General features: G+C 46.1%; 6 protein-coding genes across 12 annotated transcripts in view; 2 read left to right on the top strand and 4 right to left on the bottom strand.

Annotated features, from left to right (window-relative positions):
* The window catches only part of Nhp2 (NHP2 ribonucleoprotein), a 4335-nt gene extending 1450 nt beyond the window's left edge, over positions 1 to 2885 (top strand). Inside the window, exons 3-4 of the mRNA XM_075992719.1 lie at positions 1785 to 1890; positions 2530 to 2885. Coding sequence (XP_075848834.1) covers positions 1785 to 1890; positions 2530 to 2655 — 232 coding nt within the window. The 3' untranslated portion in view covers positions 2656 to 2885. The remainder of the gene's footprint in view (positions 1 to 1784; positions 1891 to 2529) is intronic.
* Positions 2886 to 3698: 813 nt separating this feature from the next.
* On the bottom strand, positions 3699 to 17924 carry Rmnd5b (required for meiotic nuclear division 5 homolog B). Of its 5 annotated transcripts, none has more exons than XM_075992717.1 (11): positions 17595 to 17770; positions 11501 to 11620; positions 10878 to 11028; positions 8701 to 8846; positions 8444 to 8584; positions 7422 to 7522; positions 6951 to 7117; positions 5726 to 5891; positions 4501 to 4603; positions 4254 to 4408; positions 3699 to 4162 (listed from the first exon to the last, which is right to left on the bottom strand). In XM_075992717.1, the coding sequence occupies exons 3-11, from the start codon at positions 11014 to 11016 to the stop codon at positions 4099 to 4101; spliced, it is 1182 nt and encodes a 393-aa protein (XP_075848832.1). In that variant the 5' UTR covers positions 11017 to 11028; positions 11501 to 11620; positions 17595 to 17770; the 3' UTR covers positions 3699 to 4098. The 5 variants fall into 5 exon arrangements, with proteins under 5 accessions (XP_075848832.1, XP_075848831.1, XP_075848833.1 ...); XM_075992716.1 differs by lacking the exon at positions 11501 to 11620 and adding an exon at positions 12400 to 12459 and having other exon boundaries at positions 17595 to 17630; XM_075992718.1 differs by lacking the exon at positions 11501 to 11620 and having other exon boundaries at positions 10878 to 11024; positions 17595 to 17924.
* A 6647-nt stretch (positions 17925 to 24571) lies between these two features.
* On the bottom strand, positions 24572 to 33607 carry N4bp3 (NEDD4 binding protein 3). Its single transcript, XM_075992711.1, has 5 exons — positions 33372 to 33607; positions 28480 to 28827; positions 27706 to 28218; positions 26422 to 26676; positions 24572 to 26304 (listed from the first exon to the last, which is right to left on the bottom strand). The coding sequence occupies exons 2-5, from the start codon at positions 28795 to 28797 to the stop codon at positions 25774 to 25776; spliced, it is 1617 nt and encodes a 538-aa protein (XP_075848826.1). The 5' UTR covers positions 28798 to 28827; positions 33372 to 33607; the 3' UTR covers positions 24572 to 25773.
* LOC142860866 (uncharacterized) lies at positions 33480 to 39810 on the top strand. Its single transcript, XM_075992712.1, has 3 exons — positions 33480 to 33873; positions 36231 to 36641; positions 37329 to 39810. Exons 1-3 carry the CDS (start codon positions 33583 to 33585, stop codon positions 37440 to 37442), a joined length of 816 nt encoding a protein of 271 aa, XP_075848827.1. The 5' UTR covers positions 33480 to 33582; the 3' UTR covers positions 37443 to 39810.
* A 19621-nt stretch (positions 39811 to 59431) lies between these two features.
* On the bottom strand, positions 59432 to 63308 carry LOC142860864 (trafficking protein particle complex subunit 2-like). 3 transcript variants are annotated; one of them, XM_075992708.1, is made up of 2 exons: positions 63178 to 63308; positions 59432 to 60163 (listed from the first exon to the last, which is right to left on the bottom strand). In XM_075992708.1, the coding sequence occupies exon 2, from the start codon at positions 60125 to 60127 to the stop codon at positions 59705 to 59707; it is 423 nt and encodes a 140-aa protein (XP_075848823.1). In that variant the 5' UTR covers positions 60128 to 60163; positions 63178 to 63308; the 3' UTR covers positions 59432 to 59704. The 3 variants fall into 3 exon arrangements, with proteins under 3 accessions (XP_075848823.1, XP_075848825.1, XP_075848824.1); XM_075992710.1 differs by lacking the exon at positions 63178 to 63308 and adding an exon at positions 63037 to 63151; XM_075992709.1 differs by lacking the exon at positions 63178 to 63308 and adding an exon at positions 62452 to 62601.
* A 6472-nt stretch (positions 63309 to 69780) lies between these two features.
* Sec24a (SEC24 homolog A, COPII component) lies at positions 69781 to 136922 on the bottom strand. Its single transcript, XM_075992707.1, has 23 exons — positions 136558 to 136922; positions 121830 to 122285; positions 115747 to 115899; positions 114168 to 114245; positions 112466 to 112626; positions 111493 to 111665; positions 110414 to 110516; positions 107704 to 107830; positions 104280 to 104389; positions 101616 to 101728; positions 98770 to 98888; positions 95226 to 95281; positions 93963 to 94169; positions 92412 to 92532; positions 90620 to 90778; positions 89936 to 90109; positions 87278 to 87388; positions 84706 to 84881; positions 81829 to 81966; positions 78133 to 78237; positions 77626 to 77718; positions 74194 to 74297; positions 69781 to 71464 (listed from the first exon to the last, which is right to left on the bottom strand). Exons 1-23 carry the CDS (start codon positions 136640 to 136642, stop codon positions 71350 to 71352), a joined length of 3237 nt encoding a protein of 1078 aa, XP_075848822.1. The 5' UTR covers positions 136643 to 136922; the 3' UTR covers positions 69781 to 71349.
* Positions 136923 to 141063: the final 4141 nt, after the last annotated feature.

Here is a 141063-nt window from a genome sequence, read left to right as displayed (position 1 = left end):
CTCACAGAGATCCGCCTACCTCTGTGGAACTAGCTCTTGTAGACCAGGCTGGTCTCGAACTCACAGAGATCCGAAAGGCGTGCGCCACCACTGCCCTGCTACATTTTTTTTTTTGACTTATTTTGTGTGTGACTTATTTTGCCTAAATGAATATGTTTGTGCGGCACTGGTATCCTTGGAGACCAGAGGAAGGCAAGTGGCAGATCCCCTTGGACTGGAGTTACAGATGGTAATATATCACCATGTGGGTGCTGGGAATCGAACCTGGGCCCGCCAGCATTTCTCTAGACCTCGTGGGGCTTTTAAAGCCATAGTAGATTTGGTTTTTGTTCTGAGAATGAAGTGAAAGCTGGAAAGTGATACTGAGGGAAGAATTCGGAGAGGCAAATCAGACTTAGGAAGCCGGTGTCCACGCCCAAGCCAGGTGATGGGGCGAGAGTGAAGGTTGGATGTGAGAGGACGGTCTCAAGTGACAAGTCTGTGCCTTCTAGGTGCCAGTTTGGGGTGTAGTCTGTGACTGCAGACAGTGGAGGGAAACCAGGCTTGTGTGAAAACGTTTTTATTTTTATTTTATGTATGAGTACGCTGCATGTTCACCTGCGGGCCAGAAGAGGGCACCAGATCCTTTAGTTGTGAGCCACCATGTGGGTGCAGGGAATTGCACTCAGGATCTCTGGAGAACAGCCAGTGCTCTTAACCCCTGCACCATCTCTCCAGCTTTTCAGTATTTCAGATGGTTCCTTTATTACGTGTGTGTGTGAATGTGTCTGCATACGTGTGCACTCTGGTGCATATATGGATGTCAGAGGACAGACAACTTGTGAGAGTTGATCTTCTCCTTCCACCATTTGGGCTCCAGGGATTGAACTCAGGTGCTCAGAGCTGGCAGCGAGTGCCTTTATTCACGGAGGCCTCCTGACACGACATGGAAAATGCCCTGGACATGCTCTGCTTAGCTCTCCTACTGGCAGGTGGTTGTGTGTTTGCTGGGTAAAGGCCTGCTGCCTCCAGGTGGCACCTGGCACCTTGATTATGGGTCAGGGCAGCCAAGGAGAGGGCAGTGAGGACCAGCCCTATGCCAGAGGGGATGGAGTATGGACGCAGAGTTCTGCACCAGAGGCTCTTGGTGTGCCACCACTTTAGAGAACTAACACTCTTCCTTCGGGTGGAGATTGAGGAGTTGGGGGTCTGTACACTGATAGCCCACAGCCTTAATTGAAGACTCTGGCAAACTTTCTCTTGGGACAGACCCTGTCTGTTGTTCAAATCTTTGGTATGGCCACTGCCAATCTCTGCAGCTTTGTTCTCTGGCCCCTCCTAGTATGTATTGTATTGTGCAAAACATGATAACCCTTGTTCTTGGCATCCGGCCTTTCAGTACTCTGATGCCATTGGCCTTACTCTGTCCCTGCCCCTGTCGTTCTGGGAGCCTCCTCGTGGCACTCGGGTCTCTATTCAAGAGTCGTCTTCTAACTGGAACATTACTATCAAGAGTTGAGTTCCTGTTCCTTGGCATCCCTCCCATACCTCATCTGTCCCAGCACATTTGGTGGCATTTATCTGCTGTCAAGTAGAGATCATGTCCCCCAGAAGAAATGCATTTGCCAAACACGACTTTACACCCCATTCTGAAGTTGGAGGCTGGCATTGACTGTGGGCTCCTTGGAGGCAGGGCATCTTACTCATTTCTGCTCACAGCCCAGCTGTAGGTATTGCTTACAACTGTACAACAGAAAGGGAAGGAGGAAGCAAAGGAAAAATGATGGTGGTTTCTCTCGTTGCAGAATCATGGTTCTGGCAGGAGACACATTGCCGATTGAAGTATACTGCCATCTTCCAGTTATGTGTGAGGACCAGAACTTGCCCTATGTCTATATCCCCTCTAAGACGGTGAGGAGCTTACACCTACTTTGCCCCACCCCCAACTTAGTCCTAGGCAGGCTAGATGAGGAAGTAACTCCAGTGTTAGAATTCACAGGTCTGGATGGCTTGTCTCCTCCTTATGTCACCCGGGCTGGCCCTAGTCTTTGTGGCTCAAGCAATCCTGCCATACTAAGACTAAAGTGCATGGCACATGACTGGCAGATTTCCTTCCTGTAAGAGGGGAATCTTCAGTATGCTGAGAATGGAAACAGACTGCATTTGAATGTGCCTTGTAAAGTCTTTAAGATGTGGCACCCATGATTGTACTGTTAAGTAGGTTTGTGATCAGAGCACTAGGACCTATAGCTGTCCTAGTGCATGCACAGCTAGGACCATGTCTGGAGCACAGGGATGGAAGGGTTGCAGGGACTTACAGAACAGAGGCACTGCCCTGCCTATAGGGATACCCTCCTAGGCCATGTGGGAATATTCAGTATAGGCTTGGGGGACCGTGGCTTAAAAGCTTAATTTGAGTTGAAATGATGGCAACTAATCTGAAATATTCTTAAATATAATGTGTGCCGATAGAACATGGCTGTGGGTCAGGTTTGGCTGATGGGTCACTGTGGCCCCTGTTCCCAACAGTTTTTCTCCTCTTTTATATAGGACTTGGGAGCAGCAACAGGCTCCAAGCGCCCCACCTGTGTGATAATGGTGAAGCCCCATGAGGACTACCAGGAGATCTATGACAAGTGCCTGGAGGAGGTGCAGGCCCTGCCAGCGCCTCTGTGAGAGACTTGCACCGCAGCCTATTCCAGGAGCTGCCGGGCTGGCTGCAGGCGGCTGCCCACTCTTAACAGCATCTCCCCGATTTCCTGACGTGTGAATTCTCCCCAGGCAGCTCCAGCAGCTGTTCTTGGAGGTAGAGCCAGCATCTCTCCATCAGTGCCATCTCCTGTTGAGCTCAGATGAAGACAGCTCCAAAAGTGTGGGGTTGAAGTAAATGCTGAGGGGAAAACGTGGCGAGTGTGTGGGTGTTTCTTAAGCTCCAGCTGCTGAGGGAGCCAGGAAGTTGGTAGGAGGAACAGAAGCGACTTTCAGTGGAGAGCCCCAAGAGTATACCTTGCAAGTGCTCAGAGCTGCCCCCAGTCCCACTCCAGGACAGGTGTGGCCTTAGAGATGAGGCTTCAGCTCACACAAGCCTGTGGTTCCTTTGGCAGGGATGCTTCCGACAGCCTTACATAGTGGATAGAATTAGTTTGCCCTCCCACATGGCAAATTTTAAATAGGAAATGAAGCTAAATACACAACCCTAGGTCCTGGAGGCCTGGAGAGATGGCTCAGCATTTGAGAGCACTGGCTGTTCTTCCAGAGACCTTGAGTTCAGTTCCCAACACCCACATGGTGGTTCACACCTGTCTATAATTCCAGTCCCAGAAAACTGAAGTTCTTCTCTGGCCTCTTAAGGGCACCAGATACATGGTGCACAGACATACATGCAGGCAAAACACCCATACATAAGTTAAAAACCCCAGGTTCTCTGATAAAACTTTGAAGCATTTTAACTTCAAGTTCCTGCCTATAAAAAGCCCCACACAGGATTAGGACACAACAACCTAGTTCAAACGCCCTGGAATAATCAGGTGAATTTGGGCTCAGAGGTTCCAAGCTGGTTGGGACTACAAGCTTTCTTCTTCCTGTGTCCCCTTACACAGGTATATAGTAAAGTACCCTGCCCAGGTCAGCCGGCCATCTAGGTTTTCCCCCTACCAGAGGTGCTAGAATGGTAGTGCTGCCACCAGGTGATGCCCAGTACCTTACGTAGCAAGCAGTCATTTATCAGTGAAGGAGAAGGGCTGTGAATATATTTGTTCGAAGTTATAAAAGGGCATTCAGTTCTAGTAGGCTATTTACAGTGGAGAATGCATACGTACAGTTGACTGTACAGAAGGAGGTGAGCCACAGCTGGTCAGCTCTGGCTTGATGCCAGGAGTAGAAAAATGTTTTCGATAGCAAAGCCTTGGCTGCTCAGTCAGAGGCAAGTGTAAACAGAAAGACAGTAGAACACAGCACCAGTCCCTCTCACAGCCAAAGAATTGTAGGCTGGTTCAGGCCTTGGCCTCTGCCTGCCAGGCCTCTTGGTAGTGCTGGTCACCATCCACTTAAGTCAGTCCCCTCACCAAGGCAAATCAAGGCCCATGGGTGGAAGCACCTTCAAGCAAAAGTTCCTTGCCATCAGAATATGATACGTTTCCCATCTGCTGGATTCTGTTCCATGGGACAGTAGGGACACTTCAGCCTGCAAGGAAAGGGAAGGAAGAACATCGCAGGGCAGGGCAGGGCAGGGCAGGGCAGCCAGGCTAGGATGGAGCCAGGCAGGGAGAACTTACTTTCCTCCATTGATGAGCTTGTTGAGTGCATCTCGGGAGATGACGTGGCCACAGAGAAGTTTGATGGGAGGGTTGGAATCTGAGGTCTGCTGTCGCAGGATAGGGCACGCAAACACGGAGTGATACCAGCACTTCATGCCCAGCTCGATCTCAATCTGAAGAGGCCAGCGAAAGGTTGAGAGCCACTTCCTGTCTGAGTTGTGCACCCCAGCACCTGCCTCTGGGTGCCTCCCCAGCCTGGCCTTACCGGCAGCTCATCCTTGTGACTCCACACACCAGTGCACTGCCTCTGTTCAATCACAGCTTTGATGTTCATCAGCACCGGCAGTGCCACACAGCCGGAAGCGAAACTGAGGAGCAGAGAGCAGGGGCTGAAGCAGTGGGATCACAGGAACCAGCAAACAGAGAACCGGCACACTGTCCCAAATAGGACTGGAGACAATTCTCAAGTAGTGTCAAGTCAGACTAGTCCTTGAATTATTTAATTTTAATTTATGTGTGCAAGTGTGTGCTTACATGTATGTATGTGGACCATGTGCATGCTCAGGCCAGAAGAGTGTGGTCAAATCCCCTGGAACTATAGGTAATGAGAGCTGTGAGCCATCTTGTGGGTACTGGGAACCAAACTCAGGTCCGCAGCAAGTGCTCTTAATCCCTGAGCTATCTCTTCTCCCAGACTTCTAAAGAGCCCCATACATAGCGTAGTATGGTCAACTCTCTATTCGCTTTAATACACCCCAAAATTAGAAAGGCTCCAGTATAGAAAACAGCCGGCAGATGAAATGCTTGTCCAAGACAGCGGAAAGCTCTTAATGGGGCCAGAGCCAGCCTGTAGTTTAGCAAACTCTGTTAAACATGGTACATAGTATGACATCTGTAAATGAGGTCAATCTCAAGATGACAGGGTAGCAGTGTGCCCACTGCCAGGAACCTCAGTTTGTGAGTACAGTATAGCCCTCCCCAACAGATCTCTAGGGGCAGTGGTGACCACTCCACAGCAACAGCATAAGTGAGTGCAGCCTGTTGTCTACAGTATGACAACTGTCCACTAAGGTACAATGTTTCTGGGGACATTCTAGGTGTTCTTTCTTCCTGTGAAACCCTGCAAGTTAGCTCATGGCAAAACTCCATCTTATCTGTTAACTGGGGTAACGGGACTTTAACTTGGGCCTGCTGTGGAGTGAGCTGAGACCTCTGCAGTGCCCAGGTTAAGCAGCAGCTCAAGTGTGTTACCTAGCACCCCAGTCTCCATGTAGGGAGGTGGTGTTTCAGTGAGTTGTGAGAGGGTGGCTGAGTTACTGGGAGGATGGCGTAGTTTCCCATGGGTACAGGAGTGGTGGGCTCTCTCTATAAAGACAAGCATTGTCCATCTAAAGGGAGAACGCAAGCCAGCTTAGGTTTGTGGAAGCACATGGCGGGGTTAGCACAGTTGTTCTCCATGCCTTTCCTGTGTGCAGGAGGCTGGGCCATACCTGACACTGAGAGGGGACTCCACGGAAAGCCCCAGCAGGGAACATGCATCCCGAGTAAAGGTCTCACAGATCTCTGCCCAGTGGCTGTTGTCTAAGAGATGGCAGTAGGGTGACTTCTCCAAGCCCAGCCGCAGGTACACCAGGCTGCCCATCATCACCTGGATTTCTACAAAGAATGGGACAGTAGCTCAGGGAGGAGGGCAGAGATTCTGCGCCATAGCCCAAGGAGCCACAGGGCTGCAAAGCCTTCTAACGTGCAGAGGAGGTGGCATCTCCATCCTGCTGCCAACCTGGAGGCAGGTAGGATGGTGAGGTCTCCAGCTTTCCGAGTGCATCACAAGCAAGCCTCTGCTTGGCAGAGACTGTCTCCACTCACCCACTCTAATCCTCCCCCGCTTCTTTTGTGACAGGTCTCTATGTAGATCTCTATGCAGCTCCTGTTCTGAGATTAAAGGCATGCACTACTATGCCTGACCTCTCCCCTTTAACAGCAAATCCAGATTTGAAGATTTCAGGAGACAGGAAGAGCTAAAACTGCTGTTTATGGGGAGGTGTCTCAGTAGTAAAACAGTTGTCAGCAGTAATGAAATACTGAGAAGTCTGGTTCTATCCCCAGAACCACAAAAAATAAAGTTGCTGCTTTGGTTTTGTGATTTTTATTTTATATATTTTTATTTGTTTCCTTCCCCCACTTCCCAAGACCGGGTTTCTCTGTGTAGCCCTGGCTGTCCTGAAACTTGGTAGTAGACCAGGCTGGCCTTGAACTCACAGAGATCCACCTGGCTGGTCTTTAATTCTTTTTTTTTTTTTTCTTTTTTGGTTTTTCGAGACAGGGTTTCTCTGTGGCTTTGGAGCCTGTCCTGGAACTAGCTCTGTAGACCAGGCTGGTCTCGAACTCACAGAGATCCACCTGCCTCTGCCTCCCGAGTGCTGGGATTAAAGGCGTGCGCCACCATCGCCCGGCTGGTCTTTAATTCTTGAGTCAGGGTCTTACTGTTACCACGCTAGCCTAAACTCTGAGATTGAGGTGGTTGGTCTTCCTGCCTCAGCTCTGCCTCTGATTTAGACCTCACTTTAGAGGCAAAAGAGGATCAAAAGTTTCTGAATTGTGGGGAGCCATCTTTCTTGTAAACAGAACTGTTTGTGGGTACAAGGACAGGCTACCTGACATGTCCAGACATTGGCTGGAGCCTAACCCCTATCTCCCAGCACCTTGGTCACTTACCTCTCTGGTGCAGCCGAGCAAAGGGCTGGAAGTGCCGGGCATAGCTGAGGGCCTCCAGCTGCTTCTCGGGGCCACCAGCCAGGAGGCGGATAAAGTGCAACCGGTGCAGCTTGAACTCCAGGGAGCTGTTGAGCTCCAGCAGGCGCTGCCGATGGGAGACAGCCCATCTGGGGAGAAAGAACACAGTGCCGGGAGTGGTGCTATAGAGGACCCTAAAGGACAATGTGAATCCCTAAGACAAGTATATCAGGGCCGGAGAGAAGGCTCAGCAGCTAAGAGCACTGACTGTTCTTCCAGGGGACCCGGGTTCAATTCCCAGCACCCATATGGTAGCTCCAGTTCCAGAGGACCTGAGACCTTCAAACAGACAAATGCAGGCGAAATACCAATGCTCATAAAATAAAAATAAATAAAAGATAGGCATATCTAGGTGAGATGACCACAGGCAAGCCCCACTGTGGGCACCCTTACTCCAGTGCAGGTCCCAGGTCTTGCTCATGTAGAGCTTCCAAGATCCGATTCAACTCCAAGAAGGGCTGCTTGAAGTCCAGGTCCACATTCAATGTTGATTCCTAGGGGAGATGGAAAGTAGTGTCTCCAAAATTCTGCCCGTAATAAAACTTCATCAGCTAAAGGTTGGCTAGGAAAAGGTAATGTTTGCCAGAGGAGCTGTCTGCCTATAGCATGAGCCCCTGTTCAGTGCCCAACTTGAGGCTAAGCATCATCATTGGTCAGTCACAGTAAAGGACCCTTTCCCTCCACTGCAGGAAGTCCCCAGGCCTGGCACTGAACGGCATAGTGAGAGATTACTTTTAATCTGCTTAATTACATCAAGGCAGAGTCTCCTGCTCCCTGTGTGTTTAACACCTAACTTGTGCTTAATCCCCTAAATAAAAAAAAAGCGCCTTGGCTTCACGCCCTGGCAAGCATCCAACTCTAACTAGAAATCAGTAACTTTGTTTTTTTTCAGATACACTTAGATTTATCTCCTGTTTTGTGTAGGGAGACCAAGACCAGGTTCCTTTCTAAAATAAATATAAAGAATGTCAATGGCTAGGCCTATGGGAGGGCCGGGCGCAGCTGCAAGCAATCCCAGCCCTTGAGAGAAGAAAGGAGGATGACCAGTTGGAGGCCAGCCTTGGCCATACAGCCAGACCTTAGCTCAGAAACATAAGAGACAAGGTGTGGTATCAGCACGTTGAGAGGCAGGAGGATCTCTTTGAGTTTGAGGCCAGCATAGTGAGTTTGTGGCCTACATAGTGAGTTCCATGCATTTCTCAACAACAAAACAAAAATAGTCAAGAATATAGGGTGGGAAAGAAAACTAGCAGATGATGAAATTGGCTGGGCGTGGTGGTGTGCACACCCAGAGTCCCAGGATTTAGGAGACTGAGGCGGGAAGGTAACAGGGAGGTCAGGATGGGTTACATAAGCAAGACCATCTCAAACACCAAGACAGACAGGTGCCCTTGTGCCGCCACAGCCGACATTACCTGGCACAGCTCCTCAGCTACACTGAGCATGCCCTGCTGGTACAGGTGCTCCACAATGGCCATCTGCAGGATCTGCTGCTGCTTTTCACGGGAGTCCCACACAGCATCTGAGACTACACCGCAGATCTCAGAGTCAAAGTTCTGACAGAGGAGAGATGGATCTGTGACTCAGGCACTTACACTGTGCTCCTGCCAAGCCAGCACACATTACTCTGCAGTGTTCCCACCCCTAGACCCTGGGCCACCCACACACTCACCCTGTCAATGGCTTTGCCCACTCGGGAGACGCTGCTATGAATGTCCTTATGGTCTGAAGCTAGTTTCTGGACTGTGTCTTTGATTTTTCGACAGCACTGGGACATTACAAGGGAGAGGGTAGCTGAGAGAGGGGTCCCCTGGAGAGCTGTGAAGACAGCAGACTGGATCAGGAGGCAGATCCTAAGACCTGCTTCTGCAGCAGACCTTCTACTTCCTCCTCCAAGCCCATGTGGTGGCCCAGAAGACAGCCCTGCGTGTCAGAAGTAAACACCTACTTCCAGTCTATGGTCAGCTACTTCTTTTTTTGGATCTCACTATGTATCTCTGGCTATCCTGGAACTTACTATATAGACCAAGCTGGCCTCTATCTCACAGAGATCCTCCTGCCTCTGATTCAAGAGTGCTAAACTATTGTCTAATGTGAAACTTGGGAAGTGGCCAAGTAGAACAAGGCAGTATGCTTATTTATTTTTAAGTTTTTAACATTTTAGCCAGATGGTAATGGCATATACCTTTTTTTTAAAAAGATTTATTTATTTATACAACATTCTGCCTCGATGTATGTCCGCACGTAAGAACATGGCGCCAGATCTCAGTACAGATGGTTGTGAGCCACCATGTGGTTGCTGGGAATTGAACTCAGGACCTCTGGAAAGAGCATCCAGTGCTCTTAACCTCTGAGCCATCTCTCCAGCCTGCATATACCTTTTTTAAAAAAAAATTATTTATTATGTATACAATATTCTGTCTGTGTGCATGTCTGCAGGCCAGAAGAGGGCACCAGACCTCTTTACAGATGGATGTGAGCCACCATGTGGTTGCAGGGAATTGAACTCAGGACCTCTGGAAGAGCAGGCAATGCTCTTAACCACTGAGCCATCTCTCCAGCCCTATACCTTTTTTTTTTAAATCCAGCACTCGGGAGGCAGAGGCAGGCAGATCTCTGTGAGTTTGAGGTCAGCCTGGTCTACAAAGCAAGTTCCAGGACATCAAGGACTACAACATGGAGAAACCCTGTCTCAAACAAACAAACAACCCCCAAAATGCTGAGCATGGCATACACCTTTAATCACAACACTTGGGAGGCGAAGGCAGGTGGATCTCTGTGAGTTCTAGGACAGCCAGCACAATATAAAAAAAACTTGTCTCAAACAAACAAAATCTGTTTAGTTAATTGCATGTAGGTGGGGGGTGGGGAACCATGACCTGCATGTGTGCTAGGATGTACCCTGGAAGTCAGAAGACAGCTTTCATGAGTGAGCTCTCTCCTTGCACCATGTGGGTCCCATCGGCTTGGCAGCAGGTGCCATTTACTTGCTGAGCCATCTCTTGAGCCCATAGGCCAGGATTTCATTTTCTCAGCCGTAAAATTCTATGTTGCTGTGAATGCTGACTTGGCTCCTGTGTGCTCTCTTATTTTGTGTATTGGATGTACACAGGCTTTCCTGTGAACCGTCAAGTTAAACTCAGAATTACCATGGACACAGCAATTCCACTTCCAGGAGAAACAAATATGTACACACAGTGTGAACACTCTTCCTAGCATTCTTCAAGTTAGCCAAGAGGTAGAAACAACCCAGTGTCTGTCCACTAACAGGTACAAGATGTCATACATGCACACAGTAGGATAATGACATTAATCATTCACAATAGAAATAAAACCTGGGGACATGATTACCCCCAAAGTAAATTAAAAGTAAAAGTAGTTGCAAAGCAACATAGAGAAACCCTGTGGGGCTGGAGAGATGGCTCAGCGGTTAAGAGCACTAACTGCTCTTCCAGAGGTCCTAAGTTCAAATTCCCAGCAACCACATGGTGGCTCACAACCATATGTAATGAGATCTGGTGTCCCCTTCTGGCCTACAAGCATACATGGAAGGAATATTGTATACATAATAAATAAATAAATCTTTTTTTTTTTTAAAAAAAAAAGAGAAACCCTGTCTTGGAAAAAAACAAAACAACAACAACAAAAAAGTTAGTTGAAAAGAAAATGTCCAGAGAAACCCTGTCTTGAAAAACAAAAAACAAAAAAAGAAAGAAAAGGTCAAAGTAATTTTCTGAACAAGCTGAGGCTTTCTTTGCCACCTTCAAGAAAGCCTAGAGATGCATGTCCAAGACTCTACCACCCAGTCAGTAGCCCAGGGCTACATGATCCCTAGGGAATATCACCCACCTGCATTGGCCAACTCGGCCCTCAGCTGGCCCACATAGTGCAGCAGTTCCTCCAGGCTCTGCTCGCAGTGTTGCCCGTAGGTCAGGAACTTGTGCAGGACTTTGTCGAGCTCCCTCTCCACACACGCACACTGCTCCATGGTGGCCTCTGCCTAGTGAAGTGAACTGGGTCAGGCCAATGTGTGTGGGTTACTCCGCAGCATTTCTTCAGGTCCCTCACCACTCCTGAGTAAAATATCAGTGCCCTGCTAAACAAAGTGCTTCTGAGCCAACCTCACTGAGGTGTCCAGTGGACAATGAAGGCTGGAGTTCGAGGCTAACCTGGTCTACAAAGCAAGTTACAGAAGTTACAGGACTAGCCAGGGCTGTTACACAGAGAAACCCTGCCTGTCTCAAAAAACAAAAATAAAGAAAATTACTGTCTTGAACTTTTTGCCCTGTTATCTTTGTCCTGCCCACCCCACACACAATATACACCTTTTTTTTGTTTGTTTGTTTGGTTTTCAAGACAAGGTTTCTGGAACTCCTTGATTTGTAGATCAGGCTGGCCTTAAACTCGCCGAGATTCTGCATGCCTCTGCTAGGATTAAAGGTGTGCACCACACTGCTCAGCTCAATACACACCTCTTTAAAAGATTATTACTTATGTGTGTGCATGTGGGTGTCAGAGTAGGTCAGAATTGGGCTTCAGATCTCTTGGGGTTGGAGAACTGCTCCATGTGGGTGCTGGAAACCAAACTGGACCTATGAAAGAGCAGCAAGAGCTTGTGACTACTGAGCCACCTTTCCAGCCAATACTTTTTAATGTACAGAGCAACCTTAAGTGTCATTCGCAAGAATGCTGTTTACTTTTTAGACAGGGTCTCACTGGTCTGGAGCTCACCAATTGGGTCAGACTGGCTAGTCAGTGAGCCCCAGCGGCCCACTGGTCTCCAGCTGAGATTACAAACATGAGCATGAACCACCATACCCAGCATTTCTTTAAATTACATTTTCCCCCCAGGAGACAGGGTTTCTCTGTGTAGCCCTGGCTGTCCTGGTACTTGCTTTATAGACCAGACTGGCCGCAAACTCAGAGATCCTCCTGCCTCTGCCTCTTGAGTACTGGGACTAAAAGTGTGTGCTACCCCTGCCAGGCGAATTACTTTATCATTTTATGTGTTTTATGTGTTTTGCTTCATGTACATACATATGTGTTGCAGGATATTTGATTGCACTGTGAAACTGCAAGACTACGTTTATTAGCCACAGAGAGGACGGAGAAGCTAGGAATATGGGTCGAGAGACTCACAAGAAGGAATAGGGAGGGACTTAGAGATCTGAAGTCTTCTTTTGGTTTGGGAGGAGTAGAGAGAGGCTACACTTGCTTGCTAAGTCTCTGCCCAAAAAGGAAGGTCAGCTGGTTGCTTCTGGCTTCTCTGATCTAGCAGGTTTTCACCGCAATATCTGACTCCAAAGTCTTTATTGGTAAATAGAACTATACAGACTTAGTTAAAACCTATATTTAGTGGCTGAGCCGGTACCTGTTGGAACGGAAGTCCCCCAAGCCTCAGTCTGAGCGGTGTGGGGTGCTGACTGTTGGGCTGCAAGGGCACAGATGATAGTTAAAATATGAGTAGATTCAGGTGCAGTCACTGACAACAGAAAAACATACATATGTGTACCATGTATGTGCAGTGCCTGCAGAATCAAGAAGAGGGCACTAGATCTCCTTACAGGTAGTTATGAGCTACCTTGTGGATGCTGGGAAATCAAACCTGGGCCTTCTAGAAATGCAGCCAGTGCTCTTAGTGGCTGAGCCATCTCTCCAGCCCTAACAGCTGGCATACTTCTGGGTCCTAAAGGGCAAACGCTTCAGAGACTGAACCTTTGACAACCCTCACTTCCTTTCTTAATCAGAAGACTGGACCTAGCCGGGCGGTGGTGGTGCACGCCTTTAATCCCAGCACTCGGGAGGCAGAGGCAGGCGGATCTCTGGGAGTTCGAGGCCAGCCTGGTCTACAAGAGCTAGTTCAGGGACAGGCACCAAAGCTACAGAGAAACCCTGTCTCGAACCTCCCCTCCCCCCAAAAAAAGACTGGACCTAGCAGGCCATGTGGCAGAAAAACCCAGGCGCATGTTGCATGTAACTCATATATTTATTCACTGTGGCCACCTCTTCCAGTTTGTGGAACTGGTTTTTCATGTACTGTAGGGAGATAAGCCATGAAGGTAGTCCTTGAATGGCTGTTAATTCTAAGTGAAGCTTCAGGAATAACTGCCAACTCTGCAGGCTGGAGGGGCCTACCCTGTTGGTCGCCTACTGAAAGCTCCTTGTATCTGGACAACTAGAACCCTTGCTCTCACAGCTCCAGGCCCTGGAACATGATTGTTTTGGCTTGGGACAAGCAGAAAGATGCTACACTTGCTTGCTAAGTCTCTGGCCAAAAAGGAAGGTCAGCTGGTTGCTTTTGGCTTCTCCCTGGTTGAGTCCTCCAGACCAACTCCCCAGCTGTCACAGGCAGCTGGTCCTGGCCTCACCTACCTGGCTCCCTCCGCTCTGACTCTGTACCCTTGGTTCTGAACACTGAGTGATGAATACTGAGGCCTGCCTCCCTGCCACACCAGATGCTTTCTTGCTCAATGATGCATGGAGAGAGAGAGAGAGAGAGAGAGAGAGAGAGAGAGAGAGAGAGAGAGAGAGAGAGAGAGAGAGAGAGAGGGAGAGAGGGAGAGAAGGCGGGAGAGAGGGTGGGATTTATGTATGATGTGTATTGCACAGATGCATGCTTCTGAGTACAGGCACATATGTGCATGCTGCAGTGTGGGTACTGGAGGTCAGAGGATGGCCTTGGGTGTCAGTCTATCTTCTCTGTTCTTCACCACTGCGTAGTTCAGTCTAGCTGGCTTGAAAGCCTTCAGTGATAGTTAGTTCTGCCTCCCATCTCACTGTAGAAATGGAATGCTGGGCCAGGCAGTGGTAGCACACGCCTTTGATCCTAGCACTCGGGAGGCAGAGGCAGGTGGATCTGTGAGTTTGAGGACAGCCTGGTCTACAGAGTGAGTTCCAGGACAGCCAAGGATACATAGAGAAACCCTGTCTGGAAAAAAACAAACAAACAAACAAACAAAAACAAAAAAAGAAAAAGAAATGGAATGCTAGGCTTATTAGTTATCCTTAACCATGCCCGGCTTTACATGGGTTCTGGCGATTCAAACTCAGGTCCTTATGGTTGTATAGCAAGCAACACTGAGCTAGTGGCCCAGCCCTAAACTGACGCTGTACTTCTACCTCCTCCTCACTGTGGGCTCCTCCTAACCCTCTCCACTCTGCTCCGCTGCCCCCTTTTTTTCTCAAGACAGAGTTTCTCTGAGTAGCCCTGGCTGTCCTGTAATTCAGATCTGCTTGCCTCTGAGTCCCAGGTGCTGGGATTAAAGTTGCTCGCCACTGTCCCCTCCTTTTTAAGTAACCTGTGACATGGAATACACAGCTAATCCTCAGAATGCTGGCAACAGAGTAGATCTTCTGCACCCACACACAGGACTAGAAATAAGAGGACTGAGTTATGTGTCCCTCTAAAGGGGTCAATGTAGCCAGCTACCCAAAAGAATGGCATCACAAGAAGCCAGTGTCCATGGTGACTCCGAGATCTTCCCACTTCCTGCACTCTCCTAGTCCCATCTTGGCTTTACCATCTCAGCCTCACTTTAAAGTCACTTTCTCCCTCCCAGATGGGGACCCATGACAGGAAAGTGCTGGGCCTTGGCTGATAGTCCCATACACAGTAGAACTTGTAACCACAGTGTCCAGATGTCACAGCTCCAAAACCAAGCTCAACAGTTATAAAATAGTATAGGTGAAATGTAATAGGGACTCCCATTTAAAATGATCTCATTATTTTGCTTGGTACTAACTAACATTCCCCAGAGGCTCATTCTGCTTCAGGCTCTGCTCCGGTGACTTCACCCATTAACTCATCCCTCCATTCTCACAGCACCATGAGGTAGGGACAGTTATTAGACCCACTTCGCAGCTGAGCAAATGAGACAGGGAAAGATAAAAATAAACAACCCAAGGCCATAGCGCTGGGAAGTGGAGGAGCGGGAACAGAGGAAGCCTGGAATCTGGCTCTAAGCCGAGGCCCTCTCCTTAAGTACTTGACACAACAGGACCAGCAAAGCAGGTCGCAGGCCTGGCAGGAAAGGAAGTGTGTGTGTGTGATGTCTGGATACCAGAGCCACATTTATCAACTCAAGGACAGGATCTCACGAGGGTCAAATCTGGCCCTGTCAGATACCAACTGATACCAGGACCCTCAACAGAGGGAAGCCATGAAGGAAACTACGAGAAAGGCCGAGGATGGGCCAGGTAAATGTCTCAGTGGGGAAAGAGTGTGTCTGGTGACCTGAATATGATCCCTGGAACCACATGGGACCCACAGACGGGAAGAGGAAGGACGCCACAAAGCTCTCCTCTGACTGACAAATGTCTGCCAGGGCATTCAGGCCCGCCCCCAATAATAAATAAACACATACATTTTAAAGCTGAGGAGAGCCGGTTGTGGTGGGTATATACCTTTAATTTCAGTAATGGGGAGGAATAGGCAGAACAACCACTGTTAGTGCCTGGCCAACCTGGGCTAGTGAGAAAGTACACCCTGCTACCCACAAAAGTAAATAAGTGAATGAATGAATAAAAGAATTAAAGAGCTGAGGACAGGGGCTGAGAAGATGAGCTCCGTTGGTAAAGCGCTTGCGGCATCTGCTGTATTTAAAGGCATGTGCTACCACCCGGTCACACCACCTTCTTACACTGCATGTTCTAGGGATCCTCAGGCTTCTGCTCACCGAGCCAGCTCCCTCGTACAGCCTCCTTCTCTGCATCACAGACCTGAATCATCCCTCTAACTGCTTCTTCACATGACATACAGCACCTCCATTCCCTAGCCTTTGGGAATCGAAAGCTCCCAGTGGGCAGAAAGAGAAGGAAATGTCTTAAAATCCCACTTCAGGGGTTAGAGATGCTCAGTGTCTAGGAGCACTTGTTGCTCTTGCAGAGGATCCAGCTTCCTTTCCCAGCACCCACATGGCAGCCAACAACCTCCTCGTAACTCCAGTTCCAGAGGCCCTTCGAAAGCTCTCTACCGACACTGCATTCACGTGGTACACACACATGCAGGCAAAACCAGACCCATGCACATAAAAGTTTTTTTTTAAATATTTATTTATTTATTTATTATGCATACAATATTCTCTGTGTGCATGCCGCAGGCCAGAAGAGGGCACCAGACCTCTTTACAGATGGTTGTGAGCCACCATGTGGTTGCTGGGAATTGAACTCAGGACCTTTGGAAGAACAGGCAAAGCTCTTAACCACTGAGCCATCTCTCCAGCCCCCACATAAAAGTTTTTTAAAAAATTAAAAATCTGTTGTGTGTGGTGGCTCGTACCTCTAACTTCAGCACTCAGGAGGTGGAGGCAGATGAAGATCTCTGTGAGTTCCAGGCCAGCCTGGTCTAAAGAGTGAATTCCAGAACAGCTGGAATGTGAAGAAACATTGTCCCAAAATAAATAAGTAAATAAATAAAACAAAAAATAATAAATATTACTAAATTAATAAATATTAACAAATAAACTAATAATAAATCAACCAATCTGAGGGTGGGTGTGGTGATGCATGACTTTAATCCCTCCATCATTTTTTTTTTTTTTTTTGGTTTTTCGAGACAGGGTTTCTCTGTGGTTTTGGAGCCTGTCCTGGAACTAGCTCTTGTAGACCAGGCTGGTCTCGAACTCACAGAGATCCGCCTGCCTCTGCCTCCCAAGTGCTGGGATTAAAGGCATGCGCCACCACCGCCCGGCCTCCCTCCATTATTTGAGAGGCAGAAGTAGGTGCATCTTTGTGAGTCCGTGGCCAGCCTGGTCTACTTAGGAAGCTCCAGACTGCCAGGTGGTGGTGGTAACCTGTCTCAAAAAAAAAAAAGGGGGGGGGGAGTTGGAGAGATGGCTCAGTGGTTAAGAGCACTGCTTGCTCTTCCAAAGGTCCTGAGTTCAATTCCCAGAAACCACATGGTGGCTCACAACCACCTGTAATGGGATCTGGTGCCATCTTCTGGCCTGTAGGCATGCATGCAGGCAGACCACTGTATATTTAAATAAATCTTTAAAAAAAAAAAGAAAGAAAGAAGGGAGGGAGGGAGGGAGGAAAGGAAAGAAAAGAAAGAAAAGCTCCAGGCAAAGGAAGGAAGGAAGGAAGCAAGCAAGCAAGCAAGCTCCAGGCCATCCTGGGCTATAGGAGACCCTCCCTCAAAAGACAACAACAAAACAAGCTCCTCATTCTCATCCCTCTCGCCCTCACTTACCTACTCTTCCACCACCCGCCTTTCTGTTCACGGTCCACCCAGGTTATTTCTGCCGCCACCCTCTGCTGAAACTCTTTACCTCTTCCCAGAGCTAGCTCCTTATTTAGGTCTCGACACAAGTGTCATTTTTCCAGACCACATCTAATGCCCTGTACTTTACCCTCAAACAAATCATGTCTCTATTAATATTAGAAAGTTTCAAATAGTAATTCCTTCACCTAAAACTAAAAGAATGGGAAAGTCCACAGACCCTAGGGGACTGCCACGACCAGGACTTCACCCGCATTACGGTGCAGAAGACTGTCAAACTCCTACTCAGCCTTCCAGAGACCCTCCTGCGGTACCCCGCCAGGACTCCACCGCCCGCGGTTGGTTACCTCTGACCCTGTCAGGTGTACTGGGAGGCGTCTGAGTCGAGGCGACTCCACCAGTCCTTGGACGGTGCGGCCGACGACTGCTCCGGGCTTTGGTCGGGGCGCCCCGCACCCCGGGACCCGGAGCCCGCAGGCTGTCACCTAGTCCTGCAGCCCAGCCGGCTTCCGGCGCCGCTGTCATCGGAACCGGAAGGCGCGGCGGTTGCCCCTCGGGTAGGTCCGGACTCGCCCATGCGCGTTGTCGGGAAGCGTGAGGAGCCTGTCCCGTCTGGCCCGTGGCTTTGCCCAGAGTGCGGAATGGAATCGCCCGTCGGAGCCAAGCGGCAGTGAGCGCCTGCGCAGTGCCCCGGCGCCGCTTCCCGGCGGCCTGGAGCGAACCTTTTTCCTCCGGCAGGAACCACCGGAGGGTGGTCCTGGGTGTCTACCGGAAGTACTAGCCGGCGTACCTGCCTGTCTAGGGTTCCCAACGCAACTCTTTTTATTTATTTTTTTATTTTTTGGTTTTTCGAGACAGGGTTTCTCTGTGGCTTTGGGGCCCCCCTGGAACCAACTCTTACCTTCAGTCTGAAGTCTCTAATGCCGAGGCTGTTTGGGGAATCTGATGCTGGAGGAGGCAGCGAGTTCCAGACCAGTATGAACTACAAAATGATACTCCTCTGTCTCAGAAAATAACCAAATCTGAGCACTGTAGCACCTGCCTATAATCCTATAATCCCAGGAAGATCAAAAGTTCAAGAGTACATAGTGAATTAAACCAGCCTGAACTACTTGAGACTTTATCTCAAACAAACAACAACAAAACGAAAACCTGGGCGTTGCTCAGCGGTAGAGAAGTTACAGGCGTAGGTTACTCGGTTCATTCCCAGAACCCGAAAAACAAAAATTTCAAGACCGTTACATGTACGTGGCCCAGTGATTAGGAATTTCCTGTGATGCTTTTTGAAATACCAAATAATGTTTAAAGGAAGAGTCCTGAGGCACTGGGTAAAGTGCTTGCAGGACAAGCATGAGGACCTGCGTTGGGATCCCTGGTGCTGTTATAATGCTGGCCCACGCCTGGTGGCGCAGGCCTGTAACTGCAGCACTGGGTTGGGTAGACACGCGCGGATACCCGGGCCTGCTTGCCAGCTAATGTAGCTGAAAAGCGGAGCTCCAGGCTCAGTAAGAGACCATGTCTAATACGGTGGAGAGTGATAGAACGAGACGACCAAGATGCTCCTCTAGCCTCTATACACTTGCACAGGCCAGCACACGCGTGTACACGCGTTTACATTACACATACGCAATTTTAAGATTTTTTTTTTTTTTTTGGTCCTTGCCGCTCACCAATCCCTGTACTTCCACAGCCCCGGGACCTGCCGCAACCGCATGGTGACTCACAATCATCTGTAACGAGATCTGGCGCCCTCTTCTGACACACAGACAAACATGCAGACAGAACACTATACATAATAAATCTTTAAAAAAAAGATGGAGTGGGGGTTGTGTAACTACCCTAATTAAAAAGTGTGAAAGAGTCGGTTGGAGTGACACATACTGTGAGTTTGAAGCCGAAAAAGGGGGAGGAGGGCGAAGTTACAAAAGGAGATGACCCCCCAAACTGAAAAGGACTAGTTTTTTTTTAATCTTTTAAAAATTATTATTTTTTTCTTTTTGTTCTTTGCAGACAGGGTCTTCGGTACCCGAGACTGGCCTTGAACTCCTTGTATCAGGGAGGACATCTTTCCTAGGATTACAGGTCACCATCCTGTGACTCCTCCAGTGCCTCTTGCCTAGGAACAGAATAAAGAAGACTCCCTTCTTTCTCATTCCTTGACAAGCAGCTTCCGTTTTTCTGCTGGTTTCCCTCCGGGCCATTTATCGGCCCCCTCTTCAGCCTCCCCCACCTTGCACAATCTAGCTTTGTTTTCTTTACAGCCTTGGCTTGAAATCATGTGCTGTGTTGATTCTGTCTTCTTGCCCCTATCTCCGCCTCCCCAACTTTCAGGATAAAAGCTCCACTGGGCTCAGGACTTTGTCCTCCTCGCCACTGGAACAGAGCACAGAGATGCTGGGAGCTGACCGACATCCTTTGCTTATAAAAGAGGAAACTGTGGCTCACAACCTTCTGAAACACAGCAGGGAAAAGGGCGCTGCAGAGTGGGACGCGAACGGGCAGGGGCATCGTGGAAATGCCTGGCAATATCTCGGGAGCCTGGGTGGTCCTGGCCCCACGCGGAAGTCGCGGGGGCGAGAAATTGAATTAGCACTGCTTGGGGCAAAGAGCCAGAGCTGAAGAACCCGAGCCCCAGTAGGCAGGACCTCACAAGCTTTCTAGAACGCCCCAGGCTTTCCCACTTCCTCTCCCAGGATGCCTCACCATCAAGCAGGGTGTGAACAAAGCCACCTTCTACCAGAACCTGGGGCGGCTCACATTAGGCCTTTGAACTTTTGCGTCTTTCTCTGAGGGCCTGGCATTCTGTATTATTCTGTACTTTTCCTATGTATGAGTTTTTTTGGTTTTTTTTTTTTTTTTTTTTTTTTGGTTTTTCGAGACAGGGTTTCTCTGTGGCTTTGGAGCCTGTCCTGGAACTAGCTCTGTAGACCAGGCTGGTCTCGAACTCCCAGAGATCCGCCTGCCCCGTGCGCCACCATCGCCCGGCGATGTATGAGTTTTCTTACTCGCTTGATTCTGTTGCTCTTCTCCTCTTTCAGATTGGACTTTTATTTTTTGTTGGAGAAGAGTGCTTCAAAGTGTTTCTCAGTATTCTCTCTCTCTCTCTCTCTCTCTCTCTCTCTCTCTCTCAGTTTCCTAGGAGTTAGAGTTATTTTTTGGTTTTTTGAGACAAGGTTTCTCTGTGTAACAGCTCTGGTTGTCCTAGAACTCACTTTGTAAACCAGGTTGGCTTCAAACTCACAGAGATCAATCTACCTCTGCCTCCTGAGTGCTAGGATTAAAGGCGTGCGTCACCACTGCCCGGAAGATTTATTTTTTAAATTAAAAAAAAACATATACACACAGAAACTGGAAAACCCTCGATGTCCACTTTATTTTAGAAGGTAGTGCAGGGCAATGACCTTTAGTCACCAGCACTCACGAGGCAGAGGCAGGTGTATCTCTGAGTTCAAGGCCAGCTTGGTCTACAGAGTGAGTTCCAGGACAGACAGCTACATAAAGAAACCCCGTCTCAAAATAACAACAAAAAGTGAGGTCCCGTCTTCAAACATTAAGAAGCTCAAGCTGGTGACTGTAAACACCAAGTCTGGATCCTGTGTGTTGCACAGCTTGTATACACCCATCTCCTTCACTCAGGGACGCCTGTGCCAGCTTACCTGGCAAACTCTCCAGGCTTACATCCCTCTTTTGAGCTCAGGCAGGATGCTGTGTTCCTGGAACTCATCCCATACTTCCTGCTACCTCCAAGTCCAAATTCATTCGGGGATACCCCTCCACACTGCTCAGAAATGCACCTTTCTGACCCAGTGAAGGTTGATTTGGCCTTCCTAGCCCTTGGGGAGCCCCACCTTCCACCTCATTGCTTAGAATGAACAAAGCGCTCTCCTCCAGAGTCCCAGAGAGCCTCACCTCGTAGGACATATGCCTCTTTTGCCTCATGAATTATACTCTTGGATTGAGGCTGTAGCACTTGGCAGATAGAGTATTCTTTAACAGGAAGCCTCGGGTGCAGTTCTCAGCAGTACTTACGCCAGATGTGAAGATGGACGCATGAAATCAGGAGGATCAGAAGTTCAGGTCAGGGCTGCATCCGTGGTTAAAAGCATGGACTGCTCTTGCAGAGACGCCAATTCGGTCACCAATACCCACACTGGTCAACTTGCAACCACCGGTAACTGCAGCTCCAAGGGCTCTGATGCCTTCTGTCTCCTCAGGCATTCGTGCACACGTGCACAGACAGCTATACATGCATACTCAAATGTAAATAACAAATAAAGCCAGGCAGTGGTGGTGAACTCGGCAGAGGTAGGTGGACCTGTGACCAGCGTGGTCTACAGAGTGAGCTCAAGGACAGTCAAAGTACACAGAGAAATACTGCCTGGGGTGGGGAGTATTCCGGATTATCTTTCCTCTACTTAAAAAAGTATAGTTTTTATGTGTGTAGGTGCTTTCCCTATATGATTGTACATCGTGTGCATACAGTGCCCGTGGAGGCCAGAAGGGGGCATCGGATTCCTTGGACCTGGCGTTACAGGTGGTTTTGAGCCACCTTGTAGGTACTGGGACTAGAACTTGGGTCCTCTGGAAGAGCCAGCCAGGCTTCTTCTGCTGAGTCATCTCTTCAGCCCTGTGTCCTCTTCATCCCCTGCCAGGCCCTGCCATCTGAAACAGCATTCACTAGTGTAGGCATGTCTTCATCCTCCCCCGAGTACACACATTGTCTTCCTCACATGTGAACTGCATTTGGCCCAAGGTCTGAATGGTGACTTAGCACTAGAGCCTTGAACTTGGCACTGACTTGACCTAGAGCCAGTGCCTATGAATAGCTCCGAGTCAAAACATTTCCCAAGCGCTCACCTCAAAACCAAACTAGTTAGTGGGGGAATTTGGTCACCTTTACTTCCATATTCTATCTCTCTGGCTCCCACCTCCTGGGGCTAGAGCCAGAGCAGTTTGAAGGAAAATGGAGGCTACCACCTGCTTTGGCAATGCTCACAGCCCAGTTGAAGAAACACCTGGTAGAGGCTGGGCAGTGGTGGTGCACGCCTTTTATTTCAGCACTTGGGAGGCAGAGGCAGGTGGATTTCTGTGAGTTTGAGGTCAGCCTGGTCCACAGAGCAAGTTCCAGGACAGGCTCTAAAGCTACAGAGTAAACCCTGTCTTGAAAACCAAACCAAACCAAACAAACACCACCTGTCTCTACCAGGCATGGGGGGCTCTGCAACGCTTTCTCTGAGAAGCAACATCCAAGTGCTATTTCATGTGGTACCTCGAACACAGAGCTCAACCAGGGGAACCCCAGCTACCTTCCCAGCCAAGTCTAGGACCTGCTCAAGCCCCCTCTTCTTTCATCCCCCAAAGGCTCCCTAAAATACCATCTCCTCCCCATGTAAACTTGGTCTGGGTCAGGACAGACAAGAGGGAACTATCCAGAGAGCTAAGAGGTGCTGTTAAGATGACTGAAGTTGGAAGGTCCTAACAGGCTGTTATTTAAGTGACAGGCCAAGAGGAAGAAACACTAGGTGAACAGGGAGCCAAGGAATAGAGTTGGAGATAGTGTGACGTTCTCTTTACATTTTCACATAGAACTGGCTGGTCCAGGGGTTCTTCAGAGGCACCAGGGATGGGCTTCTTCAGGAACTGTGACAGTGACTTCTATGACCAGCTGGCTCCAGAGCCACCCAGCCTGCTTGGGGACCAGGGAACTGGTTTGCCAAGCACGGATGAGCTAACAAGAGATCTGGTTCTGGGCTGCCCTCCCCCTTTACATATGGGCCTGGCCTTGGTTTCTGGCACCACTGCCAAGTTTTGGTACCGCCCACCCACCCCCGCTGGCTCTACTGGCCAGCCCAGGTCGTAATTGCTGGGTGGGGAAGCACACTGTGGAGTGGGTACACCAAAAGGTGGGCACGTGGGCACCTGGCCCGACTGGCTCCCGGCTCTGCTGAGGAAGTAACTCAGACTTTAGGCTAACACCTGACCTGTTAGGGGGAGAACTTCCGGACTACTAGCCCAGAGACTTGCATTTGCACGAACCTATGAAGTGGAAGTGGGTACCATGGTCTGTGGGGATTGGCTTGCCTAACCCACTTCTGCTTTCCCTTGGGTAAGGCCCAGAGCTCAGGTGTGGGTGAATATGTGTTTGTCTCAGCCACTCTAGGGAACTATCTGGGATGCAAGGTCTCCCTAGTGCTGCAAGTATAAAGGGAGGAACAGTTGGGAAGACATGGAGAGGATCAGGAAGCACTCCTTGCTTCCCCCCAGGAGCTGGCTTTTAGGGCCAGGGCCCCAAACACACCCCCTTGGCCACACCTACTACCCCAAGCCCATCTACACATACACCTGCCACTCACAGATCATAAACACAGCATCCCCGCAACAGACAACTCACACCCAATCCTCCACCCTTGAAAAGGTGGGGCCCATCATTCAGGTGTCACAGCCCATAGCCGGTCATCTAAACTCTGGCACCTACTTGCTGGGTGTCAGAGGCGCACAGGCATGGGCTGATATCTAAAGTTCTGTGACAGGAGGCAAAAAACTGGGCAGGTAGATCTCTGTGAGTTCAAGGTCAGACTGGCAATATATTGAGTCCCAGGGCAATTAGTGCCATACACTGAGACCCTGTCTCAAAAATCAAAACAACATGGTCTACAAAGCAAATTCCAACACAGCCAGGACAGTTACAGAGAAAAACCCTGCCCGGAAAAAACAAAAACAGTAAAATAAAACAAAAACAAAAACGGCTATGATCTCCTCTGGACCGGGGAAGCACACTGAATTTGCCTTGTGTCTCCAAGACCAGAAAGACCCAACAGAACACTAGGCAGGAAAGTAAGTAGAAAGTAAGTCTGTAGCCACTATTTCCATGTTGTATCTGTAACAAGGTGATGTCTCTCTAAAGAAGTGGTTCTCAATCTCTGAGTTCAAACCCGTTTGAGGGGGCCGGGTGTCCTTTCATAGGGATCACCAAGACCATCGGAAAACACAGATACAATTCATAACAGTAGCAAAATTAGTTATGAAGCAGCAACAAAAATAATTTTATGGTTGGGGGTCACCACAACATGAGGAACTGTACTAAAGAATTGAGGAATTAGGAAGGCTGAGAACCACTGCTCTAGAGGAAGGGAGCCCAAAGTGGAGGTGCATTTGGGAGGCAGGGGCAGGAGTCTGAGTTCAAGGCCAGCTTGGGCTATATTGGGAGACGCTGTCTAAAGCAAGGCAAAAGGAAAGCAGGCAGGCTAAGGTGTATGTAGCACGGGTCTGAAATTCCAGCACTTGGGCAGCAGAATCACTCAAGGCAAGCCTGGTGTACATAGGATTCCAGGCTAAGTTTGGTCTATGCAGCAAAACCCTGATGAGGGGAGGGAGGGAGGGAGGTAAGGAAGTAGGCAGAAGTATCAGCTGAATCAGTCACTAACCCAAGGGGAGCAAAGCCTTTAGGTGCAGGCCACAGCTAAGGTAGGGGTGGCTGAGGGTTTCAGAGGACCTGGGATCAGCTTTAGCTGGAAGCAGAGGTTTAAAAGGTCAGTTTTGAGCAGGTACAGAATGAGGGACTCCTTCCCCCAACACAAATCAGATCTTCTGCATAAATCAAATACCCCAAAGGCCTCTACTGACTATGGAAATGACCCACAGTTCCTGCACCTGCCTCTGGCCCCTGGCCATGGAGGGAGGGGCACACCACAGCTGGAGGTGGCAGAGCCCACAGGAGCTTTTACATGTTACGGAGGAAGCTGCCTTGAGCCCACTCCAAACCCAGCGGCTGCCTGGGCGCCCAGGGTCTAGACATCCCACCAGAACACTTTGTGTTCTGCAAATGCCTCCGTCGACCAATCCTTTTGTTCCCCCTATATTGTTTCTTCTCAAACATCTGATGGTGCTGAAGAAAGGGGCTGCAGCCCACACAGCAGCTAAGGACTGTGTGGTACGGAAGCACGGAGTAACACTCCTCCATCCTCCAACACACACGATCAGAGACTGCACAGGGCACACTCTTCCCACGACCATGACCACGGTAAGAGCTGCAGCCTAGGCCCAAGGCCTGGAACACTGATCAACCAGGATCTTCTGGACTCAGGCCAAGGACAATGTTATCAACTGGGCCTCCTCATAAAAAATGTGCTTTTATTGTGGAGGAGGCTAGTCTTCCCACCCCGGCTCCTTCCATGGAGGACCTCAGACCAGGTCTCCAGCCACCCACCCTTGCTCCTGCCCTTCTGCATCCTGGGGCTGAGGCTTCGATGGCTCCAACCTACTTTACTGGGCCACACCCACTGTAGGGAGCAGAGCTGGGCCCTGCCTGGGTCTGTTTCTCTGCCAGCAAGACTTTGCCATAGCTTCTAGAGCAGGTACCCTATCCTAGTCCATTGCCTGCAGGAGCCCTCCTCTGGGTGGGCCTCCCATCCCTGAACTGGCCTGTACAGATTCTGCCTCAGACCAGAGCAAGGGAGGCAAGGGAGGAGCCTGCCATCTCAGGCCATCTTCTGGCAGCATGCCTGCTGTCAGCACACTTGGCCAGTGTCAGATTTTGGAGGACTCCAGCCGGGGACTCCAGGGTGTAGGGGGCTCCCGCAGCACCCGCAGCTCCTGTTCGAGTGCCTGGTTCCTCCGGTACATGTCCATGTAGCCCCCCTGGATTTCTCGCTGGTAGCGCAGCACCCTCTCCTTTTCCTCCTGCCAAGTCTGCCGCTCCTGCTCGAAGCGCAGCGCCTGCTCCTGGCCACGAAGCCGCTCTTGCAGCAGCTCCGCCCGCAGCTGCTCAGTGGTCCCTTCGCTGGCTTCACTGCCTCCTGCCTCTCCTAGCAGTCCCCGGCTCTTGCAGTCATCTGTCTCGCAGATGCCTGGAGCTTCCTCCCGAGGCGCCTGCTCTTGCAGGCTGCGCACTGCCTCCCGCAGCCGAGCCAGCTCAGCGTCCTGAGCCTGGGCTTGTGCCCTGCTGCCCCGAAGTTGCGTCTTCAGACTGAAGATCTCAGCCAGCTTCTGTGCCAGCTCTGCCTGGGCTTCCCGAAGCTGCTGTTTCAACAGGCTAATCTCCGCGGTCTTCTGGCACACCTGAGGGTAGGGACAAATCGTGAGCACAGTGTGACACTGGGGTCGGCTGCAGGGGAGAGGCAACAGGGTATAGGACCAGGGCAATGAGAACAGGCATCAGCCTATGATGTGTCCTACCTCCCATCGGGCTTCCTCCTCTGGCCGGGCATTAGGGTCAGCCTCCACTTGGGGACCAGAGGTGCGAGGCTCTGGTGCCAGGCCCTGTTGAGCCCGCAGCTCCTTGCGCAGGCGCCGCTGCTCCTGTTGGGCCATAAACAGCTGCAGCTGGAGGTTGCGCTCGCTGCGCTCAGCTTTCTGGGCCACCTCATGCAGCCGTTCCACGTACAGGCGCTTCAATTCAGACAACCACAACCGCTGGCGCTCCTCTAGCACCTGCAGAGGGGGAGAGGAACTGGTTAGCGGTGGGCACAGCCTTGCTCAGATTTCCAGTTGGCCTGCCCTCTAAAAACAATGCTCACTTGTGCCCAAGGCCTGCCATTACTAATGTCTTATGCACCTAGGCCACAGAGCCCAGCGTCTCGGCCACAGGTACTTCAAACCCAAAGAGGCTCTCCACAGATAGTGTTACTAATACAAGGTCCTAAGGAGGGCGATGGTGGTGCACGCCTTTAATCCCGGCACTCGGGAGGCAGAGGCAGGCGGATCTCTGTGAGTTCGAGACCAGCCTGGTCTACAGAGCTAGTTCCAGGACAGGCTCCAAAGCCACAGAGAAACCCTGTCTCGAAAAACCAAAAAAAAAAAAAAAAAAAAAACCAAAAAACAAAAAAATCAAAAACTAATACAAGGTCCTCAGAGAGACTGCCTGGCTCCCTCCTACACAATTCCCAGGACCAAAGTCACAGGGCATCCCTGATGTGTAGTTGAGGGATAGCTAAGAGTAGAATTCTCTTTCTTTTCAGTGCTAATCTAACCTAGGGTCTAACACTCATTAGGCAAGCACACTACCCCTGCTAAGCTATAGTCCCAGCCTACAAGTGTCTTTTTTTGTCTTCCTTTAAGAGCAATAGGAGCTGTGCAGTGGTGGCGCACGCCTTTAATCCCAGCACTCGGGAGGCAGAGACAAGCGGATCTCTGTGAGTTCAAGGCCAGCCTGGTATACAAGAGCTAGTACCAGGACAGGCTCTAAAGCGACAGAGTAAACCGTCTCGAAAAACAAACGAAAAGAAAAGGCTGGTTAAAAGCGATGGAAGAAAGGGTGCCATCAGGGGCATAAACTCTGATCTCACTGCTCCAGTCCCATCCTCTGCTGCCTCTAACATACGGCTGCCCCCCAATATCACACTATGCTTAGGCCTTGTTCATGGTTTGTCCCCACCCCGAGCTGTGCCAGCTGTCAGAAGTTAATCTGGCCTATATCTCAATGCCAAGGAACAAACCAAGCCAGGGCAGGGGCTCCCTCACCTGAGTAAAGGGGTTAGAGACATCCTGGTCACTGAGGTCCCTCTTGAGTTCCTCACAGGTCTCAGGCAACACGGCTACCTCCTCACCAGTGGGACAGGAAAACTCATACGGGGGAGGTGGCTCAGGCAGGCAGCTCAGTACAGCCAGAGGTCCAGACTCCTTAGGGCTCCTTGAAGCACGGTCCAATGAGCCCCCAAGGTGATTAATGTGGCCCAAGGAGGAGCTGAAGGGGCTGGAGCCAGTGCCTGGACTACGGCCAAAACTCCCCCCACTGGAAGAGTCCGAAAGGCTGGGCTCAGGGCCACCTTCATCTAAGCTGAGGGCATGAAGCAACTGTGCACGGGCCTGACTGGCCCGAGGCCCAGGACTCAGAGGTGGGTGGCAGGCCAGCGTGTGCAGACTGCCATTGCTTCGCCACAACTTCTGCCCCTTGTGGGCTGCCAGGCTCTGCATGGACAGGAAGCCTTTCCCGGTGCCCACAGGAGACTTGAACACCGAAGGACGGATTCGGCACTGTCAGGAAGAGAATGTAGGCATGAGCTGAGTTGGCCACTCTTTTCTGCCTACCTGATGTCCCTCGGGATCCCCTCTGAGAATACAGGGCACACATCACAGGGAGGTCACAGGGAGGCAGTGATCGTGCTTTAGGCTGGCCCATATGGAGCAGACTTCACACACCTCAGCCTGCCCTCGCCTACCGTCAGGGCCTCCTGGCTAACCACCCCAACATCACGGTCTCCAAGTCAGGCCCAATCCCCCGCAGCAGTGATGCACCTTGTCGAAGCGACCCCGCTCAGGCAGGGAAGTCTTGCTGAAGTCACCGGCCCGAGGATGCTCCCGGTAGTAGAGGGTGGCATAGTCCGGCTCATTCCGAGGTGCTCGCTTGCCGCTCTTGCCGTCCTTCTTGGGGAGATGCAGGTAGCTGAAGAGTTCGCGCTGGCCCAAGCCTTTCCGGAGGAGCCCGTCAGCCTGCCGGGAGCCCCGGGACCCAGCCAGAGCGGCACGAAGTTCTTCAGGGGAAAAGTCCTGCCGTTCCAACAGGCTGCCTACGCTGCCCATGGCAATGCCAGCAGGGCCTGAGGCCGTGGCCATGAAGGTTCAGCAGGGCACAGGCAGCTGATTCTGGGAATCAGAAGGCTCCATTAGTAGCAGATGGGCACTCAGTACCCAAGTCCCCAGATGCTCTAAAACCAGACACTTGCCATCTGTCGGTTCCCCAGGCCCAGCAGAGCCAGATACGCGTGAATGGGACAGGACTCCCAGAATGGCCAAGGGAAAGGAACACTGAACACGGTGTCAGACTAAGTCGCTTCCACCGCGACACCTGAAGGAACAGCTCCAGACAGGGGTCTGATGTGCAACGCAGAGGCAAGGCAGGAAAGGGGAGGCCCTCAAGCAGTAGGATGGGGCTCCTCTAGAACTGGGCCAGCAAAGGGTGGAGGGTGAACTCAGGCACTGTCTGACCCATGACTCTGCTTACTTCTGACAGGTTCTCCACCAAATTTGTGGTATGGGAAGCAAGCATAGTGAACCAGGGCTGGAGGAGGTTTGTTTGTCTTCTCAGGAGGGGAAGCCCCTCTTCTCTCAAAGCGTCAGAGGTCCCCCCCCCAGGAAACATCTGGGAGGGTGGGGTTTGGGGGAATACAGTGGGAGGGACACAAACAGGAAAGGCCCAAGGGGAGGAAGGATGGTGATACACACAGGAAGGGCCTAAGGGGAGGAACAATGGCTCCTGTTTCCGGAACAGGTGTTGAGGCCCAGGCAATGATGGGAGGCAGAGGGAAGAAGCAGCCATTCTCTGTAATGCCACTGGGTTCTGCTGTTAGCTATCACCAGCCAGGTCCCCAGGACCTGGATGCTAGCAGCTATGACCTTAGCCATACCTAACCGCTGTGAGCCTTGTCTTCCTCGGGAGCAGAAAGGCAGTGACAGACATTTATCACTTAGGGATACTGAAAGGAAGGGGTAAGATAACTCGACCAGGCACCTAGTCCAGGCCTGGCCTGAAGCCACGGTCAACACAGAATACCCGCGACTGAGCTTAGTCACCCGCTTCAGCTCCACACCAGGGGACCGCGCTGATGGACTGTCTCTCACATGCTCTGGGGCCCGTGCCACACCCATCGCCTGGCATACGGTAAGTGCAAACAACTGGCAGTGAATGGCACCTTTTCTGCCTCCCACCCACCCACACACAGCTGCTCCCAATGCCAAGCAGATGCCTGGCAGGCAGGCTGCCACTGGGAGTACCCACCACCACCCACCCAATACACTTCCGGGACACCCACTCCCACCTCAAACAATGGTGGTTAGGAGGCTCCATCCTCAACCATTTCCAGGCTTTGTGTTTAGGGAAGACAGAGCTCTCTCTGGTAGAGGGAGGGTAGGCCTTGTCCCTACCCCCTACCCCATTCTATAGCCCTCAACTGCACCCTTGGCAAAAAAAAAAAGTCATAGCCTTCTGCCTTCTCCTGAATAACTTTCTTTTTAAATATTTATTTATTATTTACTATGTATACAGTATTCTTTCTGTGTGTATGCTTGCAGGCCAGAAAAGGGCACCAGACCTCATTACAGATGGTTGTGAGCCACCATGTGGTTGCTGGGAATTGAACTCAAGACCTTTGGAAGAGCAGGCAATGCTCTTAACCACTGAGCCATCTCTCCAGCCCCCTGAATAACTTTCTTATACCACCCAAAGTGGGGTGCCAGCCTGAGTTTGGACCCAGAGGGATATCACAAGCCATGTAAACTCAAGAGATTCAACCAGGTTACAGGATTGCTGGAGCCGGGGCCATGAGAGTAACATGGCACTTTGTAGACTCTCAAGGAGACTATGGGTCCAGTAGCCCCTCCTTTTAAGAGGCAAGTTCTTGGAGACTCACAGAGCTAACCAGTATGAGGGCGACACATGGGGTCTAGCAGGACTCAGGATGTCACCCACAACCAAAAGAACTAGGATGGGGTCACTCTGCATCCTCACTCGACACTGCTTTGCCCTGACAAGCCTACCCACGAGACGTCACTGCGTGTGAGATGTTCTGACCGTCTCCAGCTATTCCCCTCTCCCTCCCCTCTGCATCTTGCCTTCCTTACCTCCGTCGGGATAAATGACAGAGGGGCAACAGGGGTGACAGGATTTTGTGAACGGTTAAGTCCCGTATGCCCAGGAGTTGGGGACATTGCCAAACATGCCCACTTCACTCCAGACCCACATATCCTTCCTCTGTGCGGATACTCACTGCCACTCCCAGGAGAAAAAAACCGACACTCCACGGCACCCGCCGAAGGGACGCGGGTCCAGGGATGAACCAGCGTGGCCACACGCCACAACTACGTAAATGGCTTTATACAGAACACAGAGAGTATCGGTCCCACAGAGAAACGTGTGTTAGAGGACAGTCCAGCAGCGGACAGCACCCTTTGTACAGGTCACCCACCATCCACCCACCTAGACAAGGTCTCACGTGGTGCTGCAGTCTGCCCCATCAGTAGGGCTCTGAGGCTCCAGGCCACCCAGGTCTCAGTCTGGAGACAAACCCCTTTCCTGAAAAACCCAACCTACTTCTGCCCCTCCCCCAACACGCACATTCCTTCACCCGTTGCTTAGAAGCCTTGAGATTGCCTGCTCAGACCAAGGCAGCTGTGCAGGCTCTCTGTGGCCTGTGATTTGGTTGGTGGGGGTGGAGAGAGCTGGCAAATGTCTCACAGCCTCTGGGGGACCAGAGCAGAAAGAGGGGGTGCCAGGGCTGTGCTGCCATAGTAGGGTCCCCCCCCCCTCTCTCTTCAAGACAGGGTTTCTCTGTAGCTTTGGAGCCTGTCCTGGAACTTGCTCTGTAGAACAGGCTGGCCTCGAACTCACAGAGATCCATCTATCTCTGCCTCCAGAGTGCTGGGATTAAAGGCGCGCACCACCACCGCCAGGCTAGGGTACCTATCTTAAAGCCCAGGGGCTTCATTCCTGCCTCGCTCTGCCCCACGGTTAGCCAGCAGTGCAGAAATCCCTAAATAGAAGTACACAATGGGACAGCCCAGCACCAGGCCCTGGGTACCTCTTCAAAACACACCCGGGAGATGAATGTGGTTATTTTTTGCTTCACAAGAGGAAACACAAGGAGATGAAGAGGTAAAATGATGTGACCAAGGTCATGTTCAGCTGCATAGGAGGAAGTGCCCTGGCTTCCTAGACGCAGCTTTCCCTGCATTTCCTTTGGCTTGGGGCACCTCTCAGCCTCTGTGTGGTGGCAGGAGTAAAGTCAGACTGAACTGCCATTATTAGTTAGTCCCACCAGAGTGCCCCAGGGGAGGGTCACACCACCTGCTGGGGGGGGAATCAGCCCTTCTGAGGGGTGCGTCTGCAGCTGCCCCAAAGGAATGAGCCTGGAATGTCCCAACTCCAAAAATGGGGACAGCCTGAGAGGGGGTGGGGGTGGCTGGCATACCCTGGCCCCTTGGCAGAATTATTGCAATTTGCTTAACGCACAGTGCTCCAGGGTTTCTCAGCTCTTGTATTTCATAATGTCACATCATCCCCACAGCAGTCGGTGGACACAGACAGGGCAGTAAGGATCCTATTTAGAAATAGGCTTGGACGGAGGAACAAGTCGCCTAAGATCCCACTCTGAGGGCCAATCTGGATTCCCACAGTAAAGCCCTCTATACTACACCCAGCTGTCCCAGCTAGGGGTCACCTTCCACCGGCACACACTGCTGTGGAGCCTGCCCAGCCCCCATGCTTGTTCCTCCCAAGGACACTTATGGCTAGGCTGGGTGGGCTGTAACTTCACCCCCTCCCAGGGATCTCTCCTAGCCCACCCAGGGGGAATAGGGTAGGAAGAAATAGTGGAAGTGGCGCTGGCTTAGGGACTCTAAGCTCTGGAAACTGCTAGAGGCGGTGTCGGGAGCTGGCTGGTCGCTTTCATTCACAGTCTCGCACATACACACCCACACGCAGCCAGTGGCAGAGGAGCCCTGCTTGGGAGAGCCTGGAAGGAGGCTGATCACCAGGTCCAGGAGGGCCTCCCGCCTCTGCTCCCTCCTAAGGATAGTCATGCCCAATCTGTATCTCCTAGGTGGAATGTCGCACGCCCCCATCTGAATAGAGCCAGGGTCCCGGTCCTCACTTTTGTGAAAGGCTGTGGTCAGAACTGGAACAGAGTCCCGGACCTTGGGACGTCCCCTATCCGCAGGTCCCCAGCCAAGGACTAGACAAGGCAAGGGGCTGGGGCAGGAAGAGGATATCTTGTGGGAGAGGGCAGGTGAGCGGTGTCCCCGGGAAGGCGGCAGAGAAGACAGGTTGGCCGCCCCGGAGGAACTACGCCCGGGTAGGCAGTGGAGGAAGCGAGAGATCCCAGAACTGAGGGAAGCAGAGCTACCCAGGGGGGCGGGGTGGGGTGCGCACATCCCGCCCGCTGTCGGCCGGGCTTGCCTGGAGCTGCTGCAGGGGGCGGAGGCCGAGGTCAGACTCCTGCGCCAAGGGCGCCTGCCCCTCCTAGCTGCGGCGCAGGGGTCTCGGGCGAAGCTCCACGGAAAGCCCTTTTACAGGTTAGCCTCGTGAGCGGGAGCGGAGGACACCGAGACTAGCTAGCACTGCATCCTCTCACCCTTCCACTCTGCCCCGCGCCGGGGTCCCAGAGCGACCTCGGCGACCTGCCCAGCCCACTTACCATGCTGGCGCCGAGGATCTCAGGGCGCGCTGCAGTCCCTGACTCGGTCCCGAACCTTTCTCTTCGCACGCTCTTCGGGCAGGCGCGGGAGCCGGATCGGTAGGCAGAGGACGCGCCGGGCGACAGTCTTGTGTTGGCCCCAGAGGCGGAGGGAAAACCCGGCCTGACTCACCCACCCGGCGCGAGCCCCAGAGCCCGGCCCGGCCCCCGGATGTGGGGGGCGGGCACCGGCGCCGCCCCCGAGCGACCTGAGCCCCGCCCCGGCTCACGGGTGCAGCGGGGCCAGGTGCCCCGGTGCGCGATCACCGGTCGCTTGCGTGCAGCAGCTCCGCAGACCCGGCTCCGGCCGAGGCTCCTGAGCCCGCGCCTCCCGGCTGCTCCTCCTCCTCCAGCTCCGAGCCTCGCCCGCCTCGCTCGCTCGATTTCCTTCCAGAACCAGCTTCCAAACTGGCGCGCTGGGGTGGGGCGGTCACGTCTCTGTTTCTGGCCGCCTCTTTCTCAGGTAAGCACCACTTTCCTCCTTTGAGACTAAACCCAAGTAGCAGCGCTCTGAGAGCCGAAGAGGTGTAGTCGGAGTCTCCAGTGGTTGGCAGCTGGACTGGGGGCAGGGCTTTTATTTTGGAGGGAGGTTAGTTTGTCTCCGATGCCTTCTAGGGGCGGCAGGTTCAGATGCCTTAAGGGGCCAGACCGATAATGTAAATGAGTCACTTGGGCTGGGTGAGGCGGTAGCGGGACGGAAACCGAAGGCTGGACACCCAAACTCGTTCAAGTTCAGGAAGTTAGAACACCTCTTCTCCCTTGAAAAGTTAACACAGACGGGTGAGGGTGGAGATAATGCTCTGTGGTTTAGAGTATCAGAGGACTCGGGTTTGGTTCCCAGCACCCACGTGGTGGTTCACAGCCCTCTAACTCCAGTTAGTTCCCTGGGATCCAGTGCCCCACCTCTGGCCTCTCGGTGCACTACACGCACGTGGTCTACATTTAGTCATACACACACAGAGTAGCCCTGGCTGACCAGTCTGGCCTCCAACTCAGAGATCTGCTTGCTTCTGCCTCCCCGGCCACGTTTTCTTTTTAAGATTAAAAAAGGGGGGGGGGTGTGGCGGCTGGCGGCACACGCCCTTAATCCCAGCTCGCGGAAGGCAGAGGCAGGTGGATCTCAGTGAGTTTGAGGTCAGTTTGGTCTACCAAGTGAATTCCAGGACAGCAAGGACTGTTACACAGAGAATTCGTGTCTTGGGGAGAAAAATAAGTTAAACATGGATTTAGGATACACCCAGCACTTCCATTCCTGGGTATATGGCAAAAAAACCTGAAATTGGGTATGCCAACAAGTATTTATAGTAGTCAAGAGGACAAAAAATTTCAAACCCAGGGCTGGAGAGATGGCTCAGCAGTTAAGAGCATTGTCTGCTCTTCCAGAGGACCTTGGTTCAATTCTCAGCACCTACATGGCAGCTCACAACTGCCAGTTCCAGGGTATCTGACACCTTCATACCAATGCATATACAATGAATTTAAATAAGTTGTTAAAAAAATAGAAAAAAACCCTCCATCGATTAATGAAGGGATAGTGTGGTCCATCCGTAAAGCGGAATATTATTTACCATAGAAGAGGAATGAGTGCCATCCCGCTACATCACGGATAAACCTCTAAAAGGGGATGCTAAATCTAAGAAACCACCCACAAAGGCCACATATGGAGTGATTTCACGCATGTGAAGTAGGCAAGCCCTTATGGACAGACTGCAGACTGGTGCTAGATGCTGCAGGGAAGGAGAAGTGAGGAGGATTCCTTACTCCTTGTGGTTCATCTTGGTGTCAGGCGGTGGTTGTGACACTTTATGCTATTCCTTTAAAAATGTCTCAAGGGGCTGGGTGTGGCTCAGTGGTAGAGCTTGCCCGAGGCCCTGCATCCAGTTCCCAGTACCCCAAATTTAAATGGAAATGCTGTATCATGTGACACTTACGTCATTCAAGCAACAGAATGTCGCCAGTGGCTCAACAAGTCCCCATTTGCAGCCTGTGCTTTCTGTCTACTGTTGGCAGTTTCCCAACGAAGGAAATGCGGGGAAGAAAACTCATTCACAGCTACTCGGTGTCTTGGCCGTGGGGGGGCCGTGGGGGGCTGCCCAGGTGTGGGGGGTGTTACCTGAGACAGACGCTCGTGGCAAGGATACTCTTACCATCTTGGGGCACCGAGGAAAGGCCTCTCTGGGTGAGTAGCCAGGAAAGTGCACCCCTGGTGTTGAGGCCCAGGGCTGGAGAAATCTGGACGTGTTCAGGCGCAGGTGAGCTCTCTAGGGAGGCCAGAGCCCTGAAAGAGCCTCAAAGGCGGCACACAGGTGTGGACCCAGAAGCGCCTTACAGAGCGGAACTCGCAGCAGAACCTGTGCAAGCTTGTGTGCCGGGCAGGACTGTGCTGTACACACAAGCCTGCCTGCTGGTTGAAGCGGGGAAGCTAGGATCGGAAATGTTCATGAAATGGTTATAAAGAATTAGCCGGCAGTGGTGGCACTTGCCTTTAATCCTAGCATTTGGGAGGCAGAGGCAGAGTTCAAGGCCAGCCCTGCCTACAGAGCAAGTGCCAGGACAGGCTCTAAAGCTACACAGAGAAACCCTATCTCGGAAAAAAAAAAGTCTTATCAAGAACATTCTTAAGGCGAAAGAGTCAATGCTAAATTCCAGATTTTTTTTTTTCCACATAGGGCAGCTGCCCTTGAACTCATTTTGTAGCAACAGAAGATGGATTTGAACTCCTGATCCTGCTGCTTTCCACATTATAAATACTGGGATTCTATGTTCTGTCAATACTTACTGGTTGTTATTGTTGTCTGCTCTGTATGCATTTGCATGTAGGAGGAGATTGGAGGGCAACTTTGTGAAGTCAGTTCCTCTCTTCCTACCTTTGCATGGGTTCTGGTGTTCGAACTCAGGTCCTCAGACTTGTACAGCAAAAGCTTTGCCCCATCTGTAAGTGTTGATGGTGACTTGGGTTCAGTAAGACCCAAGTGCACCTTCCTCCCTCCCTTTTCCCTTTACTGGGCCCCTTTTATATTTACAAATGCAGTAACCTATTCAAGTTCTGCTGGTTTCTTCCCCTATACCAGGCTAGCATTGGAGGAGCAGGATGGTGGTGGTGCCTCAGGCATCCCAGGAGGAAGGACTGGACCAGAGGCCCCACCCCTTGAGAGCCCAGAGGTGTTAAGAATGGGCATAGGAGAGGGGTGGAGGCTCCTGGCGGAACAGAATACTCAGAACTGGCTTCGGGTAAGGATCCTGGCTGGACTGTGGGACTAGGGGGCTAGAGCAGAGGACAGTCCCCTGAAGAGAGCTGTCATTTGGGGAAGCAAGAGAAGGTCAGGAGCCGGGTTCCTTGCCCCCAACTTCTGCACCAGCTAGAGACTCCAGGCTGCTAAGACCATGCTCCAGCCTCTAGAGGGCTGGCCTGACAGATACTGCCCAGCTTTGAGCCCTTGCATGTTGTTACCCTGGTTACCTGCATGGGGAGTGGCAGGGCAGCCGGGACCAGCTGACCCTGTAGGAAAGTAGGCTCAGTCACAATCCAGTCCCTCTTCTTCCCCTAACGCCCTTGTGCCTTCCTCTGTGTGTTTTCATGGCTAAAGAGGTCACTTCATTGAATTCTTGGATGTCCTTGGTTTAACTTTCTCTGATGGAAAACTTGGGTTCCAGATGGGGCGGGGGGGTATACATGATCTGCCTTCCCCCAAAGTACACCTCAGCGCTAGAAGCCCCAAAGGTTCTGTCTTTCTGAGGTTTTGGAGAGAGGCCATCGGGAGGCCAGGTCTCCTCCTCCCACCCTAGTCTTGCCTCATGTCTGAGAGACTAGTTTCCAGTAAGCAGTTGGCCCCGGGGAGGGGGGGAGTACCCACTGAACTCTGGTCACCTCTTGGGTTCATCCCGTATAGGTGAGTCTCTTGTGCTCTCATTTGACAGACCTGTGGATTTGGCATGCGAGCCATGCTATTCAAATGCCAAGGACTGAGGCACTCCTGGCACCAGGCCAGAGCTGAAGTGAAACCGAATTCCCTGGGTGTACCTGTTTCCTGAATTGGCTAGCCTTGGACAATGTAACTTCTAAAGTTATCTGCTGCCTGTAAGTGCCCGAGACAGTAGGATCCTAGGGCCACCCACGGGGAGTAGGAGTTTATCATATCTCTGGCTGTCACTTTTCTCCTTGACGGTTGTGACAGTCTTTCTAGACTCTTCTTCACCCTGCCCCAGAGCAGCCCTAGCCCACACATTTGGTTTCCAGTTCTCTGTAGCCTCAAGATTGGTCCTGGCACACCACCATGACTCCCGTCACCGTGTCCCAGGCACTGCCTCAGTCTCCTCCTCTGGAATTGACTGGTTTGGGTGTCACCCCACTGCCTTCAAGGTCTCTCTTCCCACCCTCAACAAAAAAATTGATCCTGCTGTCTCCACGCTGAGCCTTTCCTTCTCTCAGTTGCCCCTTTACCACGCACCTGGGTCACTTGTCATCCGGTCTTGTCACTCCCAGGAAATAGCAAGCCCTGAGCATACAGGGACTCGTGCCCAGTCGAGGTCTTGAAGGCGTTTGGGAAATGCCATCTCAGCATGTTACACTGACTGCTGGCTTCTTTGAACCGAGGCCTGGGAACAGAGCCTTTACCCAGTGAACAGGCTGGACAGCCTTGGTTTTCAGTTTCTGACTCGGGGTCTTGTTATCTAGCCCAGGTTGACTAGAACTCACAATCCTGTCTCCACCTCTGGAGCTGAGAGTCCAGATGTGCACGGCCGTGTCTGGCTTCTGTATCTAACGAGACAGCCTTTGTTCACCATTCCACTGTCCCAAAATCTGTGCCACACCCATCCTTCCATCCCAGGAGCAGAGAGCCTGTGTTCTTTTCTGTAGCACCAATCGTTTTGTGAAGAAACATAGTTTTCTCTCCTTTCGTTGGTTTTTTGAGGCAGGGTTTCTCCACATAGCCTTGGCTATCCTGGAAAGCACTATGTATAACAGATTGTCCTCAAACTCACGGAGATCCACCTGCCTCGGCCTCTCAAGGTTTGCCACCATGCCCAGCCTTGGTGCTGGGGATTCAACCCAGGGCCTTGTACAAGCTAGGTAAATACTCTCCGAACAGAGCAACACATCCAATTTTCTCCTTTTAAAAAAAGAAATGTGTGTGTGTGTTCTGTGTGTCTGACTGCATGTCCCTTGTGTCTTTGCAGCACTCAGGCAGGCAGAGGAGAGCCATGGATTCCCCTGGAGCTAGAGTTACAGGCAGTTCTACACTGCGTGACGTGGGTGCTAGGAGTCGAACTCAGGTCCTCTGTAGGAGCGGCAGGTGCTTAATCGCTGGGCACCTCTCCAGCCCCGGTTTTCCTCCTCTTACTCTGTCTAATGGCAGTTTAATTAGTAGACCAACCAAGAACTCAGGAGGGTGGGGAGACGCCATTTGCTCTCACTACAGTCTTCTCCAGGGCTGACAGTTGGTCGCACTCCCCTCCAACGCACCATCTGCCCCCAAAAGAACTTCGTGGCCATTTCCTGACAGGAAGAGGAGAAGGAGGAAAGGTGGCTTCTTGCTCTGGAGCCTGGTTTTGTTACTGCCTGGTGACCTTTCTGAGCCCTGGATTCTTGGTTTTGTAAAACATGACAAATCACTAGATTAAGTTCACTCGGGTGCAAGAACTGGCATGATCTGCAGACACTGGCAGCCCTGCACCCCCACCCTTCGCTCCTCGCTCCCCACCTTCCCTCCTTTTCTCCTTTGTCCCCTTGGAGCTGAGCCAGCTCTAGCCCCACGGGGAAGATTTGGGCTGTGTTGGTGGTCACTAAGGACCTCGGGCCTTGCAAAGAGCAGGTTGGCAGATACCAAGTGGACTCTCCCGTAGTCCTCCTCCCTCAGTGACCCGGTGACCTGGGCAGCACCAGCAGGTTGTGGGTGGAAGCTGAGACCTGCCAGGACTTGCTCAGGTGCCTGCCCGAGGGCAGGCAGCTCTCAGACCTGCAGGAGCCAGCCAGGATGAGACCCACCCCCGGAAGTCCAAACTGCACAGCTGACCCGCTCCTGGGCCACAGGGAGACCTGGACCAGCCAGTCCAGGAGGAGCTGCCAGGCAAAGTGGTCACAGCCCTTTGTTCCAGTGCTGAGGAGGCCTGGGATCCAGGCTTTCAAAGGTTTAGGACCTGGGTTGGGATCTGGCCTATGAGGCAGCGTCAGTACGCTCAGCCCTGCCTACTGAGCACAGTCAAGGGGACTAGGGTGGCACTTTGTATATGGGGTATATTCTCCCACAGTGTTTTAAATACCAGCTTAATAAAGTGAGCTTGGATTCTTCTGTATCATTCCTGACTACCAGTGAGTTTCAGGCCAGCCTGAACACAAAAACAAAATATGAAGTCATGGTCTGTGTTGATGACGACCTTCAGCTAGTACTCCTAGGTGCATGCCCTCCTACCTCAGCATCCCGGGGGTGAAGCCAGGGCCTCACATCTGCTAAACCCATGTAACCAAACTGTGCCCCAAGCTACACCCTTAGCTCTGCTGGGTTGTCTCAAAACAATTCCAAATAAACATCATTCTTTGTTTTGTTGTGTTTTTGAGATAGGGTTTCTCTGTGTAGCCCTGGTTGTCATGGAACTCACTCTGTAGACCAGACTGGCCTCAAGATAACAGAGATCCTCCTGCCTCTGCCTCCTGAGTGCTCAGGTTAACATGCACCATCACTGCCCAGCTTTGTCTATAAACCTTCTAGGGAAGACATAATTAGTTATACTAATTATGCATTTTTTTAGGTGCTTGCTGGAAATTGAGCTCAGGGCGTTAACGTATACTAAATATGCTTTTTTAACCTTTGTGGTTTTTTTATTTTTTAATTTTATGTGCATTAGTATTTTGCCTCCATGTATGTCTGTGTGAGGGTGTCAGATCTTGGAGCTACAGACAGTTGTTAACTGCCATGTGAGTGCTGGGAACTGAACCCAGGTCCTCTGGAAGAGCAGTCAGTGCTCTTAACTGCTGAGCCATCTCTCCAGCTCCTTAGTTTGTGTTTTGAGACAAGGTTTCACTGTAGCCCTGGCCGGTCTGGAACTTGTTATGTAGACCTGACTGGCTTTTAGTTCAGAGATCTGTCTCCCTCTGTCTTTTGATTGCTGGGCTTAAAGTCACCCACCACTATACCTGACATAAGCAAGCTTGCTTCTACCAAGCTACACCGCAGCCCTGCGTTTGTTTTTCTCTATGACTTCACGGGCATGAAAAAGCCAAGCTGAGGACTGCAGGTGGGCAGCGTCTGGGGGTGGAGCCTGTGCAGTCAGGCACTCGGCTCTGCCACCCTTGACTACTGGTGAAGGAAGCAGGAAGATTCCTGCCACCCCAGTAAATTCCCTCAGAGGAAAGCCAGGAAACAATGACCTTTGAGGGTATCTGGGTAAGATTGCTAAGATATGGAGCCCTGCCTCAGTCCCCAAAGGCATACCTCTGTGAGGACAGGGGAACCTCCGCCTTGCCTGTGGTGTCTAGGGTCTCAGCTATGTGGCCACTCATACACCTCCCCCTCCCTTCCCATCTCCATGTGCAGTCTGACAGCCCTGCCTGAGTTCAGCCAGCCATGCTCTTGGGCTCCTCACTCTGCCAAGTACCTTACAAGTCTAACAAGCACCGCCTTCTCTCCCATACATCTGGGTACCAGCAGGCAGAAGTTTATCTGGAGCCCAGTTCTGTTCTGCTTTCCTAACCCAGTAAGTGAATAGATGTGTCTGGCACATGGCCCAGCTCCTGGCTTCCTTCCCAAACCTGCAGCCAGACCATGTGACAGCCACTGCCTATCCCCATCCCCAAACATTCACCAGGCCCCACCCAGGAGAGCCAGACAGCTGCACACACCCTCACCTGCCTGGCACCGTCATCCTCCAGCCAGGCTCTCTCTCCGGATCTACCAGAACAGCAGCTTCCCCACGCTACCTCTGCCTGGAGCCCACCACACAGGTCCCTAGGCAGCTCTCAAGGCTTAACTTTTGTGATGCTCTTGGCATGACTGATGGGCACAGGACCAGGACTGTGGTACAGAGAAGGCAAGCCTGAGAGCTGGTACTTGGCCTGTGCACAGTCACCATCCCCTGGTACTTTCTTGTCGGGCGGATGGGGGTAAAGAAGGAGCCCGTAGGAACTGATGTCCTTGGGTCAGCTTGAATTGACAGATCCTTCATACCAATGTATTGAAGGATGCAGACTTGACTACTGCCTAATACGAGGCTCCAGATCAGTCAGTTGCCAGAGGTACCCCATTGAATGGGAAAAAACAAAAACCAAATACATATATATTTTGTTATATTTATTTATTATGTATACAATAGTCTATCAGTATGTATGGCCAGAAGTATGGCTGCAGGCCAGAAGAGGGCGCCAGACCTCATTACAGATGGTTGTGAGCCACCATGTGGTTGCTGGCAATTGAACTCAGGACCTTTGGAAGAGCAGGCAATGCTCTTAACCACTGAGCCATCTCTCCAGCCCCATATATTTTTTTTTATATACCACCCCCCACCTTGTTCAACCACTAGCTACTGGAGAAGTGTGATCTGAGGCTGAAAGCCAAAGTGAGCCCTGCAAGTGCTAACAGCTGGGCAGCAGGCCCTGTTATTATTATTATTATTATTAATTTTTTGGTTATTCAGGGCAGGGTTTCTCTGTAGCTTTTGGAGACTGTCCTGGAACTAGTTCTTTTAGACCAGGCTGGCCTCGAACTCACAGAGATCCGCCTGCCTCTGCCTCCCAAGTGCTGGGATTAAAGGCGTGTGCCACCACCGCCCCAGCAAGCAGGCCCTTTCCTGAAGGAGCGTGACACCCTGTCCCACCAAGTTACACCAGTTCTGTGTGCCTGGCAGACAGAAGACTCTTAGGATGGAAGCTGTTTGGTGGTGGGGCTGTGGCCTTCCCAACCACACCACAGCATTTGTGTGCACGTGAAAGTGTGTATATGGCACTTGTGTGTGTGACCTTTATGCACACGTACATGGCACGTGTCCTGCTCTGTCACATTCCACATTATTCCTTTGGAAACAAACCATTCTTCCTTTTTTTTTTTTGAGACAGGGTTTCTTGGTAGCTTTGGAGCCTGTCCTGGAACTAGCTATTTTAGACCAGGCTGGCCTCGAACTCACAGAGATCCACCTGCCTCTGCCTCCTGCATACTGGGATTAAAGGTGTGCACCTCCACCACCACCCAACTGGAAACAAACCATTCTTGCGAGGACTCAAGTTCCATTCCCAGCCCTTATATCAAGTGGTTCACAGCCACTATTGACTCCAGTTCCAAGGCCTCCAGGGACATCTGAACTCACATATGTATAGCTACACTCACAGACACAAGCATATCATCTTAAAATAATGAGGGCTGGAACGATGGGAACTACGGCTAGGCTCACAGTCAAATTTTTTTTTTTCATTTTTCAAAACAGGGTTTATCTTCGAAGTTTTGGGGCTTGTCATGGAATTTACTCTGTAGACCAGGCTGGCCTCGAAGTCACAGAGAACCACTTCTGCCCCTCAAGTGCTGGGACTAAAGGCATGCGCCCACCTTCTGGCTGTTATGACTACTTCTAATGGTCATTTTAGTTCCACTTTGTCCCTAGTAAATGTATTCTCTTAGTCTTAGTGTGTCTTTGTGCACTCCAGGGCAGTCAGGGCTACACAAGCTAAAAAATTGTCATGTTATTCGTGTGTGTGTGTGTGTGTGTGTGTGTGTGTGTGTGTGTGTGTGTGAGAGAGAGAGAGAGAGAGAGAGATAGAGAGAGAGAAACGCAGATGGAGATCAAAGGACACTTGGGGGAGTGGCCCTCTCCTGACAGTAGGTCCTGAGGACTATCTGCCTTTACCTGTTGCTGGCCTTAAACTTTTTAAGAATTGGTTTAAATATAAAAATACACAGCCCTGGACATGGCACCACATGCTGTGATCCTAGCTCACAGCAAGCAGAGACCCGCAGATCACTCCGGAGCTCAAAGACCAGCTGTCAGACACTATATCGGTATTGGCATGTGCTGTCTGTGCTGACTGAGAACAGACTCTGGGAGCGGGAACAGGAGACTTCTCACTCATCTCCAACTCGAGCATTTTATTTCGGTCTCCTCCAGAGCTCCCTGTTCTGGGGACAGGCTGGCCCTTTTACCCTGTAACAGGGCAAGGAAAACAAACAGCTACTTGTATTAAAAACATGGTGAGAGAGAGAGAGAGAGAGAGAGAGAGAGAGAGAGAGAGAGAGTGTGTGTGTGTGTGTGTGTGTGTGTGTGTGTGTGTGTGTGTGTAAAATTCAGACAAATAAACATAGTGGCCTGGGGCTGGAGAGGCTCAATGTTAACCACCATGCTGCTGTTACAGAGCCAAGTCCCAATTTCCAGCACCATGGCAGCTCACAACCCTCTGTAACTCCAGTTCTCAGAAATCTGATGCCCTCTTCTGGCCTCCTTGGGCACAGGCACACGAGTGGTGCACAGACTCATACAGGTGAAACATCCATACACACACACACACACACACACACAATCAAATCAAAATTAAGAAGAGATGAAGGGAAAAGCCACTTCCAGCAGAGGTTATTTTTTATCTCATGGTATAAAAATAGCTAACACCAATCCCTGGAGAAAGCACGAGAAAACGCTCTATCTCTCATTCAGGAAATTCGAGCAAATTCATTTCATCCGCGCTTCCCTTGTCATTTCTGCTGGGTGTTTTCAGGGCCTGATTTGATGCTGTCACCTCTGCTTGCTTGCTGAGGGACGCTGCTACAGCCGTCTCTGTCGCAGAAACTCCTGACTCTTCTGCTTCATCGCTACTTGCTTTTGTTCTGCTAGCTTTGCTTGCTACAAGCTTAACAAACTCCTTCAAACTAACGAGTACAGAATAGCAGACCATTCTCTGTATGGAATGGGCCTGTTCTACATAGCAAGTTCCTGGCAAGCTGGTGCTAGATGTGAGACCCTATCTCAAAGGCAAAAGGGAGGGAGGAGAGAGGAAGGGAAAACTGGTCATGGAGGCCTGGGGGACTTGAAAGGACTTTAACAGAAGCGCGGCAAACACGGCTCTGGCAGGCCTCATCCTCATCCCATTTCCTCTTTCTTGTTTTTGTTTGTTTGTTTTGAGACAGGGTTTCTCTGTGTAATTGTCCTACTTGTTCTGTAATTCACTTTTGTAGACCAGGCCAGCCTCAAACTCACAGACATCCCCTTGTCTCTGCTTCTGCCTCCTGAGCACTGGGATTAAAGGTGTGCACCACTACAGCCAGTTTGACTTCGTCTCTTAATGCTGGGATTGCAAGTGTTTGACTCCATGTTATGGTGTAGGGGATGGAACCTAATACTCGGCACTCTATCAGCTGAGCTACATCCTCAGCCCCATGTATTCGCAACTTCTTTCTTTCTCTTTCTTTTTCTTTTTTTCTTTTCCTTCCTTTTTTTTTTTCTTTTCTTTTTTCTTTTGGTTTTTCAAGACAGGGTTTCTGACTGTCCTGGAACTCACACTGTAGACCAGGCTGGCCTCAAACTCACTGAGGTTCCTAAGTGCTGGGATTAAAGGTGTGCACCACCACTGTCTGGCATGTTATTTATTTTTGACACAGAGTCTCACATAATGTCTGAAGTTAATTAGTGTCTTTATGCTTTAGCGGAACTGTACAGGCATCTTCATGTACCCTGACTTCTGGTTTCCGTGCTAATATTTTGTTGGTCTGTTTTTGAGGCAGTTTCACTAAGTTCCTGAGGCTGATCTAGAACTCTAGACCGTTGCTTCAGCCTTGGGCATTTGGAATTATGACAGGCGTGGACCATCCACTCCACACTCTCTTCTCCACAAATACAGTTTTTCTTCTGGAAGTTTATCTTCAGCACAGCTGACACACAGACCTGTTGCTGTTTCTTTATTCCATCCCACAGCCTTAGACAGTTTTCCTTTTCTCTGTCTTCAGAACTTTCTTGAACATGTGAGGATGTCCTAAGTGGTATCTTCTTGCCGTTTTAGGTGTCTGAAAATGTTTATAGCATCTTAAGGCCGATGTTCTGAGCACAGAATTCCAGACTGATAATAATCATCTCAGTATGCTAAAGCTGTACTCAGCTGTTTGCTGGCTCTCATTTTTGCTGTGAAGTGTTAGACACGATCCAATTCTGTGAATCAGTCGTGTGTGTGTGTGTGTGTGTTCAGGTGACCTATGGCGGCCAGAGGAGAGCACTGGGAACTGAACCTTGGTCCTCTGCAAGAATGCCAAGCCCTCTTCACTGCTGAGCCATCAGACCCAAGAAGGTTTTATGTACCTCATTAAGCATCTCCACAATCTCTTTGGCTTGAACAACAAAGGTTTGTTTCTTCTTTTGTGGGGCAGCTGGTGACACACCAGGCTCCTGGTGGAGAGAGAGAAAGAGCAGTGGCAAAATCCTTTTGACAGTTCTAGAAGCTTCTGGCGGCAGACATCACTTAACCTCACATGTCATTAGCCAAAGCCTGGTTCTAGCAGGGTGGAGTTGGCTTTTGCAGATCTAAGCTGTGTGTCTGGTCGGGCTAACAAGGAACTGGCAGCAGCAATTCAGTCCATGACACGGTGTCTCCTTTGAAGATCCCTGTACCATTTTTAGGGTCCCCAGGAAAACGCTAAGCACACTCGTTTTCCTCAGGCTTGTGGTAAGATATTAAAGGTGGGTTGTTTACTCAGATGTGAAACTGACAGAGCCAAGAGGAAGCTGAGATTCCCCGGATATTAGTAATTATAGTGGGTGGCCACCACCCCTAAGCTTGGGAGGATGAAAAGGTTCCGGAAGTAGGGCTAACAGGATGGAGGATTTGGAGGAGGACCTCAGCTACAGATGGTCGGTAGGAAGGAGGGCCCAACTGTTTGGGCTTTTCCTCCTAGGGGAAACTACCACAGCTGCTCCGGAATGTTGACAAAAGCCAAGGGTGGGAAAGCAGGGACGGGAAGGATTCACTTCTCTCTCCTTCAGCTCTTCCTGTGGAGTCTCCCCTCCCAGTTACAGAACCCAGCAAGAAGTCAGCTTTCAAGGACTCAGGTCTGGGAATCTGGCTTGGCAGTGCTCATCCCAGCCTCACTGGGAGGATTCTAGAAAGCTGGACTGGGACCTCAGGGACCACAGGGACCACAGACAAATACTGGCATTCTTCTTTTGTTTTTTAATTTACTTATTTTTATTTCAATTGCATTGGTGTTTTTCCTGCATGTATGTCTAGATGAGGGTGTCAGATCCCCTGGAACTGGAGTTGCAGACAGTTGTGAGCTGCCATGTGGGTGCTCGGAATTAAACCTGGGTCCTCTGGAAGAGCAGCAGGTGCTCTTAACTACTGAGCCATCTCCCTAGCCCGAAATACTGGCTTTTTTAATAAGTTGTTTTCCACTACTATGGCTTTGTTTTGTAATTTATTTTTTAAAAATTGTGTGTGATGTGATGTGTGTGTGTGTGTGTGTGTGTGTGTGTGTATGTACTCGTGAGCACCACTGATGCACACGTGGAGGTCAGCAGGCCTCGTGGAGAGTCAGCTTTTTGTTTGTTTGTTTGGTTGTTTGTTTGTTTGTTTGGTTGGTTTGGTTTGGTTTGGTTTTGGTTATGGTTTTTCTAGAGAGAGTTTCTCTCTAAGTAGCTCTGGAACTTGCTTTGTAGACCAGGCTGGCCTTATACTCAAGGAACTGCCTGTCGCTGCCCCCTGAGTGCTGGGATTGAAGGTGTGAGCTACCACTGCCTAGCATGTTACTTGACACAAACTTTCACTGTTTAGCCCGGAATGGTCTAAAACTTGATATGTAGGGGGCTGGAGAGATGGCTCAGGGGTTAGGAGCACTGCCTGTTCTTCCAAAGGTCCTGAATTCCCAGCAACCACATGGTGACTCACAACCATCTGAGATCTGGTGCAGAATACAGTATATATAATAAATAAATAAATCTTTTTTTAAAAAAAACTTGCTATGTAGCAAGGCAAGCCTCAAACTCAGAGGTTCACCTGCCTCTTTCTTCCACGTGCTATTTTGGATTTGTGAGATGGGGTCTCCCTCTTAGGTCAGATCGGCCTAGAAATTGGTATATAGCCCAGGCTACCTTGAGTTCATGTTGATAGTTCCGTATGAACCTCCCAAGTGCTGAAGTTCTAGGCGTGAGCTACCATGCCTGGCATTTGTGTTTGTCTGTTTGTCTGTCCCCAGCCCTGTTGCAGTAGTGTTACTGTTTTATGCCCACATACCTGTTTTTTAAAAAACATTTCTTTTTAATTATGTATACATGCCTGTGTCTATGCGAGGATGCACACATTCATGTATGCTGGTGCTGGAGGAGTCCAGAAAGGACACTGGATTTCCCGGGGCTGGAGTCAATGGCTGTGAGGTGCCCAGTGTGGGTGCTAGGAAACAAACTCTGGTCCTTTGTAAGAGCAGTACGTGCTCCAAACCGCTCAGCCATCCCTCCAGCCCCACAACTGGCTTTCTTACCTAAGCGCTAGGTATCCAAACTCCAGTCCTCAGCCCTCATAGCTGTCCCCTTAGCCTGTGAGCTGGGTCTGGTGGTACAAGCCTATAGCCCATCACCCAGGAGACAGAAACAGGAGGGTCCAGCCTTCTCGGCCAGCATGGCTACATGGTAAGAAACGATCTCAAAAAGAAAGAAAAGTGCTGTGCAGCTGGGTGGTGGTGGCGCACGCCTTTAATCCCAGCACTCAGGAGGCAGCAGAGGCAGGCAGATCTCTGTGAGTTTGAAGCCAGCCTGGTCTACAGAGTGAGGTTCCACAGCTATAGAGAAACGCTGTCTTGAAAAACAAAACAAAAAAAAAGTGCTGTGCAAATTTATTTGTAGAGATAAATTGACATGGGGTGAAAGGTGACAGTCTACCTTTTTCCCTCTTTTTTGTACTGATGACTGAACCCAAGGCCGCACACACGACACGCTGGGCAAGCTGTGCTGATGACTGAACCCAAGGCCGCACACAGGACACGCTAGCCAAGCCGTGGCACTGCATTTCATTCTCTCTCTCTCCTTTAAATTAGATTCATTTTATTTTATCTGCATGTTTTGCCTGTGTGTTTCTGCACTGGGGCATACCTGGTGCCCTCGGGCCAGAAGAGGGTGTCAGCTCTCCTGGAACTGGAGTTACAGACCATGATGAGTCATGGTGTGGGTGCTGGGACCCAAACCCAGGCCTTCTGTGAGAGCAACAGTGCTCTTAACCCTTGAGCCATCTCTCTGTTGTGTCTTTTTTTTTCCGTTTTTTTTTTTTTTTTTTTTTTTTTTTTTGCTTTTTCGAGACAGGGTTGGGTTTGGAGCCTGCCCTGGAACTAGCTCTGTAGACCAGGCTGGTCTCGAACTCACAGAGATCCGCCTGACTCTGCCTCCCGAGTGGTGGGATTAAAGGCGTGCGCCACCACCGCCCGGCATGCTGTGTCTTTAAAAAAAAAGTGTGTGTGTGTGTGTGTGTGTGTGTGTGTGTGTGTGTGTGTGTGTGTGAATATGTGAGCTCACACGATGAAGAAGCCAGAGGTGACTATTGGTGACTTCCTCACTCAATCTCCGTGGTAGGTGACAGGATCTCTCACTAACCGGAGCTCACCAGTGGCTATGGTGGCTTACCCCTCACCCTACCACCATGCTTGGCTCCTTTTTCCTTCTCTTTTTTAGCAGAGTATGTGTAGATTTGTGAAACAAAAGTGAGAAATAACTTGCCAGAAAGGGAGGGCTCCCAAGGGCTGTGCCTGGCTGCTGACTCTTTTCTATTCATCTATTTATGTATTTATTTATTTTACAGGTTGTTACCAGCTGAGCCATCTTCCTAGCCCCTAGTTGTTTTTGTTTTTTGTTTTGTTTTAAGATAAGGCGTTGCTAAGTAGTAGCCCTGTTTGACCTGGAACTTGCTACGTAGGCCAGTCTCACCTCAAATCTATGGTCATCCTCCTGCTCCCAACTCGTGGGTAGTGGAATTACAGTTCTGAACCAATCCACATGGCCAGCTGTCTTTTTTTAAAACTTTTCTTTTTGAGGTAAGTTCTTACCCAGGCTGGCCTTGAACTTTCCACCCTGCTGCCTCTACTCACAAGTCTCCAGCACTTGGGAGGCAGAGGCAGGCGGATCTTCAAGTTCGAAGCCAGCATGGTCTAGAGAGAAAGTAATTCTTCTCCACGAGGCCTGACTCCAAAGAAAACATTCTGTTTCTCTCTCCAGGCTTCAGCGGGCTTAACAGACAAATGATCTTAACTCATGCTGGGGACTTGCTGTGGGCCAGGCTACCTGAGTGACTCAGCACCACCTCCGCCATGGGGAAGGGGAGGGGCTGTTAATTCTGTTCTCTACATTCCTGCATACTAGGATTGTGCCTAGAAGGTTTTTTTCTTTAGGCAATCATCGGGAGTGTGAGGTGTGGGGTTGGTTAGCCTAGTTTTGTCTCCCGCCAAGTAAACCCACCAAAAGTGAACTTGACCTTTTTGTCAAGTCCATTCTTTCCACTTGGCAAAAGCCAACAGGGTACCAGCCTCAGGATCTCTCTCTCCCTCCCTCTCTTTCTCTCTCAGGCTGACCTCAAATTTGAGATGCAGCTAAGAATGGCCTTGAACACCTGGATTTCCGGCTTTGGCTTCCCAAGCCCTGAGATTATAAAGTTGTGCCACCGTGCCCAGTTTTGTGTAGTGCCAGAGTTCAGCCCAGGACTTCATGCACACCAGGCAAGTACTCTGCCACTGCACCACTGCGGTTATCTTCACCCTTGCCTTGCCCTCTCATTGCCCTCCCGCTTCTCTTTGGCAGGGTTTTACTTTGTAGCCCAGCTTCGTAATCAACCTGCCTTAGCCTCTAAAGCACTGAGGTCAGGGATGTGTACCATCATGTCTGGGTAGGATGAACAGGAAGACCCTTAACACTGTAGTCTCGTGAAGCACAGTTATTCTGAAGCAGCTGGCAGACAGTAGTTGGGTGCTCCAGGGTGTGGGGGCCAGCCATGATAAGCTAAGTCTGGGCGAGCCACCCAAAGGAAGTTCTTTACTTCCAACCATTATCACCTGGGACTCTGGCCACCAATAAATTTAAATGGAGTCTGGAGTCTTGGTAGTTTACCCTGAGACAATGCCTGGCTGCAGGAGGAACCACAGGCCAAGATTGCCCAGCCCCCACCCAAGAGCAGACCTTTCAAAGGAAATGCCTGGCATTCCAAGAGCTGTAGATAGAGACACCTGACACAGCGCACCTCAACAGGACACCCCTAGATAAATGTCAGTCAATCAGGGGCCCTAAACCTCAGAGACCCCTCACCCCCACCTCTACTACTATAAGAACCCTATCTAATTGAGCTTGGGGCTCTCTGGATATTCCAATACATTGGACATGCAGAGAGACCGAGTTTGTAAACTTGACTAAAATAAAGTCTCTTTGCTTTTTTTTTTTTTTTTAGTTTTTCCGAGACAGGGTTTCTCTGTAGCTTTGGAGCCTGTCCTGGCACTAGCTCTTGTAGACCAGGCTGGCCTCGAACTCACAGAGATCCACCTGCCTCTGCCTCCCGAGTGAGGCTCTTTGCTTTCACATATGGGACTTGGTCTCCTTTGTTGGCTTTTGTGGGGACCCCACGGATTTGGGCCTAACACAGGGACCTGCTGCTTCCCTTCCCAAGAGTTAAGTCAGCCTATGGGGTGTCAACCTTAAAGTTACAAGTTCATTGGTGATCACGTGAGACCGAGATTGTCAACACATTTCTAACCTATGAAAAGAACAGCAACAACAACAAAAAATGGTTTTCACCAAGTATTATATACAAACATCTTATTAACTATTTTTGAATTTTATTTACTTTTTATTTTATATGTATGGGTGTTTTGTCTGTGTACCACATGTGCGCAGTGTCTGCAGAGGCCAAGAGAGGGCAAAGGATCCCCTAGGACTGAAGTTAGAGAGGCAGGAGAGATGGCTCATTGGATGGGAGCACTGACTGCTCTTCCAGAGGACTTGGGTTCAGTTGTTAGGACTCAAATAGCAGCTAACAACCATCTGTAACTCCAGTCCCAGTGGATCCAACACCCTCTTTTGATGTCGTGTTTATGGTGTATAGAAACTCATGTAAACCTGCACATATACACACATAAATAACAAATAAAAACTTAAGCAACAGCTGGGTGTGGTAGTGCATGCCTTTGATCCCAGCATTTGGGAGGCAGAGGCAGGTGGATCTCTGTAAATTTGAAGCCAGCCTGGTTTGGTGAATTCTAAGTGAGTTCTGCCACCTGCCTCTGCCTCCCGAGTGCTGGGGTTAAAGGCGTGCATCACTACAGCCTGGTGATTTATTTCATTTTTACTTTGTCCGTGTGTGGGTATTTACATGAGTGCAGTTGCCTGCTAAGGCGAGAAGAGGAAGACAGATCCTCTGGAGCTGGGATTAACAGGTGGTTATGAGCTGCCAGATGTGGGTGCCGGGAGTTGAATTCAAATAGTCCAACCCCTGTAGTGGTATTGTCTGTGACACATGTGTCCAACTCCAAGTGGTCCTGAAGCTAGCCTCTGCAGATGTGTCTGGCATCTCCAGCATCCTGGGGTCTCCATTGCCCTTAGGCTTCACTTCCACAGCTTTCTGTACAATGATCTTCTTGTGGGGAAATCAGATCCTGGTCCATATTTCCTGGCCTCAGTAGCTTGATAGAATCTTGGCGTAAGCCTCCAGGACCCTTAACTAATTAATTTTTTTAGACAAGATCTTACAACGTAGCCCTGGAAGGCCTAGAACGCGGTATACGTACATGCATGTGCACACACACAAACACATAAATTACACATATGCATATGTTATAGAAGGCTAGGCCTGAGATCCGCTTACCTCCGCTCCCCAGCTCTGGCATTCAGTCTGTACACCACCACATTCTGTGTACTCCCTCATGGTTTTGCATCAGGCATTTCTGCAAAACAAGATCAGTCTGAATAACACCATGTTCTGCTGCCAGCTCAATGTGAAGCCTGGTCCCTGGGCCTCAGAGGAGCACCTACCTGGCTAATCTTGGGAAACACTTCCCAAGGTGGCCCTGCTTGGCAGGATGCCTTGGAGGCTCCCTTTGTTAAAGCTCTCTTCAAATGACTCTTCAGTGATACATTCTAGGGCTGTCCATGGGTGAGGTACTGCCTTCAAGGCACTTTTAGCGATTGGCCCAATGCAAATTTGAGGCTTCTCCTTAATTGTGCTAATTTTTTAATAACTACAGCACCCATCTTGTCCACCCTGTGTACAGCTTTAACAGTCCCCTTTCCCTACCAAATTACATTTTCACATCTTTCTGTTCTGTTTTTGAATTCTCACTGTTAACGTCACTAAACATGGTGAGCAATAACTATACCACAGCCTGAGTATTATGCTGTCTTGAAATTTCCTTTGTCAAAAAAATATTAGTCCATTATGGTGTGCATTCATAATGTGTGTGTGCTGTGTATGAATACACGTGTGTACATGCCTGCCTGTGCATGTGTGGAGGCCAGAGGAGAGTGAGTGTTCTCCTCTACCTCTTGCAGCTTTGTTCTTTTGAGGCAGGGTCTCTCCAGCAATCGGGAGCTCACGGGTTTTGGCTACACTGTCAGCCAGTGAGGCCCCAGGATCCTTCTCCTTTCACCCAGCTAAGAGCTGGAGTTATTGGCTTGACATGTGAACACCAGGATCTGACCTCCAGTCCTCATGAGCAGCAAGCATCCTTAGAACCACTGAACCCTCTCTCCAGACTCATGGTCCATTCCTTTTGAGACCAGCCTCACTGAAGTCTTTAGAAGACAGGCAGAGCAGCCAGTCTTTGCCAAAACGTTAACATAAGCGGCCTCTGTCTAGTTCTGGGTAGAATCCTTGCTACCCTCGGAAACCTTGTGAGTTCCTAGAAGCATTCCGTCCCAAGAAGAGCCCATGAAACTCTGCCTCTCATAGCCTGAGATTCCCACAAACCAGCTCCGAAGACCTAAGAACCACAGTCAGGCTTAGCACAGCAGAACCCCACCCTTTATACCATTTTTGTTTGTTTGGTTTTTGGTTTTTCGAAACAGGGTTTCACTGTAGTTTTAGAGCCTGTCCTGGAACCAGCTCTTGTAGACCAGGCTGGCCTCGAACTCACAGAGATCCACCTGTCTCTGTCTCCCGAGTGCTGGGATTAAAGGCATGCGCCACCACCGTCCAGCAGGGCTCATGGTTTGAGAGGGTACAGACCACTGCAGAAAGCATGGTTGGTGTTTAGATGGTGAAGCATGCAGCTGGGCTAGGGAGGAGAGAGGCTGGGGCTAGAGTGAAACCAGGCTACATGATCCTCAAGCTGCCTTCCCTTCCACTTCCTCCAGCCAGGCCCTACCTCCTAAAGGCTCCCAAAACTTGGCCCTCAAAACAGCGACTGCAGCTGGGGACCAAATATTCAGACATGAACCTGTAGGGAACATTTCACATACAAATCACAAAAAAAATGGGCAGTTCTGCATTTTGCCTGGTGTGGTCATTTGGATAAGAATGGCTCCAATAGGTCCGTCTATTTAAATACTCTTCTCTTTCCCTTTCTCTCTCTGCATCCCTCCCTCCCTCCCTCCCCCCTCCCTCCCTCCCTCCCTCCCTCCCTCCCTCCCTCCCTCCCTCCCCCCCCTCTCTTCTGCCACTCCTGTCCCAGAGGCTGGTCCCTTCCCTCCTCTTAACCCTTCTCTCAATAAACTCCTCACCTAAAATAAATGGATAAATAAGTAAGCAAATAAAACTTGTTCCTCAACTGGTGGAGCCGTTTGGGAAAGATCAGAAGGTGTGGCCTTGTTGGAAGTGGCTGGGGGGTTTCAAGAGATTCCTGCCATTGCCTTTGTGCCTGCCTCCCTCTCTGCCTCTTGCTTATGGATGAAGACGTGAGCTCCCAGCTGGTGCCCCAGCCTTCACACTGCCATGGTAGCTTCTAACCCTTGAACTGTGAGGCCAAGCTAAAGGCTTTCCTTCATAAGTCGCCTTGGTCATGGTGTCTTATCACAGCAATAGAAAAGTGACTAACAGACCTGACAACTTTACGCACCCACCCGCTACGTCCCCTTCTTTTGCTATACTCTTGTCTCTCTGAATGACTGCAACACTCTCCAGGTGCCTGCCTGCTCCCAGGTTGGTCCATCCCAGTAGCCTTCTTCGCTGGCCACGAACTGTCACAGCCCAATGCACAGCTCTGACCTGACCACCTTAAAGCTGCCCCTACGGGCATAGACTGGGAGACAGGGTCTCTGTATATAGCCTTGACTGTCCTGGAACTTCACTGTTTTTCCGAGACAGGGTTTCTCTGTAGCTTTGGAGCCTGTCCTGGCACTAGCTCTTGTAGACCAGGCTGGCCTTGAACTCACAGAGATCCTCCTGAGCTCTGAGATTATAACTGGTTGAACTCAGGTTCCCTAGGCATTCAGGTGACACTTCCTTTCCATCACTTTCTCTCATTATTTTACTTTTCTCACCCTCCTCTCCTAGTTCAGGGAGTACTGGATGGCTCCTGGGCATATCCCTGCATCTGACCTTCTTGTCTCAGCAGCAGCTGGCCTCAGTGTTTTGTTTTCTCTGCTCATGAGTCAGTCCTTCCTGTTCCTATGACAGAATACCTGAGAATCGACTCGGGAGGAGGGGAGGCTAATTTTGGCCCATGGTGCAGAGGCTTTGGTCTGTTGCTTTGGGCCTGTGGTGATATGGAACATGAAGGTGGGGAGTTGTGGGGAAACAAAAATGCTTATCTCCTGGTAGCTGGGAAACAGCGAGAATAGGGTCTGGGGACAGTGAAACAGGAAAGATGGACACATCTCCCTGTGGCACCGGGTACTGTTCAGATCTGTTAACACTGAGCTAAGTGCTCACTGCCAAGCCTGACAGCACGGGTTCAAGCCCTGGAACCCACATGATGGAGAGGACCAGCTCTTGCAGGCTGCCCTCTGACCTCCTCACACACACTCACAGGATGCTCACAACCACCTGTAACTCCAGGTGCACGGCACACAGACAGTCCACAGACATCCATGTAGGCAAAATACTCATGCAAATAAAAATTTAAAAAAATCTCCAAAAAATGTAAATTGCTACTGCAAATAATAATAGTGAAATAAAATGAAGTAAGAAAATGTCTATATCATATGGGGCTGGATATAGTGGCACACATCTGTAATCCCAGAACAGGGTGAGACGAGAATTTTTTTCTTAAGATTTATTATATATACAGTGTTCTACCTGTATACCAGAAGAGGGCATCAGATCTCACTACAGATGGTAGTGAGCCAGCATGTGGTAGCTGGGAATTGAACTCAGGACCTTTGGAAGAACAGGAAGTGCTCTTTTTTTTTAATTTTTTTTTATTGATAAAAGAAGAATAAAGGGAAAAAAAAACAAATTTCCACCTCCTCCCAGCCTCCCATTTCCCTCCCCCTCCTCCCACTCTTCTCCCCCTCCTCCCACTCTTCTCCCCCTCCTCCCACCCCTCTCCCCTTCCCAGGAAGTGCTCTTAACTACTGAGCCATCTCTCCAGCCCCCAAGACAGGAGAATTTTATGGTCTAGAAACACAATGAAATGTACTGGATGGCTAAGGGCTCGCCTGACATGTAGGAGGCCCAATTCAATACAAAAAAAAAACCCATGAAAACAAGAGAAAGGGTTGAAAGCTGATAAAAAGGTGAGCGAAGGGTTGGTTCCTTCCTTCCTCTTCTTGACAGTACTTTCACGGCAGCTGCCTCCAGGGGCTGCCTAGCTCCAGACGCAGTACCTGCTCCTGTCTCCCTTGGAGAGCTCCTGGTACGCGGAGCAACAGTTCCTAGAGGTCATTGGGTCCACCTCTTCCCCTTCTAGAGGGAAAGGGAAGTTAAACTTTTGGCCCCAGGGCCAGGTTAGAGCCCAGGCCTTGAGACCCCCTCCATCCACGAACTGGAGACCTTTCTAGTAGAACTCAGCAACCCTGTTTTGGAGATTCTTCTCCAGAGAAGCACAGAGAATCTCCTGTTTTGGAGATTCTTCTCCAGAGAAGCACATTATAATTGCTTATTCTTTTATCAGTTACCATTGACACCCCCAACTCCCCCCTCATTTGAGATAGGGTTTCATGTGTACCAGGTTGTCTTAACATTCTGTAGTAGCTGAAGATGCCCTTGAACTTTTGACTCTCCCTTTATTTCCCAAGTGCTAGGATTACAGGCTGGTGCCACCACACCTGGTCTATTGGGTAGGAACCCAGGCTTTGATGAGTGCTAGGCAAGCCCTCTTCCGATGGAACTGCACTCTTTGCCCTGTCGGTAGCCTCTTAGTGTGTCTCATTTGTAAGTTACGTTTATCCCAGACATACATGGACAGGATAAAAAAAAAAAAGTCCCATGTGGTGCACTTGGTACTATTAAATACTGTGTTTCAGGAACTGGCTGGGGAAGCCGAGTGTGCTCATGACCAAAACCCCGGCACTGAAATGGGGTTATAAAGCAGGAACCCCTTCTAAGACAAAAGCACAAGGCTTGTTGAACAAAGGTGGCTGCTGCTAATCTGACCACCTGAGTTTGATCCCAGGGACACACACAACATAATTATATGTAAATTTTTTTTAAAAAGGTGGGTGGTGCCTGAGGAGCACTCTGGCCTCCACAGGAATACACGAAATCAATGCGGGCGGGAGTGGGGGTGGGGTGGGAAATCTACTAGGAGCAGGAGTTAGAACAAAGCCCCCGTAGAGCAGGGGAGGTAGATAATGTGTTTGAATCCATTACTTCTTTGGTTCTCTTCTGGTGCTGGAAATCTAATCCAGAATGCTGTGCCTTCGAGGCGAGAACCAGGAGAGGGAGCTTTGCTCGGCAGCCTTGTGGCAGACATGTTGGGGTGGTACATTTCTCAGGTGATTACGGGGGTGCTGGGGAAACATGCACGTCCATCGTTTTAAACAAGTGCTGCTTGCTTCATCTGTCTGGGACTGCGTAGGGCCGAGTCAACAATTTAATGAGTAGACACACAGCAAAGAACAGGTCAGCATTTGGTGGGGACGACTCGCCAGCTCCCAGCAAGTCTGTTGTGAGTTACTGGGAGGACAGCACCCCCTGCAGGAAGACACCATCAGCAGTAATTTCATTGCAAATTACAAGGTCTCTAAGAGCAAACAATGAATGTCCACACCCCCTGCCGCTCCTGTGTTTTGTGTTCTACCCTGGGTCCCATCTCCCCACGGTTCTCTAGGAGGCAGAATCCGTGTCACTGAGCCCATGACTCCCCCAGCGCCGAGTTGTGGTTTCCACACTAGGCAGAAAACCTTGCTCTTTTCCACAGATGTCTCAGCCACTGAGAGTCCTGACGGCATTACGTGAACATAATGATAGGCTAGGTCTCAAAATGTGATTTTGAGTGATGACAGCACAATCAGATATGGGAAGGAGCTGCCTCAACCTGACCAAGAGGGGCTGTGTATGGGCCTGGAGAACGTGGTGCCGCTCAGGTTGACCGGATACCTACTTTAACTGCTGTGGTCATCTTGCAAGGCAGGTATGATCCCAGGCTGCGCCCTAAAGAGCAGAGACCAGTTCAGTGCAGCGCAGGTGACTCAGTGGTCAGGAAGGGCCATGGTGGGTGCTCAGGACTGCCTGACTCCTCATCTTGTTTTGTTTCTCTTGTGGATTTTTGTGGTGTGTTCACGTAGGACAAACTATCTGTGGCTTTTGACTAGGGGAGGCAGAGTAGATCCAGAATTTGCTCAGTCTTCTCCTTGCTTGGGGCCTGTCCATCACCAAGTCTCAGCTTTGCTTCTGGGAAGATTGTATGCGTCTGCCTGGGGTGTCCTGGCAGCCTTCACGCCACCCACACATTATGCCCTACTAGCAGTTAAGATGACAGCAAGCATGAGACTAAATTCGGGCCAACATGTGGTGTGTACACACACCTCTCACCTCCGGGCCATAGAAGACTTCATTCAGTTCAGGGCTTTGTCCGTTTGGCAGCAGAAACTCTCCACCAAGACGCCAAATCCTTGCAGAGGTGCTTGAGCCTCAGAGTTCTGAAAGGCTGTGGTTCACTCAAATAAACTATATTTTCTATTTTTAGAGGGGGGTTGCTACCGGTTTCTAGCGTTTCCACTTGACACAAGCAGAGGGTTACTGGGTATCTTAAGGCTTATCTATGGCTTAGATAGCTCAGGAGTGCAGAAGAGGGTCCCAGATCTGGAACTGAAGTTATAGATGTTTATGAGCCATCATGTAGGTGCTGGGAATCAAACCCAGGTCCTCTTTTAGAGCAGCAAGTGCTCTAATCCCTGAGCACCCCCACCCCTGCTTTTTTTTTTTTTTGGAGGCAGGATGTCACTAGGTAGCCAGGCAAGAAATCCACTGGCCAGCCGGGCGGTGGTGGCGCACGCCTTTAATCCCAGCACTCGGGAGGCAGAGGCAGGCGGATCTCTGTGAGTTTGAGGCCAGTCTGGTCTACAAAGGGAGTTCCAGGACAGGCTTCAAAGCTACAGAGAAACCCTGTCTCGAAAAACCAAAACAAAAAACAAGAAATCCACTGGCCTCTGCGTGCTCGAGCGCTCGCTCTCTCTCTCTCTCTCTCTCTCTCTCTCTCTCATTTGTTTTTGAGACAGGGTTTCTCTGTATCTTTGGAGCCTGTCCTGGAACTAGCTCTGTAGACCAGGCAGGCTTTGAACTCACAGAGATCACCCTGCCTCTGCTTCCCAAAGTGCTGTGATGAAAGGTGTGTGCCACCAAGAGCTTTATAAAATGATGTCACTTCACCAGGCAGTCATGGTTCACACCTTGAATCCCAGGCACAAGCAGGTCGATATATCTCAGTCAGTTGTTCAAGGCCCGCCTAATCTACAGAGTAAGTTCCAGGACAGCCAAGGCTACACAAAGAAACCCTGTGTCAGATGGCAGGGGGAAAAGATAATGTTATCTCGGTAAAGGGTCAGAGAGTAGCTTAGTGGTTTGGTTTGGCACAACCCAGGTTTGATTGCCAACACCCACATGAGTGGCTCATAACCATGGGCAGGTCCAGTTCCAGGGGATCCCATGCCTTCTTCTGATCTCTTCAGGTACCAGTCATGAAGATGATGTGTATTCGTATGTAGGACAAACATTCATACACATAAAATAAATATAAATTCTTTTTTAATTATCTCAATTAGTAAAGATATAGGCTTATTCTTAATTTTTGAAATAAAATATTTTAAATTACTGATAACGACTTACAAGCAAATGCTAATGCCGATAACTAACATGAAAAAATGAGATTTTTAAATATACAAGAAATTTCACTATATACAAATAAGCTGAGACATGTGAAGTTTGCCAGGCGTTTTATCCAGCCACTTACAACGCATAAAAACCTGAGCATGTCCCTCTGTGATTTTTAAGCTTTCTGCATTTAGTTTAAAAGATGTTTCTTTCCAAGAAACTGAACTTTCCTTTCAAATGCACTTGAGCGAATAGGAGAATTGGGTTCATAAAAGGGGTTCATGGCAAACCTGATGTACAAGTCATAGACATCAGTGAAGAAGTTCTTGATGCCGTCTTCCTGCCGCATGTCGTGAAGCATGATGAACCGCATGTGCCCGGCGGTGACGAAGGCCGACACGAACCACTCGTTGAATTTGTCCACGGTTTTCAAGTACATGTTGTTGGAGAGCCACATGTTTTCGTCCACCAGGTCCAGAGCGGCGTGCGCTATGAACTGGTTCAGATGGCGATGCTCATCTTTGGGTTCTGCCTTCCCAGCTGGCAAAAACTCCATTTCAAAAACTGGATTATCATGGTGGCCAACAATTACAAAGTAGAAGCTTCCAGACATTGTCTTCTGTATCTGTATAGCTCCTGTAGTGAGATGCTGGCAACAGAAACACCCAGTCAATGCCCGAAAATTTTTTATTTTACTTATTTTTGAGACCAGGTTATCTCTGAAATCTCAATCCTTCTATCTTGTGCTGGTATTATAGGCATTAGCCACCACCCTTAGCTCTATTTATTAAAATTTCAGCCCCCCACCAATTTAATTTGATACTTCTACTATATACTAAACTTGCATACGTATTTCCCTTTTCTTTGGATTTTTGTAATTTTTATGAAACAAACAGAAGGCTGTTTATTATCTAGATTATTTCAATAGGTTCAGAAAATAAATTTAAGAAAACCCGCTGGGTGGTGGCGGTGCACACCTTTAATCCCAGCACACAGGAGGCAGGGGCAGGCAGACTTCTGTGAGTTTGAGGCTAGCCTGGTCTACAGAGTAAGTTCTAGGACAGGCTCCAAAGCTTCAGAGAAACCCTGTCTCAAAACAAACAAACAAAAAAAACACAACCCAAAGCAAACAAAAACAAAAAATTGACAAAAAAAACTACCATCTTTCCACTGATTAAAAACAAAAGACTAGCTGGGCAGTAGTGGCGCACACTTTTAATTTCAGCACTTAGAAGGCAGAGGCAGGCCGGGCGGTGGTGGCGCACGCCTTTAATCCCAGCACTTGGGAGGCAGAGGCAGGCGGATCTCTGTGAGTTCGAGACCAGCCTGGTCTACAAGAGCTAGTTCCAGGACAGGCTCCAAAACCACAGAGAAACCCTGTCTCGAAAAATCAAAAAAAAAAAAAAAAAAAAACAAAAAAAAAACAAAAAAAACAGAAGGCAGAGGCAGGCGGGTCAGAGTTCGAGGCCAGACTGGACTACAGAGCGAGTTCCAAGACAGCCACAGCTACACAGAGAGACCTTGTCTCGAAAAAAACAAAACAAACAAAAACCCAAGAAAAATACAAACTACATCACCATCAACAAATCCAAAAGTAATTTTACAATTAATGGTCACAGTGCAGGGCAGTGGTAGCTCACATCTGAAATCCCAGCACTGGGGAGATGGGGGTGGGGGCGCAGGAAGACTGACAGGAATTTGAGGCCACTTGGGCTACACAGCCAGTTTCAGCCAGTCTGAGCTATAATCTGAGGTGCTGACTTCAAAAACAAAGCCCAAATAGTTCACACAAACAAACAAAACTACAAGCTAAAAGCTTTCTTCCTAAAATCAAAAACTAGGCAGGATCAGGCCTTGGCCTTTTGGCCAAGATCAAGTTTAGGAACTCGGAGAGAGTGCCCCCCTTTGCCACTTCTATGTTGCACTCTCCTGGAGACTTCAGCCAAGAACTAAAGCTAACGGAAAGATAAAGGGCACTCCTACTGTAAAGTCAACTGTCTCAAGGTAACACTGTTGAGGTGAAAAGCCCTGTGGAACCAACTTTCAGCAAGGTCATACGTCACAAGATCAAGCAGCGGGATTTCTCTAGAACAGCAACTAATCCAAGAGTGACTAAGGAACAAGACAAGGGAAACACCTGCCGGGCTGGAGAGAAGGCCCAGCAGTTAAGAACACTGGCTGCTCTTGCAGAGTGCCAAGGTTTCCACTGAAAATCACTGAAGAATTAGGGGCTCTCACCCATTCTTGAAAAGGTGCAGGCAAACAATGGCTGCTGGTTCAGGGGAGTCATTTTCTTCAGTGTGGAGCCACTGTTGCCTGTTCCAGTAAATAACCTCCTATCCATGCTCATGCAAACAGCTCTAATTGGACTCCGTGGGTCTCGTGTGCATGCGTGCATGTGTATGTTAATTAGATTCCGTGGGTCTCCTCTGCGTGTGTGCACACATTTAGCCAGTGTGTAAAGGTACTTGCCATGTACGCATGATGACCCAAGTTCAACTCTAGAACCCACATAAAGGTGCAAGAAGCCAAGTTTGGCTTGGTGGCACATCTCTTAAGCCCTGAACTTAGAAGACAGAGGCAAGAGGCTCTTGAGTTTGAGGCTAGCTTGGCCCACAAAGCAAGTTACAGGTCAGCTAAACTTACATAGAGGGACCTTGGAGAGAAAAGACTGAAATAAGAAACTGACTCCACAAAGCTGTCCTCTGCCCTTCACACAGGATTAGGCTCACTAATGTACTGAATACAAACACAATATTAGTAATTTAAAGAATGTGAAGACATGAAAATAAAAAGGGAACTTATTGGGACAGGGTTCAACGGGAGTGGGATGAGAGGTGTGGAAAGCACATTGTAAACATGTGTGAATTGTCAAAGGATAATAATTTTAAATAATGGAATGTCATCTCCATGTTTATGGACTAAAGATGGCAATACCTATTGGCCTACAAACTCAATGTCGTTTCTTTCAAATACCATCAAACTTGTCTTTGAACTTTCTACACAATTGCAGAAGTTATGACAAAGTGGTACTGGCCTAAATTAGGGCATATTGCCGGACCGTGGTGGCGCACTCCTTTAATCCCAGCACTCAGAAAGCAGAAGCAGGCAGATCTCTGTGAGTTCAAGGCCAGCCTGGTCTACAAGAGCTAGTTCCAGGACACTCAGGGCCGTCTCGAAAAACAAAAACAAAAAAAAAAAAGGGATAAGAATCCACTAAATAACCCCGCACATTTTGCCATTTGATTTACTATTTACTTTTTTGGAGACAAGGTGTTACGTAGTCCAGACTAGCCTCGAAGTATCAGAAGGTGGCTTTGAATTCCTTACCCTTCTGCCTCTCCCTTTCCAGTGCTGAGATTATCCACTACGCCCCTTTTAAAGTTTTTTTTTTTTTAAACTTTTTATTTCCGGACCAAAGCCTCGGTGCTAGGCTCTGCCACCGGCCACACCCCATCCTAAGTAAAACCAAGTCCACACCCACGAAAACGATTAAGCTGTCTTCCCCGCCTCCAGGCCAACCTCCACTCCCCCACTCTCCAGCTCAGGACTTTATCTTGCGACAGGGTCTTGCTGTCCCAGAGACTGGCTTCGAACTTGCGGCGCTGGGATGACGGGCGAGCGCCACTCTGCCCAGGGTGGGGTTCTGACGACTGTAAATACCTCACTTCAGTCGCCTTCCCTCTAGTTCAGGAGTCGCCCCGGTGCCGGCGTAGACAGGGACAAACGACCATGAACCCAAACTTCACGTCCGCCTCCCGGGAGAATCCCGCCCACCGCAGGTGGAGGCGGGGCCGAGCATGCGCACACGGTCGCGCCTGTCCGCGAGCGACTGAACGGCCCCGCCCTGGCGGCCATCTTGACTCGGAGAGTGATCGGGGACTGAGCATGCTCACTAGAGCGCCAAGTGCAAGGTTCCCGGACGCCATCTTGGATCCGGGCGACTCGGACGACCGCGCATACGTCCACGCGTCACTGGTCAAAGCCGCCGCGCGCGAAATTTGGCCGCCATCTTGGGTGAGGGCATGGTAGGGTCCGCACCCTACCTTGTCCGGCTCTTACAGCACTCCTTTTTATTACACGAATACTTGCTGCTGTTGTCACCGATGTTCGCTTGGAGGTGTAGAGGGCCGGCGCGTGCCGTGAGCGGTGGGAGAGACACACCAAACGAGGCACAGCCTGAGACTACCTCGGTGCCAGAAAGCAAAATGGAGGTTGCAGCGCCAGGCTCCTGTGTGCAGTCTGTGGCCCTATTCGTGGGCAGAAATGCGTAATCGGTGGAGGATGGTTTAGGGAGCGGTGCCGCCGGGGTTTGTGTTTCGTGTAGATTTTCACCTCATACTCGGCTTTTTCAAGTGTCTGCCTGATTTCTCACGGGTTTTCCTTATGTACATATTCCAAAAGAGACTTTCCTGGTGACGGCACTCAGTAACCCCAGAAGCTGCTTTTGCTAAATAAAGCATTGACTTCTCTCTTGGGGCCACAGGGTGACTAAAGATGAAGCTTGGCATTTCTGCTTTCATTTTGTGTATACTGAAAACAATAATCTTGGTGTCCCATAAAGGAACAAGTGAACAAAGCAAGGAGCTCTGCACGGGGATTTCGGTTTGTAAAAAGTGGTGTCCGGATCCAAATCGGGGCAGGAGGTTCACTTGGTTAACTGGTGGAGACTATGTCCTTTCCTCATTGGCTGGGGGTTCCACCCTCGTGATTGTTTTTTTTTTTTTTGTTTTGTTTTTTGTTTTGGTTTTTCCGATACAGGGTTTCTCTGTATAGCTTTGGAGCCTGTCCTGGAACTAGCTCTGTAGACCAGGCTGGTCTCGAACTCACAGAGATCAGCCTGCCTCTGCCTCCCGAGTGCTGGGATTAAAGGCGCGCGCCACCACCGCCCGGCTGATTGGTTATTTTTTTAAAAACTAACCAAAGAAAAAAGATAAAGCGTTGTGCTCCAGGCAGCAGGGAATTCTGGAAGGAGAAAGGATGTGTTTAGTTTGTGTAAAAAAAAAAAAAATTACCAGGTGAGCTAGGTTTATGACCCTTGGTAGATTACCTACCTTTGTTAGAAAAACATTAGCACCTCACAGTCTCCTTCCCTTTGGGTTAGAGACCTGCCCACTTCTGTATAGGAAGAGTGCTTATTTACCTATTTCAGGCCCTTCAAATTTGAAGGCACAAAAAGGGCATTGTCTTAAACCTCTGGTTACCTTGATCAGGATGGAAGTGAGGGGGGAAATGCCTGACAGTTCCCTCTACAAGGCTTCAAGTATCATTTGTGGGTTGTTTTTTGTTTTTTGGCTTGTTTTTGGTTTGTTTCTTTGTGTTTGTAGACAAGGTTTCTCTGCACAGCCCTGGCTGTCCTTTAACTGCCTCTGTAGACCAGGCTGGTTTCAAACTCAGAGATCCACCTGCCTCTGTCCCCAGAGTGCTGTGGGTGCCACTACCACCTGGCTTCAGGTATCATCTGAGCCATATAAATATGAACATGTCAGCTCTGAGCAAGCTACTCACAGTTACATCAGTGAGCCCACACCCAAAAGTGCTCCCACAAATAAACATCATACCCCTAACTATGCTCGCACAGAGCAACGTTTTCTGGACTGGAGGTGGAAACAGCAGTCACGGGCTCACTGATGTGTGGAGGCCAGAAGCTGAAGTCGCATCAGCCTTTGTCGCTGCTCCTCTTGGTTTTTGAGGCAGTCTCCCTATGTATCCCTGACCGGCTTTTTTTTTTTTTTTTTTTTTTTTGGTTTTTCGAGACAGGGTTTCTCTGTGGCTTTGGAGCCTGTCCTGGAACTAGCTCTGTAGACCAGGCTGGTCTCGAACTCACAGAGATCCGCCTGCCTCTGCCTCCCGAGTGCTGGGATTAAAGGCGTGCGCCACCATCGCCCGTCCCCTGACCGGCTTTAAACTCATTGTCATGCTTAGCTTGAGAATCTTACAGAAAGTTTTACAATAAATATATTTCAGATATTCAGAAATAAGTGGATCATATGCATTTAAAGCACATTATTGAGCTGGGTAGTGGTGTCACACACCTTTGATACCAAAACTCGGGAGGAAGAGGCAGGTGGATCTCTGTAAGTTCAAGACCAGTATTGTCTACAGCGTGAGATCCAGTACATGCAGAGCTACATGGAAAAACCCTGTCTTGAAAAACTACAACAGAGGCCAGACTAAAAGTTAAAATTCTTAAAGTAAACCTCTGTGACTTCAAGGTGTGGTAGCACACGCCTTTAATCCCAGTGCCTAGAAGGCAGAGACGAACAGGTCTCTGTGAGTTCAAGGTGTAGTAGCAAACACCTTTAATCCCAATGCCTGGGAGGCAGAGGCAGGCGGATCTCTGAGAGTTCAAAGACAGCCTGGTCTACAGGTCAAAGATATACGCTCAAAAAGCAAAAAGTTAACCTAGGAATGTCACAGCTTAGATTCTTAAGCGCCTAGTGATTTAAAGGCGCAAATCAAAAGTGCTCCTGGATAGTAAAAAATTGTAGATTCACAATAGGACAGATTCAGACCACTAAATGAGTCACACTGTTGGATGAACGTACGTAGGCTTGAGAGAGAGAAGAAAAAGAATATAGAGAATAAAGTTGATGATTAAAAAAAAAGAGGTAAAGTCTTTAAAGAGACAGAATAAAGTAAAGTGATAGAGTAAAAATAAGCCGCGTAAAAATGAAAAATTCACAAAGAGTCTGGATTATGTACATTGTGTTTTCTTTAAAATTTTTGACTGTGAAGGAGCTAAGTACAGAGAGACATTTCATTACATGGGCTGCCAAGCTAAACCAGAATGGATATAAGGGTATTATGATTTCAGAATTTGGATCTAAGGATATGATGCTTTGGAAAAGAGTTTCTTATTTTGTTTTTACAGAGGATGAGACCTTGTTCATTTCTTCTATTCCGATTTGGTATGATGGACCACATCCTCCTGAAGGGTTGCTGTGAACATCTTCAGAAAATTGCTTTGCTCAACTGCCAACTGAGATGAAACTAGCACACAGGTTATACCATGAAAGACCTAATTAACGACGCCCCCATTCAGCAGGAAGCAGTTTGGAGAGAAAAAAACTGCGCCCATGTTCCCAAATATTGTTTATAAATGTAGTTTTACATTTAAAGGGGGATATGATATAGATATGAATAATTTGCATTAGTATAGATTTTGCTTTATTGATAGACATTTAAGGTCAATTTTGTTATATGTATAAATGTTTCTAATGTAACTTTTACTTGATAACTGTTTCGTTATATGTAATTTTGCTATGTTAAAGTTAAAGCCTTTCTTTTTTGTTTAAACAGAAAAAGGGGAAGTGATGGGGGAGTGTCATATATCAATCTGTTGATTTCATTGGTTAAGCAATAAAGAAACTGTTAGGCCCATTTGATAGGCCCACCCTTAGGTGGGAGGAGTAAACAGAACAGAACGCTGGGAGGAAGAGGAAGTGAGGTCAGACTCGACAGCTCTGCTCTCCGGAGCAGACGCAGGAGAGACGCCATGCTACCTGCTCCAGGGAAGACGCACGCTATGAAGCTCGGCCTTCATAAAGATTAAACTCCAGTTTAGGCAAAGACAAGAATTAAAGAAAACAGCTCTGGTCATGATCCTTACACCTTTAATCCCAACACAGGAGACAGAGACTGTTGGATCTCTTTTGAGTTCAAAGCCAGCCCGGTCTACAAAGTGAGTTCCAGGCCAGCCAGGGCTACATAGTAAAACTGTCTTAAACAACAAAGGAATTAATTAAAAGACATATAATAGAAATTCTGAGAGTAAAAGAAGAGGGTGGGGTAGAAAAATAACTATGTACTGAACATGGTGGCACAGTCTCGGAATCCCAGCAGTTGGTTGGCAGAGGCAGGATGGCACGAGGTCTATCTGGACTAGGTGAGCTGTAAGCCAGCCGCTGCTGCATAGAGACCTTGTTAGTGGTGGTTGGGATTGGGTATTTCCAGGTTCTTGACCTCTTGTCCAAATAATGGAAAAATAAGTCTTCATACAATTCACAAAAATCGTAAGGTAGCTTTATTCAAAGCCAAGCAATAAACAGTTTAGAAAGGAATACCGTCAAGATGGATAGTGGCCACGGACTGAGGTGCTGCAGGGCCAGGTTACTGTTCGGGGCTTCCTTTGGCACAGTTTGGGTGGCTCTGATGATAGGTCAGTTAGTCACGTCCCTCGTCAAGATGCATGACTTTATCATGTGTGTGCTCAGCAATGCATAGGCCAAAAAGGTAAACTGGGGTTCTCCCTGCAAGTCTAAGTTTACCGTATTGTACATGCTCCCCAAACCATTTCAGGACAGATCAGCCATGAGATTTTAACTTCTGCCCTGCATTTCTTTGTGTGTGGAGGTCAGAGACAACCTTTTGGAGTCATATGTCCCAGGGATCAACCTCAGATCTTCAGTAAGCATGTTTCCTCCCAAGCTATCTCTCCAGCCCTGTCTGCTCTTTATACACATTGCTTCCAGTATATTGGGAATATATTTGAAAGGAAACTAAATCTGATTATTGTTAGGGTAGGAGAAACTTAAGGTACACATGTTGCCCAATGCAGCTCGTGTATGAGGTTGCTAGGTTCATTTTTGAGAGATTTGGGTAAAGGAAATAGGCTGCCAAAGTGCATCACAAGAAGGGGGTGTGCACTACCCAGTCCAAGTAGATACCATGTTACTTAACTGTTCCTTTGCTTGGCTGCCTCAAAAAAAAAAAATCCTCCAAATAGAAAAACTATTTGAAAAGAAGATAGCCAGGGACTTTGTGGGGCTGGGGAACCAGGATCTTATGGTTAAAGTGGCAGCTAAAGAACAAGCAAGGTAAACATTGAAACAATGAGCCCAGAGGAGCATTAAGGACAAAAACACAATTAAGTGGGCAGTGCCTTTAATTCCAGCACTCAGGAGACAGAGGCAGGTGATTTAGCCAGCCTGGTCTACAGAGCAAGTTCCAGGCTGAGGCCACCAATCTGGACTATAAATAACCAGTCACTGTTTATAAGCTCTTTTAATTAACTTTATTGAATATCAGATTCATAAGTCAGCACAGATCAGACGACTGTTCGCATGGGTTACAAATGACTTTTTAAAAAACAGGAATAAACCAGTGAAAATTACAGTCTGTGAGAAGGAAGACAAATCTTGTTTAACATTTCAGAGAAGTGAGACGAACACAACACATTGAAGATCAATACTTATTTTTGATTCGCGAACACGAATTTAATGTTTCAATATTATACACTACTTTACAAAATTAAATTTTCTATGTAAGGATTGTGTTTCTAATAGTTAAAACTGTGAAATCACATTTGGTGGTCCCCTAGATAACAGCTGTTATGCATCTCTGATTAGAGTTTAAACCTTTTATTCTAATTATTGCAAACAGTCTATTAGACTCAATATATTACATTAAATTAAAACATATGCAAGCTAAAACAAATGGTACTGCTTGAGTGAATATTAGTATGTCAGACTTAGAGAAACATTATTTTAAAAATTCTAGAAATTAGAAAAATAGAGTACTTTTTATGGTAGAACTGCCATGCTCAGATTTATATATCAAGATTGCCCTTGTCTGTTACTTTAGTAGTTGTAGATCTGTAGAAAATTCAAGGATCTTTCAGAATTTACAACTACAATAAAAAAAATATGGCATAGTGTAAATATCAGTTGTTTTACATCGGGAAGTAATACAGGATGATAGTACGGGTAGTGTCTTACTGCCAAAACAAAACAACTAAAAAACACATTCAATATTGTAAAAAATAACTTTATCAATATCCCACAAAGGTTCATTCTCTTATCTGGAGAATGAAAATCATGAACCCTAAATAGTTATGTTTTTATGACTGTTATAAAATTACTCTGGATTGCACGTTACATAATATCTAAAATAAAATTTAAATTTGTGAAATATACTAACCAAGCAGGTGCTAGCTAGTAAGGGTCAGACTCACTCACTCAAGGACTGAGGCACAAGGGAGGTTTCCCTAGGAGAACAACGTTTCCTCTGGGAGATTCCTTACTACGAAGAAAGAACCTACAAATGCCAACATTTAAAATCACACTAAGAAGAAAACTAGTTCATTTAGTGGAACATCAGTACATAATGGCTGTTTCTTAAAAAGGGGAAATTATATATATATATTTAATGGGTTATAGTTTGAAAGTGCTTCCCAATAAATGAAGCAGCTTTCAAGAGAAATTCAGTTCAGTGTGCTATGTTTACACTGAAACAAAATAATTTTTCTTTTCTTTTTTTTTTTTTGAGACAAAGTCTGGCTGGTCTGGCACTTGCTATATAGCCCAGGCTAGCAATTCTCTGGCCTTGGCCTCGCAAGGACCGGTTAGGGATAATGTACCATCATGTCTGGGTTGGGATAAACAAGAAGACCCTTAACACTGTAGTCTCATGAAGCACAGTTATTCTGAAGCAGCTGGCAGACAGTAGTTGTGTGCTCCAGGGACCTGTTGCTTCCCTTCCCAGGAGTTAAGTTAGCCCATGGGGGTGTCAACCTGAAAGTTACTAGTTCATTGGTGATCATGTGAGACCGAGATTGTCAACACATTTCTAACTATGAAAACATAAAACAAAAAATCTCTTCATTAAGTATTACATACAAACATCATTGAAGAAGTTCATACAAGACAAGATGAACCTGTGAAAAGTAAGCCAAACTTCAAAAAACATCACAGCACTTTAAATACACATGGATAATTTACCTATATGTAAACAAAAGCCATCTGATAGTTTGACTGTATAGCTCTCTAACTGAATCAAAACAAGCAGTCTTTAGAGCATGTTCAGAAATCAAGTTTCTCTTCTAACTTTAACACAATGGATTTGTAGTCTTATTATCTACCAACGCCAAGAGCAGCATTCATACTTTAGTAGATTTTAATATCCCAGAATATACGAGTGGCTTCCAATTATTAAACTCCTTAGAGAGATATTTATTCACTTTGAGGTCACATTTACTGAGCCGTTAGCTTCTTTCACTCTCATTTTACCAAAATACCACTTTAATGTTTTACCAGTCACAGCAATGTACCAAACAAAATCCCATGCACAGAATCAAGATAACCCAAATCTCCCAGCTCCTATTACCATTGCCAGTCCCGATATGGTTATGAAGACAGCTCTGATTCTATTCATGGCAGAATAAAACAGCAGAAAACCACCTAATTACAGTTTTCACCTCAAATTAAAGTGATTTTGTTCAAGTAAAGAGAATACTGACAGACTTTAAAGCTTGACAATTACTTTCTCTTCTTCCCAAGCAAGGCCAGAACTAGTTTCCTTCAGTTTCTGTTAACATGATCCTTTTCCTCCCTTAAAAAAGGGTGGGGGTGGGGCAAAAATGTAAAGGGAATAATTCTAGCTTTTCTACAGTCGATTTTCCAATTTAAAAAAATCATTATTGATAGATTTGAAACTTCCCTGCAACACTTAGTTTTGTGAGGTTTTTAAATGTAGCAGCCAAAAACTCAGAAAAATAAAAAAATGAGAACTAGAAATGCAGAACACAGAAGTCTTTATTTTATAAAATGTACTTTGCCTCTGCGATATTGTCTCATCTCAATCCGTAACAACTCAAACATAGTTGGCAGCAAAGGAAAAAAAAGGCTTCCAATCGTACAGACCTCTATTTTGATTTGAAAAATACAGTATTTTGGAGTTGCACATCTGCCTCTCTGCTGTGGTCCATTATCTGCTATAGTTGTTGAAATCACAGTGAAACATCTTAATCGTCACATTTGTTCACAATCTGCAGGAGGAAAGGAAGGTGCTGCATTCTCGGGAGCTGCGCAAGTGATTCCTCAGCAGCCCCTCTCTTCACTTGTTCACCTGCTGCTGTACGTGCAGGAGGAATTCATAATACGACAGTGCGGATTCCGTTCTGTCTTCTACCAGGTTCTGAAGGAAGGCTGCCTTCATTGGACTCTCCTCCCTTAGAAAGAAAAGGCAAGAGTGGTTTTGTGCGCGTTAGATGCAGAATAAACCGTGAATTTTTCCTGGGCTATTGATTCACTATGGTAATTAAAATGACTTTGACCAGGGCTGGAGAGATGGCTCAGAGGTTAAGAGCACTGCCTGCTCTTCCAAAGGTCCTGAGTTCAATTCCCAGCAACCACATGGTGGCTCACAACCATCTGTAATGAGATCTGGTGCCCTCTTCTGGCCTGCAGGCATACACACAGAATATTGTATCCATAATAAATAAATAAATAAATATTTTAAAAAAAAATGACTTTGACCATATAAATGGCTACGCCTAGAGGCTGGGGAGAAGGCTCAGTGGTTTACAGCATTGCTGCTCTTAGAGAGGAACTAGGCTCACTTGGTTTTAGTACCTACAGGGTGGATCACAACTGCTTCTAAGTCCAGTTCTAGAGGACCCAATGTCCTCTTCTGACTTCCAAGGGCACCAGGTATGCACATGATACACATACATACATGTAGACAAAACACCTATGTTGTGGAATATTATTTTAACTAGGCAAAGATGTGCTACATTTGTTTATGCTGCAGACTATCACTTTAACTGTGTAAAGGTGTGTTACTTTTGTTTTTGTTTTAAAGATTTATTTATTTATTATGTATACAGTATTCTCAGTACACTGCCTGCAGGCCAGAAGAAGGCACCAGATCTCATTACAGATGGTTGTAAGCCACCATGTGGTTGCTGGGAATTGAACTCAGGACCTTTGGAAGAGCAGGCGGTGCTCTTAACCACTGAGCCATCTCTCCAGCCCGTGTGTTACTTTTGTTTATGCTGCATTTGTTCGACAGTTAGGATGTGTGTTTAATTATGTAAAGATGTGTTGCATTTGTTTCACCTGCCTAAGGCACCTGATTGGTCTAATGAAAAGCTGAATGGCCAATAGCTAGGCAGTGCTGCCAGGCAGAGAATAAACAGAAAGAGAGCATGAACGACATCACACGCCCAGGGCAAGAAGCTAGGCAGTCATCAGCCAGCCATAGAGATAGCAAGAAAGTAAGAAAAGGTAAAAAGACCCAAGACAGGGGGCTGGAGAGATGGCTCAGTGGTTAAGAGCATTGCCTGCTCTTCCAAAGGTCCTGAGTTCAATTCTCAGCAACCACATGGTGGCTCACAACCATCTGTAATGAGGTCTGGTGCCCTCTTCTGGCCTTCAGGCATACATGCAGAAAAAATATTGTATACTAAATAAATATATATATATATATAAAAGACCCAAGACAAAGAGAAAAAGATTAAGTTAAAAGAGACGGCCAGAAATGAACTTAAGCTAGGCCGAGCATTCAAAACTAATAAGCCTGTTAGGCTGGCTGGGTGGCAGACCAAAAGACAAAGCCTGGTACACACACACACACACACTTATGTATGTATAAATATTTAAAAAAAAAGCTACGTATAGAATTTTCTCTGAGAATATGTGGCTGATATGTAATCATAGTATTTAGGAAAGTTTTAACATTAGGGTTAGGAGAAACTACTGGAATTTTTTTTTATCAGCAAATTTATTGAAAGATTAGTAATTCTTTTTCTTTCTTTTCTCTCTCTCACTCTCTCTTTTCTTCTCTCTGTCTTTCTTTCTTTGGTTTTTCAAGACAGGGTTTCTCTGTGTAGCCCTGGATGTTCTGGAACTTGCTTTTTAGACTGGGCTGGCTCGGACTCAGACTCTGCCTCCTGAGTGCTGGATGAAAGGGGTGCACCAAGCCGGGCGGTGGTGGCGCACGCCTGTAATCCCAGCACTCGGGAGGCAGAGGCAGGCGGATCTCTGTGAGTTCGAGGCCAGCCTGGTCTACAAAGGGAGTTCCAGGATAGGCTCCAAAGCCACAGAGAAATCCTGTCTCGAAAAACCAAAAAAAAAAAAAAAAAAAAAAAGAAAGGGGTGCACCACCACACACAATGAAAGTTTAGTAATTCTAATAATTGATTATCATGCATAGTTGATGACTATATATTGAATTTATATTGAATTACATTTTATTCTATATTATTTTTATTTAATTTTATTAATTATTTATTTATCTTGGTTTTCCAAGACAGGGTTTCTCTGTGTAAAGGCCCTGGCTGTCCTGGAACTCACACTCTGCGACCAGGCTGGCCTCGAACTAACAGAGATCTGCCTGCCTTTGCTTCCGGAGTAGTGGGTTAAACGTATGTGTCACCTCTGCCCAGCTATTTTTCTTTTTCTTTTTGGTTATACAGAGAAATCCTGTATAAAAAAAAAAAAAGACTATGTGTCTTTGGGCTCAAGGATGCACTTAAACTGATGAGGCTCCGGCTTCAACCTCTCAAGTGCTGGGATCACAAGCACGTGTCCCATGCACTGTTTTTTTTTTTTTTTTTGGATTTTCGAGACAGGGTTTCTCCGTAGCTTTTGGTTCCTGTCCTGGAACTAGCTCTTGTAGACCAGGCTGGCCTCGAACTCACAGAGATCCGCCTGCCTCTGCCTTCCAAGTGCTGGGATTAAAGGCGTGCGCCACCACCGCCTGGCCCACCATGCACTGTTTTATATTGATCCTGGGGACGGAACCCAGAATATGCTATATAAGATTCTACCAACTAAGTTACATCCCCTTACCCTCCTATGTTCTTTTAAAAGGTTTACTTACAAATTGGGTCATATACATATTAAACATGTCCTTTTAAGCCCAAACATTAATTGACACATTAAAAATCTCACTTACCTGATTACATAGAGTATTGGGAAAAATGGCCTCTGTTCTCTAAGCCATGAGATGAAAGCTATTGTTCTGGCAGATTCTGGCGTATCAAGTTCGGGAAGGTCTGTCTGTTAAACAGAGCTCTAGTTAGTGCGATTATTGTGTGGTCTGAAGCACTCTTCAGACTGTAGCATTAACAGTCAGCTGATGATTCTGTTCACCACCAAGTGGATCGTTTAGGCTCTGAAGTAATTCTGTTTCTGCTGCAAATACGTGGTTTTGCCACTGCTACACTGGAGTAAGTGGATGTGCTGTGCTGCGCTGTGCTGCAATAAAATCCTAACTACAGAGCAGGCGCCAAGCTCCTCGGCCCAGTGTGTGCAGTCGTGTCTAGGAAAATCTCCCAGCTCTTCACTTCAGATGGGATTTATAATCAGCTGACTCATCAAGGTGGCTACTACTAATATGACAGTTTTCTTATTTCAGTACTTAAAATGCCTACTCATCCAGTCCAGGAGTTTTGCTCAAGAACTGAAAGCTCTTGACATCTAAGTCTTTCTAAAAATATGAGTCCTGAGAACTGGGAGATGAATGACTCAGTGGGGACAGGCACTTTCTGCCAAGCCCGAGGACCTGAGTTTGATCCGTGGGACCCACTTGATAGGCAGAAAGAACCAACCCCCCAAAATTGTTCTCTGACTCCACAATTGAGCCTTGACATGCATAGCCAACTGCAATGAAGAAATAGATAAAATAAAAATTAAAAAATGAGTACTTTAACTACTGCACAGAACCCATCTGGATGAAACCTATTGGTATATAAAGTGGTTAAATAACTTAACAGTAGGTACTGGAAAAATAAGACAAATTTAACTTCATAATTTAAAATAGTGTGTACTTGGTTAACTCCTCTATAAGGGCACTTCAATAACCAATATTAATCTAACTGAAGCTGATCACATTATCTGTTATATAATAGTGTGGTCATATATTTAATTTTCACTTATGTGCAGCAGGTGTTTTATTTTGTTTTTGATTTTTCAAGACAGAGTTTCTCTGTAATGGTCCTAGCTGTCCTGGAACTTGCTTTGTAGACCAGGCTGGCCTTGTCCTCTGCCTCCCAAGTGCTTGGATTAAAGGCGTGCACCACCACCACCACCCAACCTGTTTATTTATTTATTTATATTTTGAAGCAGGGTTTTAATTTGTAGCTCATACAGCCTCCGCTGAGATTAAAGCTGGAGACTGGAGGCCACCATATCTAGCACCACACAGCAGTTTTTTTAAAAAAAAATATTTATTTATTTATTATGCATACAATATTCTGTCTGTGTGTATGCCTACAGGCCAGAGGAAGACACCAGACCCCATTACAGATGGTTGTGAGCCACCATGTGGTTGCTGGGAATTGAACTCAGGACCATTGGAAGAGCAGGCAATGCTCTTAACCTCTGAGCCATCTCTCCAGCCCCCACACAGCAGTTTTTAAAGAACCCTGTCAAAGATCAGGAAATCACTTGCTCAAAATACAAAAACAAAAGGCTGGTACATAAGCTCATTGGTAGATCTGATGCTTGCCTCGTGTGTACAAGGCTCTGGATTTAATAATCCTTCCTAAAAGAGGGGGGTTGTAGAGGAAGAGAGAGAGACAGGCAGGCACTAATCACATGTGCAGCAACACAACACTTTTTTTTTTCCATTAACTAAATTCACTATTTTCTCCTCAAAAGACAATACTTTTTTTTAACTGTTAAAATAATTTATTATTGGGCTGGAGAAGTGGCTCAGTAGTTAAGAGCACTGACTATCCTGCCAGAGAATCAGGGTTCGATTTCCAGCCTCTACAGGGTGGTTAACAACTGTGTGTACTCCAGTCTCAAGAGACTGATATCCTTCCTCTTCTCGCCCCTTTGAGCACCAGGCATACACAAGGCAAACAGACATACATGCAGCCAATCCCCCCAATACATTAAAATTTTTTATTATTATGTGTATATGTGCATGATGTGTGCACACATGGGGAAATGCCACAGGGGACATGTAGATGCCAGAGGACAACTCTGTGGAGTTGGTTCTCCCATTCACCTTACTTGGGTTCTGGCGATCAAACTCAGATCTCATTGTGCCTGGTCTAGAACACAAGAGAGCCTCCCGAGTGCCAGCACGCCCCGCTGAGAATTACCATTCTAAACACAGCTGATGATGGTGCACTTCGGAGGCTGGGGTAGAAGTGCTGTAAGATTGTGACTAGCCTAATCTACATTGTGAGTTCTTGGAGCCAGGGCAATGCAGTACGACCCTGACTGAAAAGAATCACCCTACCATAAGAAAACAATGCCATTCTCAGCTGAGCAGAATAGTGCACACCCATAATCCTCACAACAGGGAGGCTCAGGCCATGATTTTGGAGCCAACGTGGATTACAAAGCAAGACTCAGACTCATCTCAAGTTTGGTGTTTTTTTTTTTTTGCTTTTGAGATGATCTCACTGTGTAGTTCTGACTGTCCTGGAACTCCCTATGTAGACTCCCTATGTAGACCAGGTTGACCTGGAATTCAGAGATCCACCTGCCTCTGCTTTCTGAATGCTGGGATTAAAGGTGTGTGCCACCACACCCAACCACAAGAACTATCTCAAAAACAAAACCAACAGGCACGTACCCAGGCACCCATGCTCTTCCAGTCTCAGAAGGAGAAATAGGTTCAACTTATTATGCGAGGTTAGTTTGGGTTACGCAACAAGTCCTGTCAAAAAACTGAGGGAAGAGGCTGGAGATTGCTCAGCTTTTGCAGAGTACCTGGGTTCAATTCCTATCACCCACATGGTACTCACAACCATCCATAAGTCCAGTCCCAGGGTATCTACCACCCTGTTCTAACCTCCATAGGCACCAGGCATGCATGTGATATACACATTTGCATACACGCAAAACATTCATACATACAAAATAAAAACGACCCTGAGGCTAACCAAATACCATTAGAAAACAAGATAAGCCAGGTGTGGTGGCTCAAGAGGCAGAGGCAAGTGGTTCTCTGTGTTTGAGGCCAACTTGGTCTTAAATAATGAGTTCTAGGCCAGCCAGGGCTGCATAATGAGACCCTGTCTAAAAAGAAACAAACAAACAAATAAATCACCCCAAACCCAACCAAACAAAAAAGATAAGATGAGCCTGGCATAGTGGTGTGTGGCTGTAGTCCTATCTCCTAGAGAGGCTGAGGCATAAGGATCCCTTTGAGTCCATGGATCATAGATAAACCCGAGCAACACTGCAAGATCCCAAACGAAACCATAAAATGAGCACTCACAGATGAAAGAGATATTATCTGTGAGGATATTTACTCTCTGGGAGAAATCTGGAGTATTAATTTCTGATTTGAAAATGGGTTTCATGTTTTTTGTCATAGTTAAAATGCCCTTTAAATCTCCTATGACTAATAACATAAAAAGCTTACCATCTTTTGTGGAATTGATGCATAGTTTTGAACTCCCAGAACTTGGCTGAGGAAATTCTGTGCACAATTTCTTCCAACCCAAAGCATCAGTACCTGCAAACAGGAACACACTGTTCTGAGAGGTCTTAAAGGTCAAAGGGTGAGCATGCTTAGTGGGATGTACAGAGAACCACTGCACACTGTGAGATAGGAGGCTGCGGTGGTGGGAGAACCAATGCCAATACACAGATTTAAGAGGCAGCTGAAGGCCGGGCGGTGGTGGCGTACACCTTTAATCCCAGCACTTGGGAGGCAGAGGCAGGCAGATCTCTGTGAGTTCGAGACCAGCCTGGTCTACAAGAGCTAGTTCCAGGACAGGCTCCAAAACCACAGAGAAACCCTGTCTCGAAAAAACCAAAAAAAAAAAAAAAAAAAACCAAAAAAAAAAAAAAAAAGAGGCAGCTGAAGCCAAGTGCTAAGGAGATTCAGCAGCACACTGAGCTCATCAGGCTAAGTAATTCCACTCACCGAGCCTGCATCCATGAGGAAAGCTCCATCTCTGCTCAACTTCTCCACCGAGAGCTGAAGAATGGGGGGCTGAGGTATGGTCCTGTCATTAATGTTGAGAGCTCCCTGAAGAAGGAAGCAGAGAAGGTTTTCAGATGCAGGTAACACACAGACACAATATACATATACTTGCGTACGTACATGTATATGGTATGTGTTCAAGTGCCTAGGTGCATGGGCATGTATGTCTGTACCAGTGCACAAGCTCACAGTTGGTGTTGGGTGTCTTTTACTTTATCAAGGCAGTCTTTTGCTTAACCTAGAGCTCACCAATTCCAGACAGTCTAGCTACCAGCTCATTCCAGGGATCACTGTCTCCACAGTGATGGAATTACAAGTGGCTGTCATGCCCGATTGTTGACTTTAATGCCTGCCCTGCTTTCTATGTGGGTTCTGAACTCTGGTCCTCACGATTCCACAATAATCATTTTATCCTCTGAGCCAAACCCCCAGTTTGGGTGCTTTTTTTTGAGAAAGGGTCTGAAATAGCCCAGGCTGGTCTCAAACTTCTTATGTAGCTGCAGATGATTTTGAATTTCTGATTGTCACCTCCTGATCTTCAATTTTGAAATTACCGACATGTGGTAACATGCCCAGCTCTCCAGAGATACAGTTAAATGACAAATATAATTAAATGAATTTGACTTCTAAGAACTTAGACCTTAATTAGGTAAATCAATTATCCATAGTAAGATGGAGTAATATATATATTAAAAAAGAGTCACTGTGACTCTAATAATTGAAATAAAATTCTGATCATATTTCTTTGTGTGTGTAGCCAGAAGTTAATGGCAAGTGTCTTTTCTGTTACTCTCCATCTTATTCTCTCAATGAACCCAGAGCTTGTTGACTCAGTTAGCTGGCCAGCAAGTTCCAGAGACTGTCCTTCCTCTGCTCTCCCGCCAGTGCTGGGGTTACAGGCCCATGCTGTCATCTCTGTTCCCTGTGCTGGGGTTACAGGCCCATGCTGTCATCTCTGTTCCCTGTGCTGGGGTTACAGGCCCATGCTGTCATCTCTGCTCTCCAGTGCTGGGGTTACAGGCCCATGCTGCCATCTCTGTTCCCTGTGCTGGGGTTACAGGCCCATGCTGTCATCTCTGTTCCCTGTGCTGGGGTTACAGGCCCATGCTGTCATCTCTGTTCCCTGTGCTGGGGTTACAGGCCCATGCTGTCATCTCTGTTTCCTGTGCTGGGGTTACAGGCCCATGCTGTCATCTCTGTTCCCTGTGCTGGGGTTACAGGCCCATGCAGTCATCTCTGTTCCCTGTGCTGGGGTTACAGGCCCATGCTGTCATCTCTGCTCTCCAGTGCTGGGGTTACAGGCCCATGCTGCCATCTCTGTTCCCTGTGCTGGGGTTACAGGCCCATGCTGCCATCTCTGTTCCCTGTGCTGGGGTTACAGGCCCATGCTGTCATCTCTGCTCCCTGTGCTGGGGTTACAGGCCCATGCTGTCATCTCTGCTCCCTGTGCTGGGGTTACAGGCCCATGCTGTCATCTCTGTTCCCTGTGCTGGGGTTACAGGCCCATGCTGCCATCTCTGCTCTCCAGTGCTGGGGTTACAGGCCCATGCTGCCATCTCTGCTCTCCAGTGCTGGGGTTACAGGCCCATGCTGTCATCTCTGTTCTCCAGTGCTGGGGTTACAGGCCCATGCTGTCATCTCTGTTCCCTGTGCTGGGGTTACAGGCCCATGCTGCCATCTCTGCTCCCTGTGCTGGGGTTACAGGCCCATGCTGTCATCTCTGTTCCCTGTGCTGGGGTTACAGGCCCATGCTGTCATCTCTGTTCCCTGTGCTGGGGTTACAGGCCCATGCTGCCATCTCTGTTCTCCTGTGCTGGGGTTACAGGCCCATGCTGTCATCTCTGCTCTCCAGTGCTGGGGTTACAGGCCCATGCTGTCATCTCTGTTCCCTGTGCTGGGGTTACAGGCCCATGCTGTCATCTCTGTTCCCTGTGCTGGGGTTACAGGCCCATGCTGCCATCTCTGTTCTCCTGTGCTGGGGTTACAGGCCCATGCTGTCATCTCTGTTTCCTGTGCTGGGGTTACAGGCCCATGCTGTCAACTCTGCTCTCCCGCCAGTGCTGGGAACTCACTCAGGTCCTCATGCTCTGCAGCACGCACTTCACCCACAAATCACCTCTCCAGCCCATTCCCATCTTCTGTTGTTGTTTTTATAGTTTATCTTTATTTTATGTTCATTGGTGTTTTGCCTGCATGTATGAGGGTGTCAGAAACTCTACAATTGGAGTTACAGACATGTGGGAGCTAGGAATTGAAGCTGGGTCCTCTGGAAGAGCAGCCAGTGCTCTTAAGTTGCTAAGCCATCTCTCCAGGCCTCCTTTTTTGTTTCTGACCAGATCTTTAGGTGTAAGCTGGCTGCCACCTCCCTATGTAGATAAACATAACCTTGAACTTCTTTTCTGGTCCTCCGGCCTCCACATTCCAAGTGCTCCACATTCTGACTGTAGGCAAGGGTCATCACGCTGGGGTTATGTAGGGCTGAAGAGTGAACCCAGGCTTTCCGCCTGCTGGGCAGGCGTTCTACCAACTGAGTACATCCTTGGCTCCAATTTTTTAGTTTTGAGAGAACCAGGCAGGCCTTTATAGCCGGGGCTGGCCTTCAACTCCTGATGCATTGGAAACGCTAGGACTACAGATATATGCCACCCAGTTTGCATTTTTATTGTTATTTCTTATTTAAAAAAATAAATTCAGTCAGGCAGTAGCGGCACACACCTTTAATCCCAGCACTCAGGAGGCAGAGGCAGGATCTTTCCATATAGATCAGACTGGCTTTGAACTCAGAGATCTGCCTGCTTCTACCTCTTAGTGTTGGGATTAAAGGCGTGCACTACTACTCCCAGCAATTTCGTTTCCTTGAATTTGACAACAAAAGCAATATAGTTTTGTATTTACTTTGAAGTTTTTGGGTTTTGTTTTCTGAGACAGGGCCTGTTTCAAACTCATGTATCTCACGTTATCCTCTTGCTGTAGCCTCCCAGTTATCGAAACTTCAGGCATATGCCAATTAGGTATAACCCAGCTAACTAGAAAGTGAAATGTTAGGGGAAATTGGCAAGGGTATGTAAGAACCTCCTGTGCTGGCTGTCTTATGACAACTTGCACAGCCTAGTCCTTTGAGAAAAAGGAACCTTAACCAGACTGACTCGGGGGACATTTTTCTCAACTAGTGAGTGATATGAGAGTAGCCCAATGTGGGCGGTGGTCTTGGGTATGTAAGAAAGCAGGCTGAGCAAACCATCAGGAGCAAGCCAGTGAACAGCACCCCTCCCTGACCCTCCCGTCAGTTCCTACCTTGAGTTCCTGTCCTAACTTCTCTGCATGATGAACTACCAACTATATGCTGAAATAAACCCTTTCCTTGCCAAGTTGCCTTTGATCATTGTGTTTTGGCACAGTAATAGAAACTGAGACACTGTCTATAATTTATCTGTAACTTATCTTTAAATCTAAAATTAGAGAATTTGTCTTAGAAAACTTAAAGTCACCATTTTCAGAAACTTCCCTAAAAATCAGAGTTTCTATACATTTACCTAGAAAAAAACAAAGAATTAAGTAACAAATTCTCATTTCCATAGTGAATGTAACTAAGCTAAACAATGTCAGAAGAAGGCACAGAACAGGAGTGGACCTTACCTCATCTGAGAGGTTGTCAACTCTGTACAAACTGGGGTGTGTTGTGAGCATCAGGTGAACCAACGGCTGGTTTTTCACTTGACACATGGCAAAAATTCGTTCATCCAGACGTGCATTTGTCCCAGTCTGGAAAGACTTCTGTAATAAAATAAAAACCATGCTCCCCAATATTAAAAAAAAAGACAGGATTTTGCAAATGTCAGTTGCTAAAAGATCTTCAGAAGAATTAGCAAATTTATCATAAGTTATCCCTTGAAAATATCTTTTAAGAAGTCTGTATTAAATTACACTGCACCCTCACATGGATGCCTCAAGTAATCAGACACCTGACAACAGCGAAGCTACCTGATCTCCCGGGTGTCTACTTCTTTTTTTTTTTTTTTTTTTTTTTGGTTTTTCGAGACAGGGTTTCTCTGTAGCTTTGGAGCCTGTCCTGGAACTCCCTTTGTAGACCAGCCTGGCCTCGAACTCATAGAGATCCTCCTGCCTCTGCCTCCCAAGTGCTGGGATTAAAGGCTTGCGCCACCACCGCCCGGCCTGGGTGTCTACTTCTATCACTAAGCCAGGCCCAGTACTGCCTGCACAGTGATGGTGAAGGAGCTGAGCAGCGAGGAAGACAAGATAAAGGCACACGCACACGTGACATACAGAAAAACTCACCCAGTTGCTATGCCTGCTGCGTGGTAATTAACAGAGGCTCCGTTCACATTAGAGGAACTGAACAATGTGCCAAACCCTACAAACCATGCGGTGACAAGGGTGAGACAGCAGCACAGCAGCCGACTCTGGGGGACCAGGGAGGTCTAAGGAGAGGTTTTAAAGTCTTCCAGTTGGTGGGAAGGAGTAAAAGAGGCAGGGAACAATGAACCAGATGTGAGCAGAACGCTTCTCAAGGCAGGCTCGGGTGAACGGAGGCATTTGCTGGCACACTCAGGTAAAACATTGACAGCTTTGACCTCACTGCACCTAGCTCAGACTGTCACATGTCACTCACTGCAATGTGCGTGCCTGCTATTCGTCTATGCTCACTGTCCCAAAGAACCTAGATCTGTAGCTTTGGAGCCTGTCCTGGAACTCGCTTTGTAGACCAGGCAAGCCTTGAATTCACAGAGATCCGCCTTCCCTAGTGCTGGGATTAAAGCTGTGCGCCACCACCACCTGGTCAGAGCAGCTTTTATGCCCAGGACCACTGCACTCATGAGATGGGCATTGGCCAGCACATGGTGAAAACTGGGGGCCTAGGTAATTGCAATAGAGACTTTTCTGGCACAGCATGAGAACGAGTTTAGTTAATGATCTCACCTGTAAATATAAAATAAATAGGGGCTCAATGGTTAAGAGTATTGCTTGGTCTTGCAAATGACTCAGATTCAGTTCCCAGCACACATATGGTGACTAAAAACCATCCGTAATTGATCCTAGAAGATCTGATGTCTTCTGACCTCCACAGGCACCAGGTACTCAAGCAAACAAAACACTCAGGTATATAAAATAAAACAAATAAATATAAAACAAAGTATAAAATAATCACAGCATATACAGTTACAGGTGAAATAATTTATTTCATTTATTGAGTGTCTATTACATACTGGGTGCTGGAACTAAATAGTGAATAAAAAAGATAGATTATCATGTTTGTAGTTTATTTCCTATAAAAGGAAATAAAATTGGGTGCAACAGTGTACTTGGGATTCAAGGCTAGGCCTGGTCTACAAAGCAAGTTCTAGGACATTGAGGGCTACATAATGACATCCTGGCTCAACAACAACAACAAAAAAAAAAAAAAAGGAAAAATAATAAATAAGCACACTATGTGATCAGAGATAACTGGCATAGGAAGGACAGGGACAGAAAGGTGTCACAGTGCTGTGTGACGGAAAGGGATGACAGTGCTGCACATGGGGTGGAAATCAAGTAAGGCAGGCTATGAGAAAAGCTTCCAAGAGAAGAACCTGGATAGTTAGATGTTAAAATTTAAGTACTTACATAACTTCTTTTTTTTAAAACTCTTTTTTTTAAATTTATTTATTATGTATACAATATTCAGTCTGTGTATGTGCCTGAAGGCCAGAAGAGGGCGCCAGACCTCTTTACAGATGGTTGTGAGCCACCATGTGGTTGCTGGGAATTGAACTCAGGACCTTTGGAAGAGCAGGCAATGCCCTTAACCACTGAGCCATCTCTCCAGCCCCTTACATAACTTCTGTGACTTGAATGAGTTAAAGAAGCTAGAACTAGAGCCGGGCGGTGGTGGCGCATACCTTTAATCCCAGCACTCGGGAGGCAGAGGCAGGCGGATCTCTGTGAGTTCGAGGCTAGCCTGGTCTACAAGAGCTAGTTCCAGGACAGAAACCAAAAAGCTATGGAGAAACCCTGTCTCAAAAATCCAAAAAGAAGCTAGAACTACACGATGCTATGGCATGCACACAATTCCCATTCATGTTGTACACATATAGGATTCTCCTTGTCTAACTGGTAACACTGCCTCCCCTGTCCTTCCCACTCCCTGGTCTCTAACCATCACTCTGCGCTTTGAGTCCACGTGCTCATTTCTAAGCTCTGGTAGGAGTGAGAACATGCAGCACACGTGTGGCTTCCTATACCAACAACACAGTTTCCACTTCTTTCTTTGGAAAGCTAGTTATCATTTGAATTTATGGTCACATTGCTGAATCCTTCTTGTGAGCTATCTCTTGTGTGTGTGGCACTTAGATTATCCACAAATTTCTTTGGCTCTAAATCCCTTCAGTGCTCTAAAAAAGATAGGGTTTCCATTCTCAGAACATTTAACTGGTTTAAGGCCACTCGTAAAAATATTAGGGTTTCATGGAATAAAAAGCTTTTTCACATTGTTACTATGTTAGTTTGTTTTCTTACCTGTTTAAGGAGAGCCAACACAAAAAGTGGGAAAAGCCTCAAAGAGAAAGGAACCATGAGGCCTGGCTGCTGGCTGCTCAGGACTGAAGAGCGGTAAGCCGAAAGAGAGTCGATGACGGCGTTCACCAAAGCATCCCGGGCATCACTCAGGCTGGCAGTCACTGACCTATCAACAGCTAGGGAGGTGACAGCAGGAACAAAGAAGAAACAAGACAGACGTTTGGTGATTCTACTGGAAAGGATAGAATAGAATAGAACACACACACACACACACACACACACACACACACACACACACACACACACGCCCACATACGCCAGAGGGTGGTTTGCAGGAGTCAGTTCTCTTTCCATCATATGAGTTCAGGGATGGAACTCAGGTCCCTAGTCAGGCTGGTTGGCAAATACCTTTACTTGTCAAGCTATTTTGCTGGCCCAATGAATTCTTTTTCCCCAAGACAGGATTTCTCTGTGTAACAGCCCTGGTTTTCCTAGAACTTGAACAGGTGGGCCTTGAACTCACAATGATCTGCCTGCCTTTCCCTCCCAGGTGCTGGGATTAAATGGAGCACCACCACACTCAGGGACCAATGATTTTTTTTTTTCCACAGCAGATTTAAGCAAGGTTATGAAAGCATATGTTTGAGGGGCTGGAGAGATGGCTCAGTGGTTAAGAGCACTGGCTGCTCTTCCAAGGGTCCTGAGCTCAATTCCCAGCAACCACATGGTGGCTCACAACTATTTGTAATGAGATCTGGTGCCCTCTTCTGGCATGTGGGCATACATGCAGGCAGAATGTTGTATACATAATAAATAAATAAATAAATAAATAAATAAAAAGTATACGTTTGAAAGTAACTATATATATATATATATATATTTTTTTTTAATGTCAAATTTGGTTCCAACTCTTTATAGCCAAGGTCCTTAGAATTGTGGTGTGACACCCCAAATGAGGCCATGTAACTGAATGTGGGGGATTAAAAAAAATCCGGCAATAGCAAAAGGGTTTTGAAGTTGGAACACACAAAAGTTAATACAAACACACATGTAACAAACCCAAGTTTTTCTGGGAATGCTCAGCTATGTTGTGCTGTGTGAACTTGCTGCAGTCGCCTCTACTCCAAACACACAGCTGAATCACTGAGACCTGAGACCTCTTGGCTCAGAATCAGACGCTGCGTGTAATGGACGGCAGGGTTGTAAGTTCTTGGTTTTCTGTTCTCATAAGACACAATGGTTTAACTATGAAGAATGCACGTCCAGTATTTTCTATTCTGTCTCAATACGTAAGCAGCTTTGAACTGTATTACATTGGAATGTTTCATTTTTAAAAACTGTTGTTTGAGTTGCTGAGCTGCGTTTCATAAAAAGTTGTTAAATGAGTTCATCTTGAGAACAGGGCAGAATAATGCCCTAGCCATATTTTGGCTATTTTGTATTATGTATTTATATGAGGTAATTCCCTCAGTATTGATGAAAAAAACAAAATATACATCAACTCTAAGAAATGCTGAAAACATTCTGTATCCTAGATATCCAAGGTTTAATTCATGAAAAAATAAACAAGCACATCCATCCCATTAATATACAATTTGCTTCTGTATGTGCTAAATGGAGAAACTATGCATATGCCAAAAATTGTTGTAAAGTTTATAATTCATCATCAATAAAAATGTGATCTGTATATGTGTACCTCTCTCCTACATCTGTACATCTGGGGCTGCATGAAATATACATGGGTGCGAGGGCTCAGCTGTTGAGGGTGCTTCCCAGCTCACTGCCACCTGCTATCCAAGGATAAGCACTATGGGCAACAGTTCCAACAGATGCTCACACTAACCATTTCATGTTTCGGGGGCTGGAGGGGTGGCTCCACTGTTAGGAGCACTTAATGCTTTTGCAAAGGACCTGGGCTCAGTTCCCGGCACTTACATGTCAGCTTATAACCACCCTTAACTATAGATCTAGGGGCTCCAATGACCTCTTCTGGCCTCCTCAGATATCAGGCGTACAAGTGTATGTACAAACATAAATGTAGGCAAAACACCCATACACATAAAGCAAAAATAAAAATAATTTAAAAATCTTAAAAAAATAAAAGTTTCAGAAGAAAATATAAGATATATGTATGTATACATACATACATACATATATATGTATATATATATATAGTTATTTAAGTTCAAAGCAGACAAATATCTATAGAGAGTCATTTAATGATGGCTTAAGGCCAGTGAAGGAAAGAGCAAGAAGTGGGCAGTAATTGGGCATGAGATTCTTTTGAGTTGACAAAAATGCTCTAAATTCAGACTGTGATGATGGCTGTACAACTCTGTAAATACATTAAAAATGATGAATTATACAATTAAAATGGCTGAAATTCCTATAATATGTAATTATGCCTCAGTAAGCCTGTTTACACAAACAAAACAGGCACGATCAGCTGTAGTGGACCTTTTCATTTAAACAGACAGACAGAACCTCTAAGGTAACAACTTTAGGTAAAACAAAGACTATGTATGTGTTTAAAGGTATGAGGTAAAACACTTAAACTGAAAACAATCCTTACCCATATTAGCCAGTAATCCTGAAATCGCTTGAACATCAGCTCCAAGAAAGACCTCATTTAGGGTGGAAACGACTGGCAAACACAAAGTATGGACACGGATTCTCCTTTCACCTTCAGGGGAAAAACACGATAGCTATTTTTTATAAAAAATTATGTTAAAGCCATTTCTTTTTCCCGCTAAAAAAAATCTATCAATCACTTTGCTTATATGTGTGTAGCTGTCAGAGGATAGTATCTGCAAGTGGGCTCTCTCGCCATGGGCATCAGGCACCTTCACCTGATCCACCTTGCCAGCCCCTAAAATCATTTCTTCTCTAACTCAGAACCAAGGCGGTCACACAAAAAGCAGGGACACCACACAGTATCAGAAAATACCCTCAGGTTTTACACTGTAACCATAAAACTCCTCGTGTCTGAGATATTATTAAGTAGGCAGCAGACGTTGTCCCTTAATGCTGACAATATGCTAGCTTTCTCTTTCCCTACGAAATAGGATCAAGATTCAGCCCAGGCAGGTCTCCTGACTGCTAAGATTAGAGTCACACAACTATGCCTAATAAATTCCTTGCCTATTAAAAGATTTATTTATTTTTATTTTATGAGTGTTTTGCCTGCATGTATGCCAGTGTATCATAGTCATGCTTGGTGCCAGAAGAGGACATGGGATCCCTTGGAAACGGGAGTTACAGACGGTTATGAGCTGTTATGTGGGTGCTGGAAACAGAACCCGGGTCTTCTGGAAGACAGTCAATGCTCTTTGTTGTTTGTTTTTGTTGAGATAGGATTTCACTCACTCAGGAGAGCAGGATGGCCTCAAACAAACTCACAGATATCCGCCTGCCTCTGCCTCCTGAGTGCTGGGATTAAAGGTGTGTGCTATCACTGCTCAGTTTAGTCAATGCTCTGGGAAATGGTAAATCATCTCTCCAGCCCCCACTTTTATATGTATTTGTTTGTTTTGTTTTTTTGAGACAGGGTCTCACTATGTAGCTCTGGCTATTCTGGAATTTACTACATCGACCAGGCTGGCCTCAAACTCAGAGATCTGCTTGCCTGTGCCTCCCAAGTGGTGGGATTAAAGGCCTGAGCGTGCATGCATGTGTGTATTGGTATATCCATGTGTACCATGCATGCACACATGTAGGCCAGAGATCGACATCAGATGTCTTCTTGGTCACTCTTCCCTTTCTCCATGAAGACGGCCTCTCATTCTAACACCACAGCAGCTTCCCACACCACAATGTCCGACTGCTGGGGTTATTTTTGGTGCCAAGTATTTAGTCCAGGATCTCACACTTTAGACTGGCTGATCAACAAGGTCCCAAGATCTGCCTGTCTCTGCCCTAGAGCATTGGGGCTATAGATAAGAGGATAGTGGGGATCCAGATCCAGATTCTCTGCAGCAAACACTGCCCATGGAGCCATCGCTCTAGCCCCTAATGGAACCTTTTTTAATTTTTAATATTTTTGGTTTTTCGATACAGGGTTTCTTAGTAGCCATGGAGCCAGTCCTGGAACTCATTCTGTAGACCAGGCTGGCCTCGAACTCACAGAGATCCGCCTGCCTCTGCCTGAAGATTGTGAGCCACCATGTGGTTTCTGGGAATCGAACTCAAAACCCCTGGACAGCCAACAGTGCTCAGCAAACTGCTGAGCCATCTTTCCAGCCCCCAATGGGATTATTTTTTTTTTTAAAGATTTACTGTTATTTTTATTTATGTATGTGTGCCACATGTCTGTGGGTACCCGCAGAAGCCAGAAGGTGTAAGATCCTCTGAAGCTATAGGCAGCTGTGAGCTGCCATAGGGGCTGGGAACTGATATGTGGGTTCTCTGGAAGAGCAGGAAGCAACACTGTTAATCACTAGCCATCTCTCCAGTCTAGAGAGAATTCTTTAAATCAGAATATCTGATCGTAGATAAATATCTGTTACTGGGGACAGTGGGTAGTGCAGGCACATTAATTAGTGTATTAATTCTGTAATGCCAGCACTTGGGAACCTGAGGCAGGAGGAGGGAGGAGCTCAAGTTTATACACATATATTGATCTTGTCTTTAAAAAAAAGGGAAAGAAAGGAAAAAAAAAAAAACCTCATAAAGATCCACCTGCTTCTGCTTCCTGGGTGCTGGAGCCAATTTTTTTTTCTTTTTCTTTTTTTGGTTTTTTGAGACAAGGTTTCTCTGTAGCTTTGGTGCCTGTCCTGGAACTAGCTCAGGCTGGCCTGCCTCTGCCTCTCTGCCTCTGAGATTACCACTGACTAGCTTTTTTTTTTTTTTAAAACAAAATGGTTTAGGAAAATAAAGACAAATCTTTTGACTACCAAGAACAGCAACAAGATTCTTATGGTTAGAAAATGTTAGCTCAACAGATACTAGTAATTAGAAGAGAGCACCATACGCCACAGATAGCAGCTCACCATAAAGCTCTCTAGATCCTTACACTGTGCTGAGTTAATCATGTGCTGTATGTTCACACATCTGTTGAGAGGGTCGGGCAGAGGCAGGCGGATCTCTCTGAGTCTCAGGCTAGCCTCGTCTACACAGCTAGTTCTAGGCCAACTACAGCAGAGCTGCAGAGTGATATCTTGTCTCCAAAACAAAAAACAAAAAAGGATAGGTGTGGTATCTTTTGTGAGAATAAATGTAGACATGCACGCACCTTTACTTGATGTGTATAAGAGTGCCGACTGGAAGGAAACCAGCTGAGTGTCGGTCAGGCTCTCCTCCACTGACATCTGCACTGCGTACCCAGCGTCTGGGTTGACATTGGGAAGAGAGAGTAAGTCTGTAGAGCGGACGAAGAAGTTCCCGTGGAAAGTATGAATGGAAAGACCTGGAATAAAGAAATTATCACCATGATTGTTGTGCTTACTTTTCTTTATGAATTCTTTCACTTTCATGTCATTTTCTTTGGAGATGTGGCCTCTTTTTAAAATAAACTGAAGTAACACACAGCATAAAATTCACCATTTCAATGTGCACAGTTCAGTAGTTTTAAATACATTCACAATATTCCCTATTTTTAAAGATCTGTTGTCATCATTTTAAATTATGTCATGTATGTTTGTGTGGGTCTGTGCACAGGAGTATAGGGACCTACAGAGGCCAGAGGCATGTGTGAACACCGGTACATAGCTCAAGTCATCTGCAAGAGCAGTGTTTGCTCCTGATGCCGAGTCATTTCTTGAGCACCAGTAGTCCTGTGTTTAAACAGTTTCCCCCTTTGGTTGCATATTCTCTACTTTCACACTCTAGAACTCAGCAGGGTAAATCCTGGAGGACACATATTTTTACTGTATAAAAAACAGTATGTAGCCTCATGAGGGAAATAAAGTGTTTCCACCTTTGGTGCACCGGATCCTCATGACTGCCTCAAAGCCAATCTTCCGGGTGAGGTATCTCTGTAGTTCCTTCTGGAATTTCTGCACTTGAACTGGATTGTGCTGGTGATGGTACGAGGGGTAGTAGTAAACACTGCCTGCTGAGTACCGAGAGACACAGCCTGCAAGAGAGCACACATTCTTTATGTTACCACGCATTCGTTCCTGTGATGTGTGTGTGAATAGATTAGCAGTATCTACACCTATAGATATATAGAAATAAAATTTCCAATTTTTAAAGATTTATCGTTATATTTTATTTATTTATTTATTTATTTGATTTTCGAGACAGGGTTTCTCTGTGGCTTTGGAGCCTGTCCTGGAACTAGCTCTGTAGACCCAGGCTGGCCTCGAACTCACAGAGATCCGCCTGCCTCTGCCTCCCGAGTGCTGGGATTAAAGGCGTGCGCCACCACCGCCCGGCTATCGTTATATTTTAAACTATGTACAAGTGTGTGTTGGATTTATTTACACAAGTACAGGTACCTACAGAGGTCAGAGGCACCAAATTCTCTGGAGTTACAGGCAGTTGTAAGCCAGAATGTAGTGTGGAAACATAATTTAGGGTTATGTTACACCTATCTACCTATCTATCTACCTACCTACCTACCTACCTACTTATCTATGCACACACATATACCTCTCTCTCTCTCTCTTTCTAAAAATTTACTTATTTATTTATTTTGGTTTTTCGAGACAGGGTTTCTCTGTAGCTTTGGAGCCTGTCCTGGAACCAGCTATTGAAGACCAGGCTGTCCTCAAACTCACAGAGATCAGCCTGCTTCTGCCTCCCGAGTGCTGGGATTAAAGTGGGATTAAAGGCGTGCGCTGCTACTGCTCAGCGGAGAAAAGTTAGTTTTGTTTTTTTAATTATGACATTCATTGAAAAAAATCATCAAAAAAGAACTTGCTGCTGGGTGTGACAGAATGAGTCTCTAATTCCAGGATTCAGGAGTTGGCAGCAGGAAAATCCAGAGCTCAAGGTTGCGGGGTCCCTCTGCAGAATCAAACCAGCCGCAACTGGTCCTGGCTCAGGAGGAGAAGTGTGCAGCTGGCCACCTAGACACCCCCCCCCCCTCCAATCAGACGCAGAGGGAAGTCGAGTTGAGCAGAAACTCGTTTATTTCCTTACAACATGCAACATATAAAGCAAAAACCCATGAATCCCAGAAGTGGAAGGGAAATTAACCAATTACGTCAGCAGTCATGTCTGCATGAGTGGCAGCTCCTATGGCCCCTAATGGGGATCCCACGGGCATCAGGCACTTTATGTCATCTTACTCCATCTCTAACTCCAATCTTTTTTTTTTTTTTTTTTTTTTTTGGTTTTTCGAGACAGGGTTTCTCTGTGGTTTTGGAGCCTGTCCTGGAACTAGCTCTTGTAGACCAGGCTGGTCTCGAACTCACAGAGATCCGCCTGCCTCTGCCTCCCAAGTGCTGGGATTAAAGGTGTGCGCCACCACTGCCCGGCTTCCAATCATCTTCTTGTAAGTCAGATCTCCTCCCCCTTGCTCCCTTCCAGCGCCATCTTGGCTGGGAGTATTCTTCATGGGCTTTGCAACTGCCACCTTTTTAAATTTTGCGCCTTTTTCTAACTGTCACGCTTTTGGCGTAGCTGTCATGTTTTTGGTGCCAACTGCGCCTTTTTCTGACTGTCACCCCCCCCCAACTTAGCTACTCCAGCCTCCTATCACAAGGTCATCCTGGATTACCTGAAACCTTGTCTCAGAAAAAAAAAAAAGAACAAGAACATACCTAGAGAGGCCAAATCAGAATACTGTCCACTGAGAAGGAATAAGTCAACAGCTGCCTGCTGTCCAGAACAGTCCAAGGCTAATTTCTTATAGAAGTCAGTAGATGGTGTCAGGTGTATTTCCTATTATTTGTAGAACAGAAAGAGAAGAATGTAAATACACTTAGTTATACCACAGTGTTAAAGCACTCTCTGAGGGCTTATGTTTATTCTGTTTACTATTAAAAAGAAATACTTTTTAAAAAAAGAAAAGAAAAGAAAAACCTCTACTACATTAACTTTGTAATAGACAAAGGTATTTATTATTTTAACTTCAGCCTACTAAATGCTCATATGCCGGGGACACCCCAACAATTCATACACGGCATGTATTTAGCCCTTTCAGTTTCCCTAAGAGGTGGGCATTAGCATCATCTTCCCTTCATACACAAAGAAACTGAAGGTGTAATAAACCAGTTACTGAAGTCTAATCTCTATCTGGTAGAACTTATGCTGGCCGGTCAGGAATGACATGGAACTATGTGGTGGACCTACTTTTCTCTTATCTTTTGGTAAATGCAAATTCCTAACTCACATGCCAGAGGAGCTTAAAAGCAATCCTTGGCTGTTAGTCTACCAGGGATTTACCACTTTCTTTCTTTTTTGATTTTTCAAGACAGGGTCTCTCTGTGTAGCCTTGGCTGTCCTGGAACTTGTCTTGTGGCCCAGGCTGGCCTCAAACTCACAGAGATTCACTTGCCTCTGCCTCCCGAGTGCTGGGATTAAAGACATGCGCCGCCACCACCTGTTTATTATGACCATTTCTATAGTTTCTTTCTTTCTTTCTTTTTTTAAAGATTTATTTATTATGTATACAGTGTTCTGCCTGCATGTATACCTGCAGGCCAGAAGAGAACACCAGATCTCATTACAGATGGCTATGAGCCATCATATGGTTGCTGGGAATTGAACTCAGGACGTCTGGAAGAGCAGTCAGTGCTCTTAACCTCTGAGCCATCTCTGCAGCTCCTATTATGACCATTTCTTTTTTTTTTTTTAATTTTTTTTAATGATTTATTTAACTTTATGTTCATTGGTGTGAAGGTGTCAGATCTCATGAAACTTCATTTTCAGACAGTTGTGAGCTGCCATGTGGGGGCTGGGAATTGAACCCGGATCTTCTGGAAGAGCAGTCAGTGCTCTTAACCTCTGAGCCATCTCTCCAGCCCTATTATGACCATTTCTAATGGTCATTTTGGTTCCACTTTGTCCCTAGCAAATGCATTCTCTTAGTCTTCCAGACTTTCTCATCAAAACCAGGTTGGACTTCTAAGAGCCTAATATACTAAAGATAATAAGGCATAGATGCGCATCAGGCAGGTAGAGAAAATAATAAAACAGCTATGTGGATATAAAAGTGACCTACATTCCCTCCTCCTCGCAGCCAAAACAATCAATAAAACAAACAAATGGAAAACAAGCTCTTAAAAAAAAAAAAAGAAAGAAAGAAAACAAGCTCTTAGGTCAAAGAGGCAGCCCCAGTACAGACCAGGCTATATACCTGGTGGTCTAACCTTAGCAGATGACCTTTGGTTGGGTTCCTCTCGTGGTTTCAGGGCTCCCACGCCAAGAGTTGGGAGTTGTGTTTGGAAGACAGACATTCGACCACCAGTTGGTGATATTAACTTAAATGCAGCCTGAAGGGCAGGACCCAAAGCACTCTGGGTCTCCAGCGTCTTAGTAAACATCTGTGGCAAACTTTTCAGTAAATCTTGGACAAGCTTGTGAAACAAAGCAAGAAAACTCAAGAATGTTACAATCACATTTTCACAATAAATCATTATCTAATACAATAGACAGGACACTGAATAATGACGATGGTCAGAGAATCTATGGACACTACAGGAAACAATGAAGTCGGTCAATGACAAGAGAGCCATCTTAAGTAAACATTATAAATTGGCAAGCAAGACATCAAAACTGGGGCCTTACAGTTCTTGCACATGCAACAGTCCAGCAAGACTGTAAGTCTAGAATGCAGCAAAAGAACCATCGCAATTTAGAAATTTATGTTTTAATGCCACAAAACATGGCTTTTTCCATCACCTTTACATACTTTATTCTCTTAAGTTCCAAAGCGAGTTTAACTCTTCCCTGTTGCAAAATCTAAGTAACAATGCCAACTAGTAGTATGACTACAAGAGAAAAACAACGTCAAACCAGCTGCCTACTTCAGTTAGGTTGTGCAGATGAAAGAGAATTAATGGGGAAAATACTCCGTGCTATGCACAGTCCCCACTGACAGGAGCGGGGACCACAGATTTGCTAGTTAAATGTTACCCTACGCCATATATGCAGGTACAGGGTAGACAACATCCCCCCTCAGACACATTCTGTTCACCTCTCACTGTATTATGTCATGGCAATTTCCAGGCAGGTAATAAGAGTTTCTTCTGAACTGACCCAATGACACTCTGTGAATCAGAAAAGCAAAAGCACTGAGAGCAGCCTGGCTATGTGCTTCCCTGCAGTGACCAGCAGCGTTTTTCAGCAACCCTCCCTCTCCCACATGGCCTCAGGCCAGGCCTCCTCCAGGTGCTCTTCCTTCTGGAGGAGGTTTGTTTTCTGCTCCACCACAAAGAACCTGCTGCCTTAGACTAAAAAACCATCAGTTCAAGACTGATCTCCAGAACTGTCCATCTAATGAACTTAAGCTAAGAGTGGATGTAAAATGTTACATAGCCTAAAAGTATCAAAGAAAAGCAAAATTTCAAGTTCATTTCAGAAATACGCATTGTGTTAAAATTAAACATGGCAGGAAGAAAAATATGCCTTACCTCTTTACTTTCATTTAAGTTTACTAGTAAGTTCTCTGGCATAGGTATAAAAACATCTGAAAAGATAAAGAAGCATTCATCTTATTATTTATCTCCCCCCCGCCCCCCAAGACAGGGTTTCTCTGTATAGCTTTAGAGTCTGTCCTGGAACTCACTCTGTAGATTAGGCTGGCCTCAAACTCACAGAGATCCACCTGCCTCTGCCTCCTGAGTGCTGGGATTAAAGGTATGTGCCACTATGCTCAGCAAGGATATTTTGTTCTTGTCTGAAATAATAGTTTACTAATATTTTTGTCACTCAGAAGGCTGATGCTTCTTCATAAAGGAAATTCCAAACCAATGCCCTACAGAGGCAGGCAAACCCGAAGGTACTCTGGTCACTTTAGGTTAGCCTCTCAGAATATCTGTTCTTTCATTTACCCATCTGGTAGTGTGGTTTTGTTGTTGTTTTGTTTTTAATTTTTTTTTTTTTTTTGGTTTTTCGAGACAGGGTTTCTCTGTGGTTTTGGAGCCTATCCTGGAACTAGCTCTTGTAGACCAGGCTGGTCTCGAACTCACAGAGATCCGCCTGCCTCTGCCTCCCGAGTGCTGGGATTAAAGGCGTGCGCCACCACCGCCCGGCTGTTTTTAATTTTTAATGTCCATGCACTCTATATGCCAGTGCATGTGGAAGCCGGAAGACAGCCTGAGTGAGTAGTAGCTTCAGAAATACCACCCACTTCCTTTGAGACAAGATCTTTAATTGGTCTGGAGCTCCCCAGTTAGGCTAGACTGGCTGGTCAGTGAGGTCCAAGAATCTGCCCGTCTTTCAAGCATACCACCATGTCTGATATTTTTAAGTTGGTTCTGGAGGAGGAACTCAGGTCCTTAGGCTCTCAAGCCCTTGCTGTAATAGCTATCTCCCTAGTCCCTCCTTTGGTTCTGAGACGGGGGTCTTACTATGTAGCCCAAAACTGGCTTGGATCATCTTTCTGTTTCTGTGTCCCTAATGCTGAGATGGTTGTGCACTACCATGCCCAGCTTATAAACACTGTTAAAAGACAAACTCCTTCTCCAGGCTGGCCTAGGGTGTATGAGACCTTGTCTGAAACAAAATTTTTTTTACTTAATTGTTTTTAGAATCTTCATTAAAATCCTTACTTTTTGATAAGTAAATAGAGAAACTTATTCCTTATAATTTTCCATGCACCCATATTTTCTTCCTAGTTCAATTCCATCTAAGAAAAGGAATTTAATTCCTAAGAAAAATAAATTTTGAATGTATTCTCCACATTAAATTCATTATTAGGGCTGGAGATATGGCTCAGTTGTTGTTGCTCTTCCAGAAAAACCTGATGGCTGGGGCGTGGCTATCAGGCAAGGATCCTTATATAAGCTGCCCTGGAACACAATAAAGGGGGCATTCTTGTTTCAAGGATGACCCCCCCCCCTGTGTGTGTCAATCTCCAGGCTTGTGAACTGTCCTGTAGTGCAGGCGGTGTGCTGCAGGCTTGGTACCTTAGTACACGTAGTACAGGTGCTACAGGACTATAGTACACGTAGTAGCACGGATGCTACAGGGTTTTACTAGATACTAAATTTCTGTAATACCTCCCAAAGGATGGTATTATAGGTATATACTATCATAAACATCAAAAATTTGTTTTTGTTTCTGAGACAGGTCTCACGTATTCCAGGTTGTCACTGAATTCACTATGTAGCTGAGGATGAATTTGAACTTCCTGACTTACAGGGCTTTACTGTTGGCCTGGAACTTGTTCTGTAGACCAAGCTGAACTGTCCTTGAACTCACCAGGCGTGGCTTTTTGATTTTGTTTGTTTTTTTATTGCTTTTCAAGACTGGGTTTCTCTGTGCAGCACTCGCTATCCTGGCTGTACTGGAACTAGCTCTGCAGACCAGGCTGGCCTCAAACTCACAGAGATCCACCTGGCTCTGCCTCTGGAGTACTGGGATTAAAGGAGTGTGCCACCATTGCCCGGCCTCACTGTCCATGGTTTTATGTGGTACTAGGGATCAAATGCAGGAATTCATGCATGTTAGACAAGCACTTACCAACGGAGTCACTCCAGTCTATCAGCAAAGTTACTGATTGATTTGTGTGCAATGGGGGAAGAGGCACGGCATGTACGTGAGTGTAGAAGACAACATGCAGGAGTCCATTTTCTCCATCTACTTTCATGTGAGTTCCAGCTATCAAACTCCATGAGGCTTGCATGACAAGCATCTTTACCCAGTGAGTCAACTTGGCAGCCCAGTAAAAACTTTTAATAATGATAAAACCAATTATGTGTTTTTGTTTTTCCCTCTTACTGCCTGCGTTTGAGGTGTTATTTGTAGGAAGTCATTGTCAGTCCAATTTTGAGCAGATTTCCCACAGGTTTTATACTTTAAATTTTTTTTTAATGCCTCTCTACATAGCTAGCCCTGGCCTTCCTGAAACTCACTATGTAGACAAAACTGGCATGGAAATCGGTTATCCACCTGCCTCTGCCTCTGGGTGCTGGAATTAAAGGTGTGCTCCATCACACACGGCCTTTTATTTTTAACTCAACTTTTACTTCTTTCTGGTTTTGGTTTGTTTGGTTTTTGAGACAGGGTCTCACTCCCTATCCCTGGTTGCCCTGGCACTCACAATGTTGACTAGGATGACCTTAGACTGTAGTAATTCTCCTGTCTCCTTCTTCCAAGTGCTGGGACTACCACATCTGGCTTACTTCACCTTCTTTGAACGGTATAGTCTCATTCTGTTATGTACCCAGTTTTCCCCCTCTGAATAGCCTTGCAATCATAAATTAATTATTTTCCTAAGGTCTATTTTTGAGCTTCAATATCTATTTTTCTTCCCAGTCTACACTCGAGTTCCTTTGTTGTCTGTGTGGCACAGGCAGGAGCTTTCCCATGCACTCCAGCCATGGCCCTCAGGCATTTCTTCACTGCTAATCTCTAACATTAACTTGTCTTTGTTTCCTTGCTCAGAAGTCATTTCTCCTCCAGGTGGTAGTGCACACCTTTAATTCCAGCACTTGGGGAGGCAGAGGCTGGCAATCTCTGTGAGTTCAAGGCCAACCTGGTCTACAAAGCAAGTTCCAGGACAGTTAAAGATACACAGAGAAACCCTGTCTCGAGAAAAAAAAAAGAAAAAGGGCTAAAAGGTGGTGGTTTGAGGCCAGCTTGGTCTGTAAGAGCTAGTTCCAGGACAGGCTCCAAAGCTACAGGGAAACCCTGTCTTGAAAAACAAACAAACAAAACAAACAACAACGACAACAAAAATCATTTCTTCCCCTTAGCTGTTTTAGTTTCTGATAGAGCAAGAGACTAGACTTAAAGATTCTGACAACCCTATCAATCTGGTGTTTTTCTACTCAAAAATTCCCTTCAGCTTGGCATGGTGGGACACAAATTTAAGGCTAGCCTGAGCTATTCAGTGGGTTTGAACTCTGAAAAACAAAGTATTTTCTTCATTATACTAGGGTCATCCCCACATTCCTGATTCAGCAAACCATCAAGAAAATTGTCCAGTGAGCTGAAGTGTTTAACACTTACCATCAATATCGGAAACGATTAGCATCTGAGGCTGGGAGAGACCTTCCTGAAGACTGTAGAAATGGATAGTGCTATCAAATGTTATGAAGCCGATTTTTGTCCTAGTGTTTCCAGGAAGCCTAGAAATAAATTTACAAGTTTTAAACCAGTATTCAAACACACACACACACACACACACTCTCTCTCTCTTTCCCTTTCACGCCTCTCTTTGCTAAGTGCTTACACGTGTAAGCATCCAGTGTAATAGTATAGAAAGTGGCCCAGTATAAACAGGTATATATATATCAGTCAACATTTACCTGCTGTGAAAACATCCTCCTAAAGTAAAAAACCAAATAATCAACAAAAAGCAGGAGTACTACAGCAGTTTAAAACCAACTGTTTCTATATAAAGTTATAAATAATTTCTTGGCATATGTGAGTTTTTTAAAAACCTGAAAAACATGTACATAACTGGGCCAAATTTCAAGTTATTTTAAAAAGAATGCTTCAAGGGCTATGGATTTAGTTCAGTGGTGGAGAATGTGGTAGTTCAGTGATGGAAAATGTGGCAGACAGGTGTTAAGACCATGGGTTCAGTCTCTAGCACCACAGGAAAAAGAATGTTTTAAAAAATTATGATATAGCATTTTAAAATGCCTTGTAAGGTCCGGAAAGATGGCTCAGTGGATAAGAGCACTTGTCGCTCTTTCGGAGAACCTAGTTCAATTCCCGGCACCCACATGGCAGCTCAAAACTGTAACTCCAGTTCCAGAGAATAGAATGCTCTCTTCTGACTGCCTCTGGCACCAGGCACACATATGGTACACATAAATACATATAGGCCAAACACTCATACACACAATAAAAAAAAAAACTTAAAAAAAATTAAAATGCAATGTAAATTTAGTTACTACATCTATTTAAAACAATTACATAAACCTTTTATACGATTTAATGCCTTTAAGAACAAAGAGCAGCATAAAGGACCCAAAATATAGAAGAAAATTTCTTAGTGGGAAAGGAACTAGCTTCCAGGTTTTTCCATGCTTAGGTGACTTATTGGACCCTCTCATTATTGGACCCTCTCAGACCCACACAAGCTCCATCAGCCTAGAACAGAAATACAAATATAGACAGGCACAAGAAGGCCCTCTGGGCCAATGTGAAGGAATTACTCAGTTTGTGATGAAATCTGGCCTATGCATCTTATTTTAAAAGTTTACACTAATTTTTATAAATTCTATCATGTGTATACAACACTTAAAACACAGCTCTTTTTGCCAGGCTTGGTGGCACAGGCCTTTAATCCCAGCACTGAGGAAGCAGAAGCAGGTGGATTCCTGTGAGTTCAAGGCCAGTGTGGTCTACAGAGTGAGTTCTGGGACAGCAAGAGCTGTTACAGAGGAAATCTGTCTTGAAAAAACAAAACAAAACAAATAAACCCCCCAAAACAATAACAAAAACAGAGCCGGACGATGGTGGCGCACGCCTTTAATCCCAGCACTCCGGAGGCAGAGACAGGCGGATCTCTGTGAGTTCGAGACCAGCCTGGTCTACAAAGCTAGTTCCAGGACAGGCTCCAAAGCCACAGAGAAACCCTGTCTCGAAAAACCCAAAAAAAAAAAAAAACAAAAAACAAAAAAAACAAACCAATAACAAAAACATCACTCTTTTGAGACAGAGATATAGCTGGGTATAGTGGTAGATGCCTTTAATTCCAGCACTTAAGAGGCAGAAGCAGGCAGATCTCTTTGAGTTCAAGGCCAGCCTGGACTACAGAGTGAATTCCAGGACAGCCAGGACTGTGAAACAGAGAAACTCTGTCTTGAAACCCTCCCCCAATCAAAAGTCAATGAAATGATTCCTAATGATACTCTGCTATACTCATAGATTGGTGCCCAGGCCAACGTCATCTGAGACTTCACCCAGCAAACGACGGAAACAGAAGCAGAGATCCACACCCAAATATAAGGCAGAGCTCAGGGAATCCTACACCAGAGGGAAGGAAGGATTACAGGAGCCAGAGCGGTCAAGGACACACAAGAAAACCCACAGGATCAACTAACCTGGGCTCACAGAAGCTCACAGAGACTGAATGGGCAACCAGCAAGTCTGCATGGGACTGACCTAGGCCCTCGGGACCTATGTTACAGTTGTGTAGCTTGGTCTTGTGGGACTCCTAACAGGGAGCAGGGGCTGTCTGACTTGTTGCCTGCTTTGGGGACCCTTTCCTCCTACCCGGCTGCCTCATCCAGCGTTAGAAGAGGAGGTGCCTAGTCTCCCTGCAACTTGACATGCCTTGGCTGGTTCACACCCAAGGGAGGCTTGTCCTTTGTCTGAAGAGATTAGGAGGAGGGGTAGGTAAGGAGACTAGGAAGAGAGGGAGAAGGGAGGGGTCTGGATGTAAATTATATGTATGTATATAAACTAAAAATCATACCACGACTAGGCACAGTGTCTCATATCTGTAATGCCAGCACTCAAGAGGCCAAGGCAGGAAGATGGCTGAGAGTGTATGGCCAGCCAGAACTACACAGTGAGTCTGAGGCCTGCCTTGAATAAGATCTACTTTTAAAAGCCTTGAGGAATTTAAAGGTGAAATGATCCGATGGCTGAGACTTGATTGAAAATAGTCAAGAAGAAAAGGTGTGTGAAAGAGGATTACAGGAAGCACAGACAGCAGCGTGGTGAGGTGACAGGGATGGGGCTGCTCAGATCTTCCCATTTACTGCAGGCTCCAGGTAAGGCCTACGCTAACCCATTTAAGTGGTCCTTTAGAGCATAATTATGTAACTTTAAAATAAACTAATTGTTCATTTTGCAGACACTATCCACTTCAAATTAAGCTGAGTTAAGACACTTACAGATCCAGATTGTCTAACAAACTCTGGCAAACCGAATTCAAGTATCCAGTTTCTATTGCGTTGTGAGATACGTCAAACACAAAGAGGTACACTGGAGGTTGTGGTGGTCGTAACTAGAGGGAAAAAGAATTCAATTAAATATATCCAATAGTATTATATTTAAATTTACAAGCTGGGGTCACACACAGCAAAACTACAACATAAGCACTATTTAAAGGGCTAAGTGGAGGCGGAGTGAACCACTTTTCCGGGCTACAGATTCCTCTTCCCATTTACTCGAAGGCCTAAGCTGATACACTTAAGTGGTTCTTTAAAACATAATTACGTACTTCTGCAAAACCTGATTGTTCATCTTGAAAACACTACTCAATTCAAATGTAAAAGAAGGGTGTCTGCATAGTTCAGAAGCAATCTCTCCCGGAAGGAAAGCGCATGGAAGCCAGAGGGAATGTTGGATCCCTGGAGTTACAGATAGGTATCAGCGCACATGAGGTGCTGAGAATCAAATCTGGGTCCCTGGGAAGTCTACCAGTGCTTTGTTTGTTTGTTTGTTTTGAGACACGGTTTCTCTGTGTAGTTTCGGAACCTGTCCTGGAACTCAACTCTATAGACCAGGCTGGCCTTGAACTCACAGAGTGTTGGGATTAAAAGGAGTGCACCACCACTGCCTAGTCTAGCAGTACTTTTAAGGCCTGAGACATCTTTGCAGCACCTAATGTTAGGAGAGTGACCAAGACAGTGCTAACAAAGATGGCTTACTTCATAATTACTTGGTAATTTGGACACTTATGTTTGATTGACTTGTCTGTTGAGCATATTTCTTCATCATGATCATCTTTTTTTGTTTTGTTTCTCTATAATAGCCCTGGCTGTCCTGGAGCTCATTCTGTAGAGCAGGCTGGCCTCAAACTCACAAAGATACACCTGCCTCTGCCTCCTGAGTGTTGGGATTAAAGGTGTGCGCCACCACCCCTGGCTGAAAAAGCAGATGCTTGGGCTCTTTAATTTGACAGAGAAAGTACAGAGAACTGTTACTAATCACTTCAGCAACTCAAAGAATTAAAAAAAGAAAACAAGGAAGACTGACCCCTCACAAATTACATAGTAAAACAAACTCAATCTCAGATATAATTAAAAATATACTATATACACTCCCAAATAGGGAGACAGCTCACTTGAAGTGCTTGCCACACAAGCATGAGGACACAAGTTTAATCTCTAGAACCCATGTGAAAAATCTAGGGTGTTGGCATGAGTTTGTAACCTGTGCTGAGGAGGCAGAATGGAGGGTCCCTTGGGCTCCCTAACTTAGTCAGTCTACCCTAGTCAATGAGTTCCAGGTCAATGAGAGATCCTATCTCAAAAAAAAAAAAAAAAAAAAAAAAAAAAAAAGGTGGGTCGACTTAGTTATGCACACCTTAAATCCCAGCTTCCCTCAGGAGGCAGAGGCAGGAGCAGGTGGGTCTCTATGAGTTCAAGGCCAGTCAGGGCTACGTAACGAGACCCTGGTACAAACAAAAAACCAAAAATCATGAAGGATGACATCTGAGGAATGACATTAGAGGCTGTTCTCTGGCTTACAGGATCTCACACACACACACTAATAAACTAGTTATAAAGGCTGGTGTTACATGTTAGCATCATTTTCATATTCCTTTCAAGAAAGGAGTTTCTCTGTAACTTTGGAGCCTGTCCAGGAACTCCCTTTGTAGACCAGGCTGGCCTTGAACTCACAGAGATCCACCTGCCTCTGCCTCTCTAGTGCTGGGATTAAAGGTGTGTGCCACCACTGCCCAGCCATTTCTAAGATGCAATTAATGCTTAGTGACAGAGGACCTAAATCAAGAGGGCCTTTTATTTATTAAGCTTATTTTATGTGAATGCCAGCATGTATATATGTGCACTGCTTACATGCAGTGCACACAGAGACCAGAAGAGGGCTTCAGATCCCCTGAAACCAGCGTTACAAGGTGGGTCCTCTGTAAGAGTAGTCAAGAATGCTTAACCCCTAAACCATATCTCCAGCCCCTGGGTTTGTTTTGCAAATGATTTTATATAGCCCACACTGGCCTAGCTTACATATAATGCAGGCTTGAACTCCTAATCCTCCTGCCTCTATCTCTTAATTGCTTGAATTACACATTATTTGTAAAACACGGAAGTCTGACTTGACTAAACTATATGAAATATAAATATGATCCCAATATTACACTGCAAATTACTTGATACAGACAAGACATTGAAGTGGAACTTCACACACCTTTACTCTCTGCATATCTAACTACATCTGTGTATGTGCAAGCATGCACACATATGTGATGATGTGTGGGCACATGCACACCATCCAGGGATGGGACTCAGGTCATCAGGCTTGCACAGCCAGCACTTCTACTTGGAGAACAAACACTTTTTCAGCTAAAACAGAACTTTGATAAAGGCTACTGTATTGCTTTATTTAAAATTCAGTATTATGGCTGGGGATATGGCTCACACCCATGAACACATCAGTTGGAAGTCTAAAGTAGAGAATTACAGAAACTTGGAAGCTAGCTTCAGGTAATGAACAAATTACAGGCCAACCATGGGTATATAGCAAGATCCTGTCTCAAAATCAAAACAAAAATGCCACCCCCTGAAAAAAAGGAAAAGAAAAGGAAAGCTTACCATGTACTCTGAAGGAGCCATAAACTCAATAGTAGCGTTCTGAACTTCAGGTCTTCTGTGAGGTTCTCCATAAACTCTGGTTAAAGGGTTGTACATGAATTCCTCAGGAACTGTGCAACAAAAACACAAAAGAAGATACACTGATTCAGTCAATGCTTTGCATTTGGATGGCAGTTTCTTAATTTAGGGTTGTTGTAATTAATTTCATCTAAGACAAAAAATAAGACAAACTGACTTTTAAAAGGAGTCCCATTTAAACCCCTTCCACAACAGATGGCAGTAAGAGGCTTTGCCGACACAGTGAGCACGGTGACTCTCCCCAGGGCCTGACGACCTGTCTAAATTCTTTTTGTTGTTTTCTGGTTTTTCGAGACAGGGTTTCTCTGTGTAATGGCCCTGGCTGTCCTGGAACTCAATTTGTAGAGCCTCAGACTCACATTAAATGCCAGTTGTTCTCCTAAACCTCACAACTGTACAAGGACATCAATCAACCTTTGACACAGAAGATACAAGTGCAAGTGTTTTAGGGTGAAAGTCAGGAGGAATCAGCAAGTTTCAAAACGCCAATTGCCTTTACACAACACCAATGCCTCAACTTGTTCCCTGTGCTCGGGGCACTTCAGGGACTAGCTGCCACTGAAACTACCTTCCCAGGAATGGTTTAAAGGATAAAATCCTTAGCCTGGCTGAGGTGGTGATCTAATCCCAGCATGGGAGAGACTGAGGCCAGGGAGATCACCACCAAGTTAGGTGCCAGCCTAGGCCACACAGCAGAGAAATACCAAGCCAAGTTGGGGTATAATTTGAGTCCCTGTCTCAAAAACCAAACAAAGGGCTGGCAAGATGGCTCAGCTGGTCAGGGTACTCGCAGCCATGTCTGATCCCTGGAACCTGCCCTGTGGACGGAGAGAACTGACTCTTACATCCATGCGCGGATTATGGCATGTGTCCCCACCCCTGCACACAGTCACTAAATATGATGAAAAAAGTCAATCAATCACAATGACCACCACCAATCTGAAATCTTTTTTTAAAAAAAATATTTATTTATTATGCATACAATATTCTGTCTGTGTGTATGCCTGCAGGCCTGAAGAGGGCACCAGACCCCATTACAGATGGTTGTGAGCCACCGTGTGGTTGCTGGGAATTGAACTCAGGACCTTTGGAAGAGGAGGCAAAGCTCTTAACCTCTGAGCCATCTCTCCAGCCCCCCAATCTGAAATCTTTACATATTTGAAGGGTAAACTGTAGTTTACTAGATAGCTCAATGACATAGGAAGGAGGTCGCAACCTCTACCACACTTCATTTGTGTATTCCTGCACATACACTCAAGATTTGAAAGGTGAGCCAGGCGATGGTGGCACACACCTTTAATCCCAGCACTCGGGAGGCAGAGGCAGGCGGATCTCTGTGAGTTTGAGACCAGCCTGGTCTACAAGAGCTACTTCCAGGACAGGCTCCAAAGCCACAGAGAAACCCAGTCTCGAAAAACCAAAAAAAAGATTTGAAAGGTGAAACTCAGTGGTGGTGGTGTACAGTGGTGGTGTACACCTTCAATCCCAGCACTTGGAAGGCAGAGACGGGAATTTCTGTCAGTTCAAGACCAGCCTGGTCTACAGAGCAAGTTCCAGAAAAGCCAGGGTACACAGAGGAATCCTGTCTCGAAAAAAACCAAAACAACAACAAAAAGATTAGATGAACTAAACACTATGGGTTTTTTTTCCTGAATTTTTTAAAGTAGAGAATATGCTTGGTTTTGTTTTGTAAACCAGGCCAATCTCAGCCTCCTCAAGGGCTCAGATGGTAGGTATATAACACCACACTCAGCTATAGTCTCAACACTTAATTAAATTTCTTCCATTTTTTCCCTTCTTTCTCTTTTGAGTCAAGGTCTCATGTAGTCTGCCCAGGATGGCTTTGAACTCCCCTGTAAAGTCCAGTGATGACCTCCTCCCAGTGCTGCTGGTTATGTGATGTCCTTCACATATAAAGTATAAAGCAGTCACCGAGGGAGCACACCTCTTCAGTTACTGATCGAACTGCATCAGCTAACCTAGTACTGCCCACTCCAGTCAAAAGCAGAGGAAATGAGGCAGCGGCACTCTATGGACCTATTTTCTCTTACTCTAGGGAGAAAATTACATAAATTAATTTTAAAATAAGCTATTTCTGGCTGGAGATATAGCTTAGTTGGCAGAGTGCTTGGCTAACATGGGAGAAATCCTGGGTCAGTCTCCAGCACTACATAAACCAGGTACAGTAGCAAATACCTGTAATCCCAGCACTCAGTAGGAAGGAGGAAAGAGGATCGGAAGGTCAGGGCTTCCTTAGCTACACAGTGATTTCAGATTAGTCAGGGGTGCATGAGACGTTGTCTCAAATAAAACAAAACAAAAACCTTAAAAAATATTGTGAACTATTTCACTTATATGCTCAATATAATAAAAAATTTAAAACATTGTCTCAAAATGATTATCTCATTTCTACCTGAAAGTATTTATTTATTTTTAAGTATAAAGGTATAAAAAAGTTAACAGTAGCTATCTGAACTAGTTATCTGTATATCAAGTAAATAAAAGGGCTCTTTTTCTTTTGAGATGGGCTTTCACCATAACCATCATCCTGCTCAGACTCCCTAGTGGTTAGAATTAGAGGCTTGTCTCTAAGTCTCTCTATCTATGTTGATCAAATTGGTCTCTCATTCAGAGATGTACCTGCCTCTACCTTATGAGAGCTGGGATTAAAGAGGTGAACCACCATGTGTCCGACTCTTTTGTCATTTTATATTTTTATTATCTGGTTTTCTCTACATTGTGAGTGAAAATCAGAAAATGTTTCAAGGGGCTGGAGAAACAGTTCATCATTAAGAGTGCATACCGCAGGCTGGAGAGATGGCTCAGCAGGTAAGAGCACTGGCTGCACTTCTAGAGGACCAGGGTTCAATTCTCAGCACCACATGACAGCTCACAACTGTCTATAACTCCAGCTCCTTGACATCTGACATCTTCATACCAATTCACATAAAATAATTCATTTTAAAAATTAATTAAATAAGTAAATAAAAGGAGTGTCCACTGCTCTCGCAGAAGATCCCAATTCAGTTCCCAACACCCACATCAGGCAGCTCACAAACACCTGTCACTCCAGCTCCAGAAGGATCAGATGCCTCTGGCCTCCAGGGGCACCTGCATTCGTCAGGGACACACACCTACACACATACACATAATTAAAACAAATATTTTCTTTTTTTGAGACAGGGTTTCTCTGTGTAACCAAGGCTACCCTGGAGCTCTGTAGACCAGGCTGGCCTTGAACTCACAGAGAGATCCACCTGTTTCTGCCTCCTGAGAGCTGTGATTAAAGGCTACCACCACCTGACATAAATACGCTTTTTTAAGACAATATTTCAAAAATGCCTACCATCATTGACTCGATAACATAAGTTACATTTCCACCTTCTTTGATCAAGAAAGCTGACAAAAGGGTTGATGTAAGTCCTGCATGAACGGCATCTCACAATTGTACTGGAGGTGACCACAGGCAATTGCTGGAAAAAAAAAAAAAGCAGAGCAAAGTTGTTAGAGGCAATGATCACTAAATTGAACAAGCAGATGTTAATCTATCCCTTCTAAATAACTAGCAAGACATTTAACTGTGGAGTGAAACCTAGGACAAAAAGTGTGGTACAGGCTCACACCGAGTGTAGTGGAAGAGGAAGATGATGTGGGATGCCCCTCTGTATGCTGTGAATATGTTTTATTACCATTGGCTAAATAAAGAAGGTATTTTGGCCTGTGGCAGGGCAGAATATAGCCAGGCGGGAAATCCAAACAGAGATACAGGGAGAAAGAAGGTGGAGTCAGGGAGGTGCCAGCAGCTGGCAGAGGAGTAAGATGCCAGAGCATTACCGGGAAACCACAGGTAACGCACAGGTCATTAAAAATGTGTTAAATATGTAAGAGCTAGCCTGAGGCATTGGCTAAGCAATTATAATTAATATTAATCCTCTGAATGATTATTTTATAAGCAGCTGTGGGGATCAGCAACTGGGAGAGAAACCCGTCCAGTGCGACCAGGAGGGACAGAGAAAAGAAAGTCTACAGCTATAGGAAGGGGATGCCAGCAAGTGTGAGGCCAGCCTGGGCTACAGAGCAAGAGCTTAATCCCAAAACACCATATGGAGGTGGCATCCACAATAAAATGTATAAACTAGAAAAGTACTCATCTTTTCATTAAACATTCACACTGCAGACCAAGGCAATACACTGTATATGTGTTTTCAGACACAAATGACAAAGGGAATAAAACAACAGTCCCTTTGGTTAGACAGGTTTCATCATGTACATGTGTTTTCAGGCACAAATGACAAAGGAATAGAACAACAGTCCCTTTGGTTAGACAGGTCTTGTCATGTTGCCCAGACTAGTTTCACACTCCTGGACTCAAGTACTCCTTCTGTCTGCTCTCAGAGGAGAAAGTACATTCTAAAACAATGAGGAATCAAACTGTTACATTGATTTTCTATTAAGATGCCTTCTTAATTCTCCTATAACTATTACAATATCAAATGGCATTTAAAGCTTTTCATCTACATTGAAGAGTTACGGGTCACGGAGCTTGTTCACTGAGTAAAAACACTTTGCAGTGCAAGCCTGACAACCAAGTTTGATCCCCAGCGCTCAGGTGAAAAACTGGATGATGCAACAAGCATCTGTAACCTCAACAATTCTATGATGGGGTGAGGTGGAGACAGGAGAATTACCCAGAAATTCTTAGGCCGGCTAGCCCAGAGTTCACAGGATAACAGAAACAAGACAGACTATCTCCATAAGGCTGGAAGGTGAGAACTAACTCTCAGAAAGTTTTCTGACCTCCACCTGCAAGCATTCAAACTCACATGTCTACATCAAACACACACAATAATAACAAAATAAAAAAGAAAATTTCTAAGTCTTCATATAAAACAAAATAAAACAAAAAAATTTCAACTTAGTAGTGGAAGCTGAATCCTGTAATTCTGGCATTCCAAAGACTGAGACAGGAGAATTCTTATCAGTGCAAGGCCAGTCTGAGCTACAGAACAAACACAAGGCCAGCTGGAGCTATTACTTAACAAAACAGTTTTTTTTTTTAAGTAAAGAAATAAAAATCAATAAAGGGGTTGCAGAGTCTAGCTCAGGTGACAGCACCCGTCTAGCATTCACTGAGGCCCTTCATTATATCCCTGGGACATCAAGATCAGTCAAGAACACAGCAGTGAAAGCCCACCAGCCACCAGCTGTGAACACGCTTGGTCCTGGAGTGATCTAAAGTCTCTTAGATTTTGGAACAACTTCTATTTTATTTTATTTGTGTGTGGGCAGCAACTTCTTAAGAGTAATTGGCTTCCTCCAAGAGCAGTAAAATGAGGACACCAGGGTAAACTATTTTAATGGTCATTTACAACTTAGTTAAATAGAATAGTTCAGGTTTTCCCCTTGTTTTTAAAGAAGTGTCTTGGGGGCTGGAGAGATGATGGCTCAGCCACTAAGCACTGACTACTCTTCCAGAGGACTAGGTTCAATTCCCAGCACCCACATGGCAGCTAACAGCTGTCCGTAAGTCCAAGATCTGACACCTTCACACAGACAAAACATCAATGCACACAAAATAAGAATAAATAAATTATTTTAAGAAAGTGTCTCAATATATAGCCAAGCCTTGCATTAAACTCAAAATCCTCCTTAGTCCCCTGAATGTTGGAATTACAAGTGTGCACCACCAAGCCTGAGTCCATTTATTGTTGTTGTTATGCCAATCTATATAGTACCCCTTGGGTTTTTCAGTAATACTTCTCTTACCTTGTTCTTAAATTGCAATAAAATTAAGCCGGGTGGTGGTGTACACCTTTAATCCCAGCACTCGGGAGGCAGAGGCAGGTGAATCTCTGTGAGTTCGAGGTTAGCCTGGTCTACAAGAGCTAGTTCCAGGAAAGGCTCCAAAGCTACAGAAAAACCTTGCCTCGAAAAACCAAAAAAATAAAATAACCCTGTCACATTACAGACTTTAAATTCATTCTTACACTGTTGCAGAAATACTTCACCCCTTAGATAATTTCCACAAGATATTTACATTCTAGAAAGAAGCATACCACTAGGTCTTTGAAAGGGTGGAGCAGCAGCCCCAAAGGAAGCTTGGCTTTATTCAGTAAGGCCTGAGTCTGAGGGACACCAGTCAGTGTGCATCGAAATAACCTGTTAGGGAAGAAAATGCACATGTCAATTGCTGCTATCATTACTTTAAGACAAAAATCTGATTATAAACGAATTATAGACCTTAAATTTTATATCACTAAAATATTTAAATTGCCATGTGTGCCATAACCAACCGTGAATCCACCATCCAGGAAGCTGAGGCACAGGATTACGTGCTTGAGTCAGTCTGGGCCACAGTGAGAACATTTCTCAAGAAATTAAAATAAGCCAGGTGGTGGTGGTGCACGCCTTTAATCCCAGCACTTGGGAGGCAGAGGCAGGTTGGATTTCTATGAGTTCGAGGCCAGCCTGGTATTCAGAGTGAGTTCCAGGACAGGCTCAAACTTATACAGAGAAACCCTGTCTCAAAAAAACCAAAAATAAAAAAATAACAACAACAACAAAAAAAAACCAAACAAATAATCCTTGTACTTTGGAATGTAGCTACAGTAATGATCATGAATACAATAATTTTATTAGAGCTAATAAAAGGAACAATCAATTCAAGGGAGATAAATCCATTCCCTGGGCCTCCACTTTTTTTTTTTTTTTAAAGTTCCAGTACAATTTTACAAGAGTTTAAAAGGAAAAAGAGGCTAGGCAAGCTACAAACAACTCTTATAAACTGCTGTTTAGGCTGGCTTAGAGGTCAAACTCAGGGTGGACAAGAAATCACATGGCTGGGAGAGACTTCAGAGAACAGTAAGGAAGCCCAAAGTGCTACGGAAAGCAAGCTAAGAACAGGGGTGACAGAAGAGGAGGAGTCACACTTTCAGGGTAATTCAGAAAACGAGCAGACTTAGGAAGCAGCATGGCTGCGCTCTGTAAGAGACTGCCGATTCCATTTTATTCAGAGCATGCAAATGTCAGGTAAACAATGACTGTCCTGTCTTGGGGTTTAGTCTCCGGGCACAGCTTACGCATAACACCCGAAAAGAACACCAGAAAGCTTAAGAAACACTATTTGAAGCCTTACTCTGGGCTACAGTTGAGTTTCTGGATGTCTTCATGCAAATTCGGAACTGGAGGCTGCAAAGGTGTTGAGGGAAGCATGTTCCTTTCTTGAAGAAGATTGACAGCTCTTAGACCCTCTGGATGTAGACTTAGTCCACTCATGCTTGCAGTTAAATGATTAGCACCTAAGGGAGTCTACAGACATTTCAAAGTAAGTAACCTTTGTAGTGTATAGGGCTTGGTTAGAAGAACATCATCTAAACTCCTGACTGTGTTGAGGTTCTTAAGAAGTAAGCACATAAAAAAGCCTTATGAAAGGGGGCTGGAGAGACGGCTCAGAGGTTGGCAGCACTGGCTGCTCTTCCAGAGGTCCTAAATTCAATCCTCAGCACCCACATTATGGCTTGCTTATAATGAGATCTGGTGCCCTCTTCTGGTGTGTAGGCACAACACTGTATACATAACAAAAATAAATCTTAAAAGAAAAGCCCTACGGTTCTTGGACTTCCCACAGGTCAGGGAACCCTGATTGCTGTTCGAGCTGATGAGGGAGGGGGACTTGATCGGGGAAGGGGGAGGGAAATGGGAGGCGGTGGCGGGGAGGAGGCAGAAATCCTTAATAAATAAATAAATTTAAAAAAAATTGGAAAAATAATTTAAAATAATATTTTAAATTATAATGAAACCCACTTTTTAAAAAAGCCCTATGTAATATTCACTTTTATTCTAAATGGCTATAAAATGTTTAATGTACCTTTTTTTTATATTTATTTATTTATTATGGACACACTATTCTGTTTGCATATATGTCTGTAGGCCAGAAGAGGACACTAAACCTCATTACAGATGGTTGTGAGCCACCATGTGGTTGCTGGGAATCGAACTCAGGTCCTTTGGAAGAGTACGCAATGCTCTTAACCACTGAGCTATCTCTCCAGTCCCCTTAATGTACCTTTTAAAAGGTAAAAACAAAAAAATTTTTTTTAAAAGCTTACCTGAGTAAAGGCCTGGGGGCCACTTGGGTAATTCAAGGAGGAGGGTGGCATTCCAGCTGCACTAGGTGGCGCTGCGTTCTGGTAGCCAGGTGGAAGGGAGGGGTATGCATATCCCACACTTCGGCTTGTTTTGGGGTTCTGATTAACAAGCTGTGGTGTTGCTAGAAACAAGGTAACTTTTAAGTTCTATTTTATATTCCAAAATACTTAAAACACTGAAATGATCCATTAAACTATGAAAATTATAACATCAATTCTTTTGAACTATAGTTTCATTGATCAACTTAAAAAGAAACAATCATTAGTAAAAAGCAATATCAAGGTCAAAATCTAGTTAATATAGACTACAGCCATAAACACACAGAAAAAGTTTAACATAGTTAACTTACATCCATATCATATAATAAATTTCATATTCAGACTTAAAAAAACTATAATGACTACAACCTAAATGTAATTTAGCAGGTTAGGTACATGAATTTAAACATGTATAATTGATTAAAATGTAGCACAGAAAGCCCAAAGCTCCAATTCTAAAAGGATGAAGAAACTTGGATGCTTGGAAGTTAAAAACAAAACAAAGCCGGGCAGTGGTGATGCACGCCTTTAATCCCAGCACTCGGGAGGCAGAGACAGGTGGATCTCTGTGAGTTCGAGGCCAGCCTGGTCTACAAGAGCTAGTGCCAGGACAGGCTCCAAAGCTACAGAGAAACCCTGTCTCGAAAAACTAAACAAAAAACAAACTAACAACACCCCCCCCAAAAAACAAAAAAAAGGTGGGTACATAGTACATAATATATGTAAAAATATCAACGGTGGGTACATGTATATAACATACATAAAAACATCAACAGTGGGTGCATGTACACGACATATGTAAAAACATCAACAGTGGGTACATGTACATGCATATATAAAAACATCAACAGTGGGTACATGTACATGCATATATAAAAACATCAACAGTGGGTACATGTACACGACATATGTAAAAACATCAACAGTGGGTACATGTACACGACATATGTAAAAACATCAACAGTGGGTACATGTACACGACATATGTAAAAACATCAACAGTGGGTACATGTACATGCATATATAAAAACATCAACAGTGGGTACATGTACACGACATATGTAAAAACATCAACAGTGGGTACATGTACATGCATATATAAAAACATCAACAGTGGGTACATGTACACGACATATGTAAAAACATCAACAGTGGGTACATGTACATGCATATATAAAAACATCAACAGTGGGTACATGTACACGACATATGTAAAAACATCAACAGTGGGTACATGTACATGCATATATAAAAACATCAACAGTGGGTACATGTACACGACATATGTAAAAACATCAACAGTGGGTACATGTACATGCATATATAAAAACATCAACAGTGGGTACATGTACACGACATATGTAAAAACATCAACAGTGGGTACATGTACATGCATATATAAAAACATCAACAGTGGGTACATATATACAACATATGTAAAAACATCAACAGTGGGTAAATGTATATGTAAAAATATCAATGGTGGGTACATGTATATAACATATGTAAAAACATCAACAGTGGGTACATGTACATAACAACCTTTTCCCCTCTTAGCTTCCTACAAGAACACATATTACTTCTATAATCAATGAAGAAAGAAAAATGTTCATAAGCATCTCACCCAAGAAGCCACCTCCTTCAATTTCATCATAAGTACTATGAGCCACCATAGATCCACTATTGGCATTTGATGTAATACCTAAAAAGGAAATTCATCAACAAGATTTAAATAAGAATGACTGCTATAGTTTCTTCAAGAAATGAACTAATTCCTAAAAATTTAGAAAACTGTTGAAAAAATTTAAATCATAACCTGTCAAATATGTCAAACATTGCCAGGCACAGTGGCACACACCTTTAATCTTAGCACTGGGAAGGCAGAAGCAGGCAGACCTCTGAGTTTGAGGCTAGACTGGTTCACATGGTGAGTTCATAATGAAACTGAGGTATATCTACACAATGAAATATTAGTCCTAAGAAGGAAGGGGAATACTATGTTAAATGAATTAGTCAGGCACAGAAGGACAACTGCTATACATTCTCATTCATACAGAGACTAAAAGAGTTGATCTCAGGGAATAAGGAGAATTATGACCAGATGAAGGGGAAAGAAGGTAAAAGAGAAGTTGGTTAAGGGTGTAAAATTAGTCTCAGGACAATTTCTAGAGTTCTTTTATTTTAAAAATTTATTTAACTTTATTTTATGTGCGTTGGTATGAAGGTGTCAGATCTCCTGGAACTGGAGTTAGAGACAGTTGTGAACTGCCCTGTGGGTGCTAGGAACTGAACCCAGATCCTCTTGGAAGAGCTGCCAGTGATCTTAACCACTGAGCCATCTCTCTAGCCCCTCTAGAGTTCTTTTGTTGTTGTTTGTCTGCTTCAAGACAGGGTTTCTCTGTGCAGCCCTGGCTGTCCTGGAACTCATTCTGTAGACCAGGCTGGCCTCAAATTCAGAGATCTGCCTACCTCTACTTCTTAAGTTCTGGGACTAAAGGTATGTGCCACCACTGCCCAGTCAATTTTCAGAGTTCTATAGAATACAAGGGTGACTAAATCAAAAACAATTCACCATTTTTAAAAATATCTAGAGGGCTTTTGTTTATTCTGAAACAAGGTCTTACTATACAGCCCAAGTAGGCTTCAAATTCAAAATCCTCCTGTTTCAGCTACCAAATGCTGACAGGCATGACTACCAAGTCTGGCTTAGAAGAGATGATTGTAAGTGCTCACCAAGTAAGGAATGACAGGTACTGGAGATGGCAGAAGTCATAATTATTCTGACTAGATCATCACATATTGTACATCAGACATCACACTCCACCCTCTACATATGTACCTTAAGTAGTAATTTTTAAAAAGCTCAAATGTGAAAATAAAAATTTAAATACTGGCAGGAGAAAGGCCAGGAATATATCTTAGTGGTTGAATGATTGTTTAGCACACGTAAGCCTCCGAATAAGCCTCCTAAGTGCTGGGATTGCAGGTGTGTGCCACCAAATCCACAAATGTTTCCAATAACCTAGATGCAGCTTTATGGAAAAGGAGCATCAGCCCTGGAATCTTCTTTTCCCTGGAGACTGAAAAGGGATCTTACAATTTCTAATTCTAATGGAGTCTAGAAACAGGGCTGTAAAGGCCCGGAGGTAGTTCGCACTCTCCTTTCTGTCACTGATGAGCTGAAATTCCTTCGAGTGACTTACCCTCTTGGTTGACAGTTGAATTCAATGAAGGTGGGAGTGCAGCCCGAGGAGGTGCTTTCTGGGAGGGTGGACCTCCAGTGGGAGGGGGCCCAGGAGGAGCTCCTGGCTGAAAAGTGGTAGGCAGAGGTGGATTCTGTAAGGGAAGTGCAGAACCTATGGAAACATGGGTTTTCACGTCACGCACGTACTTAAGACAAAGGCCTCAAACAATCTGTATTAAAATCAAGCAGACTTCTAGATCGAAATTTTTAATAAAAACAGCCACCAATAAATTAATAGAAATACACTAACTTCCTGAGTGTGCAACTCTACGCGCAGTCTACATTTTCTAACGCTTTCTTACCATGCTTCTTAGTTTTGTTTCATTTTGTTTTTTCGAGACAGGGTTTCTCTGTGAAACAGTCCCGGCCGGTACTCACTCTGTAGATCAGGCTGGCCTTGAACACACAGATTTCTACCACCGCCTAGCTATCTGTCAGTTCTTATGTAATATAAATAAACCAGCAACCCATGACCTCAGCACTCAGGAAGCTGAGACAATAGGATCAGCAAGCTGGAAGCCAGTCCAAGGCGGACTGGAAGTAAGACCTCGTCCCCACAGAGAGTACATACACACTAGTACCAAATTACTTCTAGGGTAAATAGAATATTCTGATTACTTTTTTTTTAACAAACTGATCATAAAAAATTTAAGAAGCCATATGAAATATCCCCAAAATAAATTTAAATGAATAAAATTTATTAAAAAAAATTGAGGGGGGTTTGAGACAGGGTTTCTCTGCGTAGCTTTGGCTGTACTGGAACTCAGTCTGTAGACCAGGCTGGCCTCGAACTCACAGAGATCCACCTGCCTCTGCCTCCATGTCCAATGCAATTTTTTTTCTCACTAGATAGTGCAGGTGACCTCAAACATAATGTAATCCTCATGCCTTAGCTTCTCATATACTGGGATTAACAGCGTGTGTGACCATGTCTGGCACATTTTATCCATTTTGTCTACTTGATAAAAATAGAGTATTATACTAATTCTCCAATTTTTATTTCATTTTGCTTGTTTTTATTATGGCATAACTGTCATAAGTGAAATTATAGGACATTCCTCCTTTGGTGGCTCTCTAATGTCATTATGGAGAGTTCTGTCTCATCTTCCTCTAATAAATCTACATTCAGTCTGCTTAAAAATTAGATGATGGCCAGGGATAGTGGCATGTGCCTTTAATCTCAGCAGGGAGGCAGAGGCAGGCTGATCCCTTTGAGTTTGAGGCCAGCCTGGTTTTACAGAGTGAGTTCCATGACAGCAAGGCATACACAGAGAAACTCTATCTCAAAAAAACAAAAACCAAAAAACCAAAAAAGCCAAAACCAAAAAAAGAAGAGATTATGCCAGGCAGTGGTCACACACACCTTTAATCCCAGAATTTGAGAAGCAAAGCAGGTGGATCTCTGTGAGTTCAAGGCCAGCCTGGTTCTACAAAGAAAGTTCCAGGACATGCAGGGCCATTACTACAAGTTGTCCATACACACACACTAACCAAATAAAGAATTCTTGCAGATGACCTGGGTTTGATTCCCAGAACCTACACTGGGTTTACAACTATCTATAACTCCTGTGCCAGGGAAGCCGATGCCCTCTGGCATGGCATGAGGCAAGCATGTAGTGCACTTACATAGATGCAGGCAGCAGGGTGCAGTGGTACACGCCTTTAATCCTAGTATTTGGGAGGCAGAGGCAGGTGGATCTCTGTGAGTCTGAGGCCAGCCTAGACTACAGATGCGTTCCAGGACAGTCAAGGCTATTAACACAGAGGTACTGTGTCTCAAAACAAAACAAAGAGATGCAGGCAAAACACTTTTGCATAAAAATCTAAAATTTAAAAGGTTATTTAATTTACGTGAATGTGTGTGCTTGCGTGTATGTAGATTCCCCATATGCAAGCAGTGCTGGTGGAGGATAAGAGGATATCAGATACCTGGAAGCTAGAGTTATAGGTAGTTCTCAGTGCTATGTGGGTGCTAGGACTTAGACTCAAGTCTTTTGTAAGAGCATTACACACTCTTAGCCAGAGTCACCTCTCCAGTCCTTTGGTCTGTCTGTCTGTCTACTTATCTACCTACCTACCTACTTACCTATTTGAGTCAGTGCCTCATATTGCACAGATGAGCCTATAAATCATGGCTGAAGATGACCTTGAACTCTGATCCTCCTGCCTCTACCTCCTGAGCACAGGCTGCCATCCTTGGTTTCTGTGGTTCTGGAGAACTGGGGACCCAGAGCTTCAGTTGGGTAAACATTCTACCAGCTGAGCCCTACTCTCAGCCTTTCTCCAGTTTTTGAGATCAAGCCTCACTATACAGTCTTGAACTAATGATGCTCCTACTTCAGCCTCCTGAGTGCTGAATTTTTTAAGATTTATTTTATGTGTATGGGTGTTTTATATGTATGTCTATGAACATACATGCATGCAGTACCACAGAGACCAGAAAGAAAAGGGTATCAAATCTTCTGGAATGATGGTTGTAAGACAGGGTTTCACATGTGGGTACTGGGAGCCAAACCTGGGTCCTCTGCAAGGGCAACCAGTGCTCTTAACCACCGAGTCATCTCTCCAGCTCTTCATGTGCTGGGGTTATAGGCATGTATCCCTATACCTGCTTCCAAGACTTAAAAAAAAAAAAAAACAAATCCCAGCCCTCGGGAATCAGAAGAAGGCTGATCTCTGTGAGGCCAGTTCGAGGCCAGCCCGGTTTATGAAGTAAGTTCCAGGACAGCCAGAACTGTTACACAGAGAAACCTTGTCTCAAAATAACCCTATTGTTTTTATATTTGTTAGTGACATTGCTAATAAATTTTAATTATAGTAAACATTTTATAAACTAAGGAACAAAGGTAGCCAAATATGAAAAATTTGAGAAAGCCATCTTATACTGTTAAATTCTCTAGGACTAAAGGGAAAAACCTTTGTTATTAATAAACCTTATTGACCTTAGCAAGAATCAATCAGTGTTCACTGGAAAAGTAAAGATAAAGATTGCTGCCAGGCAACTCCTTTATCAAAAAGGCACCCACTCATCTATGACAATACATACAATTCAAAAGAACAAAGGGCAAGGTGCACTCCCAACTCAGCATTAATAAGAATCTACGACACTAAAAGATGTCTAACCACAAAGTTGCCACGGCTTAATGTTTAACAAAACACAAGCTAGTTTACAGGTGTTTTTCATATCTTTTAGATCATTCTTGAATCCAGAATATTCTATATTTCATAAAAGTATTTCAAGACAGAGTTTCTTTATGTAGCCCTGGCCATCTTGGAATTCATTGTCATTCTGTAGACAACCAAGGTGGCCTTGAACTCAGGCCTGTCCCTGCCTCCCTAGTGCTGGGATCAAACGTGTGCTACCACGCCAGGCCATAAAAGAGACTTTTTACAAGCAGCAGAGGGATTCCTGTTTTTTCACTGCTGGGGACTGATCATGGGCCTAGAACACACTAGGCAGTGTTAAGTGATCAGCACCCATTTATAACATGAAAAGTCTGAACTCGGTCTTTTCAGATCCCTAAACGCTAATTAATGTGAGGGTGAAAAAGGCAGAAAAAAAAACCCAACAGAAAATAGAATGTGAGGACTAGAAACAGGTATAACTTATTAGAGGTTTTTTTTTCCTCTTTTTTAAAATGTTCTGTGTCGAAGGAGGGCTGGGTATGTATTTTAAAATTATTACTTATTTATTTTTATTTTATGTGGATTGGTGTTTTGCCTGCATGTATGTCCATGTGAGGGAGTCAGAGCTTGGAGTTAGACAGTTGTGAGCTGCCATGTGGGTGCTGGGAATTGAACCCAGGTGCTCTGGCAGAGCAGCCAGTGCTCTTAACTGCTGAGCCATTTTTCCAGTCCGTTTTTAGTTTTTAATGGCAGTTACTTCCTGCGCGTGTCACACATGTGGCAGAGGACAACTGTGGGAGTCAGTTCTGTCCTCTTCCATGAGGGTGCACTGGAGATAGAAGAAACTATGTTACCAGTGTTGGCAGTGGTGCTTCTTACCCACTGAGCCATCCTCTCACTGCAGATCTCTAGTTATAGGTATTTCCAGGTTGCATTTAACACACAAGTACTGAGATCTAAACGCCTGTCCTCCTCATTACACAGCAAGCACTCTTAATGGCTGAGTCATCTTTCCAGACTCTAAAATAGTCCATACATAATGTTTTCCCCAAACTATGTTATTGTTCACTGAGCAAATTATTCAAGCTTTACATTTCTTAGCTGTCAAAGAGATTGCTATGGAAACAATTTTTTTTTGAGACAAGACCTCCTATAGAGGCCAGTCTAACCTAAAATTCATGATTCTCCTATCTTAGCTCCCCAAAAGAGAACCTATCGATGCGCATCATCATATCCAACTCTGCTCTGAAACGATGATTAAATAACACAATGTATGTACTAGTCTGGTAGAAAACTGGTGTCACATTGGGGGGCCCTGACTCATGTGGCCTTTTTATTTTTTGTGTAGTTTATGGAAGTTTTTTTTTTTTTAAATCCATGTGTGTGTCTATCTGTGGGTTTGTGCACACTAGTGTGATGTGCGTGGAGTCCAGAAGAGGATGTCAGAGCCTCTGGAGAAGTCCCACTTGGGTGCTGGGAACTCAACTCAAGTCCTCTAAGAGCAATATGCACTCTTTCTTTTTTGTTTTTTTGAGACAGGGTTTTTCTGTGTAACAGTCATGACTGTCCCAGTCCTGGCTGTGCTGGAACTTACTTCGTAGGCCAAGTTGGCCTCAAACTCACAGAGATCTACCTACCTCTGCCTGAGTGCTGAGATTAAATGTGTGCACCACCATGTCCAGTCTCAATATGCACTCTTAATCACTGTGTAGCCCAGGCAAGCCTTGGTCCACCTGTCTTGTTTCCCATGTGCTGGGATTACAGCCATGTTCTACCATGACCAGCATATTTTATTATTATCGTGTGCATGTGTATGAATAATGAGAGGGATACAAGGCACACATGCCACAATTGTGTGGAGGTCAGAGGACAACTTTCTGGAGTTAGTTCTCTCTTTCCACCATTGCACATTCTACCAATCGAACTCAGATAAAGCTTGCATAAGCACTTTCACCCACTGAGCCATCTCATTAACCTGACATCTTCAGGTTTATTCTTAACACATACTCTGAAGAAATGAAACAGTAAAAACTTTCAAATGAAATGGCTATTATCAATAGCTATCTTCTTTTATTCATATTCCCTTAACTATATACAGATATTTTCCATCAAGCATGTAGTTTGTTAGCTGCTGAAAGTGTTCTTAGAGGGGTAGAGTGGACAGTATTCAAGACTGATTCAAAGTCCTGGCATCTGTTAATTTAACACATCTGCAATTTAACAATATTCTCCATCAGCAGGAGACCAGTTCAAGGTCATCTTTAGCTGCATAGTAAACTCAAGAACAAGGCTGGCCCAAACTAAAGAACATCCTGTCTCCCCCACCCAAAAAAAAAAAAAGGCTGAAAGAAAAAGAGAAAAGCAAATCTGAACAAGTGATGGAGCCCAGACCCTTCAGTTCACTCTCACCATGACTGTCCTCATGCCAGAGCAATATCTGAAAAATTCATTTCCCCTCACAGCTAGAAAATACACATTATTTTCTAGGACACCACCAAACCTTTGTGTGTGTGTGTATCTCAAGTGCTAAGGTTTAAAAAGGCCTGTGCCACCACAGCTGTCGTCTTTCAGGCCTATGGAAGGACTGCACAAAAACAAGTCCCTAGAAATCTTAGGAGAGACTGAGAGGAAGATAGTTTGGAGAACCAGATGTTTGGGAGCTGAGTACAGAGCTGCAGCTCAGCATAGACAGCATGACAAGACCTTGTCTACTTAAAAAGAAAAGAAACAAAACACCTACAAAGCAAGAGCAGTAAGAGTTCAGGAATGTAAGCAATCTATTAAGTCAACTTAAAGATGTGAGGGAAATTTATTTAAAGATTAATTTTTTAAAACCATCTTTCTATAAGGTTTAAGGTTTCAAGTACTCAGTGCAAGTTTTATATTTCTACATTTCAAACACTCCTCAGTGAATACCTGGCTTGACGAAGCTGGTTTGAAGTGCAGGGTCTCCAGGAGAAGCATACTGATGGTCTGCTGTTAAATTTGTATTCCCAGAGAGAGTTGGTTGAGCTACATGAGGAAAATGGTTAGTCTGTGGTCCTGTAGATGGATAGTTATATTGCCAATTCAGAGGTGGTGGTGGGTTGGCTCCAGGAAGAAAGCTACCAGAAGGCATTGGTGTAGCAGCTGGGTTCTGAGAAGCAGGTAGTGGCGCTCGGGGAACAGGACCACCGTGAAGTGAAGGTGGTACTGGACTGGAAGCCACAAGTGGTCTATTAAGAGTCTGCCCAGATCCCTGAGAACCACCATAGTTTGAATGCGCAGAGAATGGATTCAAAGTCTTTGCTGGCATTGGACGAAGGTAGGATCCTGGAAGCTGGGAATCATATCCTTGGCTCGATGACACTTGTGATGTATTTTGGACAGGACCTTCAGATGAGACAGGAAAAAAAAAAAATCAGTCTTACAAACAAATGTAACAATACATTAAAAAATACAATAGGAGCTAAGAGCATGGCGCATACAAAAGATCCTGATTTCAACACCCAGGAGTAGGGAACAATAAGTATAGTACTCAGAAGACAATTGCAGGAGGATCAACAAAACAAAACAAAAAAACAAAAAAGGGGCACGGGGAACACTGGCTCAGGAGTGAAGAGCATTTACTATATGCTGAGCATGTTAGTGCACGCCTTTAATCCCAGCTCTTGGGAGGCAGAAGCAGGTTAAGTCTGTGAGTATGAGGACAGCCTGGTCTAAATGGCAAATTCCAAGGCAACCATGACTAAACTGGGAATAGTGGTATACAATTTTTGTTTGTTTGTTTGTTTTGTCTTTTGTGTTTTTTGAGACAGGGTTTCTCTATGTAGCCCTGGCTGTCCTGGAACTCACTCTGTAGACCAGGCTGGCCCCACATTCACAGAGCTCTGCCTGCCTCTGCCTCTCAAGTGCTAGAATTAAAAGTATAAACCAACTAGTGCATTCATTCATTCATTTATTGTCTGTGTAACAGCGCTGGCTGTCCTAAAACTTGCTTTGTGGACCCAGGCTAGCCTTGAACTCAGAGATCTGCCTACCTCTGCCTCCCAAGTGCTTGAGTAAATTTATAATCCCAGCACTTGGGAAGTAGAGAGAGGTGGATCTTTGGAAGTTCAAGGCCAGTCTGATTTACTTAGGGAATTCCAAGCAGGTCAAGGGTTACAACAGTGAGAACCTATATCAAAACAAAACAAAACACATACACACAAAACTAACAAATATTAAATATTATACTCAAGGGCTAAGGAATGACTCAATGGTTAAGAGCACTGGCTGCTTTTGCTGAGGAACAGGGTTCAATTCCCAGCACCTACATGATGGCTCAAAACCATCTCTAACTTATAGTCTCAAAGGATCCAATGCTGTCTTCTGACCTCCAAAGTCAACAGATATATGGCATACATGCAAGCAAAATACCCATACACATAAAAAATATTAAAGTCTTAATCTCTCCTTAAATATTGGTTGTTTGTTTTTGTTTTTTGTTTTGTTTTGTTTTTCGAGACAGGGTTTCTCTGTAGCTTTGGTGCCCGTCCCGGAACTAGCTCTTGAAGACCAGGCTGGCCTCGAACTCCCAGAGATCCGCCTGCCTCTGCCTCCTGAGTACTGGGATTAAAGGCCTGCACCACCACCACCCGGCTCCTTAAATATTGTTATACTCAACAGTAGACAACACAATTAAAAAAACAAACAGATCTTTTCTTTTTTGTTTTCCAGACAGGGTTTCTCTGTGTAGTCCTGGCTGTCCTCAAACTCACAGAGACCCACCTGTCTGCCTCCCAAGTACTGGGACGGTGCAGGAGAATTGTCTGTATTCTGTCAATCATCTTTTAAATAAATGCTCATTGGCCAGGCAGGAAGTATAGGCAGGTCAACCAGACAGGAAGTAGAGGTGGGCAATGAGAACAGAATTCTGGGAAGAAGGAAGCCCATTCCTCCCATTCCTGCCCAGATCACTAAAGAAGCAGGATGTGATCTACCCAGCTGAGAAAGGTACTGAGCCACGTGGCTAACATAGATAAAAATAATGGGTTAATATAAGTTACAAGAGCTAATAAGAAGCCTGAGCCAACGGGTCAATCAGTTTATCAATAATGCAGACTCTCTGTGTGATCTTCTTTGGGATCTACCGGCCACGGGAACCAGGCAGGACAGAAACCCCAACAAGCCTGGCCTTCATGTTATACTGGGATTAAAGCTGGGCGCCACCACCGCACAGCCAGCAGAAGATCTTAAAAGTCATATTAAGAAAACATACAGGACTCGGGAGGCAGAGGCAGGCAGATCTCTGTGAGTTCAAGACCAGCCTGGTCTACTAGAGCTAGTTCCAGGACAGGCTCCAAAACCACAGAGAAACCCTGTCTTGAAAAACCAAAAAAAAAAAAAAACAAAAAACAACAACAAAAAAAAACCATACAGGGGGCTGGAGAGATGGCTCAGCGGTTAAGAGCATTACCTGCTCTTCCAAAGGTCCTGAGTTCAATTCCCAGCAACCACATGGTGGCTCACAACCATCTGAAATGAGGTCTGGTGCCCTCTTCTGGCCTTCAGGCATACACGCAGAAAGAATATTATATACATAATAAATAAATAAATAAATGTTTTTTAAAAAAGTTATTAAAAAAAAGAAAACATACATAAGCTGGGCATGGTGGCACATGCCTTTAATCTAACAATTCTCAACCTGTGGGTCTCGACCCCTTTGGGAGTTGCATGACCCTTTCACGGGAGTCGCCTAAGACCATCAGAAAACACAGCTATTTATATCATGATTCACAACAGTAGCAAAATTACAGTTATGAAGTAGTAACAAAAATAATTTTATGGTTGGGGTCACCACATGAGGAACTGTATTAAAGGGTTGTAGCTTTAAGAAGATTGAGAACCACTGCTTTAGTTCCAGGGAGACAGAGACAGATGAATCTCTGTGTAATCGAGGCCAGCTTGAAATACAAAGCAAGTTCTGGGACAGTCAGGGCTGTTACACAGACGAATACTGTTGGGGGTGGGGAGAAAGAAAGAAAAGGAAATAAGACATACACACTTAATAATTATGTGTAAAGACATTAACTTGGAGCTTCAGAGACGGCTCAGGAGGTAAGAGAACTTGATGTGTCATCATGAAGACTAGTGTCCAGCACTCAGAGAACAAGCCAAGTATCCCACAACCACCTGACTCCAGCTCCGAGGGATCTCAGGCCCTCTTCTGGCCCCACACAGGCAAAGGCACTTGCACCTGCACCTGCACACACACACACATACACACAGACTCACACAGACATATAAATAAATAAAATCAATCTAAAACCAGACATTCATTTATTCAACATACTAGCCACTGGAGAATGGCAAATGAGAACCTCTCAGACAAGCCAGGTGGTTAAAACAAAAAAGAAGTAACATGTAGCGAGCTACCTGGTGTCACACCTGATGGAGATGTATAATCAACTCCTATGGCTAAAGTCTGACCTATGCTATGATCACGCAATGATTATCAGCTGCTTGCATATGCGTGGGCCTATGGGCAGTGCCCACCTGGCAATCCGGGATTGGCAGCCCGTGTCTACTTAAGGGCTGGGAGAGGTTTGCCCGGGGAGAAGAAAAGAGAGAGAAAGTGAATCAAGTCCTGGAATAAACTGCAGTGAGAAGAGCTCTGGTGGTGGCGTCATCCTTGCGGGACGAGGGTGGCCGTGACAGTAACAAGTCAGCATGCTGGTGGGAATATTAACTCATGCAGCTGCCATCCCTGCCCCCAACATCTGAAACAGTTACTGTATGATCCTACAATTCCTTTAGGCTGCACAGCAACCTTACACAAATGTTCAGAGCAGCGCTGCTTATAGTGTATGTCGGGCTGCCATCTCCCCACCTTGATGATAATGAACTAAGCCTCTAAAATTGTAAGCAAGCCCCCAATTAAATGCTCCCCTTTTTAAGAGTTACCTTGGGAGCCGGGTGGTTGTTGCGCATGTCCTTAATCCCAGCACTCGGGAGGCAGAGGCAGGCAGATCTCTGAGTTTGGGGCCAGCCTGGTCTTCAAGATACAAGAGCTAGTTTCAAGACAGGCTCTAAAACTACAGAGAAACCTGATCTAAAAAAAAAAAAGGTTACCTTGCGGGGCTGGTGATATGATTCAGCAGTTAAGAGCATTGGCTGCTCTTCCAGAGGTCCTGAGTTCAATTCCCAGCAACTACATGGTGGCTCACAACCATCATCTATAATGAGTTCTGATGCCCTCTTTAGGCATGCAGGTGTACATGCAGAGAGGGCCCTCATAAATAAATAATTTTTAAAAATTACTTTGGTCATGGTGTCTCTTCATAGCAATAGAACAGTGACTAACCCAAAAGATTAGAGTATTGTGACAGGTCTGGCTGTGTTTCTTTCTGGAGGAATCTGAAAGACCTTGGGATTCAGATTAGAAAAGCAGTTGGATACTGTAAATGGGGCTTAATGGGCCACCCTAGTAGGAGCATGGAAGACAGTGCTGAAAGCAATTTGAATTGTGGAGGCCCGCTCAAGAAATTTCAGAGGGGATTCAGAGGGGAAGAACAGTAGTAGGTGGACTAGAGATTATTCTTGTAATAGTATGGCAAAGAATGTGGCTGCTTCTTGTCCTTCTCCTAATCACCTGCCTGATCTACAATAAAAAGGAGCAAGTGAGGCAAGAAGAAATAGAAAATGTACAGTTTGAGGAGAAAGGAGCACCAGGAAATGTAATGGAGCTTTTATCTCTAGTGCTCCAGGAGATAAAAGGTTGAAAGAAAAGCCTGGAGCAAAATGAAATAAAGAGAGTGGTGACCGCAGGGTAAGACCCGACTCAGTTAGGCTTCTAGCTGTGAAAAGGAATTAAGGAAAAATTTAGGGAGTAAAGGAAACTACGTACAACAACAACAACAACAAAAAAATGGTGCAGACATAACTGAACAAGGGGGCCAAGTTCCAGCCCGATCAAGCATCAGAACTTGGCAGCTTTGGCCATGTGGTTCTGGCTTTAGAGTTAAGGATACAAAGAAATGGTTTTGGGATCTCCCTCCAAGGCTAAGGAAAGCCACTAAGGCCACATGTGTGTCAGGGGCATCCCTGCATGGAAGCTTAGAGAGACCACTGTGTGAAGCTATGAAAGGGAAGCCTGAAAGCCCTGAAGACTTTAAGATGATGGAGATGCCAGATTCGTCAGATGCCTGACAAAGAGAGCTACAGACCAGGCGCGGAACCAACAGTCAACAAAGCTGAAAGGAGCTGAGACATGAAGAGCACTTTGATATCAGACATAAAGACGCAGAATTTGGAGTTTGCCCTGCTGGTTTTATGTCCTGCTTTGGCCCAGTATTTCCTTACTATGCTCCCTTTCCTTCCTTTTGGAATGGTAATGTACATTCTGTGCTATTGCAAGTTGGAAGCATGTGATCTGCTTTTTTATTTTGATTTTACAGAGGCTTACAGCTAAGAGAATCCTATTGAGTCTCAGAAGGGACATGAATTTTGTTTTGGGGGGTGTGTTTGTTTGTTTTGTTTTTTTGAGACAGGGTTTATGTAGCTGTGGCTTGTCCTAGAACTCACTCTGTAGATCAAGCTGGCCTTGAACTCAAGAGACCTGCCTGTCTCTGCCTCCCAAGTGCTGGGATTAAAGGCATGAGCCACAAATGCTGGCCTCAATTTTGGACTTTTAAACAGTGTTGAGACTGAAAGAATATGGAAACCTTTGAAGTTGGACTAAATGCATTCTGCATGATGAGCTTATGTAAACCAGGGAGAAGAATGTGGTGATTTGAATAAGAATGGCTCCATATGCTCATATATGTGAATGCTTAGTCATCAGGGAATGGCACTATTTGAGAAGGACTAGGAGGTTTGACCTTGTTGGAAGAAGTACGTCCCTGGGGTGTTTTGAGGCCAAGCCCAGTCCTCTCTCTCTCTCTCTTCCTGTGGCCTGTAGGTCAGGACGTACCTCTCAGTTACTGCTCCAGTGCCATGTATGCCACCATGTCTCCTGCCATGATAATAATGGAGGATACCTCTGTAACTGTAAGCAAGCTGTGCCAATTAAATGTTTCCTTTTTTAAGAGTTGTCTAGGTCAAAAATGGTGATGGTGCATGCCTTTAATCCCAACATTCACACTGGGGAGGTAGAGGCAGGCGGATCTCTGTGGGTTCGAGGCCAATCTGGTCTACAAGAGCTAGTTATAGTACAGGCTACAAAGCTACAGAGAAACCCAGCCTCAAAAAAAAAAATCCTGTCTTGAAAAACAAAGAGTTGTCTTGGTCTTGCCGGGTGGTGGTGGCACACAACTTTAATCCCAGCACTTGGGAGACAGAGGCAGGCAGATATCTGTGAGTTCGAGGAGGCCAGCCTGGTCTACAAAGCAAGTTCCAGGACAGCCAGGACTGTTACACAGAGAAACCCTGTCTCAACAACAAACAAAAAAGAATTGCCATGGTCATGGTATCTCTTCATAGCACTACCACAGTGACTAAAACAATATCCCCAAAATGGAGACAACCACCATCAACAGAAGGAGGATAACCCTGTGGGATATATCTATACAGTGGAATAGGATTTGATCGCAAAAATAAAGCACTGCAAAATGCTATAAATGAATAAACCTTAAAAATATCATCGTATTCGGTGCTGGAGAGATGGCTCAGTGGTTGAAAGCACTGGCTGCTCTTCCAGAGGTCCTGAGTTCAATTCCCAGCAACCACATGGTGGCGCACAACCATCTGTAATGAGATCTGGCTCCCTCTTCTGGCATGAGAGCATATATGCAGGCAGAATGTTGTATACATAACTAACTAAAAAAATCCTTAAAAAAAAAAAAATCACCGTCTGTTGGGACTAGAGTTCTCGCTCAGCAGAACAGTGTCTGTTGCTATGTATGAGGCCCGGAGTTCACGTCCCACCACCACACACAATCTTTTAGTTGAAAGAAGCCAGACACAGGAGGGTGTAATTAGACTTGCATTGTATAATTAACCTATATACAATGTCCAGAATAGGAAAACTCAGACACAAAAACCAATTCGTGGCTGGGGCACTGGAGTGACAGCCGAAGGGTTTTGCTTGTCTCTGGGGGTAGCAATGTTCTAAAATTTGGGCTACTGAGATGGCTTATCGGGGAAAGGTATATGCCATGCAAACTGACAACTTGAAGTCATAACAGTGGAAGATAATCAACTCATCAAAGATGTCCTCTGCCCTCCACATGTATGCACCACGATATGTATATACCTTACCACACATACACGCAAGCATACAGTATATAAGTAAAATAAAAGGTTGTTTTAAATGTGCATACCAATGCCAAGTATGGTAGCTCATACCCATATATCTCAATATTCCAGAGGTTGAGGCAGGAGGATCTCCGTGACCTCAGAATATGAGGCCAGCCCTAGGCAACAGAGACCGTGTTAGGGTGGGCTTCCCTATTATATACCTGGTCATTGTCATAAAACTATCCCATCCTATAGATGTGATGACCTTCAAGGTTGCTGAAGACACAGTCTAAGAGGGTTGCTCTTCCCCACTCCCCTGCTTGCTCATACGAACCATTACAAATGTTTCCTCATGTTCTGTGAACTGTCTATCAAATTACTACATCCAAGCAGAAAGGTCACGGGGTTCACCAATCTAACCAATCAGAAGCACAGGTGAGAAGTCTGGACTTGGTACTGGTGTCTGAAACAACTTCTGGGGCTGAATCCTTATTTGACCTCAAGAATCTGTTGTATCTGCAGGTAGACGGGGTCACAACTGAACAAGGACAGGTTCTTTGGAGTCGTTGCACTGAAGTGTATGTGCCCACACCCCAGCGTGGTCACAGGAGGGCTCTCTGCTGTGTGAGAGCAAGCAGACAGAAGCAGTGTTTCTTCCTTTACTACTGACCTCTTCTTAGCCATTTAAGTGTCCTCCAAGAGGCAGCGCCCCTCCCTCTCCCACAGACCTCACAGGGGCTTAGAAACACCTGTAGTAACACCCCATTCACACAACAGTCCCTTCATAGCAATTACTGGGCAATTTAGTTCCCAGTCAGTGTTTGCACTCTATTATCTTTAAGTAAGGGGGTGGAGGGTGAGGGACAACTATTTCTCAAAGTCCTTTGTTTCCCCTAATTCCCTATCTACTTCTCATTTCCCTACTAAGATTGCCTTAAAAACCCTACATAAGTAGCTGGGCATGGTGATGCACACCTTATATTCCACTGCTAGGGAAGCAAAGCCAGTAGTCTCATAGTGAGTTCCAGGACAGCCAGAGCTTCATAGTGAGACCCTGTCTTCAACAAACCAAACAAACAAACAAATTTAAATACTTTTTCCAGTTTTTGTATTTTATAATTTTTTCTTTTATTACTTTCAATTATGTATGTGTATCTATATGCGAGTACCCACATAGGTCAGAGGTGTTGGATCCCCTAGGGTTTGAGTTACAAGTAGTTGTGAGCTGCATAATGTGGGTGCTGGCAATGGAATTTGGATCTTCTAGAAGAGCAAGAAGTTCTTTTAACGACTGAGCCATCTCTCTGACTCCATGGGATTTAGGGTTTTTGGTTGTTAGTTTTCTTGTTCTTAAGACAGCATCTCAGATGTCATAGTTGGTTTTGAATTCATAACGTAGGAAAGACATCTGGCCTGAATTCCTTGATCCTCTGCTCTGCCTGCCAAGAGCCAGGACTAACATTTTTACAGGTAGTCATCTGTGGCTCTATTAAGGACAGTCTAGGGAGCATGTGGGAACAGAAGCTGTCTTAGTTAGGGTTCAATTGCACTGAAGAAACACCGTGACCACAGCAACACTTTTTGTTTGTTTGCTTTGTTTTTCAAGATTGAGTTTCTCTGTGTGTAGCCCTGGCTGTCCTGGATCTCATTCTGTAGACCAGGCTGGCCTGGACCTTGAATTCACAGAGATCTGTCTGCCTCTGCCTCCTAAGTGCTAGGATTAAAGGCATCCGCCACCACTGCCTGACCGTGGCTACTCTTATAAAGGAAAACATTTAACTGGACCTGGCTTACAGGTTCAGAGGTTTAAGTCCATTATCATTCATGGCAGGGAACATGGTGGCATCACAGACAGACTGTGATGGTGCTGGAGAAGGAGCCGAGAGTTCTACCTCTGAATCCGCAGGCAGCAGGAAAAGAGAGGCACACTGGGCCTGGCTTGAGCATCTGAAACCTCAAAGCACCCAGTGACACACTTCCTTCAACAAGTCCACATCTCCTAAAAGTGCCACTCTCTATGAGCCCATAGGGGCCATTTTCATTCAAACAACCACAGTGGCCAAATTAGACAAAAAAAAAGTAGCAAAGCAAAAGAACATCAGTTCAGTATAGAAAAGTGCTTCACGTTCATGCCAACAGCAGCGTCAGAATCAAAGAGGAACTCGTAACAAGGGTACAATTGAGACCCCAGGTCTAACTTTAGTAAATTTACATTCTACAAGACTCATGGAAGCCAGGCATGGTAACTGTGGTAGTTTGAATGTAATCGGCTCCCTTAAGCTCATGGGGAGTGGCATTAATAGGAAGTGTGGCTTTTAGGAATAGGCATGGCCTTATTGAAGGATAAGGCCTTGTGTCACTGTGGAGGCAGGCTTTGAGGCTCATACACGATCAAGCCACACTCAGTGGTTCAGATCACTTCTTGTTGCCTACTGATCAAACTGTAGGACTCTCAGCTCCAGCACCATGTTTGCTTCACACATCCATGTCCCTCCATGACAACGGACTAAACCTCTAAAACTGTGAGCCACCCCATTATGTTTTCCTTTATAAGAGTTGTCATGGTCATGGTGTCTTCACAGCAATAGGAACCTTCAGGCAGTAACTCACACTTGTAGCTCTAGTACTTGGGAGACGATACTGGAGGACCGCTGTGAGCTAGAGGTCTGCCTGAGCTACAGAAGACACTGTTTCAGGCCTCCCAAACCTCCAGAAACAAACGGATAAATAACTCAACAGAATCCTAACACCTGGAAGAGGGCATGCCTCATGGACTGATAGTTCACATAGATTTTGGAATGGACCTTAGAAACCACTGCTTTAAACTGGATGTTATGGCATACTTGTATAACTCTAACAATCTGGAGGCAGAGACAGGAGGACCCCATCAAGTTTAAGGCCAGCCTGCTCTACACAGTGTTGTAGGCCAACGATGGATACCCAGTTAGATTCTGTCCTAAGAGAAAATGACAGCAGCGGCAGAGGAAGAAGGATGATGCACACACAAACACACACAGACATTCAGGCCAGCGTTGCTAAACTAGCAAGACACTGTATCAAAAGTGGGGAGGAGCCGGATGGTGATGGCGCACGCCTTTAATCCCAGCACTCGGGAGGCAGAGGCAGGGGGATCTCGGTGAGTTGGAGGCCAGCCTGGTCTACAAGAGCTAGTTCCAGGACAGGCTCCAAAGCTACAGAGAAACCCTGTCTCAAACAAACAAATAAAAAGCGGGATGCCGGGCGGTGGTGGCGCACGCCTTTAATCCCAGCACTCGGGAGGCAGAGGCAGTCGGATCTCAGTGAGTTCGAGACCAGCCTGGTCTACAGAGCTAGTTCCAGGACAGGCTCCAAAGCCACAGAGAAACCCTGTCTCGAAAAAACCAAAAAAAACCCCAAAAAACAAATAAAAAGCGGGGAGGAATGCCTGGATATTTTAGCTCTATGACAGCAAGCTTGCTAGCTATGTGAGACCATGTGCTCAATCCCCAGCAACCCTAAAACAAAAAACTAACTGATATAACTTTTAAAATAATTGTTCCTTATTATTCTTCATAAATCAAACATAAAATTAAAAGAATCCTTCGGGTAGCATCACGCCAATTAATACAAAAACCATGATTTATAAGCTGCCTAGTAAGCCTACTAAGCAGTTAAAACACACTGAGTTAACTACCTCCCTCACATCAAAGTCCATGGAGAAGGCTGGTCCTGGCAGTTCAGGCCTATAACTTGGGAGGCTGAGGTAGGAGGATCACATGTTCAAAGCCAACCCGAACTACAGAATGAGCTTGAGGTCAGCCTGAGAAACTCACTGAGACTCTCTCAAAATTTAAAAGTACAAAAGTTGTGATGGTATTTACCTATAACCACAGCACTTGTGAGGTGGGGGCCTGAGGATCAGCAATTTACGGAATTCTTTGCTACAGTTAGCTTAAGGTCAGTCTGGGCTACCTGAACTCAGTCTCAAAAAATACAAACAAAAAAGGGCTGAAAGTGTGGTTAAGGGCATTTGCCTCTCTTTCAGATGATTGGAGGTCAGTTCCACATGGTTCACAACTCCATGTAACTCCAGCTCCAGGGAATTAAACACCCTCTTCTGGCCTCTGATGGCACTCATATATATGTGTATGTGTGCGTGTGTGTGTGCGCGCGTGTGTGTATGTGTGTGTGTGTGTGTGCGCGCGCACGCACACACGCACGCACACACGTTTAAAAAGCAGGGGTGGGGGGCTGGAGAGATGGCTCAGAGGGTAAGAGCACTGACTGCTCTTCCTGAGGTCCTGAGTTTGATTCCCAGCAACCACATGGTGGCTCACAACCATCTGTAATGAGATCTGGTGCCCTCTTCTGGCCTGCAGGCATACATGGAGGCTGAACACTGTGTACATAACAAATAAATAAATAAATCTTAAAAAAAAAAAAAGCAGGACTGGGGGTGCATTAAGGATGTAGCTCAGCAGGGAAGTGTTGGCCCAGCATGCAGAGAGCTTGGTTGGGTTCGCTCCTCAGCACCATAAAAGAGCAACAAAAGGAGGAAAGTGCCAGGTGGTGGTGCACGCCTTTATGAGTTCGAGACCAGCCTGGTCTACAAGAGCTAGTTCCAGGACAGGCTCCAAAACCACAGAGAAACCCTGTCTCAAAAAACAAAAACAAAAACAAACAAAAAAAACCCAAAATAATCCCAGTACTAGAAAGGCAGAGGCAGGCAGATCTCTGAGTTTGAGGCCAGCCTGATCTACAGAATGAGTTCCAGGACAACCAGAGCAGTTACATAGAGAAACCTTGCCTCAAAAAACAAAAAGGGAGGGATCCTGAGCTGCAGATATAGGTATATACCTATATAAGGAAACCCAAAATAAGGCTCTGATCCCTGATTCCCGCTCTAGTTCAAGAAGAGTGAGGAAGTAATCAGATGCTACTGTGCCATTGGCCAGAGGCGGTGGGAGTGCTAGCTAGCTCCTGTTAGTCTCTCTCCCCAGAGCCCTGCCAACCGCAGAGACAGAGAAGCAGTTCACCAGCTACTACATGCAACAATGATGCATTCTCGGAACTTTGCCTTTTTCTTCCAGCAGTGCTGAGCATTGAACCCAAAACCTTGTACAAGCTAAGCAGGTGCTTCACCGAGTGTTATCTCTGGCCTACGTAGTACAGAGGTACACAAAGAATTACGGCAGCTCAGTTTCTGCCCATTCTGAAAACAATAAACAGAGCTCGGCCACAACAGCCAGTAGGAGGGACTAGCCACCACCTTTATGCAGAGCCTGTTTCTGAATAAAGACTGCCCATAAAAGGGGCTGAACCAGTGGTTCAGCGGGTAAGAGCACTTGCTGCTCTTCCAAAGGACCCAATTTCAGCAGTAAGCACCCATATCAGGTAGCTCACAACTGCCTGTAGCTCCAGCTCCAGGGCATCCGATGCCCTCTTTTGGTTTCTGAGGGCACCTTCACACGTGACATATATATACACAGAAACTAAGTGTAAGCACACACACACACACAACTTATTTTTTTTTTAAGTTAAAAATGTGGCTTAAAGAGATAACTGTTTAGCAGCAGTTAGGAGCTGGAATTGCTCCTCCAGAGGACCCAACTTCAATTACCAGAGTCCATGTCAGGCGGCTCACAACGACCCGAACTCCAATTCTAGAGGATCCTACAACTTTGGCCTATGTGGGCACCCGTGAGTGCACACAAACACACAGACACAAACACACACACAATTTAAAATAAATAAAAGCCGGACAGTGGTGGTGCACACCTTTAATTCCAGCACTCAGGAGGCACAGACAGGTATATCTCTGTGAGTTCGAGGACAGCTTGGTCTACAGAGCGAGTTCTAAGACAGCTAGGGCTACAAAGAGAAAGCTTGTCTCAAAAAACCAAAGAGTTTTCTATTTGCGGGCATATGACTCTATTCCTTACTCTGATGACATTTTTTTTCCCAGCCCCTATCACACTGAACCACAATCACTAGCTCCATATCTGAATTCCCAAATGGATCCAAACAACCCACCTTATTCTCTCTTACGGTCAAGGTCAGAACATGGATGTGCAACAGGTGTACATTTAGCTTTGACCAAACTAATGAAGTAAGTGGGACATGGAAATTCCAGCTCTGTAATCCCGGCACTAGAGCAGCTGAGACAGGAGGATCGCCACAAGTTTCAGGCCAACTGGAAAGTGAGACACTGTCTCAAAGCATAGCCTATCATCCTGATTAAATTCCTGCAGCGTCTCAAAATCCGAACAACTATACTTCCATGGAAGCTCACAGGCACATTTACAGAATTTGCCATTTAAGTGCAATTTGCAAGAAAAACCTATTCCAGAGACCTTGCTTGTTCTCACCTTAAAGGGAATGGTTTCATCTTCTGTGCAATGTTGCTGTCACAGAAGAAAATGTAGTTTACATAATTTGTTAGTATAAACTTAAGAACCAATTCAAGTTGACTTGTCAATGCCTCTAGCTTCTCTTGCCCTGCCCACATAGCTGCCTACCCACGGACATTTTTAAGTCTTATAAAGAGCCCTTTTTGGAAAGAAAACAGTAGTCTTCTTTAAACACATTGTAACCAGCAATTTTACTCACTGGCTATTTTCTCTAACTCCAATGGGCACAGTAAGTGCTTGAGTATTATTCTCTCTGTCTTCTTCCCACAAAGCAAAGATTTGTAGGCTAATTTGTAGGTAGGCAGAAAATGTGTCTTTATTATATCAATTAAAATACATTTAGCAATTCATGCTGTAGAAAAAGCTTCAGGAATCCTAGAAGAGATATCAAATTATAAGATATTCTCATGCCAAATGATAAACCATAGTGCCAGATGTACACTCTCCCCCGGTTCAGAGAGTTGTGTCTACGTCCCAAGTGAGGAAGAGTCCTCTAGAAACGACCTCTAGCCTTCCATCTATTTGGCTTGTCCACAACCACAAAACTGCACAGGCGACCCAGGGACAGCTGTGGGAAGATCCTTGGAGAAAGATCCCTGGAAGAATGAGGAGTCCTAAAGGGGTCTGCCAAAGACGGAGTCATTCATTCATCTCCGCAAACTCGGGCTAATAAACACGATCCGCACCCCACTGCGCTCCGAGCTCACAGACCCGAGATGAACCCTGCCCTCCAGGACACCGGACTGAGGTTGGCGCGGAGGGCGATGACACCTAGACACTATGACCTCCCCTGTAAGGCAGTTCTGAAGAACTGATTTCGTCTGCGATTCTTTTACACCCCTTGTTTCTCTCGGACGCTGCAGAGCGCAGGTGCTTACTGTTTGCTGGCCGAATGTATAAATACATGTGAAACTGTGCCCCCAGCGCGGGGCTGCAGGTGCAGGTCTGCCGCGGCTCCCGGGGCCGAGCCGTCACCTGCCACTCCCCGCGGCAGACCCAGCTGGGAGGTCTCCCGGGTCCTGGCCGTGCCGTCCTCCCCGCCCCCATGCGGCACTCACCGTTGGTGTAGGGAGACCCCGAGGCCGAGGCGGCCCCGTTCTGGCCCTGAAGGCCGCGGGCAGCCGGGATCCCGGGCTGGGCCATGGCGCCCGGAGTTCTCAGGGTAGGACTGAGTCCTCGGGGTCGATCGCAGCGCCAAGCCAAGAGCTCTAAGAAGAAAGCCGAGGGAAGGGAGCTGAAGGCCGGAGAAGCGGGACACGCGAGGGCGGCACGTCAAGGCCGAGGCATGGCGTCTCGGTCTCCTCAGCCCGCCGGCGGCCACGACCCGGCCTGGGCGCGGAGAGGCTCGGGACTCAGGCCGGTGGGGCCGAGAACGCCGGGCTCGGAGGCGCCAGCCGAACCCGGAGAGGAGGGAGGTCCTGGGCGGAGCCGCCGGCCGCGCAGGCACAGTGGGGACACGTGGCACTTCCGGTTCCGGCTGGCGGCGCTCTGTCCCGGCGGAGCTGCCCCGAGGCCACCTGACAGTCCCGTGTCCGGGCCCGGAGGACCGTGCACGGACTCGCCCGCCACGTCACTGACTCCCGCGGCCCACCGGAAGTGGCATGTGTGGCCACTACGAAAATCCCCGGCGTGGAGAACGTCACCTCCCTGACAGATCGGGCATCCGAGTGAAGTAGGACGACCCCGCTCCTTTTCTGGGATTCTCTGAGGATTACCTGGGACAGACGTCATCGTCTGCTGTCGAGACCCAGCCACCGCTACTGACTCAGCTACTGCTATGCCGGCTGTAGAGGGCAAGAGACTTTTTAAAGAGAGATGTTAAAATATATGTGTATGTCAGTGTCACTGGCCGAACCTGGTAGCAGCTGAGAGGCCGAGGCAGGAGTATTGCTCTAAGTTCGAAAGCGGTCTAATCAGGTCTGGCAGGTTTGGAGAGGTCAAGGTGAAAAGAAAAAAAAAATGTGTGATGACGTTAAAAAGGAAGCCTTTTCAACTGTAAGACTGAGAGGTCATTTTAATTTTGACGTTAGCTTATTCATAACATAGTCACCCCGAAGTACGCTCACAGTGGATCGGCACTCCCCACTCTTCCTCTCCCATTGTTGACCTTGGAATCTAAGGTCTTAGGGAAGTTACTTTACCACTCAGCACACAACTTCTAACAGCAAGTATTTAGTTAATACTGAGGGTCCGGGCTTAACACATTAAATAGTAGTTTTAATCCAAAGGTGGTGCTGTACTCCTGGAGTTCTGGGTACTGGAAAATGAGATGATGTTGAATCCATGACCAACCTGGGTAATTTAGCAGGACTCTTTCTCAAAAAAGGGTTAGGGGTGTAGGTTACTGGTAGAGAGTTTGCTTAACCTTGTTAGGAAGAAAACCTGAGTTCAAAATTTAAAGGCAGTTTTAATTCCTCTTTTAGGAGTTTACATTAAGGTGAATAATTCACACTTCCTTTCTAGGCAAGTAATTTCTGGGCTTCTTTTATTTTTATTTATTTTTTTAACCCTACATAGACTTTTTGACTTTTAAGGCCCCAACCGAAGTAGAAACTGGTTAGTTACACAACGTAACTAGTGATATCAATAAGTAATCTTAGCCACCTTCCTTCTCCTTTGGTTTTTCCTGCTCCACGCTGATGACAAAGTCCTTCACAGATGTGCACTGCTGATTAAAATGTCACGTTATGCCATGAGTTTCACAACGTCAGGGGAAAGTACAGCTTACCTAATTCATCAAACGTCTCATGCCTGCTGTGAAGTAGCACACAGAAAAAGAGCAGAGTCTGAAACTACTGTCAGACCCAAGAAGCAAGCAGTAATGACATATAAAAATTTATCCTTGCCAGACCTTTAAGCCCAGCATTTGGGAGGCAGAGGCAGGTGGATGTATCTCTATGAGTTTGAGGCCAGCCTGGTTTTACAAAGTGAGTTCCAGGACATCCAGGACTGTTATACAGAGAAACCCTGTCTTGCTAAGTAAATAAATAAATTTTAAATAAATATATAAAAATTTAGCCTCCAGCCAGGCATGCCTTTAATCCCAGCACTCTGGAAACAGACAGGTTTCCAGGACAGTCAAGACTGCACAGAGAAACCCTGTCTCAAAAACAAAATAAAAATTAAAAAATGTATCCTAACCTTGATTTGTTTTCATTTATCTCAAAACCACACTAAAATCTATTTTCTCTGAGTGGAATTTAAAAGATTATTTTAAAGTTTATTTTCTGTATGTATGAGTGCCTACCTGAAAGTATTTTACACCATGTGGACGCAGTGCCCACAGAGGCAGGAAGAGGGCGTTGCACTCGCTGCTGCTGGAGTTGACAAGCAATTGTGAAGTCCCTGATGTGGGTGATGGGAAAGGAACCTTAGTCCTCTGTGTAAGAACAGTCAGTGCTCTGTTGTTGGCTTTTTGGATTTGTTTTGTTTTTAAACTCTTTTGATTCTTTGCTCTTTTTGGCAGCCCACCACCCAGCTCCCAAATAAATACATGGAGGCTTATTCTTACTTGTCAATGCCCAGCCTTAGCTTGGCTTGCTTCTAGCCAGCTTTTCTTAAATTACCCTCTTTATATTTTGCCTCTGGGATTTTATTCTTCTCTATTTTATATGCATTTCTTTTTTTCCTTCTTTCTCTTTCTTTTCTGCCTTCCTTGCTTCCTTCCTCTCTCCCTCCCTCCATTGCTGGTTCTGTAGCTGGGTTGCTGGCCCCTTGAGTGCTCCTCTTTCTCTTGTTCCTTGATCTTTCTTGCTTCTCTTTTTCTCCTTCTATTTATTCTGTCTGCCAGCCCCACCTATCCTCTCTCCTGCCTTGCTATCCACCATGCAGCTGTTTATTAGACCAGTCAGGCGTTTCAGACAAGCAAAGTAACACAGCTTCATAGAGTTAAACAAATGCAATATAAAAGAATACAACACATCTTTGCATCATTAAACAAATGTTCCACAGCACAAACAAATGTAACACATCTTAAAATAATAGTCCACACCAGTGTTCTTCTCTGCTGAGTTGTCTCTTCATCCCCCCACCCCTTATTCCAAAGTCTAGGTAGGCTTCTTTAGAATGAATATACTTATATTCAAATTTTCACCTAAAGGCATCTCTTACAACATCCTAAATTACATATCTAAGAACAGTAAAACAAACAAACAAACAAAAAAGCAGAACAAAAACACATCTTGTTTTAAAGAGAAAATAGAACTCAGAGAGAAAACAAAGCTTTGAAAGGTTAGGAAAAGAAAAGAGGTAAATGCCATGATTTCTAACTTCTGTTGGCTTTGTCATCTCTTTTTATTCAACTCCTTTGGAATAATCTTGGTTTGTTGACCTTGGCACAGTGGTTTGATTTGGTTACATCAGTCTTTCTTTGAACTTTGTTCTGTTTAAGCAATATCTGTGTGTTCAAATCTTTTAAAGTACATAACCTCATTGGTTAAATCAGTTAAATATCTATAAATAGTTTGCTAATAAGTAAACAATCCATATTTAAATTTCTCTGTTGCTATTATTAACCCCAAATTATGGTTAAATCTCTGAATGTTTTTTACATTTTCTTTTTTTTACATTCATTTATTATGTATATAGCGTTTTGGGCACCAGATCCCATTATAGATGGGTGTGAGCCATCATGTGGTTGCTGGGAATTGACCCAGGACCTCCAGAACAGCAGTCAGTTCTCTCAACCTCTGAGCCATCTCTCCAGCCTGTTTTTTACATTTTCAGCACATGTCTTTAATCCCAGCATTTGGGAGGCAGAGGCAGGTGGATCTCTGTGTGTTCAAGGCCAGCCTGGTTTATAGAGCTAGTTCCAGGACAATCAGGGCTACACAAGGAAACCCCGTCTGGAAAAACAAAATCAAATAAATAAGAAAATATACTAAGGAGAAGCCAGGCATGGTGGCATATGCCTGTAATCCCAGCATTTGGGAGGCAGAGCCAGGTGGACCAATCTCTATGAGTTTGAGGCCAGCCTGATCTACATAGTAAGTTCCAGGACAGCCAGGGCCACACAGGGAAACCCTGTCTTGAAAAAACAAAAACAACAAAAAAATAAATTTACTGATACACATAAGTAGACTGAGGCTCACAATAGGCTCCTTTGCCAATGCACTCAGGGCTGTTAGGTTATCAGCTGATGAAATCAAACTTTCAGGAAGGGATAGTGGAGAGAAGACTTTGTAGGAAAAGGTGCTCACTGCCAAGCCTCATGACGTAAATTTAATCCCAGGAACTCTCATGGCGGACAGAAACAACTCCCTGATAGTTGTCCTCTGACCTCCAAGAAGCCACAGATACACATGTGCACACACACACACACACGTGAGAAAATCCATATATTTAACATTCTTTTTAGTTTAGTCTTTGTGTCTTTCACATCATGCATCTCTATCCCATTCTTTTCTCTGTCTCTTCGTAACCACCCTCCGCCCTTGTAACCTCCCCCCAAAATAAAATAAAATTTAGGACAAAGATAAAAGAAAAATCAATCTCGGGCTGGAGAGATGGCTCAGAGGTTAAGAGCATTGCCTGCTCTTCCAAAGGTCCTGAGTTCAATTCCCAAC

The sequence above is a fragment of the Microtus pennsylvanicus genome, chromosome 11 (genome assembly GCF_037038515.1).
Source record: "Microtus pennsylvanicus isolate mMicPen1 chromosome 11, mMicPen1.hap1, whole genome shotgun sequence".
NCBI classification, from domain to species: domain Eukaryota; kingdom Metazoa; phylum Chordata; class Mammalia; order Rodentia; family Cricetidae; genus Microtus; species Microtus pennsylvanicus.
Note: the sequence above shows the minus strand (reverse complement) of the source record. Positions and strands in the feature narration are given on the sequence as shown.

Coding starts and splice junctions, on each gene's coding strand:
- Rmnd5b (XM_075992718.1), bottom strand. CDS start 17,772: ATGACAGCGGCGCCGGAAGCCGGCTGGGCTGCAGGACTAGGTGACAGC. Junction 8,585..8,700: donor TGGGCAAAGCCATTGACAGG/GTGAGTGTGTGG, acceptor CTCCTCTGTCAG/AACTTTGACTCTGAGATCTG. Junction 4,163..4,253: donor AAGCTCATCAATGGAGGAAA/GTAAGTTCTCCC, acceptor CTTTCCTTGCAG/GCTGAAGTGTCCCTACTGTC.
- N4bp3 (XM_075992711.1), bottom strand. CDS start 28,797: ATGGCCACGGCCTCAGGCCCTGCTGGCATTGCCATGGGCAGCGTAGGC. Junction 28,219..28,479: donor AGCGGGGTCGCTTCGACAAG/GTGCATCACTGC, acceptor TCTTCCTGACAG/TGCCGAATCCGTCCTTCGGT. Junction 26,305..26,421: donor AGGAGGAAGCCCGATGGGAG/GTAGGACACATC, acceptor CCCTACCCTCAG/GTGTGCCAGAAGACCGCGGA.
- LOC142860866 (XM_075992712.1), top strand. CDS start 33,583: ATGTGGGGGGCGGGCACCGGCGCCGCCCCCGAGCGACCTGAGCCCCGC. Junction 33,874..36,230: donor TCTGGCCGCCTCTTTCTCAG/GTAAGCACCACT, acceptor ATTTGCATGTAG/GAGGAGATTGGAGGGCAACT. Junction 36,642..37,328: donor ATACTCAGAACTGGCTTCGG/GTAAGGATCCTG, acceptor CTCATTTGACAG/ACCTGTGGATTTGGCATGCG.
- LOC142860864 (XM_075992708.1), bottom strand. CDS start 60,127: ATGTCTGGAAGCTTCTACTTTGTAATTGTTGGCCACCATGATAATCCA.
- Sec24a (XM_075992707.1), bottom strand. CDS start 136,642: ATGGCCCAGCCCGGGATCCCGGCTGCCCGCGGCCTTCAGGGCCAGAAC. Junction 114,246..115,746: donor TTCAACTGTCAACCAAGAGG/GTAAGTCACTCG, acceptor TTTCCTTTTTAG/GTATTACATCAAATGCCAAT. Junction 112,627..114,167: donor TGAAGGAGGTGGCTTCTTGG/GTGAGATGCTTA, acceptor CCTTGTTTCTAG/CAACACCACAGCTTGTTAAT.